Source organism: Rhineura floridana, chromosome 10 (genome assembly GCF_030035675.1).
Source record: "Rhineura floridana isolate rRhiFlo1 chromosome 10, rRhiFlo1.hap2, whole genome shotgun sequence".
NCBI lineage: Eukaryota > Metazoa > Chordata > Lepidosauria > Squamata > Rhineuridae > Rhineura > Rhineura floridana.
The window spans coordinates 64,602,562-64,745,236 of NC_084489.1; the positions used below are offsets into that span (position 1 = coordinate 64,602,562).

The 142,675-nt window shown below is 42.3% G+C and overlaps 1 protein-coding gene across 5 annotated transcripts; it reads right to left on the reverse strand.

The window, feature by feature from the left end:
- Positions 1 to 37,280: 37,280 nt before the first annotated feature.
- Positions 37,281 to 119,823, reverse strand: MKX (mohawk homeobox). Of its 5 annotated transcripts, none has more exons than XM_061586111.1 (7): positions 119,665 to 119,823; positions 114,234 to 114,527; positions 102,732 to 102,891; positions 82,742 to 82,895; positions 80,745 to 81,080; positions 42,716 to 42,749; positions 37,281 to 40,276 (listed from the first exon to the last, which is right to left on the reverse strand). In XM_061586111.1, exons 2-7 carry the CDS (start codon positions 114,416 to 114,418, stop codon positions 40,090 to 40,092), a joined length of 1,056 nt encoding a protein of 351 aa, XP_061442095.1. In that variant the 5' UTR covers positions 114,419 to 114,527; positions 119,665 to 119,823; the 3' UTR covers positions 37,281 to 40,089. The 5 variants fall into 5 exon arrangements, with proteins under 5 accessions (XP_061442095.1, XP_061442096.1, XP_061442097.1 ...); XM_061586112.1 differs by having other exon boundaries at positions 119,640 to 119,823; XM_061586113.1 differs by lacking the exon at positions 119,665 to 119,823 and adding an exon at positions 117,023 to 117,064.
- Between the last annotated feature and the right edge of the window lie 22,852 nt (positions 119,824 to 142,675).

Sequence of the window (142,675 nt, forward strand, 5' to 3'; positions counted from 1 at the left end):
ACAGCACAGCCACGACATGTCTAGGCTGCGTTCCCCTTACCTGGCCTGTCCCTCTCACACCGCCATACCTCCCTCTGCCCGTCACTACGGTAATTGGGGCCCCCTCAAGTCCCCCCGCTTGATAGAAAAACCTCTTTCCCAAGCACATATTAAAAACTTACATACAAACACACAACACACACACGTCTAACACAACTAAACATACACACCACATACAATCAAAAACTAAGCACACAACACAGTCCCCTTCAGATGTTCTGTTCTTCCTTCTTGGACTACCGCTGCGACCAATAAAGGGCACACCATGCTGCACCACCTTCGGCGGATGCGCCAAGCAGCCCAACAACACGGGCACATCCAAAAAAAACCCCACGACCCGGTTTCACCACGCCACACCCGCCGCCACCGCTCCCCGCCAAGCAGAGAGCACTCCAAAACCCGAAGGCCCAACAGTGGCGGGAACGCAGTAGCAGCGGCGGCGATGGATGAGGCACGGCTGCGGCAACAACGCAAACCGCAACAGCGGCAGCGGAAGGAGCAGGGCCACGGCAGGAGCACGATGGTGGCAAAGAGGCACAGTCAACGGCGAGAGAAACACAGCCGCAGCAAGGATGGCTGCGATGGAAAGACAGGCCGTAGTAGAGCGTGGTCCGAGGCTAAAACAGCGGCGGCAGAGGAAGGAGGAGTCACAGCAAAAGCAAAAGGCAGAAGGAATGGCGACGGTGACAACGGGAGGCACAGGAGGGAGAAGCCACAACAACAGGGAAAGAGAGCAGCAGCAAAAAGGCACGAGCCGAAAAGGAACGTCTCTCACTCGACCTGAAAGTGCCTAGAGGAACGTCTCTCACCCGACCTCACGGCACTTGGCTCGGCAGCCGATGGTAAGCTCACGCCCGTTCTGAGTCGTTCTTTACTGTTGGCGTTCTTCCTACCAATGTCTCCTTGCACCAATAACCACCAGACCCGTTGCAAAGAGGAAGCCAGCTGGACCGAAGAAGAAGAAGGGGGGAGGCACTCCAAGCCCCGTAGATGATGTTGAGAATAAAGAGGCGGCGGAGCTCAAGCCGAAGCGAGCTCCTACGCCGCCATCTTAAAGCTCAATGGGTAAATGATTTTTGCCCTGATGGCATTATATATCTCACAAACAAAAAGTACATGCTCAATAGTTTCAACCTCGTTTGACTTGCAGATGCATAAGCGATTTTCCAAGGGGATGCCTTGGAAACGACCTGTTAGAAGTGCAGATGGTAAGCAGTTGAATCTCACCCTAGAAAACAGGAATCTATAATTTGGAAAACTTAAATCTTCTAAATAAAGCGCTGGAAGTGGAAAACGAAAATTTAGGCCAAAATAAGAGGGAGAACAGGATGTACGCGCCATTGCCAGAAGATGCTGGTGGTCCAAGTCCTCTATTCGTTGGCTAATATTATATTTGGCTATCTCACAATTCCAGGAAGCCACAAGGTCTAGGGACAAACCAATATGGTTAAGCTTTTTGTTAAAGGACTTAGACCAAGAGCTCACAAAAAGATCTTTCCAAATTAGATGGAGATAACCCAATGAGGGTCCAGTGTAGGCCATCCTTGCCCAAAATCTAAAAGCTAGTATCCATGCTGGACATTCAATTGAGGCAATTCCCGCTTCAAGTTGAAGACCAGCTGGAGAGACACATCTTGGTAGCCCAAAGATAGCCCGTAGAAATCTTGAAAGCACTAGTTCAACTTTTCCATTAAAATTAGTGATCCATATCGGGATACCATAAAGAAGTTGTCAAAGTATCTTAACTTTAAATATTTTTAAAGCAGCTGGAATATAGCGTCCACCTCTGGTATAGAAAAATCTAGAGGTGGCTTTTGAGATGTTATGCGCTGCAGAAGTTACAGACCGAATATGGGGGGACCAAGATAGGGAGGAGCAAAATGTTACTCCCAGATATTTAAATTTTCTGACCTGCTCAAATATTTGGCCTTTTATTTTCCAATATTTTTTTGAATGTTTATTGGAAAAAAATCATTATCTTGGACTTAGTAAAGTTTATAGTGAGAAAAATTTTTTCACAATAAGTTATAAAGATACGGAGTAAACGTTTAAGTCCAACTTCCGAAAAGGATAACAATACCGTATCGTCCGCATAAGGTAGCAGAGGACAGCTCTCCTCTGCAATTTTAGGGGGATGTAAATTTTCAGCACTACATTTATTTCTTAGATCATTGAGGAAAAAATTAAATAAAGCAGGAGCCAAAACTCATCCTTGTCGGACACCAATATTTGCTAAAATAGGACTAGTCAAGCTGCCATCTAGCCCGTATCGCACCCGGAGTGAGGTAGTTTGGTAAAGACGACTAATTAGGAATAAAAGACGCTTGTCAATCGAGGAGTTGCTCAATTTAGCCCATAAAAGATCTCGGGGGACTGAGTCAAACGCTGTCCTAAGGTCCATAAAGGCAACATAAAGGGTTTTACTAATACCATTTGTGTATTTTTCTGCCAAGTACCTTAACACTAGGCAGTGATCGATGGAGGATCTGTTTTTACGAGAGCCTGTTCTTGTTCTTGGCCTAGTATTCTTCGGTCTGAGAATTGCATCACAGAATTTGGATATGCGTGAACTTTGAAGGATGGCTGTGTTCTGGTTCTCATATTGTTTCAGAAAGTGCAGATTTGATAGATTGGGCTTTGCATGTGAACTGAATTGCATTTCTTCCTCATCCCTAGTGGGAAGTTCTCATGTTTAGGATGTGAGGAGACAACCTGTTCTAGATGTAGTCACACTCTCCCTGAAGGAACAAGTATGTAGTTTGAGGGTACTCCTGGATCCAGCTTTGTCACTTGAGGCCCTGGTGGCTAGGAATGCCTGTTTCCAGCTACAGCTTTTTCTAGACCAAAATATCCTGGCCACATTTACCCATGCCTGGTAAAGTCTTGGTTAGACTACGGCAACACACTCTCTTTGAGGCTACCTTTGAAGAAGCCAAAGTTGGTAGAGTACATGCTTTGCATTCAAAAGGTGCTAAGTTCAACCCCTAAAACTCTGAGACCCTGGGGAGTCAGTACAGAAAATAGTGCACTGAATGAACCAATGGTCTCAGTATTAGGAAGCATCCTATGTCCCTAAGGGCCAGTGGCATGAGAGAGAGAGAGTGCTTACAGTAATTGCAGTGTGTAGTTTCACAAGCCAGGAAAAGTGGCGGCAACAACATAGGACTCATCTTCATAAGATTGCTAGGATTGCACCACAGTGGGTGCAGCAAGAGAGCTGGGGGCGGGGGAAGAGGTAATGGACGGAGGGGTTTGAGCAGAAGAGCAAATATGAGGAGTAAATGAACATACCTTTTAGTTCATTTAATAACAGCCTAGCATGCAGGGATTGAGCAGTTGGAGCATTTCCCACCAAATCTTCATGTCTGGAAAAGGTTCACCTGCTTTATTTGTGTGGTTTAGGTTGCTATTAAAGGGACAAGAGCAAGGCCAGGTTTTTGTTTTAAAGTGGGAACACTAGAGTGTCTACCGAATAAATTTTCACAAGGCAGATACGCTTGAAGAATTAAAGCTCACCAATCAAAGGCAGGCAAAAGAAACAAACCTTTCTCATTGGCTTGACTTCAGCGGCCATAAGGGTTCAGTAGCTGCCATTGCGATTACTCTCCTGGCCCCCCACCCCCCACTGGTGACATCTATAAAAGGCTATATATTTTAAATATGCTGTGTCTTGTGCAGACTTGTGGATGGGAAGCGCAAGTGCAAACAGATGTGGCCAGGCGGACGAGTGAAGAACCAGATGTGTGAATTTCTTTCAAACAAGGGGAAAACTCACCCACCCATAAATTTTCACATTGAAAACAGAAAGAAGTAAAAGCTTTCAGGTGCATTTTGTGTTGATTCAGACATGCATTTAAGCCACTGGTTAAGTTAACTGGGGCTTATTTACTCCTTTTAGGGCTTAAAAGGGGGATTATATTATGGAGAAGAGGAAATTATGTCTACATGCATACAGATCACATCAGCTAAGAAGGGAAGACGCCACCTGTCTGGGGATGGGGGGAACCCTGCATTTGAAATGCCAAGATAAGGAACTCCTCTAGCCAAACAAAGCAGCCTGAAATGTAGAACAAACTTTCCCCAATCTCCACCACTTTAGTAATCATATACCTTGGGTGTTATCCAGCACACTTAAATGAAGTGAGCGGGCCAATGTAAAGTTTTCTGCTATGTGCTACTAATGGTAGTCTTGACACATTTCAAATGAAATTGAAGAAAGGCAATACAGAAGAAGATAATGATGATGGTAACAACAATAATCTGTTTCTTTGGGCATTAAAATCCAGATGTTCTTTCTATCTGTAGCAAATTCATGAACACTTCTCAAGTTTTCCCCATCCTTATAGTACTGTATGCTGTACTTATATGAATATAAATAACAGATTAATCTCATAAAACTTCTTCTGTAGCCCAGGACTGAATGCAAACTGGGGAGACTATGGGCTGATCTTGAACTTTTTTTTGTTTTGCTAATTGACAGATGTGCACCTTCATGAACAGCACATGCAAAAGAAAAGAAAAAATTAGTCAGCCCCGAGTCACCACAAAGCAATTTAAGAGTAATTGACGGTGGTCTGAACTTTCCACCACTCTAAGCCATCACTAGCATGTTGCACTGGAGGCTATATCAGGGGTGAGGCACTCCACCACAGTGAGATATATTTAAGACAGCATCCAGACAATTAGAATGTTGAAAAATGAAGTTTTTGAATTATTTTTATTGGCAGTGATCAATCTGGGGTCAGCCCAAAAGAGGAGTTGACTTGGTGTTGAGTTTAAACTGACTATAAGATCTACCAGATAGTTGACTTACCTTAGGATTGAAGACTTAAAGACCTTTTCACTATGTGCCCTCCTTCCATCTCTTCTCCATCTTTGGGATATTTTTACAGAAGGCACATAGTACACATCTTACCCAGAGCGCTTCCAAATGTGGACGATTCAGCAGCACTCAGTCATTATGCTCTAAGCTGGTAGTGGAAGAGCAATGCCTCTTCTAGGTTTCTCACACTTTGTGATAGGGATGGGGGAGAGATTCAATGCAGTTCCCATTTAAAGCTGTATCTTATCAAATCTGCACTTTCTGGAACACTACACGAACCACAACACAGCTGTCCTTCGTAATTCACACTTATCTGAACTTTATGGTACAGTCCAACCAACCAAAGTTTCCAAAAATGCATATATTAGAGGATGTTGTGCATAAAAATGAATGTTTTAGTGAAAATAACATACCGAAATGCATTAGGGTAAATTGCTTTCAAAAATGTGTACATTTGTCAAAATTGTATACAAAAATGTTAAGAATTGTCACGAGGATTTTCTTTTTAATTGCAAATTGCTGCAGAAATGTGGAGAACCGAATTTCCATTTGGAAAAATGAGAAATGGAGAGAACCAAAATTGACAGATCTTTCCATCCCTAGTGGACAGTTCCCCTTCCTCCAGCCCCAAAAGATGGGAAGGGGGCAATGTTCATTGAGACAGTTTAGTAGGAGAAAGGAAGTCCCTCACTGCACTCCCAATCATGATTGTCTCTCCCATCACAACTGGGGGTATGAGAAAAAACAGATATGAATGCAATGCTATTTGGAAAGGAAGGCTAAAGTGATAGAGTTGGACCACAGAAAGGGAAATGGCTAGAGAACAATCTAGAAAGTAGCTAGCATTCTAATCAGTCAGCATAGCCCGGTGATAGGCCATGTACACTGGCGGGGGGGAATTGCAGGTGTTCCATTGAGTTAACAGAAGCTGGAATTTCTGAGGTCTGAAAAACAAAACAAAATAGAAGCTGAACAGAGAATACTTTAAAGAAGAATGTTTTGTTCACAATGTTATCCAGATGCTCCATAAAACATGAGTGTGTGCCTTTTTTTCCACAGTAAATGTCCAGTGTTTGTTACAAAACCAATTTGTTTTACAAAAGCCCACACTAGCAGGGATTGTTTTTTATAAAAAATATCAGATAATTGAGATTTCTAGGTAAAGCAGATTCTTGGGGAAACCAAAAGGTTTTAGTTGTAGACATAGGACACAACTGATCCAAAACTAGTTTTTTAAAAAAATGTTTTTAAAGGCGTTTTGTTTTAATGTATTTTAAAGTCTATTTTTATGATGTTTCAAAAACAATTTGGTGCTTTTATTTGCCGCCCTGGGCTCCTACTGGGAGGAAGGGTTGGAAATCAATCAATCAATTAATAAACAAACAAACAAACAAATAAATAAAATTAGGCACTGAAGGACTTACAAGGCTGCAGTCCTATGCATACAGTACTTACTTGAGAGTGATTCCCACTGAATGTATACATAAGATCAATATGCGTATCTCACTGAGCTAAATATATGAATTTTTATTTTGCTTCTTAATATGCATCTACTGATACCAGTCCACCATAAAAAGAGGGGAATCTGGGTAGGCAGGAATAGCTGGACACTTACTTTCAAATCCCTGCTCAGCCATGAAATTTCACTGGGTGATCGTGGACGGGACATCTGTCAATCCCATGATATTGCTGTGGTGGGAACCTGGGATAAGCCTCTGTGAGCTGCCTCTTGTTCCTTGCTACTGTTTCCTTGCTGCAACTAAATAGTGTATGCTGCCTTCACTAACCTGGTGCCTTCCAAATGTTTTAGACCGCAGCTCCCATCAACTCATTGGCTAGGATGGCCAATGGTCAGGAATAATGGGAGTTGAGCTCCCAAACATCTGGAGGGCACCAGGTCAGGGAAGGCTGGTATATGCAGCCAGTTTGCAGGAGTTGTAAAAGGCCAAATGTGAACCCTGATGTTATTACATGAATGAAGGTTTAGCTTGGATGTCATCTTTGGGGTCCCCTCCAAGCCTGTGGTTTGATATCTGTAAGATGGGCTTCTGAAAAGAAGGCCAACTGCTAAAGTGGTCAGACCAGTCTCTTTGTTAAGTTAATGGCTCTAACCAAGTCTGTTAAATAGTTGACTTGATGCCACAGAAACCGCTGGAGAAGCTTTCAGAAGGTGGGCTGAAGGGGACAGGCCTTCCCTCTCTCCCCGCCCCCACCTCTGGCTGGAGGTGATGCTATTAATGAGTGTAAGAGAACAGTAGACCTGTGGCCAGTCTTGCCATTTGTCCATTTGTTTCTAAAAGTATATATATACCACCCTCTCACAAAAACATCAGGGTGGTGTACAGCAACATAAAAACATTTAAAAGCAAAACAAAATCCTTAAAATGACTGGCTACTCAGGCGAACTGGGCTGGGAAGAGGCACAGACACCTTACTTGCTGTTTTTGCAGATGCCAAAGCTAAGGCAACCTAATGAGGAAACAAGATCTGTTGGAGTGTTAAAGCTGTGAGCCGTTCCATCTTATGCTCACTCTGTATATATGTGTAAGTAAAACTGCATAAAGAATCAATGTTTTCAGAGACCTTCATTCAAAGAAACTGAACCTGAGGTATGTGCTGGTACCCCTGAAATCTCTCATTTTTCAGAGATAACAATAACACCTAACAATACTGTTTTTATAACCATACTAAGAAAAGTGTATTTAGATTACTTGCAGCAGATATGAGTTAACTGTCACTTGTTAAGACACCTTCCTGCTTGTTTTACAAGTAATAAAGATCTCATCTTGTTGTAAGGGTTGGTATCTTATTGGTGGACCTATTTCACTCTACCTATCATATGGCAAAACAGAACGAATTGAGTCTCAGCTTTACATGGTAGTCTTAATTGTATATTGTACCAATTAGAGGGGCTGCATCCATTATCCTTGCCCGTGCCCAAGCTGATCAGTGCAATTACTTCTTTTCTAAAAAGGCTCCATCCATGTGTTCAGTCCTAATATCTGGATTAATGTGGGGATGTGCATGCACAATGCTTGATTGTTGATGCAGATTGTTGATGTAAGAAACACCTGCTGGATCAGGCTAATGGCCCATTCAGTTCAGCATCCTGTTCTGACAGCGGCCAACTAGATGCCTATAGGAAGCCCAAAAGGAGGACCTGACTGCAACCGCACTCCTGTCTCCTGCAGTTTCCAACAACTGGTTTTCAGAAGCATGCTGCTTCCATCAGTGGAGGTGGAATATAGCCATCAGGGTTAGTAGGCACTGATAGCCCTGTCCTCCATGAATTTGCCTAATCCTCTTTTAAAGCCATCCAAGTTGGTGGCCATCACTGCTTCTTACGGGAGTGAACTCCACAGTTTCACTATGCACTGTGAGTATTTTCTTTTGTCTGTCCTGAGTCATCCAACATTAGCTTCATTGGATGTCCCTTGGTTCTAGTGTTATGAGAGAGGGGAAAAAACATTTCTCTACTCACTTTCTCCAAACCACGCATAATGGTTCTCATCCAGATAGGGATGATGAAACCTGCTTGATCTTTTATTCGTTGCTGATGGCCTTTACAGCTTCTTTCTGGGGTTTAATACTTTTTTTGCTTTACTTTCTAATTGACATAACAACAGGCTGCTCTCTATTATGAAGTAAAATTCATGTCCTGATTTTGATTGTTAGAAGGAAAAATGGCCTCTTAATCACAATATAGTGTGGGCCACATAGGTGCCAATTCACTTTTCTAGCTAGTGGGACGATTCTGGTGTACATTTCATATTTTCCATTTTGAGAGAGGAGCTTACAAATGTCACTATTTTAAGACATCTAGTCATGAAACAGTATCCTGGGTTGCATGGGTTCCAAATTTCAGCTCTGTGAGTGTTGTGGAACTACCTTAATTACTGCGGAGTTCACTTCATGTGGCAATTTGCCACCATTTAATGGTGCCCAAAATCAGAGACCTGATGACACAGCTGACCTTACAGATTGCTAGCCAAAGCAGATGAAGCTCTGTCAACAAAATGGTGTTCCCTGTTTCTCTGGGGAATTCCTGGTTCATACAACACCCTGGCAGTAGTGGTGGGAGGGTAGCAAGCACAGTGTTGAAGGCTTCTAGGAAAGGGTTTAAATATATGGTATATTTTAAAAAGGAAAAAGAGAGCAAGGGAGGCAGGTGCAGGCAAGGACATCAGCAGGGCCTGCTCCAGTCGAGCCGTTCCCTTCACACCCTCCAGGCCAACTGCCATCAACTGCTCCACGAGAAGGAACATCAGATGCCAGCTCCTGCTCCACTGGGACTGGTTCTTTTCTTCTATTTTGTTTTTTGAGCTTATGGTTCTTGACGTATCTGTTTTTATTTTATAAATGTTGTAAGCTGCTTAGAGGACTCTAGTTGAAATGTAGGATATAAATCTAAATAAATAATAAATAGTGAGTGACTCAAAAGCACCAGCCGAAGGTATTTTGCTGCCTGAGCCAAGATGGCTGTCACTCCCAGTGCTACAGAAGCTGGCTAGACTAGCAGCTGGATCTTACTTCAACAGAGGGAACAATGGAACAGTGTCCTTTGCCTTATTTGAGGGTGCTGGGGAGGCCGTGAGCGGCCACAGACAGCCCTGTTCTCCAACACTTCTGCCACCATTCCTTGGCCCTCCATCGTCTGCCGCTTTGAGGCAGTTGCCTTAATCTGCTTAATGAGAGGGCCAACCCTGCTTACCAAGGGCCTGTTTCTAACAGAATAAAAACAGGTTGTATTAGCAAGAGCAGTTAATTCACGCTTCACTACAGAGAATCTTCAGTAGCTTTGGAAAACATGTTTTTAACCTGGATGTATTTCCTGTTATTTCTGTAATTAGGGTCAAAGAAGGGGTATAATGGGGTGGAGGTGGTGCCAGGTGTAGAAATGAGTTTAAGGAGACTGCCCCCCTTTAAAGGCTGTTGAAAACATACCTCTGAAGTAAAATAAATCTACCGCCTTAGCATAATGTTTTACAAGATCTACATCCCTATATTTCAGCAGGGACTCTGTGGTGATTATTGCCCCTGACCTGTTTTTCAGTGGCTTGACAAAGGCCAGCAGATTCATATTTTGGGGGAGTAAGCAATTCTGCAGAGCTTCAAGAGTTCATAAAAGCAAAGTCTGTATGCGCTAGCTTCCAAGTGATTTCTAAAGAAGTAGTAAAATGCTAACAAATGGGAGCACCTGTTGTGTTTCAGGAATAAGGCATCACTGAATTTTGTGATAATGTATTTATCAACTGAAGTAAACAGCTCCTCAGTTCCTGGGCTGCAACTAGAAGGTCTTGTGCTTGAGATGAGCCCCATTCCAGCCCCCTTATTTACTTATTTGTTAGTTTAAAGAAAACACAGAATGCTTATATTGATAATAATAAGGCAATTATGACATTACAATAATGTAAATTAATTGTGCGGTTGTATATGATCCTAACACTGATTATTACAAAAACATAATAAATATTACCCAGAACTCTAGAAATCTATTTTTGTCAATTTTCTCTTCTATAATTTTTGATAATGTTACATTATGAAAAAATACATTTTATAAAAGAAGAAAATTAGGTCAGCCCCAATTTTAGCATCCTTTGTTTGTTTGTTTACTGCTATTTCTTTTTGCTGTCCTATTTTAACTGCACCTTCTCAGCAGCTACACCCTGGCCCATGCCACCTAGCCTCACTGCTCCATTTGTTAAATCTTAAGAACATAAGAAGAGTTCTGCTGCATCAGGCCAATGGCCCATCCAATCCAGCATCCTGTTTTTACAGTGGCCAACCAGATCCCTGTGGAAAGCCCACAAGCAGGACTAGAGTGCAACAGCTCTTTCAACTCCTGCAGCAACTGGTATTCAGAAGCATACTGCCTCCAACCATGGAGGGAAACATAGCCATCATGGCTAGTAGCCATTGATACCCTTATCCTCCATGAATTTGTCTACTCCTCTATTAGAGCCATTTAGCCATCACTGCCACCTGTGGGAGTGAATTCCATAGCTTAACTAAGTACTGCATGAAGAAATACTTTCTTTTCTCTGTCCTGAACCTTCCAACATTCCGCTTCATTGGATGTTCATGAGTTGTAGCGTTAGAAGAGGGGGAGAAAAAAATTTCTCCATCCACTTTCTCTGTTCTGTAACGCTATACACTTCTTCTGTCATATCACCTCTTACTTGCCTATTCTCTAAACTAAAAAGTCACAAATGATGCATCCTTCTTCACAGGGGAGTTGCTCCATTCCCATTATCATTTTGGTTGCCCCTTCTGAACCTTTTCGCATTATACAATATCCTTTTTGAGGTGAGGTGACCAGAACTGTACACAGTATTCCAGATATGGTCACACCATAGATTTGTATAACAGCAGTATGATACTGACAGTTTTATGTTCAGTACCTTTCCTAATGATCCCTAGAACCTTCCTGCTCTTCTGAGATTTAAAATGCCTCCAGTGCAGTGGGAACGAACAGAAACTATGGCAAACCCTAGGAACTGGTGGATGCTTCAAACATCCTATTATCACTGATCTACATGTTTGAAAGATTTGTATGCTATAGTATTCTTGGGATTATACCATTTCAGAATACGAGTGGGAATCATGTGAGTTAATGTTCTACCCATCATCAGTTCCCTTTACATGGAAAATTAGTGTATTATGACAGAGGCAAGGGTTCTAGTCTAGCCTTCTCTCTGATATGGTAGTTTTCTAGATGCAGGGTGTTTTTCATGTTAGGCAGCTTTCAGACATATAATCTGCAGGGTGAAGTAGTCTAATCCTGGAAGGAGCATACATCATGCTTCTTTTCAACATGAAGTCTTTGTTTTTTGATGATATAGCACCTTCTGTCTTTGTGTGCATATGTGCACAGTGTATGCGTGCATAACATTGCTGGACTCCGTTGTCCAGTGACAGAGATTGCATCTAAACCTGAGGAGGAAGAGAAGTTCTGATTATCTCACTTCTCTCCATTTTCCTCTTGTCAGTACAAGTAAATCCTCCTGAATGCCTTCACTGTCCTTTAGCTGTTTGGGCCTGAATGCTTTGGGCATTAGAGAGTTGCTAAGCCACTTCCTGAGAGTTCTAGTTTTCTCATGAACATGTGTGTCAACTGAACACCAAATGAGCTTACCTCCACTTTGCAGAGGTGCACATGATGACACCAGATGCAGGGCAATGGGACACCAGGACTTACACTTTGATTATGTTAACCAGAAACCAGAATCTTTTGTAAAGGCAGTAGATGGAATTTCCCAGTGGGAAAGACAGATGGAAAGACCATGTAAGAAGTGTGAATGAAATCCATGTGCATTGTAAAAGCTTTGGCTATAAGCTATCAAATAAGGAGATGCTTAATTTCTAAAACAGCTTTCCTTGGGCAGAGAGTTATTTACAATGTAAGAAAGGTCAATTGCCAGTAGAGATGTAGAAAAATGCTTGGGTGGTTATAGAAAGGCAAGTGGGTTTGGCTTCTGTTCAACATACTTCTAAAGATCAAGGAGCTTATGGTTTATGAGTTGCTAATGGCTGTGGAAACATTCAAGGCAAGGGGACTGGTTTGTCTCAGAGTTGAACAGAGATGTTGCTACCATCTTGTTGGTGTTTGCAGAGGTTGATGGATGATGAAGGACGCTGGAGACATAGGGACCCTGCTAGGACTCTGTTCCCCCAAAAGTAAGAAGTCTAAGACCTCCTGCAACCCTGAACAATATAACCCTGGTCTTGAGAATTTAGCACAATATATCACATCCTGGAAAACCTCCCAAATATTGCAGCAATTGGCAACTATATTGGTCAGAGATCCAGTGTAGGAGCAGTGGGTCGTATATCTCTGAATTTCCACCTAACGCTTCTTCCAGGCAGGGTGTAGTTGTCCAGGGTCTGGGGGGAGGTGTCTTAGACCTTTTATGTTTTATGGGTGCCAATGTTTCCAGCTTCCTATGAACCAATCAGCATGATAGGGGAGTGTGTTTGTCACTGAGAAGAGTCTTCTATCCTGCTTCCTTGTCCTTTCCTGATTATTGGTACCAATCAGAGTGAAAGGAGGTGAGTCAGCCACTGAGAAGCCACTCTTCTCAGTAGCTAAAATACTCCCCTTTCATGCTGATTACCTCCTAGGCTGCTATTGTTGTGGGAGAATGCAGGTACAAGTATGGAGAAGCAGAAGGCAGTATTCAAACCTGGCCAGGTCATTCTATAATATTAGGTTGTATAATCTTAGAAGGGGCATGGCTGTGAGGGGCCATAGCTGTGACTATCATGAAGGGTCCCTGCAGTTCTGAATTTGCCACTACTGCTTCCAAGTGTTCATCTCTTCATCCTTTGCATCCTCCCAATGGTACTCGCATCAAGAGCTTTTCTCTTCCCCTTCTCCTTCCCCTGCCACAGCAGCTGTACAAAGAAAAACTACAGGATGTACATGGAATGGCTAGCTCAGCCTTTCTCAACCAGTGTGCCTCCAGATGTTGTTGGACCACAACTCCCATCAGCCTCAGCCAGCATTACCAATGGTCAGGAAAGATGGGAATTGTGGTCCAACAACATCTGGAGGCACACCGGTTGAAAAAGCCTGGGCTAGCTAATAACAACCGCCCTGAGAGCTTGTTGCTATAGGGCGGTTTAGAAGTGTAATTAAATAAATAAACAAATAAACAACCACGCCCCTATTACTTCCAGGCTACCAGAAGTAATGAAGAAATTCACTGTGTTCCCTTATGGCCTTGTCCTGGAGAACACTATTGATGAATGAGATAGGAGTATACAAGAGAATGGTATTAGGCAGATGCATAGGTGCATTAGCTGATAGGCTAGTTGGTACATTCAAGGCCTGGACTTGACCCATGGAGCTCCCACTGCTGACCAGTGCAATGTGGGTCACACTGAGAAGCAATAAGTTGTGGGTTTTACAGGTGTTGGACCAGGTCACCATGTATAAAAGTCAACCAACAGGAAACTACTGGATTACCATTCTAGGATTGCCGTGAGTAGGAAGGTACCCTGAGAGAGAGCTGATGGAGTGATCCTCATGAACACATAAAAAATGAGAAATCTGGAGAAAGTAAGCTTTTCTCTGAACCACTGCTTTTATTAAAATGGAACAAGCCCAGCTAACACCTTATGCTTTAATATTATTCCTAATTCTTTCCCTCATAAATGGATAAAGATTAATTTTTATGAGTTTCTTGTGTGTGGTTATAGGGAATGATAGTTATCACCCAAAATATTCCACGTCAAAAGTGTCAGATTAATGGAGGAGAGCAACCCCTCAGCCCAACCATATGTGATAGCTATGAAAACAAACCTAGGGAGATGCACAGCTCTCCACCTGCAGCAGTTAATTAGGCAAGGGATCTTGTGGGCCAATTTCTAGGGAGGGAATGCTTTCTGCTTTTAGCCAGGGTGAGATTTTGATCTAATTGTTGGAATTCTCCACTGCTTTGGATGATTTGCTGTACAGGTTGCTGCCAGCTGGAATGTTCCCCTTTCTTGCTATAGAAAATTCCTCATCCGTCATGTGTAGTGTTGAGTGAAGCAAGGGCCTATGAAATGCAGGTGGCCTTTCCAAAAGAAGGAAAAGGTGGATGGATGGAAGGCCCATTTTCTCTGGAGTTTATAGATACTGTAATAGTCAAAGATGCCCTCAAACGTTGTGACTTTTGAACATGTTGATGTTTGCAAGCAGGGGAAGGGAAACGTCATTACAGTATTCATCTGTGTTAACTGTGGTCTGTTGGTAGAACAGAAAATTAAGCCTAAACAAAAATGTCCCTCCTACTCCTAAGACTTAACATCCTAGTACTTAACGCCAGTGACAGATGCTCTGCTCATTGTCCAGTCAATTTATTTATTACATTTGTATCCCACCTTTCCTCCAAGGAGCGCAGGGTGATGTACATGGTTCTCCCCCTCCCCATTTTATCTGCACAACAACCCTGTGAGGTAGGTTAGGCCTAGAGACAGTGACTGCCCCAAGGTCAACCAGTGAGCTTCATGGCTGTGTGGAGAGTTATGAATCCTGATTCCCCAGGTTATAGTACACCACACTGGCTGTCATTTATGAAATTAGGTGGATGGGTATAACAAATGGAGCCATTTTTGTAGCCAAATTAAGATTGTGGAACTCCTTGCCAGTAGAGATCTGCTTCACCCCATCTCTGTGTAGTTTTTCATTTGATGAACACTCCCACCCCCCACCCCCAGTTAGCTTTTAGAGTTTCATACACTTTTAATATGCTCCTTTTAGCCACTATTTGCCTTTCATACCTATTTGTAATTTTGAATTGTATTTACTTGTTTTAATTGCCTTAAGCCTGTATTCATTTTTGTGATGTGTTTTAACTTTTTGTAAGCTGCTTTCGATGCTTTGCACAGAGAAGCAGGTTAAAAGTAAGAAATAAACTGAATAAGCGAGAGCATACTATTGGGCCCAGTTTGCACATTATCTGGAGTACAGCAGTTGCCACATTCTCTTTGGTTGGTCCCATAGCACTCTGGGTAACATCTTCAGAACTGGGGCAGAGTGTGTGATAAGTGGTAGAGATGAACTGACCTTGCTAAACTTTAATATTTGCTTGCAACTTTATAGATTTAATGTATAAACTCAGAAAAAGTTCTCTGTTATTACAGGATTCTAAAGTCTCTTCTGATTTAAAGTTAGAGTAGCACAAAGTACCCCAAGAACTCTTAAACCACTTTCTTTCTATAAAGGTAAACGCCTCTCTGAGAGGCTAATAAATGGGGCTGCTGCTAAACGCTTTCAAATGGAGCTGGAAATGCCACTGGAAATGGTCGCTATGTGATGATCATGTAATGTTTTCAGGGGCTGCATGGGAAAAATATGGCTGTAACCACACCATCACATGGGGGAAGCCAACTCCTTTTCATGCATCCCATGGAATGAATGTTATGGGATGATGTAGCAGTATTCCAGCAGTAGGAACCAAGCTTCCTACTCTCTCAGAAAGGCTTTGATTTTTGTGGAACTTAGAAAATAAAGAAGAAAATTGTTTAAAAGCCCTCAGCCACTTTGCATTACTGTCAGATTACTAACCATTGCACCCCCACTCCACCCCCAACTATGCAGACCAGGCAGACACAGAAAATAGAGATTAATTTATAACTCATCATTAACTTGGTTTGAATGATAAAGGTATTAAAATGTGAATATTAAAGTCTGTTAGATCAAAGTCAGGGGATGCTTCCAGGCTATTTTCAGGTGGGATTCAATCATATTCCAGCAATTTTAGTTAATTGGAAGGTCTTGTGCAACAAACCCACTTCCTCAAAAGACCAGACTTTTTGTGAAAAGGCAAGTGATAGGAAATGTACTAGAAAGTGTGGGATAACAAGTGTGAGATGCAACATCATATTACCTCCCTGCAAACAAATTAAAATAAATACTCATTAAACAGGTCATCTGGAAGCACCAAGTGTCTGTTATACTTTGAGAACTATATTCAAGTTATGAACCAACTAATTCCAAGTTTTAGCATCATTGCTAGTGGTTATGTATCATTCTATTGACACAACTAACAGAGTGGTCATTGCCATCATGGTTTCTAGCTACACAATCCCCCCTAATAATGCGGGCAGAAGGAATAGACATTACCTGAAGTGGCATGAGAGTTGTAAATCACAAAGGCATCAATCATTACACCATTTTAGGTCATATGTAAATCAAATCTCATGCCAGCTTTGCACACAATAACAGGCCACAAAGGATATGCAAATGATACATGCATCTTTTCCATACCTCCAGTATAATGTGCGAATGTGGAACTTGAGCATCTACCCCAATGGTGAAATGTGTATGAGTTCTAAAAGCATTTAAACTGTGAAGTGTTGAAATATCTGAACTGGAATGGAAAAATGTGATCTACTACTTTCTGGAATAGCTCCCCTGGCTGACCATGGTGCATTGGCTGTGACCCAGATCCTATGGCTGACCCTCCAGTGCCAAAACATGAAACACTTTTAGCCGTAAAAATACCAAATTAGGCACTATGATGTAACCAATGTTGTGGATACTCCTCTTCAGAATTCCCTTGTTTTTGTGTTAAAATTGTTAGCTGCAGTAATCTGTGCTATTCTTCATTTGTTTGTTTTAAAAGATTACAGAGAAGTGAGATCTAAAAAACATATATCCTGGCACTTGTTTGTGTTCTTTCTATTTTAAAAACAAGGGAAAGATCTGGTTTTTTTCAAATGATGGGTCTGGGAAGTGGCTAGATGTGCTGCCCATAATATGCTATTTGGACTGTGTAATAATTTCCACACAATTCATCAACGCCTCTAATCTAAACGACTATGTACAAAATTCAGTGCAACATTTGTTTTACATGTGTGTAGTGTTCCAAACAACGCGTTTTAACTTGTTGTAATATAATCAAAGTTCCTGCTAATTACTTCAGTGTGCAGACTGTGGTACCCCTGGCTCGGCGTATAACCACTCTGAAATAATTTTATTAGGTAGCAAATAACATGGCTCAGTAACACTAATTAATTGTGTTTCTTGGACCACTGAAAATGTGTTAATTGGAAAGAGAGTAGTTCTGGTACATTTCCCACCAGGCTGACTTTTGCACTTTTGAAACATGCTTCTCTGTCATGGTCATTATAGCAATCAGGAGAGAGCTGGAAAGGTGCAATAGGAGAGCATTCCTGAGTGTTTGAGAGTGGAGTTGGATATGCAGTGCTGGTCAGACATTCACACTCTGGCAAATACTTTTGCCTTTTTAGGCTGCCCACTAAGCTCCAAAAGGAGGAGAAAGACCAGCTTGGGGGTGAAGGGAACGCCGGTATTTATGCACTAAAATATGATTCAAGTGTTTCTTTGGTGTGGATGACGAGAGAGTGAGAGTGAACATATCAACCATATTGAATATTGATGTAAACTTAGTACTAAATGTTTGTGCCGGTATATCTACTAAGAACACACAAAACTTGCCTGAGACATTTCTGTAGAACTTAGGGTTTAGATTTCCTCCAGACAATCTGTTTATTCAGCATTCATTCTGATTTGTTTACACAATGCTTACATGGTGGTTAGACTATGTCTGGTTTTTATTGAGCATTCATTCTGATTACCATGGGACGGTAATATGACAATGAGCACTTACCCTGATTTGCTTGTGTGGTGTTTACACATCTTTCCATTAATCATTTGTTTATCCAATTTTTAAAATGCATTTCCCAGTCACTTTCCAAACCACAAAAAGTCATTTTCCCCCCTTAAGTGAATTTGTTACACATGGGCAAAAGAACACTTTAATTGTGCAAGCTTAAAGTTCCAGCATGCACTTGAATCCCTCCCTCAAAATACCGACAGCCTGGAGGCACCCTAAAACTCTTTTAGGGAGGAATTTCCAAATTCATTTTGAATTTTGCGTCAGGTAACATTTACTATGGCAGTTTTGACATCTGCACCCAAAGTTAATGGCAAAGCACTGCTGTGGCATCTTGTTTGTTGTGCTGGTATAGCTATATCATGCTCAGTCCCAAGTCCTAATATGCTGGCTCACCTAAGTCAGGTTGAAAACTGTTAACTTTTAATTAAAGTCAGGTATGGTTTTCTGAAGATTTGTAAATGTTTTTCTTTTGAAAAGAAGGGTGGGGTTCAAAATAAGTAATGTTAGCACTTTTAAAAAAGCGTTTTTATTTAACAAAATAATAATACAAGAATTAAATAAAGAGCTGGAAAAACAAAATAGAAGAATTGCCTCCCCATCCAAAAGCCAAGAGAACAAGAGCTATCAAATAAAACAATTCACAGCATCACTGGCAAGTCCATTCTTTCTAAATTAGTATTCTGGTTCCAGTAACTAAAAAAAAAATTGCCACATTCGGATGTATAGAGGCAACTCATAATTAGGATGATTTCTTCTTTGATTTTATAAATATTTATCCGTATATTGTTGTGCGCTACTCCAATCTCCAAGCAATGCAAGACTTCTAGGAGTTCCAGCGCTTACCCAAGGTTTGGTCTCCTTGGAATGAAGGTCAGTGTAGACTATGGTGTCTTATAGGATATATGGTTTATTTACACACATGCACAACCTGAGCTCAAGATGGAGGGTTCAGAGCATTAACAGTCCAACAGTTCTTGTTCTTCCATCAGGCTTGTAGGGAGGCACCCCAAAGCCATGGTGCAGAGAGCAGGTCTCTCTGTGTGTCCTTCCAGTTTTACCCCATGATGAGGCTAAAAAACGCAAACCTCTTTCTGGTTCTAGGATAGGAGGAGGAGGGCCTTTTCCACGAAAAGAGTTCCAAAGGCAACAGATCTCTCTTGGCCACATCCCTTTGGATATGCAGATTGACCATTAAAAAACCCCATTAACTCACGGGCTGACTTGGCTTAGATTAACAAAGGAAGCTAGTCAGACCAATGGAGCAGGTTTCTTCCTTTGCAGATTCCAACTTCCAGATGCAAGATCAAAGCCTTGAAAGAGACCCAAAGAAATAATCTATCTCAACCCCCAATCTCATAACACTATACAATTCTGAGTATTTTCACAAGCTATTCTGATATAGTAGGAACACTTGGGGATTTCCAACTGCAAGCATAATCTACTTTTTCCAGAAACAAACAAATTCATAATTAACTGGATTGCCTTATATCTATAACAGTCTAAGTAATTAAAGAGAATTCTTAAAGCATCATGTTAAAGCATCATGATTCACCCAGTTATCTGCTAAATAATCTCTGTTATCTGAACCCCATATGCTTATACTTGGTTCATGCCCACCAGGTGTGTATTTGTGATGGGACACAGACCCGTTACTTTTTTTTGCAGGTGGCTCCCTCCAGGCCAACTCCCAGAGTTCCTCTGTCTGTACAGCCAATCAAGCTGCACAATTCCCAAGTGCTGAGCTACCATTTAAAAGCTACCCCCTTTCCTTATTGCCTTGGAAAGGACGGGCCTTGAACCCAGTGAGGTGAGCAGTCACTACGCCAAAAAGCAGTCAGCATGGATCCCCTTGCACACTGATTGGCTCCTACTGTTTTTTGTTGTGGGAGGAGAGAGACATAAGGAGCTGAGAGAGAGTTTACAGAGAGTGAAGGATGGACAACCAAGCCCAGGTTTTTCCGGCTTATGAGCACTGCAACCTCAGGCTGCCAGCCAGCAGCAAACGTGTGTGTGTGTGTGTGTGTGTGTGAGAGAGAGAGAGAGGGGGGGGAGAGAGGGGGGGAGAGAGGGGGGGAGAGAGGGGGGAGAGAGAGAGGGAGAGGGAGAGGGAGAGGGAGGGAGGGAGAGGGAGAGGGAGGGAGGGAGAGGGAGAGGGAGAGGGAGAGGGAGAGGGAGGGAGAGGGAGAGGGAGAGGGGGAGGGGGAGGGAGGGAGGTATGCAGGTGTGCTTACTTACCGAAGGGGAGTTGCTCAGTAGTGTGTGTGAGACAGAGACAGAGAGCTTTTGTTCAATGAGGACTTACTCCTAAGTAAATGTGCCTTGGATTGCAACCTTACAGCCCATTCCCATGCATGCTTGCTCAGAGAAGTTAGTCCCATTGTATTCAGTGGGGCTTGCTACCAGGTAAGTGTGTATCTCAATAACAACTGAAGGAATGTCATCAGAAAACTCTTCCTTTATAAAGGAAGGACCTCCAACAGCATTTGTTCAGATCTTGTAAGTTCAAGTCTGTGGCTTCCTTTATGAAATCAATCCATCAGTTGTTTACCGAGCCCCATTCAAGGTGTTGGTGTTAACCTTTAAAGCCCTACACGGTTTCGGTCCAGTGTATCTAAAGGAGCGCCTCCAGCATCACCAAGTATGCTGCCTGACGAGATCAGCCTCGCAAGACCTTCTCTCGGTCCCACCAGTTAAAACAGCTGGACTGGTGCGGACCAGAGAGAGGGAATTCTCGGTTGTGGCCCCCACCCTCTGGAACTCTCTGCCATATGACCTACGCTATGTCTCCTGCTTGGTAGGCTTCCGCCAAGGACTAAAAACATGGCTGTTTCAGCGGGCATACAGAATCCCTGGTTAATTTTAATTCTACAGTGTACAGATGTGGGTAAATTGAATATGTTATAATTGTATTTATATGTGTATTTTAAATTTTAATTATGTACGCCACCTAGAGTGGCTGTTCATTCAGCCAGATAGGCGGCCTAAAAATAAAATTTTATTATTATTATTATTATTATTATTATTATTATTATTATTATTATTATTATATCACTTTTTTGGTCTTCCTCTTTTTCTACTCCCTTCTGTTTTTCCCAGCATTATTGGCTTTTCTAGTGAATCATGTCTTCTCATTATTTGTCCAAAGAATGATAACCTCAGTTTCATCATTTTAGCTTCTAGTGATAGTTCTGGTTTAATTTGTTCTAACACCGAATTGTTTGTCTTTTTCTCAGTCCATGGTATGCGCAAAGCTCTCCTCCAACACCACATTTCAAATGAGTAGATTTTTCTCGTATCCACTTTTTCACTGTCCAACTTTCACATCCATACATAGAGATTGGGAATACCATGGTCTGAATGATCCTGACTTTAGCTTTTAATGATGCATCTTTGCATTTGAGGACCTTTTCTAGTTCTCTCATAGCTGCCCTCCCCAGTCCTAGCCTTCTTCTCATTTCTTGACTATTGTCTCCATTTTGGTTAAGGACTGTGCCAAGGTATTGATAATCCTTGACAAGTTCAATGTCCTCATTGTTGACTTTAAAGTTACATAAATCTTCTGTTGTCATTACTTTAGTCTTCTAGAGCGGTAGTCCTGCTTTTGTGCTTTCCTCTTTGACTTTCATCAGTATTCGTTTCAAATCATTACTGGTTTCTGCTAGTAGTATGGCATCGTCTGCATATCTTAAATTATTGATATTTCTCTCTCCAGTTTTCACACCTCCTTCATCTTGGTCCAATCCCGCTTTCTGTATGATATGTTCTCCTTATAGATTAAACAAATAGGATGATAAAATACACCCTTGTCTCACACCCTTGCCGATGGGGAACCAATCGGTTTCTCCATATTCTGTCCTTACAGTAGCCTCTTGCAGCATCTTGTAGCATCTTGCTATAGCAATCTAAAGCTTTGAACACAGTCCTCTTCTGCATACACTCGAGCAGGCAGGCAAGGGGCAACCACCCCCACCCCTTGGGGCTTGGTATTTCTCTCTCTCTCTGTCATCCTCCCCTAGACTCAAGCAGACACGTCTGCAGTAAACAATGTTTCCAGGACACCTGAAGCGCTGTTTACTGCAGAGGCACCTGGGCACATCTGGCAAGGAGCACTATTCCAACCACATTAGAAGGCTGCCTACAGCTTCTGCAATCCAGTAGACATGGAGCCACATTCTGACTACGTCAGAGTGTTCACACACACGCACACACCCAAAAAAGGCTTTGTTAAAAGGAGCTTCTTTCCTGGAGAATTTGTTAAGTCAGGCATTACTGTAATCTTAGAAGACAGTGTGGCTGTGAGGGAGTGTGGCGTGACCATCATGAAGGGACCCTGCACTTCTAAGTTTGCCACTACACTACTAATGCCCACCAAACCAAACAAGTCTGCATGATGAGCATTACATTCCCAATACTTGAATGTGTTCACATGATATTTGCACTCTCAGGAGCAAGATAACATCTATACAATAATTTGTGTTGAGTGTCCCTTAGTTCAACAGAAACCAAGAACTAATTCCTCCAGGAGATGTCACAGTCTATGAGTAATACCCTTTCATGTCCACCTGCTTGTACGATGGGATTTCTGGTTTCTCTTGTCTTCCCCTCCAGCCCCCTAGGCACTTCCAAAATTTGCTTTGAGCCCCCCAATCCACTGGAGCAGATTTGGGGGGAGGAGAGAAAGGAGAAGCCCCATCGCACAGACCAAGTGCCAGCAGTTGTCCAGGTTTGTGCACTGACTGACAGCTCAGAAGGGCACTTCACCAGGCTGATCTGGCTGCGCCACTTTACTGCCCTCCTTGCCAGCCTTCCAAGTTGCTGTTTTAGCATTGGGTAGGTGGCGGTGCCGCTTTTTAATGGGAGCCAAACAGCTTTCACCTGCAGTGGCTGCATGGAGATGGGGGACTCATCAGTAGAATTGTACTTGAGGCCCCTGAAGTCTGGTACTAGCCCAATATCAGTCTACATTTCCTATTATCCCTGGTTATCATTCATGTTGACGGGGGTTGAAGCTGATGCGGATTGAAGCCCAACAACATCACAGGCTCCTCATTCCTTCTTTGAAAGAGCATACAAGCATTTTAGTTACCGAGAACTTCATTTAGAACAGAAAGAAAGTCAAATCTCAGTTATTCACAAGGCCGCAGGACTATCTGGTAGGGGTGCTGTGGTTGTATCCTGCACTGCAGATCCTGCTTGTAGCAGGAGGTTGGGCTAGATGACCTCCCACCCCTTTCAAATTTGATTCTATTATTCTGCTAAATTCATCCAGTTGCCTGTCCAACTTCATACCCTAATAATAAATGTGCTTTTATTTCCTCAGTCATATTCATTATCAGATCAAGAAGCAGAGGAAATATAGTCAGTTAATAACTGTTCAAGAAACCAAGATCTCTGTTCAACCAGGCAATAGAAAGCCTCTTAGGGAAGGGCCATAGCCCAGTGGTAGAACACATGTTTTGCATGCGAAAGGTCCCAGGCTCAGTCTGTGATATCTTTAGTTGAAAGGATTAGGTAGCATTAAATGATGTGAAATATCTGGAATTGAGACCCTAGAGAGCTGATACAAGTCAGAGTGGATGATTCTGGAACGGGTGGACAAGTGGCTTGATCTGATATAAAGCATGTTCCTAACTCATCCCCTTGTTCTTTGCATTTTGAAAAATCCATACAGAAATAATAGAAGTGGGATGTACGCCTGGTCACTGTTTTGCATTTTGGGTATAGAGTATGAGAGGGTTGGCAAATGCTTTCACAAACAGTGGCTGGATTGTTTATTTATTTGATTTATATCCTGCCCTTCCTCCCAGCAGGAGCCCAGGGCGGCAAACAAAAGTACTAAAACACTTTAAAACATCATAAAAACAGACATTAAAATACGTTAAAACAATACAACTTTAAAAACATTTTTTTAAAAAAGCTTTGAAGACTTTTTTTTAAAAAAATGGTTAAAAACATATGCTTTTTAAAAAAAGGTTTAAAAGCATATTAAAAAGCATTTTCAACTCAGAAGCAGACTGGGATAAGTTCTCAACTTAAAAGGCTTGTTGAAAGAGGAAGGTCTTCAACAGGCACAGAAAAGATAAGAGAGATGGCGCCTGTCTAATATTTAAGGGTAGGGAGTTCCACAGGGTAGGTGCTGCCACACTAAAGGTCCGTTCCTGTGTTGTGCAGAATGGACCTCCTGATAAGATGGTATCTGCAGGAGGCACTCACCTGCAGAGTGCAGTGATCCACTGGGTATGTAAGGGATAAGACGGTCTTTCAGGTATCCTCGTCCCAAGCTGTATAGGGCTTTGTACGCCAAAACTGGAACCTTGAGCTTGGCCTGGTAGCAAATGGGCAGCCAGTGCAATTCTTTCAGCAGCCAGGTGACATGTTGGTGATACCCTGCCCCAGTTAGCAGTCTCACCACTGCATTTTGCACCAGCTGCAGCTTCCAGACTAACCTCAAGGACAGCCCCAAATAGAGCGCATTACAGTAATCCCGCCTGGAGGTTACCAGTGCATAAACAACAGTAATAATCATTATCATAATGAAGTGCAGAAAACAAAGAGCCCAGGAAGTTCATTAGTGTTTTATGAGCCTTCAGTAACTTGTAAAATTTCACAGTGCTGCTTCTCGGTAATGTGAAAGTCAGCAGTGAAATGTTCACAGAATGAATTCGCGGAGAGCAGGACGAGCATGTAAATTGAGGATCTCAAAACACAAAATATTATTTATTACCTTGACTTTTTATTTTGGAGCTGGTGCACTCCCCACGTTCTTTACAACATAGCTAAATGTTAACCAATGAAGGAAGTAAACCACTTGGATGTTTCTTGTTAAGATATATGGCAATTAGTCAGCCAGCTTCCTCACTAGGCTGCTTCCTTACCATTCCATAAAAACAGGCTCAAATGCTATACTTGGAACATTTTTTCTGTACTACCATTTTGTTGCTGTTATGGGAAGGCAGCAAAGGGTAGCTAAGTATAAATTCACCTAATAATGTTTCCACATGCCCACATTTAATGTCCAGTTGTAAATCCCTGCTCCACTAAATGCCATTTTCATGCTGGTACTTGTCATGGTGAAACAGATACTGGGGTAAATTTAATAATATAAAGTGCATATTAAATTCCCACCTCCGTCGCCTGTGAGGAATTAGTATAAGGAAGACTGCTGCCTGTATTTTTGTTTCTGAAGGGCCCCTGAATAATGCTACTTAAGAGTACCTCTAATGTTGTGTTTTATTTATGACTGATGATGTGGTAAATGCTTCACTTTCAGCTGTGGTGGTTAAGATAGTCTTAGTAGAGAAAAACTGTTTTTCTAGGAAACTGAGACTGCAATGGAAAGTTTTATTAAAAAGTGAACCATGGTGTGTAAGCAATCTGTATCTCACCCCTTAATAGGTTATACCCTTCAATGAAATGATGAGAACTCAGAACAGTTTCAGTAGAAGAGAAAATTCCAAAATTACACATGCCTTTCAACAAGGAAGCCTTTTTGGGGGCAAGTTTTACAAAAGTCTCTCTGTCCCTGCCCACCCCCAGCACTACCCCTTTCTATTACATATGAATCAAATTCAAGAAGTCTCAGTGTCAAACTGTGTGTGATGATGTAGGCTCAGGGTGGTCAGGTGTCCTATTTGACAGGAGTCTTCTGTTTGAATGGATCCTCATTTAAAGGGCTGCCCAGTCCAAATCCGCTTCAAAGATAAAGAGCCATCAGAAGAGAGAGTAGGAATGACCTTGAAGTGGCCCATCAGTAGTTAGCACCTGGACAGCAGACTGAGCAGGCACACAGGTTAGCGGTCCACTGTGCTCTGCACTATGGCAAGAAGTACTGTATTTCCATTTAACTTATTTATGTATGTATGTATTTATATACTGCTTCTATGCCAGTATGGCTTCTTATAATAATTATATAATAATTATTTTGAAATTTGCATAGATCTGTCTATCTTTCAATAGTAACATGTGCAAATTTTATGTAAATCTGTCCCCTTTTGTCTTCTTTTATTTATTTATTTATTATTTGATTTATATCCCGCCCTTCCTCCCAGCAGGAGCCCAGGGCGACAAACAGAATTGCTAAGAACACTTTAAAACATCATAAAAACAGACCTTAAAATACATTAAAACAAAACAACATTAAAAACATTTTTTAAAAATCTTTAAAAAATCTTTAAAAAAGGGTTAAAAACATTATTAAAAAAACATATTAACAAGCATTAAATTGTATTTATTTATTTATTTATTTAATTTCATTTATAAACCGCCCTTAGCCAATGGCTCCCTGGGCGGTGTACAACATACAATAATAGCAATAATCAACAAAAATCGCAAGATATAAAATACAAATACATAATAGCACTACCTAATATTAAGGTAATTAAAACATTAAAATACATACAAATGGATTAAACTTGGTGTTTCCTCTTTTTTTCAGAAGTGGCTTGCTGGATGGGGTGGAACCAATGTGCTACCTTCTTGGCAGGTGGTCTCTGTTGCTTACCAGGAGGGAAAGGGGGATGGCTGAGGCAGCAGGTAGGTTGGCATGGTGCAAATGCACTGGTAGCACCAATCTGGGGCTGCTGCCGGTGCATATGACCTATGCTGACCTCCTTGATGCCTGTCCTATCACTCCTGGTAAGCAACAGCAACCCATCTGCCAGGAAGCTAGCAGAGCAGCTCTGCCCCACCTGGTGAGCCACATCTGCTTTTTGAGCACGGTGGAAGCGGCCACCCTATGTAGACTGCTCTTTCACTTCACCCCTTTTCGGTTTTTTAATGTATATTTGTAAAATATTTAAAACATGCGTTTGGAATCTCTAGAACAATGGAGGCTTCACTGCTAAGAAAATATGTGACAAATAGGTTGCTGCCTAGCTCTTTGTGGTTATCACAGAACGGCAAGTTCCAGATTTCTGTGGGCCCTTGTTGACAAGAGACCTGGAGTTCTGTGCTTAGTTGAGAAGGATATCCACAAACTAGAACATGTGCAGAGGAGTGCAACAAAGATGGTGAGGGGCTTGGAGATCACATCCTATGAGGAAAGGTTGAAGGAGATGAGCATGTTTAACCTGGAGAAGACATAATTAAGAGGTGATATGATAGCCTTCTTCAAACATTTGAAGGACTGTCATATAAATTAACCTTCTGTGGGCCAGGGTCCACATGGACATATGACTAGGGATGGAAGGATTTGTCCGTTTCAGTTCTCTCAGTTACTCATTTTTGCAATCTTAAATTCGGTTCTCTGCATTTCTAGACTAATTTTCAATTTATTTATTTTTTTAAAAAAATCCTCATGAAAATTCATCAGCATTTGAATGGGAATTTCCTCTAAAAACAGTCTTTGTATGCAGTTTTGACTAATGTGGATATTTTTGCAAGCAGTTTATTCCAATGTAATTCATTTTTGTATATTATTTTCACTAATATATTCATTTTTATGCACATTTCCCCCCTTAATTAGGGATAGAAAGATCTGTCATTTTCTGTTCTCTCAGTTTCTAATTTTCTCATCTTAAATTCAGTTCTCCACATTTCTGCAGTAATTGGTGATTTTTTAAAAATCCTCATGAAAATTCTTCAGCGTTTTAGTGTGAATTTCTTCTAATACATACATTTTTGTATGCACTAATGCACACATTTTTGCAAGCAATGTATTCCAATATAATTCAATTTTGTATGTTATTTTCACCAATATATTCATTTTGTCCACCCTGTTCCTTGATATATGCACTTTTGAAAATGCTGCTTGGTTGGAGAACTGCATTGCAAATTTCAGATAAGTGCGAATTTCAAAGGATGGCTGTGTTTCGGTTCTCATATTGTTACAGAAAGTGCCAGTTTAATAAATCTGCTTTTAAATGTGAACTGAATTGAATTTCTCCCCCACACCTCCCCTTAATACATGCATTTTGGTAAACATTGTTTGGTTGGAGGGCTGTATCACAAAAGTTGCATAAGTGCGAATTCTGAACAACACCTATGTTTCAGTTTGTGTATTGTTTCAGAAAATGTGAATTTGGTAAATTTGCCTGTAAATGTGAATGGAATCTACTTCTCCCCCATTCCTACATTAGGGCAACCCTCCAGAGGTTTCATGTTAAATTGGGCATGGCTGAAGTGCAAAAATGGGTATGGGGACACTGCTGTTCTCAAGTTTGCCTCTCAAAAGACTTTACACTATTTGAAATTGTTTTGTTACAGTATGTTATTAAATTCAGACACACACACACATATTTGGTGGGGGCTCTTGCCTTTTGGCATCACAGCAGGGGACCTGCAAGAGCAGTCAGAAAAATAGTATGTTTTCTTTAATAAACAAGCGTGTGTGTGTGTTTCAAGAGGGCATGCACACAAAAATGTTGGCATCGCAGCATCATAACAGAGGAACCCACAGGAGCGGTGGGATTTTTGACTTTTAAAAATTGTGACCAGTGGGATATTTACTGTTCTAAAACTGAACATCACACACAAGCACATTGCCAATGCCATACCACAAATGGCTTTGAAAGTCCTCTCTGCTTTAAAACTAAGTGCCATGACTAGTAGCCACTGTTAGGCCTCTCTGGTCCTTAAATCTGACCTTGCTTCTAAACTTACTTCTGCGTAAACTTGCAAAATATTGAGTTTCTACTAGATGTAATAGTATTGTAACTGTACGCTCCCCTGTTCCCCTCTTTCCTGTTACCTATGTCAGTTCATTTTTCTGCTAGAAGTTTTTAATGAAGAACAGTGCAAGTGACAATCCTGATTTGCCTAACTCACATTTTCTTACAGTAATTTATTTTCCAGGCCAATTCAATAATAGCCCCTGAGGAACTGAATATTTTCTTGAAAAAAACAACACCAACATGCAACAATTATTAATTAAAGCACGTGCCAGGCAGTGCTGCTTTTGGATATTCTGCCACAAATATTTCAGGCTCCCATGGAGCTCTTTGCCATGTAGCAAACACAATAGGTAATTTATCCCCAAGAATGTACATTAACACTGAATTTCCAACCCTGGAGCACATAAGGAATGTACACCTAAACCATCTTCATTCCAGGATAATCCAAGGAAGACTTGCAAATTATCCAGGACTCATAGAACACAAACCTGAGACGGGAAGGAGAAATTTCCTTGAGGGCACAGCAACTGAGGACAGCAAGGAAGTATAGTAACTCTTCCTTGTGCCGTCATAAAATCCTGACCTTGCCAAATGATTAAAACAGTGCTGATTTCTCCTCAGTTCTCTCTGTTGCAGCATAAATATTTAGGTTTTGTGAAACAACATGGCTCAAAAGTAGAACACATGCTTTGCTTGCAGAGGCCCACCATCAGCCCCTGCCATCTCCATGTAGTACGTCTATGGGAAACACTGGAGAGCTGCTGCCAGTCAGTGTAGATACTATTGAGCTAGATGGACAATTTGTCAGATTTTAGTATGTAGAGTCTTCCCATTTAGATTAGCATAGTGGCAGGGCCATGATGTGTGCTTGTGAAATGTGTATGGTTGGACTCTGGCAGCTATAGGAGCATCCCCCATCCTCACGCATAAGGAGGATCACACTGCTGGTTTGAGAAATTCATAGTAAAATTTTCAGGCGAAGTCATTTGCTTTAAATGTGCACTATGTGTGCTTTTAAATGTATGGTGTGGACCTGGCCTGAGACATTCATAAAGCTCCTAAAGATCAGCTAAATGGCTGTTGACTTCATTAAATTCAAGATTAAGGTTTCTTTTATCATCCTACTGGCAGCATCTGCTATGCATTTGAAAAAGTGCCATGGTTGCGCCATGCATGTATATTCTGTTTTCTACATTACTACTCTTGGGCATATTTATGAACTCTACTAATGAAAGAGAAGTTGAAGACGAGGGAGGAAATGTGCCCGCAGCTGAGAGAAACTCATACCATCCTCCTAGGCCCCAATGCAGTCTACTAATCTTCAGATAGCATAGCTGTTGGTAAATATAGACAAATAGATAGCTGCCAAATTGCTGTGATTAACTCATGCACACTTTCAATCTTTTTATTGACTCAAGGCTTCTATACTTACTTTGTGAACTTCATTATTTATAACCAAACCTGTCCTTTTTAAATTCATCAGTTGTGGATAAGAATATGCAACATGCTTCTTAATTGGTACACATACCATTGCTCAAAACAGTCATTTTGCATGAATCTCATGTTCGCACCAACCTCTCATCTATAACTTTCTAACAGACTCCTAGATTTTTCTGGTTTTCAGTTACTTTATTTTAGGTACAGATCACCAGAAAAAAACTGAAAAGCTTTCTGCAGAGGGACAAGAACCTTTGCTGGATAGTACAATAGGAAATGCCTGCTGTTTGGTCAGCTTCACAAAATCCACAGCATTTTATAGTTTTTTTTAATTTATAAAAGCATTTATATGCCACCCTGTCAGATACTGATGATACCCAACTCTGTTTCTCTGTATCATCTGAATTGGGAGAGGCCATGCAATCGAGAGTTCAAAGTGTAAAAAGAGGGAGAAAAAACACACACCCCTTTTGGACTTGTTTCTGTTAAGAGTTCTTATAATTTGTTGAAATTAATTAGAAATTGGCCATATTCACAGAGTACCTGTAATCCTGTTACTGACTTTGCCCCATACTCTGACCTTCATCTTCTGCAGTTTAAAGTTTAAAAAATGCCTGGCCAAGTTTTAATTAATTTAAGAAATTCTTCCAAGCTACACAGGAAGTGGATTGGACTGTGAAAGACCAACCCAAGTTGTGTTTCCATTTTTACAAATTTGTAGTGCAGTACAATATCTCAGACACGAGGTCAGGTCTCCTGCTCTCCTGGTGCATTCACTACAGCTGTCCAATTTCCCTGCTTTTTAAAGTTTGACAAAAATATCTGTGGGCTACAGGTACTTTCTTAAATCGCAAGGTTTTTTGCCTATTAGTGAATTTATTTAAAACATCAGGGTGGTGTACAACATAGAAGCATTTAAAAACAATACCAAACAATTGTTAAAACTACTCTCTGTATTTAGGAGCCTCAGCATCTGAAGACTCTAGTATCAACTGTATACCACAAAGCCTTTTTCTGTTTTAAAAAGAGAACGCCCTTTGTGCAGCTACCCCAGAAGTTGATAATAGAATTGAGAATAAATTCCAGAGCTTCATGAGAAACCTATCCTTCCTCCCCCTCAAAATAATGTAACATTCTGATATCATAAAGGAAAGAGATGCCCTTCTTTGTGGTTATTTACAGCATGAAAAATCAAGCATGTACCATGAGGTGCCAATAAAAATTGTTTAAAAATCAGCCTTAAATAGCTAAGCTTTCAGTGGCAGCTCATAAAACGAGTCTTGGCAGGTCTTAGGTAGTTATGGTTAGAATGACAGTCCTTTAGGGAGTTAAGATAGCCAAAAGCAGTAGTAGTTAAGTACAGAGTGATAAATGAGGGAGTCTGCTGGTTGAGGCGATTTTGCAGCACACACTTGAGGTTTAGCACCTTAAAAATTGTGTTGTGTTTGTTAAGTCCAGCAAGACAAAACTTGAGAAACAACCTGCTGCATCCTTCTCTGTTGCTATGAGGTAATGACAGTGAAGAAGGAAGCAGCCCTCTACAAAACCAAACCAAACCCTGAACTTCCAGAGAAGTAACAGAGCAGTATATCACAATGGGGGTGAAGACAGATGCACATTTTAATAGTAGCCACCATGGTGTGATTCTGACTTTGCAATTTGCTTTACACACAAGCATATTGGCAAGTCAACTGCTCCCTCCGTGTTCAGTTTTAGCCCTCCCTTTACATATGGGCTGTCTGCCTTTTCAAAAACATACAGTTAGATGTGTATATTTTGTCCTTCAGCTTTGCCCTGATGGATGACCGTTATCGGGAGATGGACAGAGGGAGTACGACCCTGTTATTCTTGATCTCTTGGCATCTTTTGATACCATTGACCATGGCATCCTTCTGGGCCGACTTGGTGAGATGGGTATTGGAGGCACTGTTTTAAGTGGTCCCGATCCTATCTCCAGGGTTATTTTCAGAGAATAGCCTTGGGCAATTGTCTTTTGGCCCCCTGGCAGTTGTGCTATGGGGTGCCGTAGGGTACTATCTTGTCCCCAGTGCTGTTAAACATCTATATGAAATCCTTGGGAGGAGTCATCAGGAGATTTGGGGTGAGGTGTCAGCAGTACGCTAATGATACCCATCCCTACTTCTCTGTAACATCTGAATTGGGAGAAGCTGTGCAAGTCCTGGACGAGTGCCTGGACTTTGTGGTAAGCTGGATGAGAGCCAATAAACTGAGTCACTATGCTCTGCAGGTGAGGGCCTCATGCAGATACCATCTTATCAGGAGGTCAGTTCAGCACAATATAGGAAGTGGACTTTTAGTGTAGTGGCACCTACCCTTTGGAGTTCCCTCCCCTTAAATATTAGACAGGTGCCATCTCTGTTATCTTTTCTGTGCCTATTGAAGAACTTCCTCTTTCAACAAAGCTTTTAAATAGACCTAATCCCAGTCTGCATCTGTATTGAAATTGCTTTTTATTTTTAATGTTTTAAAAGATGTTTTGTTTTATTATATTTTGAAGTCTGTTTTTTTATGTTTTAGAGTGTTTTTAGTATTTTTGTTTGCTGCCCTGGGCTCCTACTGGGAGGAAGGGAGGGATATAATTTTAATCAATCAATCAAATATATATATATATATATATATATATATATATATATATATATATATATATATATATAAAGCTGTAAATTGCCATGGTGGAGAGAGGTGTGTTGAATCCTAGCACCCTCCACAGCCAATTTTCCTGTGGGTCAGTTGGCCCACACAGAAAACTTGCAAACCTGATATTTCTGAGCATGTCCTGGGACAATAGGGCTATGTTTGAATTGAACATGGTGAAAAGGTTTGCAGTTCCACTGCTCTTAAAATGTCATGTCTATTTTAACCCTGAAAGGACAGAAATCCTTCTAATTGTTCTGTGGTAAAAAAAGGGGCAGAAGAATGATATCTGATATAAAGAACCCGTGTGTTGTGAAGTGCTCTTCAGGAAAGGGGGAAAAATGAATTGGGCTGAACAGGAAAGTAAAAATATCTGAAGAAGTAACCAACACCACAAATCAAAGAGAACATCCATTAAGAAACCAGACCTCAGCTGCTTAAAAAGTCGGGTGCGTGAGTTATAGTTGTCTTGAGCCAGGCCTAACATCCACTGCCAGTAACCACATCCACTGCCAATAAGCCAAGCTGACATAACAGTTGCTTTAAAAGAGTTTGGGGAGGGGAGATTAAGGCTGAGGAGGGCCTCCTGAGTCTATAGTTTTATGCATTCATGGCTTTTTTTCTATTTAGTCAATTTTTCCTCTTAATGCATGTTTTCATTATGACCCTCTTACTCCTTTCTTCTCGAGCAGGAGGGGTTTAGCAATGTGTTCATTGTTATTTATTTATGGTCTCCTAATAATGGAAGCCTGGGAAAGGCCAAACATTCGTTTCACATCTCAATTCTCCTGGTGCCTGCAGCTGACACTCATCCTTGGTTCACGGCCTTTTTATTTGTGGAGAAGCGTCTCAGACTGAATGGTCAGAGACCATTCAGGTGTTCTATAACATATAAATATCTCAGCAGGGCCTTTATGCTACGGCTAGTTAGTGCCATCATGTTCATTATTTGTATAATGATTTGACAAAGTCATCTTGCCTTTAGGTAGGGATGGGCAAATCTGTCCATTTCAGTTTCTTGTAATGGTTTCTAATTTTTCCAGTCTAAGTTCAGTTCTCCACATTTCCACATCAGTTTGATTTTTTTTACAGTCCTCATGTAAATTCATGAGCAATTTAGTATCAATTTTTCCTAATATACGTTTGCATAAAAGTTTGTCTAATATCCAAATTTTCCCTCATATAATGCATTTTTGGATGTTACTTTCAGTAATACATGTGTTTTATACACATTTTACCCTAATGTATCCATTTCCATATATTTTATTTGACTGGAGAACTGCATAAATATTCAGAGAAGTGTAAATTCTGAAGGATGGCTGTGTTTTGGTTTGCATATGTGAGAATTAGGAAAATGAGAATTAGGAAGGGTTGCCTTTAAGTGCAATCTGACTTGAATGTCTCCCTCATCACTACCTCTAGGTCTAGTGCCCCTGAGGAGCACGTGAGTGGGCAGCTGGAGGCCACCTGCACACACACTCAATCATCATGCACACATTCATGCACACTCATTCAAACACACACATGGAATTAGCCCTCCTCTCTCGCACACTTTCTCCCCATGCAAATCATGCTCCTCCCAGCCTGCCAAACAGCTGTTTGGTAGGTTAAGGGGAACACAGTTTACATCGTGAGGAAGGTGCACAGGAATGACACTCCATATGCACCTTCCTACCCATCAAATTTGCCCACCAAACAACAATGGCCAACCTTGTGTTTATGACAACCAGAAAAGGTCAGGAATATATCTTCAGCCCATGTTTTAAAACTGCTTTTTGTCTCCTGCAACAAGAGGCATCTGGAATCTGTTTTTATCTATGGGTATGTTTGGTGTGGCAGGTGCAATGGTAGCACTAGGGCTGTTCAGTGCTGTGTACTGCCAGCTTTAACACTCAGTGATAAAACTGAACTGACAGTGAACTTCTGAAGGCAAACAGTGTGTTATCGAGCCAGAACCAAAGACATTAATCTTGAAGGTCAGAATGCAAAGCACATGTGCTTATGATCTTGTGAAACAGCCAAAGGATCTGGCATAAGATTCCTATATCATAATACGGACTATTCTCTGTCTTTTAAACACTTGAGCACAAATTAGATGTGATTTTGCTATGCATCTGTTATCACAATGATGCAATCAGCTACTATGTGCCAGGTCTCTGCAGGAGTGAGTCACTATCTCTGCCCCCTGTACAAATTCTATATCACTTTCTATATAAACTCCTGGGCCACAGTCCAGAACCAAGTCAAGTGTGCTTAAACCTATTGAAATCAATGGACTCAAGCGTGCTTAAATCTCTTTTGGATTGTAGCCCTGATGTTGAGCAGCAACTTAACGTGAACATAACATGCATATGAGATTTACCGTCCAAGGAATGAATATTTATTTCCATAAAGGCAAAGGGTTTTTTTTTTTTTTTTACAAAGTTACTTATTAAAATGGTTACATATGTTGCAACAAAGACCAGCAATTTTAATGTTTGGTTTTCTACATCATAAATAACTGAAACTCTTAGTTGCTGGCTCACCACTGACATGCTTTTTGTGTTTTTTTAAAGAAAACATTTAAATCTGTGTTTCTAGAAACTGTGCAGCAACAAGAAGACTAAATTAAAGTAAAAATGTAACAAAAGACAAAGGCAAGTGTCTCTTAAGTTTAAAACGCGAGTGTTTAATTGAATGTTTGCTATGTGTGGAAATCAATTGGCGGTAAAATAATTTGGGGAGATACCCATTTTTGTGGATGAATGTTCACTAGATCAGTGTTCTTTAGTCTGGGGCTCCAAGTTGTTGCTGGACTACAACTCCAGTCATCCCTGACTATTGGCTAAACTGGATGGGGATGATGTGAATTGGAGAGCCCAACAACATCTAGGAACACTCTAGATATTTGGCCCCCAAATTAGATCCAGTTGGTACTGATCAGCCACTCTACCCAGAGACCTCCCTGTTGGGCTCTTCCTTTCCCCAAATTTACCTAGACAATGTGACAAGGATAGATCATGGTGGGTACTGCAGCGGACCCTCTTTTAGGTCCTTGACACAGCAGCATCTGGAACCACAAGATTTTGTGGGAAATGTAGTCTTAATTTTGCCTAGAGAACATGTACATTGCTCTCTTTCCATGTCAACTTGAACTATAATGGAGGATTTGCAGCAGTTCCAAGTACCCTGGGAGCCACATTTCTGGTATCTCCTGGCAGGCCTGGATACTGCTATGCATGCTTGCAACAGCATTCATAACCTAAAAGAAGCCCAATCATATTGGCTGCTGCAACCTCTCCCAGCAACCCCTTAATTGAGGTATGTTTGGGAAAGGAAATGGACATTTAGGAGGGCTGTAAGGAAGATGATGCCCTGAAACAGGTGTTTTGATTTAGATCCAGACTCTGGTGGGATCTAGGCTTGATGCGAAATAGATGTAGGGAGCAAAATCTGATGTCAGAACCCCCCCCCGTTTGCTGCTTTCCCTCAACACCCCTTCTGCCCACTGCATTTGGGCTTCAGTTCCCATTTGCCACAGCTCCAGCAGGTCAGATCCCTGACCTCATGGACCTGGCAATGAAAAACATGCTTTCCAAGTCTGCTCATGGTCCCAGCCTGGCCCTGATACTGTCAGGTTGACCAAAAGTATTTGCCATCCAAGTGGCTGAACTGCAAGATCTCAGAGGAGGGATCCTTGACCCCTTGAAAAATGTTGTACCTTTCAGATTACATGATTTTTCATTGGTGCTCCTAAGAAAACCCTTTGTCTCTCCCCACTGCACCCTCAACACACACACACACACACACACACACACAGAAAGCTTTGATTTCAGCCAGCTCTGGTTCCTGATGTGGCATTTGTTCTTGTATTCTTCACAAGTTAGACTGCAGCCCTAATCCCTTATCTGCGAGTAAGCCCCATTAATTCAATAGGACTTTCTCCTGAGAAGAGAGCCAGTGTGGCGTAGTGGTTAGAGTGTTGGGACTATGACCTAGGAGACCAGGGTTCAAATCCCCACAGAGCCATGAAGCTCACTGAGTGACCCTGGGCCAGTCACTGCCTCTCAGTCTCAGAGGAAGGCAATGGTAAACCCCCTCTGAATACCGCTTATCATGAAAACCCTATTCATAGGGTCGCCATAAGTCGGGATCGACTTGAAGGCAGTACATTTCCATTTTCTTCTGAGAAAACATGATTATCTTTATGCTGTTAGCAATTATGTTTTGTTGCCAGCCACCCAAATGAAAAACACAGAGAAAATATCTTACATAAAAGTTTGGCAAGACAGTTTATTGTCACAAAATAGTTAATACCAGAATAACTTATAATAGTATGAACTAAAGTGAAGTGTTTACTTTTTTTTATTTAAAAACTCACATTGTTCTGACAAAATCCAGTAGATTGGGTCTCAAAGTCATTGTCGTGGAAAAGACCTCTTTTGCATGAAGATGCAAATCAATCAAAAGTATACTTCAACTGTTCATACAGTCAAAACATATATTTCTTGCTTTTATGTCAATGCAAAATAGCAAATTAAAAAAAGTAAAAATATATATATATTTATGAACAAAATATTTTTCATATCAAATCATTTTAATTGTACACTTTAAAACAACCACAACCACAAAATGCTATGTTACATCAAGAGGCATTCTACAAGTTACATCACGGTTTGATATCTGCTATCTAGATTATATTAGTGCAATTGGAACTGACTATGCTTGAGCAACGTTTTGCATACCTGAAAGTCAGCTTCACCAAAGGTTTGATCTTCCTTGCTATATGATTGCCATATAGGTCAAGAAAACAAGGCATCGGCAACACAGAGATGAAGAGAGTTTTATTAATAGCAGAGGGCTAGGAGTAAAAATATAATAGGTTATCCAAACCAAAACTCAGTTCAGATTTAAAATTGAAATCTAGTTTATTTTGATCTGGCTGTATTGCCTTAATCTCATTATTGTACTGTAGCTAAGAGGAACCTTTGGTACTTCAGATGTTGCTGAACTGCAACTCCTATCAGCCCCAGCAGGCATGGCCAATAGCCACGGATGATGGAAGCTGTAATTTAGCAACATCTGGAGGGCCAAAGGTTACCCACACCTTCTGTACCACAAACATATAAGCAAACCAGCAAATGTACAAGGAAATCCAGTTCCAGACTGTGCTCTTCCATGCATAGAAAGCCCTTAATGTAATCCTCATACTGTCAGTAGGCCTCTTGCATCTGGAGAGCTTTTTTTATGGGGTAACTGAAGATGCCCAATACCTGCAGAGGGGATGGACTGGGTCAGGTTCTAGGTGTTTTGCATGATTATCAGAGTTGTGACTCTGCTTTGCCTACCTCAACCAGGGTTTGTTATATAAAGAACTGGGTTGAGTGTAAAAACAGGATTAGCAGCTTTCTTGAACTGAAACCCTATTTACAAACTAGGAACTCAAACTAGATTTACAAATTTAATCTGGATACTGTTATTTGAATGTAACATTCAAGTGGGTTTAAGGAAAATAAACTAGGTTTCAATTTCCCCTAAACTGGACTATGGACCATTAACTCTTTTTCCAGTTTTCTTTTACCGACTCAGTATAAGCTATGTTTGGTTTTACTGTTTATCCAAGAGGGTGAACCTAATTAGAATATTTTTGTATGGTTGAAGAAAAATCCTGTATACGTCCATAAAAACTGATTTTATACAACTTGCTTTACTCAATGGCAGTCAAATTTAGGAGTTTAAAATGTTGTTTTTAATGCCCAATTTAGCATCTACTTTGACTTTAAATTGTTTCAGTGCCCCAATTGTTTGGTGTGTTGTGTGCCCCATATGTTTTTAATTCAGACTTTTTACTTTATATTAATATATAGATTTCATTATGCTTTCTTCTTTTTTCCCCTTCCTTGAAATGGGGGTTGTCTTCATTTGATACATTCCGTACCAAAATAAAAAACATTTTGGATGCATTAAGGCAATAATAGTTTCCGTCGTGGAACATTATTGAGCTCCAGTATAAATAATAAACTGATGCATAGATTGATTTGGTACCAGAAAAGTGATCGGCTTTGTTTACTTACATAACAGTTTCAATAAGTCAGAAGTAGAGTTTAAAAGGAAGGAATCAAACCTGGATGTACTGCTGGTTTCATTGGGACAATGACTTAAACTATCACAATGAATCTTTTTATATTTAAACATTTGAACTACATAATCAAAGTATGTTCATATGTAAGGCTTAAATCCTCTTTGAGTGGCTGCCTTGCTATGCACTTTCACCTCTAATCAGTGTCAATGCAGAAGCCAATCTGAGGAGAGGCACTGAAATGTGAATATTCTGGTCAATATACATTTTTCTTTACATAACAAACAAAGGCAGCCCTGTTGGTCCATATGGGGGGGAAAACACACTTTCTACAATTGGGCAATACTGTTGTAAAGGTATTGTCCAACTGTGGATTTTGGAGGGTTTCCCCCCCTTTTTACATTCACATTACAAAGCAATTGAAGCAAGAGCTGCTTTAAGTCTAATGTAAAGCCTTTAATGTAAATAATCAGGATGTTCATTTAAAAAAAATTGAGGCTCCCCCCCCCCACAGTATTGCACTTATTAAAGGAATTGTTTTGGTATATTTAATATATGGCAAATGCAGGCAGAAAAAAACCCTATACATACATAGCAACTTTTTTCCATTTGAGTATGAAAAACTGTACACTACTTGGTAACATAGTGGATTTTTCCACTGTAAAATGTAGCAATTTCACTGCACAGATTTACTAATCCCTACAAGGCAAATGCTCCAGGGCTTTTAAAAAACACTCCTTCTGAGGTCAGCTTTAAACTGGTCAGGATGCATTTAAAATTTACATGCAAAGGTTAAGCATTATGGCATTGACACTTTGAGGCACAGTTGTATTGAGCTATGCCCACGTTCTAGCTTACTGTATGAAAGCAAGGCACTTATTGTTATAGCAATGCAGCGCTTAATGTGCAGTTTGATTAATACAATAAAATAAGTTAATAGTTTTGACTTAAAAAAACTTGGGAGGGTCCCCCCCCCATAATTTACATGCCCTTTATAGAACTGCTTTGATATCTTATTTCACAAAACAAAATATTTTAGCCTGAGGGAACATTTGTTTATTGCCATCATTGTGCATTCATTGGGAAGGCCTCTTGCAAAAACACTACTGAAATGAATAGGAATCATGCAAGAACAGTAGCAGGCTCTTGTAAAATTCCCATTGATTTTAATAGTGCTTATGTGTGAGAACTTTCCAGTGGGCAATGCCCATTATTATTTTTACTGACCATGCAACGAACGGAATCTGATTGCTTCACACCTCTCATTCTGATTTTATGGAAAAAACAATGGCATGAAAAATGTCCGCTTGTGTTGAACAAGAAAAGTAACAACTCTCTTTAAAACGGTGGTACTAGTGGCACTTTGACAGTCTTTACTTCTGATATATGTGACGATTTCTGAATAATGCAGCTGGTTGTTCCCTGCAGTTTGTCCTTTCCTTGTGCAAGGTTTGTTAAGGCCATTGCTGCGTTGATCTCCTTCCAATATGTCTCATCTTTGTCTGAACTCTTTCTGTTAGCTGCACTAGAATCAAGCAACAAAAATTGTTTCTGTGTCTGATTTATTATTATTATTATTAATTATTATCATTGCCAAACAGTTAGAAAGTGAGGCAATGCATGTTACAGTGTTTTTAAAAAACCAAATCAAATCATTTATTACAGTCAACACCAGCACAATAAATTATTAAAACTGTAAAAAGTATCAATTTATTACAGGAAAGAAACATACAGTTGCGACATTAAGTCCTGTGCCTCTAATGATATTAGACGAATACCCCAGTGGACAAAGAAGCTCCAAGAAGGTTCGCTATTATTATTTTGCCATAATCACTCTCCTACAAGTGACAGCTGTTGCACAAAATCTTCCTACACTATATGTAATAAATAAATAATAAATAATAATAAAATTTTATTTTTGAGTCGCCTATCTGGCCGAATTAATGGCCACTCTAGGCAACGTACAATGACAGGATAAAATACAATATAAAACCATAACAATAACGTTCAATAATTAAGCTACCCACTCTTACATGTAATCAGCAGCATTAAAGATTAACCCACCCCAGAAACCCCATAGGCCTGCCTGAACAGCCAGGTCTTCAAGGATCGTCGGAAAGCCATCAAGGAGGGGGCATGGCGGAGGTCTAAAGGAAGGGAGTTCCAGAGGATGAGGGCCACACTCGAAAAATACCTCTCTCTGGTCCGCACCAGCCTAGCTGTTTTAACTGGGGGGATCGAGAGAAGGTCTTGTGTGGCTGATCTTGTCAGGCGGCATAATTGGAGATGCTGGAGGGGCTCATTTAGATAAACTGGGCCGAAATCGTATAGGGCTTTAAAGGTTAATACCAGCACTTTGAATTGGGCCCGGTAAACAACTGGTAACCTATACTGGAGTGATATGATCACGGCGACGGCTGTTCTTTATCAAATGTGCCGCCGCATTCTGTACCAGCTGTAGTTTCCGGACCATTTTCAAGGGCAGCCCCACGTAGAGCGCATTACAGTAGTCAAAGCGAGAGGAGACCAGGGCATGTATCATTCGTGGGAGAAGATGGACAGGAAGGTATGGTTGCAGCCTCCGTATCAGATGGAGTTGATACCAAGCTGCCCGGCTCACTGCTGATACTTGAGCCTCCATAGACAGCTGTGAGTCAAGAATGACCCAGAGGCTGCGGACCTGGTCCTGCAGGGGCAATCTTACCCCATTAAACACCAGGTTTATATCTCCCAGCCTTCTCTTAACTCCCACGAGTAACACCTCGGTCTTATCAGGGTTCAGCTTCAGCCTATTCCGTCCCATCCATCCACTTACGGCCTCCAGGCACTTGGACACGGTATCTACAGCCAACTCTGATGAAGATTTAAACGAGAGGTAGAGGTGAGTATCATCCGCATATTGGTGACACTGCAGCCCAAACCTCCTGATGATAGCCCCCAGCGGCTTTACATAGATGTTGAATAGCATGGGGGAGAGGATAGAACCCTGTGGTACTCCACAGTTGAGAGGCCAAGGGTCTGAAACCTCATCTCCCAATGCCACCCGTTGGTGCCTGTCTGAGAGATAGGAACAGAGCCACCGTAAAACAGTGCCCCCTATTCCTAATCCCTCCAGGCGATCTAAAAGGATACCGTGGTCAACGGTATCAAAAGCTGCTGAGAAATCCAGGAGGACGAGGAAGGTATGTTCTTCCCTATCCAACGCCCTCCTCATATCATCCACCAGAGCGACCAAGGCTGTTTCAGTTCCATGTCCAGTCCTATGTGACTTGCAGGTTCTATCCAAAAGCAAATATTCTAGATAAAATACATCAGATCTCCCTGGGATTGATGAAGAATTGGGGTAATAAGATCAAGTCAAGAGTCATGATAAAAGAACAGTATAACAGCTTTTTAGAGAACAGTCATTTCTGCCAAGATAAAATGGGAGAAAGTAATGGAAGAACGAGATATGGAGAAACTGAACTCTAGTGGCAGAGCCTACTAAAAGGGAGATAAATCTGACAATAATTATTTGGATTTCTTTTGTTGAATGTTTCCAGTAGCCCTGAGAAGAACAAATCAAAACAAAACAAAACAAAAAGAATTGGGAGGCAGACAAGAAATCTTGCTAAAGTCCCACCTTACTCTCCTCCTTCATCACCTGTTCATGGTCCTGGCCATAGTGGCAAAATTCCCCACTGCTGTTTGTCACCTTTTTTTACACACAATGCCAGATTCAGGGTATGAAGCATAAGGATGAGTGAGTTATCTGAGGTAAGGGGAAGGATGTGGGAAATACGATACTTATTCCTCCCTAAGCTAAGGGGTTTGCATGCTCCCCACCTTTCCCTTACCTTGCAAATGGGGAGGGATCTGTTTTTGTATACTTTTTATTATCTGCAAAATCCCTCAAGGGATGCTCACCCTGCACCCTTACATACACTTCTGATATATGCAACTGGCAAAGGTAACTTTTACTCACCTTTCACACTTGCTAGGTCCATTTTCCAGAGTTTCTGAAAGGAGAGAATAATCCTGTTAATCTACATTTTAATTCGATTATTTTCAAAGCAATACTAGATCATATGGACACAAAGAAATATTGGACAACAGGATTTCAAAATATTGGCTTATGGAACATGACTCATGCAGTAAATTTGCACAGACATGACACAGTGCAAAAGAATTTAGTGAAATTTCCATAGTCTGCAAACAGTGATTGATTGAGGGGAGGGGCATATAAAAGCATGAATTTTGTGACCTGATAAAACACATTATGCATGTATTTTATTGGGCCACAGAGCTCATGTTTTTATAAATAAATATCACAAGGTGACACATTTGTATCTCTAGTAGGGATGGAAGGATCTGTCAATTTCGGTTCTCTCTTTCCAATCTTAAATAGATTTCCACATTTCTGCAGCAATTTGTGATTTGCTTTTTAAAAAACCCTTGTGAAAATTCTTCAGATTTTAGTGCAAATTTCTCTCACACATTTTTGTATGCAGTTTTGATGAACGTACACATTTTTGCAAAGGTTTTCTCCTACTATAATGCATTTGTATGTTATTTTCACTCAGATATTCACTTGTATGCACATTCCCCCTAACGTATGCATTTTTGTAAACATTCTTTGGTTAGACAACTGCAAAATTCAAATATGTCCAAATTTTGAAGAACAGCTGCTTCAGTTCTCATATTGGTTCAGAAACTACAAATTTGATAGATTTGGCTTTAAATGTGAACTGAATCAAATTTCCCCTCCCCATCCCTCAGTTCTCTCTAACATGGTGGATGATTTAGTGTGTGTCTGGTACTACTTGCATCCCCTTGTAATTCGCATGTTGCAGGCAAGCAGAAGCTGTCGTGCAGTTTCCCCTAATTAAATTTGTATTAACCCAATCAGCAAAAAGGAAAGGAGAAACCATCTCAGCTGTGCTGCACTCCTCCTTGTAGGAGCTTTGCTTCAATGTTTTTTTAGTAGGTGGGCTCTCTTATGCCCCATCACCCGCTCCTTCTCTCTCTGCCACCTGCAAAAGCTGCCTCAGCTGCTGCCTACTTTGCCTTTCACTCACCCCAGTCTGCCTTTCATTCAGGCTTGGACAATGGACAAGGGGAGGGGGGGTCTAGTCAGTTTCATTTTTCTTGTCAATTGCACACCGAGTCACTCTCTGGGTTTCAGCCTTGAACTGGAGGGAGTAAACATGTAAAATTAGAGGGCAGGGCCACAAGGAAACAGCAACACTAATCCTTCCCAGAGGAATGCCTACTAGTGTGAATGGAAATCAGTGGATTGGAAGCTACCATTGAGAACGAAGTGTGGACCTTGCAAATCTATCACAATGGTAAAAGCAATAGCTTTAGTATGAAGTTAGGCTCCTGTGTGGATCAGCCTGTAGAATCACTCAAGGTCTTTTTGGATGAAGGAGAAATGCGCGTCGCTAATGTGTAACACAGTCCCAACATAGCTTTTTCCGAGTGGCCAGTATATCCCCACTGATGGATGGCAAGCAATTGGATTTGCTATGGGGTGAGGATCCAAGCTGTGCTGCAAGGCCAGGGAGGGAAAGCCACCTGCACCTGATCAGGACTTCCATATTCACTCAATTAGTGTGTATGTGTGTGCCAGCGCTTGTACAATTGGGGATACATGCACCTGAAATAAATCTTTTAAACAGAAAGACAAAAGGAAAAAAAGAGGCAGGGGAGACAGTGCAACCACCTCTTTGCTGCAGAGCACAGGTGGGAGGAGGGGGCAGGTGCTGTCCTTGCATCTGGGGGGAGAGTAAAACCTTACTGCTGCAGGCAACTTGAATGGCAGAGCACAGCAAATGCAAGAAAAGCTGCAGCTCTTGCAAAGAAACCAGGGTGACGCAGCAGGGCAGGAGTGACTGGGAGGATTGCCTCCCATGATCTGAGCTGCAGGGGATTCTTCCAGAACTGTGGCTGGAAAAGCTCAGGAATCCCAAATATGCATTGATATTTACAGTGTAGGTTCAATGGATGGTATTCAATGCTAGCCCTACTCAGAGTAGAGCCACTGAAATTAACAGACGTGACTAACTTAAGAGTAAATAAGTAAGTAGGACTTAATTCAGTGGTTCCCAAACTATTTTCCCTGCAGACCACTTGAAAATTGCTGAGGGTCTTGACGGACCACTTGATTTTTCTGTCTGTTGTAGCAATTGTAATGCACTGTGCTAGGTGCTGTCTTTTCTTATGTTGTATTTTACTGTATTACAATTTGCATTTCATCAAATTCAAATTGCAATACAACAAAACAAAATATAAGAAATAAAAGAAGCAATGAAAACACAGGTCAAAAAGCAATATGAATATTTAATGCAGACATGTTGTGGACCACCTGAATGAAGCTCATGGATGGTCCATGGACGAGTTTGGGAACCCTGACTTAGGTGTATACAAATGAAAATGCCCTTCCCCCACATCTCAGTGGAAAAGCTCAGGAATCCCAAAATGTGCACTGATATTCAGAGTTCAGTTTCAAAATGCCCTTCTCCCCTCCCCCAGATGTCAGTGTAAAATGCTTGTCCAGGGTCATGAGAACTGATTAGAAACTGGTGGTAATAAAGTTGTCTCTGGGTTTTCTTTATTTGTTGAAAATATTTGCTATCCTACACTTCTGTTCTACAAATTCTGCAAGTTATTAATTGTGTGTCTATTAATTGTGCATCTGTTCTACAAGTTATTAATTGTGCATGTGCCAATTGGGTTAGAAAGCAGGGCTTGGGGTTAACTGTTCATACTAAAAGGAGCATGTCGGAGACAGGAGCAAAATCCGTCCCCTTCCCCCAGCCCAGCACTTTGCTGCTTTAAGACTATTTGAGTGACTCTGAGTGAGATGGCCGGCCGGCTGGCTGGGGAGTGGTGAGGGTCTTAAAACAGTGAAGTGTGGGGAGCTAAAGTGAAGGAGGGAGGTTAGTTTCACTCTCCTCCATGTACTACTTTGGGTATTAAAAGTTAACCACTCTCCTGCTTTATAACTAAATCAGCTAAAACTTGTTTAATAAATGCACATTTACCTGGTTTGGCCCTAACCTATATCAATGTTGTTATAGTATCATGCCCATGAAATAAATCGACCATCTGTTAAAATAAGCCAGTAACATAGGGACCTCTGAAATAACTTAATGCCAGCTTAATTCAAATAGCTTAATTTACATAGCTGCTTGCTACAACCACGGTCAAATGTTATTAATGTTTTGTGCTCTTTATGTATCCAGGATGTCCAATACAGTTTACTACATATGTACAAATGTGTGAAACTGGAAATTAGTTGGATTTAAGACCATTTGTTTGGTGTATGTGCTTTTGTCATGGTGCTCACAGCGGCTATTCCCTACCTCTGGAAAGTAAAGTCATTTTGATCATTTGTTAAGAAGCAAAACAGCCCTGTGATTAATTCATGCTGAGGAGGTTTATTCAGCTCATGGTAAAAGACCTTTTCAATATGGGGAAGCCACCGCAGGGATGATAAAAAAAAAAAGCCAGCAAGTGAGGGGAAGTGAGGGCACATGACTCATGTTACTTTTTCCCCACCACAAGAAGAACTTTTTTTGGGTGCATATTCCCTAAGAGCATGTGCTGTAAGTCCACAAATCCTCAGCTCACATTCACCTCTGCCATAAGCTCATTAGGCAGGATAATAATATTGATCTAACTTATCAAGGTTTATAAGATGATGACAGCGTGGCTTGCCTATTGCTTGTGATAAAATAGCATAGTGCACGGGAGGGGAACCTCCTGCCATGAGCCCAATTAGATCTGCCATGGCTCCCCATTTGGCGTACCAGGCAATTGTGGCCAAGCCATGCCCACCTGCCCTACACCTGATGCCATGTGTGAAATCAGGTATGGTGCAGATAAAGTTGTGGCTGGGCCAAAAAGGGGTTGGTAGGCACCACTGATTAGCTTTGATTAGGTGATTGGCATTTTGCTGCAATTCCAAACTAACAATCCTGACAGGTTCAGGGAGAAAGTCTGACAGGCATGTGTTGTGCTATAATCACAATGTGCAGTGGGTCACCCATTCACAAGACCAAAATGCATCTTAATATCCCCAGCAAGAGAGCCAACGTGGCGTAGTGGTTTGAGTGTTGGACTACGACCTGGGAGTCCAGAGTTTGAATCCCCACACAGCTATGTAGCTCACTGGGTGACCTTGGGCCAGTCACTGCCTCTCAGCTCCAGAGGAAGGCAATGGTAAACCACCTCTGAATACCGCTTACCATGAAAACCCTATTCATAGGGTCACCATAAGTTGGGATCGACTTGAAGGCAGTCCATTTCATTTTCATCCCCAGCAAAGTGGGATGAAATCATCATCCTCATCTGGTGTGAAAAAAATAGAATTCATCCTTAATTTCACCCCATTTACAGGTGTGAAAAAAAGAGCTCATATCCGTACCATTTGAAAGAATTCAATAGGCATACTTATATTGTGCGGAGAATGGAAGTAGCTCATGGGCTGTTATTCAGCAGGCCACTTGAGCAGGTCTTTGATTGTAGTTTCAGTGCTGAACATCCTATCGTCTGTAAGCTTGCTACTCCACTGCCAGAGGGTGAGATTCTTGGCTGTAGCATGTGCACGTGGCAGAATCAGTCCACAAAAGTTTGAAATGTACCATTCAAAATGCAGTCTTTCTTGCAAATAGAAAAACATTGTTACGTGGGGCACATTGCCTACTTGAGTTGAATTTCCTTTGGAAGGACACAGGAGGCTTATTGGCATTTTGCAATAGTTGCATTTACTTGCAAATATACAGGTTGACCATAGGCAGAGGAACAGCTTGAATGCTCCGACGGCCAAAGCCCTCTGCTCCCTCATCAAATTTTTAGGGAGAGAGCTAGCATCCTAAGATAGAACTGATTTTTGGATGCTAGCTATCTCCCTAAAGATCTGATGGGGAGACAGAGAATTTTGGCTGTCTGTTAAGAGTATTTAAGCCTTGTCTCTCTATCCTCTTTCTCCAAACTGCAGCCTCTCTCCACCCAGACATGAAGATCACATCATCTTTCCTGGGGGAAGGGGAGGGAAGTATCCCTCTTTCAGATACTTCCTAACCATTTAGAAGGCCAGCTATTGACAGCAATCAATCTCCCTAATGAAAGGAAGGTACTTAGTGACTGTGCTCTATTGACGGAGCCTGCATTAGTACGCTTGGCTTCTCTAACTCTCTCCTGTCCAAACATCCATCCTTACAAAAATAAACAGCAGTGCAGTGCAACCAATGTGCTCTTCAAGTGTTATTACAATGTAAAATTTCATCTCACCAATCTGTCTGTGTACATGAGTTTCATAAAGGGCTACAGAATTAAAAAATTAATCAGACTAATCAATAAAAAAAAATTTAAACTACAAAAGTGCTGCAATTAATTAGTCAGATTTTTTCTTTAAAAATACTATTTTAAATACAAGTATCTATTAAAACTGCAGATATCTCAGAGAGACATTTCACCTTCTCTCACACACAGGCTACTGACTTTTCTAAGATTATGCCAACGCATCATTTGAAAGAAAGTATACTTTGATTTTAAAAACATTGTCTCCTAAATACAATAAACAGTGAAATCCCATGCATATCTACTCAGAATTATCACTTTTAGTAGAAATTACTCCCAAGTGAGCATGTAGCCTTACGAATTAAAACATGTTATTTATCAGCTTTCTGTAGTTGATAAATTTTCAAGTTTCAGGCATATTTTCTCCCTCAAAATATCACATCACATTCCTATTTTCACTACACTGAAAACACATGGCTAACGTAGAACATTCAGATTGAGTCTAGGTCAAGCAAAATTTTGTTTTCAAAGAATACATTTGTGAGTTCTGCTACTTAATAGGAGTAGCTATACAATCTTTTAGAAAAAGGATCACCAGAATTTTCTTTGTAGAAAAAGAACATTGGAATTCACTGTCATGAGAAGATTCTTATTGAAACACATTTTCACTGATCTAGATAATTCAGCCTGTGCATAGAATCACTTGCTGGATCAGGAAATGTGGGCATAAATAGGAAGCATAAGCAAATTTGCATCTAGATTCTTGCATAACTAGTCATGAATACGTATGCACAACTAGAGCTGGACTGGGGTCAAATGGGTTTGCACTACTCTTTATGAGCATATCTTCTTGGTATCAGCTTACTCAAAACTTGCTTCATCAAGAACTTCAGCAGTATAGGTGGGCATCTACACGCATTTAGCATCTGCTGTGTGTTAGTCTGTTTTTAAAGTACAATGAGTGCAGTTTTTAATTCACTGTCATAAGAGCTGCAGGTTTATTAATTCTGAGGTGGGAAAGAGCTATAAAATAAAAGTAATCAGTGGAAAAAGCAAGGCCAAACTAAAGATTGCAACACAGGAAGTGTTTTGTAAGGCCACTGGAGGGTGCACATGTGGTTGCATATTCTCATCAGAATTTAGTATGCACCATTAAAGCTATGAAATCTAACACTGAAGAAACTGTTCATTGTCCAGATCAAAAGTATGCACTTGGGAGGTGCAGCACCAAGTTGATGAATTGATGCTTCTAGGAGTTGAGTGCCTTCATGTCACATTGACTTCAGTGAAATTCTGACTGTCTAACACATTGCAGGTGCAGTCTTTTTGAAAGACAGAAAGGCCATTTTCAAAGGTGGCACCATTCATCACTGATGGAGGAAGTGATCACTTCCTTGAGTCCTTGAGGATGAAAGACACTCTTATGTAGCAACTGAAAAATGTTGTTGGCTGTTTTCCCTTCTCGCTGTCTCCAAGATTTCACCATTTAGTTAACACCAGGGGAGTACTACTTTCTGGTTGGTTAGGAAGACCTCATCCTGTTTCCACCATTTGCCTTATAAGACTATGATGCCTGCTCCCTATTGCTTCCAAGAGGATCATAAATCTCTTGCTATTCCTAGTTCCTCACTCTATTAATAGACATTTTCAATGTATAACAATATTAAACCTGTAGCATTCAGTGCCAATATATTAGTCATTGGTCAATATTATATCTCTGTAACATGCTGTTTTTCAGTACCACATATTTATTATGATACGCTTCACTTTGAATGTTGCAAGTACACACTAAGGTTACAATACTACTCTGATAGCCCGTTTTAAGAAACTTGGAAATTCAGGCAAAAGAACTCTGGAAGATGCTAATTTCAAGAGGTACTTTATAAAGATAGTTGAACTATGTCCAGTCCAGTTTTAAGTGGGCCATGTAACCTACTTTACAATCAACCTTAAAGATAAAGAACCGTAAGAAAGAAGAGCAGTGGCCTTGAAGTTGCCCATCAGCAGTTAGCACTTTGACATCAGACTGAGCACACATGCAGGTCGGCTAGTGAAATGCATGCTGGGAAGTTTATGCACATAATGGTGAGATGCATTTCTATTTAAATTATAGCAACTGGGTGGGATTCAACTAAGTCCTACTCAGAGTACCCACTGAAATTAATGAACCTAAATTAGTCATGTCCCTTAACTTCAATGGGTCTACTCTGGGTAGGACTAGCACTGAATACCGCCCATAATTTCTAAACTGAACGTTTTTGTATAAGTTAGCATATGAAAATTTCATGCAAACCTGTGCCGTCTTTTGTCCTTTTTTTAAAAAAGACAGTTATTTCCTGTTCTTTGGTGATGCGTAAGTAGCAATCCTATCTAGTTTTAAAATAATTAAGGCTTCTGTGTTATTTCCCCAGACATCTGCTAGATGTTTATCAGTCCAGATGATCTCTGGGCTAAGGCTGAGCTTTTTTAGGCCAGGACAGAGACCTTGCACCCTGATAAGGGAAGATGATGTCAGTGGCAGGCTTCTGCATTCTAGGCCTGGCTTAGCGATTCCCTGTTGGGTGCAATTACAGGGTGTAATTCTTATCTATGTCTTCTCAAAGTCCAGTAAGCCCCTCGAGGAGCCATCCAAATCTCCAGAGGGGGATTCCAGAATCTGCCACTGAAATCTAGGATATTCTGAATTTTGCCAGCAACCTGCTTTCTCAGTAACATTGTATTTGGCACCCTAAAAATCTGTCACACTTCATGAATTCGTTTTTTGCTTACCATTTTAAAAGATTCTCCTCTTTCTAATTATTGTGTGTAAGATCCTCCCAAAGAGAAGGAAATGAACAACTCAGCTGCACAGGAGGACTTGGAAGCAACTCTGTACGCAAAGAGGCTCTTATGTGTACAAAGTACATCAGAAAGGCAAGAGGAAATAAAAAGAGCAGGGGGGAGGGCTTTTTCTGATGACTTTCCAATATATTTCCTTCAGCAAATAACAAAACCAACACTTATCTACTTATCACTCATGATGCCTCCTGGGAAAACAGCATAGAGAGTTGTTGCATTGCACACACTATTCCAAGGAACACTAACGGTGTACGAAGAAAGAGTGCAATTTTGCAAAAATTTAAATAATGGAATAATGCTGTCTTGAATTATACCACAGCTGAGTTAAATAATGCAAGTGTTAAATAAGGCACTCATCCACAAAATTATACATTTCTTGGTGTACATTAGGCTTGCCAGATGTGCCTTGGTCCCTCCCCCTTGAAAAGGACAGCCCTTTACAACAAGACAGGTTATCGCTTGCTGGGTTGCCTGTATTCCACCTTATCAGAACTTCTCTTCTTGTAAAATATAAACTTACTAAAGAATGCATAATTCGCCATATGACAATGTTAAATAATATTTATTTCTAAATGCTTTTTGAAAATAAAATCAAAGTTTACTTTTTAAAAATATATATATCTTTATTTTTAAAAGTTTTCTATTTTTCTCTCAGGTACGTATCAAAGTGATGTACAGTACGCTGGTCAGCTAGGCCCCACGCTACCTGAAGCAGCAGCTGCTCCCCTATGCATCTGCCACTTCACGCAATAAGCCCCTACTCTTCAGACCAGTCTTCACCAACCTGGTGCCCTTCAGGCTGGCTGTGGCTGATAGGAGTTGTAGTCCAAAACATCTGGAGGGTATCAGGTTGGCAAAGGCTATTTCAGATGTTCGAAAGAAGAGGATGGGCCTTAACATCTATGGGAAGCCGCTGGGAGCCATCATCAGGAGTTTTGGGCTGCAGTGTCACCAATATGCGGATGACACTCAGCTCTATCTCTCATTTAAGTCCTCACCAGAGGTGGCTGTGGAGACCATGTCCAAGTGCCTGGAGTCCGTTAGTGGATGGATGGGCGAGAACATGCTGAAGCTAAATCCTGATAAGACCGAGGTGTTACTCGTGGGTGATAAGAGAAGGTTGGGAGACATCGACTTGGTGTTTAATGGGGTAAGATTACCCCTGAAGGATCAGGTCCGCAGCCTCGGGGTCATTCTTGACTCCCAGCTGTCCATGGAAGCTCAAGTTTTGGCAGTGAGCCGGGCAGCTTGGTATCAATTACATCTGATACAGAGGCTGCGACCCTACCTTCCTGTACAGCTTCTCCCGCGAGTGATACATGCCCTGGTCTCCTCTCACTTAGACTATTGTAATGCGCTCTACGTGGGGTTACCCTTGAAGACGGTCCGGAAACTCCAACTGGTGCAGAATGCGGCGGCACGCTTGATTACGCATAGCCGTCGCAGGGAACACATCACTCCGGTGTTGAGAGACCTTCACTGGCTACCAGTGGTTTATCGGGCCCAATTCAAAGTGTTGGTATTGACCTTTAAAACCCTATACGGTTTCGGCCCGGTTTATCTAAAGGACCGCCTCCAGTATCACCAATTGAGCCGCCTTACAAGATCAGCCGCGCAGGATCTCCTCTCGGTCCCACCGGCCAAAACAGCTCGGCTGGTGCGGACCAGAGTAGTGGCTCCCACCCTCTGGAATTCCCTCCCCTACGATCTTCGACATGCCTCCTCCCTGATGAGTTTTCGACGAGCGTTAAAGACCTGGCTCTTCAGGCAGGCCTACAGGAACTCGAGCTAGATTAGTTGTAATGTTTTAACTGATGTCTTGATGTTAGTTTTAATTGATGAATATGGTTATTTATTGTATTGTGTAATGTATTTATTGTATTGTATATTGTACTTGCTGCTGCTGTAAGTCGCCTAGAGTGTCCAAAATTGGACAGATAGGCGACTAACAAATTAAAGTTTATTATTATTATTATTATTATTCTATGGTGGCGCCTCATACTTGTGCATGGTGCCAACCCTAATGACCATTTCAGGACAATTTTATTCTCTTGGGCTTTTGACTTTATGACGCATTGTTCTATCTTTATTGCTATCACCACATTTCACCATTTTATTGCTGGAAATTGTTTTATTAGCTTAAAATACTGTTGTTGCATGAGCATTTGGCTATTCTTATTGGGTTATTAGTTGCCTAGAAAATGTTTAAAGTGAAAGGCAAGATACACATTCTTTAATTATTTAAGTGTTTTCAAACAAATAATTGGCTCTATCAAATACTCTGATCGATTCTACATTTTCATTTATTCTGAAATACAATAATTTAGGAAATATGCCACAAAATGAAGGAAATTTCCAATAGAAAAAATGAGCATGTGTGTGCACAGATTTATCTCCCTATTCATGTACATCCAAACCTTTTTATCCATCAAGGGCCATGCAATGCGAAGCTTTGGGATTCTCCAATATTGCTATTGCCCAGCAACTCAACTGCCTGGGATGCAACCCTACTCATACTTATTAAGGAGTAAGGCCCATTAAATTTGTTCCAAATAAACATATATAGGATTCCAAAGTAAAACTCGAGAGGAAAGAGGCAAAGAACTCTTTTCTGTTCCCTTTCTTGCACTGCACAAGAAAAGGTTTTAGCTGGATTAGGATCAAAGATTTCGGACAAGGCTTTCTGGTGTTCATCCCACCTATGGTTCCCAGTGTCCGTCATTCTGTCCTTACAGATCAAGTATTCTCTCCCCCACACCTGATACAACATATATGAAATCTAACCCTACTGCCCTGCCGGGCCTTAAAGGGGAAGAGGAAGCAATTACCGGAGTTCCTTCTGTTCAAGCCAGGCAGATCAGGACCATGGGCAGCTCCAGTAGGCCCTGCCGGCTGACCAAGGAAGATGTTATCTCACAGGACCTGAAGGCTTATGGAGCTGGCAACACCTTTCCTTCCAATGGCTCTATGGAGGGCTATCCAGAATTCTTGAAATGCCCAGAGCCAATGCTGCAGTCCCATGCTCCTGCACAGGTATGGAGCAGGAAAAACTATAGGGGAGTCATCTCCAAAGTCTGAGGTTGATGGGAGAGCCACATTCTCAAGCCAAGTCAGAGTAGAAGAGGGTGCTGAGAGCTCTCCTCCCTCAAATTGGGGTGACCTGTGATTCATCTGAATCTGAGTTCTCTTTGGGGCAACCTGGGACCTGAATATAGGAGACATAATACCTTCCATTCCAGTATCTGGGGCATGGGAAAAATGCAATTAATAAAACTGTACACAGCAGTTTACACAGAATATATACTCTATATGTTACAGTGACTGCCCCCAAAGCTGAGGCTGTTCACAATCACAAAGGGGAGGGTCCCACATATTTGGTGATTGAGTGAAATTACAGGGTTGCCAAGAGGCAGCTTTCAATTGCACTTTCATACACATACACACTTTCCTAGGGTTTCAGAGAGGAGTCGCACCTTCTCTTCCCTGTTCCAAGAACCGCTCTTCTCAAGACTCAGAGAAGAGAGACCTCTTATTTTCAGCCTGTTTACTTCAGCAGATCTCTCTCGGGCCCTTTGATATCACCCCCAAATCAGCAGCAGCTGGCTAATTCAGATCATGTTTCAATTGCAGAAGTGGCTAACTGTTAGCCTCCAGATTTTATTGGATTGCAACGCCCACCATGCCTGATCACTGGCTATGGCCGATGGGAGGTAGGAGTCCAACAACATCTGAGCAGCCACAGGTTAATCACTCCTGGTTTAGGGCACGGACAGCAGCATGTCACCAGGCTTATTCCCTCTCTCAGATTCTCCAGCCTTCCTCCGCTCTCCAAAATCAAATTACTGTTATGTAACTGTGCACATTCATTGCTCCCTCTGTAATACTTTATTCAAAAGGTTAAACGACTAATTATACTTCAATCTAACACTACCTATTGGTAGTTTGGACAAACTACCAATATGGCTGTGTTGCACCAGGGGCTCCACACAACCATGGATGGAAAGGTGGCAGGACAGTTTGGAGTAGCAGTGTCTTCTACAACCCTGGATTAGTTTCTAAAAAGGAAAGAAAAGGAAAAGAAAAAACTGGAAGAACTGTAGCTGAGAAGACAAAGTAAAGTACATAGTGTATGTCTGGCAGTGCACTGAGCAATTCTGATTTTCATATCAAATCTGGCATGAGCCCCCCAACTGTTTCTCTTTCCATCTTGTGTGAACTGTTTGTTACTTTTGGAGAGGACCGTGTTGACCCAGACTTTCCAGATAATCTAAAGAGTGAGTAGAAGGAAATAGTAGGACATGGCTGAATGACACACAGAGATATGATTTAGTGACGATTTAGTGTAATTTTCTAGGTTATGCACAGTTCTCCCAAACCACAGTTTACAGGCAGAAATGAAGTATCCATGCATCATAAAGCTTCAGAGAATAACAGCAAAGGGCAAAGATGAATGAACTACAGTTCATAAAATATTGTTTCAGAAGAAATGGCATGAATTAAAAAGCCAAAGTTTTACCAAAAAGAAAATATGGCTAAAATTAATAACGTCTGAATGAATAAACAAAGTTCCTCATCAAATTCAAATTTTAGGCCACCCCATTTTTGGAATATGCTTGGACTTGCAATCTGGCAACTCTTCAAGGGAAGAACATTTCAAAGTACAGCCACTGAGAATGCATCCCAAGAACCTTTTTGAGCCTAAATTGATATTGGATTATCATTAAAGGTACTCTTGGTCAATATTAGAGATTGCAATGGGACTGTCTGAGGTTTAGGTAAGATGGAACTAGCGATGGGCCATTCTCCTTGGCTAAATTTGAAATTGGGCTTGGCTAATTGAGCTATTTCCCAAGAAAGTAAGCAAACATCAGAAAATTCATCCTTTCCAAGCCTGATTCCAATTTAAGAAACCGGCATGTTCCTGCTGACATTATGGGAGCCACAATGGATTCAGAATTACGCATATGTAGATTTCCAGGACATCTGAATTATTAGCATAGGTGCCAGGCACCCAGAAACTATATGTCCCGGGGATCCTTCTGTTCATGCTCAGCAGCGTCCCAGGTGTAAGAAGTTTCCACCTAGTTTCCAGAGTACTTGATGTCCATGCTAAGAACTTAGACATCCTGGGGAACACTACATTTCCCAGTTTCCCTGGCATCATTGCAATATTAAAAATATCAGGGACGGAGGAACATGCTGAGGTTATATTCCAATCTTGACAAGTATTTTTTACAGGAACACTGCACTTATTAATAATGTGGCCAAGGATTATTAACTAAAGAAGTTCATATACAACCCAGATAATTATGAATTAGGGCACCACCACTAGTTATTTAGTACTTTCTAGGTTATTACTTATAGAAACACATCAAAATAGACGTTTACTTGTGAGTTGCTACAATATGACAGCAAATGAATCCAAGTAAGTGACGGCTGATTCTGATGCAACATCTGACATTAGGGTCCAATTTGTACACCTGGCAAAAGTACATCAGGATTCATTATCTATAACTTGGAATCCACTGACAAACCTATTAATGAAATCCTGGTTTTCTTATGGTCTGTCAGATCTGGCCTACTTAATTAACTAAATTAGATCATTTTCCTAGAGGCACTAGGATTTACTTAGTTCACTATTTGTAACAGCTTCACCTAGTGGCAAGTTGTCAAATGCAGTTTTTAGAGTGTGTGCACACATACAGAGTACAGATGGCAGAACCAGTTCTCTCACTTTGTCATTTTTCCAGTCATAAATTCAGTTCTCCATATTTCTGCAAAAAAGTCTGCAATTTAAAAAAAGTCTCATGAAAATTTTTCAGCATTTTAGTGTGAATTTCTCCTAACACATTTTTATTTGCAGTTCTCACTAATGTACACATTTTTGCAAGCAATTTCTCCTAATATAATGAATTTTTGTATATTTCCACAGATATATCCAATTTCATGCACATTTTCCCCTACTATGTGCATTTTTGTAAACATTGGTTGGCCAACTGCACAGCAAAATTCAGATATGTGCAAATTTTGAAGGATAGCTGTGTTTCAGTTCACATATTGTTTCAAAAAGTGCAAATCTGATAAGATTCAGCTTTAAATGTGAACTACACTGAATTCTCCCCCATCCCTAGGTACGGAGTGAGAGCAAGTTGCAGACTGAATTTCCATAGAAGCCAAGCAGAACCCTCCCTTCCCCTCTCCACCTATGTTCCAGGCAAGCTGGACCACTACAAAACAAATACAAGAAATACAATAGCCATTCTCGTAATTCCAGCTCCTGAGGTCGGGCCAATAGTCACATTCTCTCCTTCTGTACTATTTTAGAAAAATGTAGCTGAAAACCTTTATAGTCTAAAAGAGGACTAAGAAAAAATTAAATACACCCAGGCTAAGCACTTCTTTACAGATAAAAATGGCTTTTCTCTCACTCTTTAAATAACAAGGAAATGGTAGATTTCTAAGTCACATTTCATCCTTAATGGTGACATTACAGCAGTAACATATGATTTAGCTATAGTAGATGGATATGATTGGGAGCAGGTACTCTATAGAATGCACACAACAAGGTGGTTTAAAGACTTTTTCAGCACATTGAAGAGCTGTAAAATAAGAGGAACTGCTCTAATTTCCAGCTCTCAGCAACTTACTCTTCAAACCTGATAATTTGCATCCTTTAAAGATCACAGCCTACAGGTAATTAGGCCCACTGAAGTCCACTGAAATGAATCAGTTTATTCATGCTTAACTTGGGTTGGATTGCATCCCAGTTGCAAAACCAGCAGAGTGTGTGTATATAGAGAGAGTGCCACATTGAAAAATAATGATAATTGCAGATGGGGTTCTTCTGGAGTGGAGAAAGAGCAGTTATGGGCAGCGGAGGGGGAAGAGAAACCCATGACATATTTTCTTCCATGGGGCCAAAATGTCGCTTGAGGGCCCTGGTTGCTCCCAGTCATCTTCCCTATACCATTTTTATCCATGCCAAATTTCACTGTCTAGACAGCCCCCTTTGTAGCCATGTGTCATAGTTCTAGTACACCGGTTGTAAATTTCTTTAACTACTCACTTCTCTGACTAATTAGGCAGCCCAAATGTCTGAATGACTGAGAGAATATGTATGTTGCTTATTTTCTCCAGTACATTACAAATACTAAAGATGTGGAAGTTGTGCTGTCTTGAACTGTTTCTGGCTGAAAAAAGATAAAATACTGATAAGTTATGCAAGATCCTGAAACAACAGTAAACAAATCAGAGTATATAACAAAGGATTTTCTCTTTCGGCAAAACATGTGAAAGTTGTTGTGGACATGATCCACATTAGAATTAGGTTGACCGAACAAATCTTTGCACCGGCTTCCTTGTCTAAACTGAGGAACTGAATACTGATTTGATCTTTGCTTTTAAACGTTAGTCTTTCTGACGTGTGTACAGACTTTGCAACAGGCAGTTGGCTACTAGATGAGTCTTTAACAATGCTAGCACCAATCTGTAAATGTTAATGAGCTTTTCTTTCTATTATATGCTCCTACTTAGAAAGAAAGTCATGTGCCCCACTGGTGGAGAAAAGCAAAATAATGCAAAAGGACAGGAAACCGGAAAACACATCTGAGATATACACAAAATTTATGTACATGCCTAATCCTAATCTAGTTACGTATTTTGAGGTCCTTTAAATTTCCCCCCTAAGATTTCTGAAAGTAAATAAGGGCACTGTTTTTCTTGCTGTTGTTTTGTTTTTTAAGATCAAATATCTCCCTGCACATTTATATTCAGCAGTTTTGAATAATACTGCTCCAAAGAAGGACGGTGCACTGTTGAGGAAAAAAAATGTTGCAAATTAAAAAAATAGGTTGCTCCTATTAAGGATTTAAAATACAAGGGCTTCTAGAGTTTCCCATTAATATTTTTTGGGTAAATATAAACATGCAACTTCTGCTTTCCTAATCTGTACAAAATATGATTAGAATTTAGGTAAATTATCACATCTTATCAAATACAAGTAAAAACCAGTTCAGCGGCCCGGGCTGGTACCAGACATGGGGGGGGGGGCTTGGCACAGTGCTGCTGATGAGCCCCCACCCCCGAACAAGGGCAGAGCCAAGCCCTCTTTATCCTACCCAAATTACAGATCGATATTTTCATAGACCTATGGGCTAAGGCTGCCTTTCCCAACCGGTGTGCCTCTAGATGTTGTTGGACCACAACTCCCATCAGCCTCAGCCATTGGCAATGCTGGCTGAGGCTGATGGGAGTTGTGGTCCAACAACATCTGGAGGCACACTGGTTGGGAAAGGCTGGGCTAAGGCATTACAATTTGGGTAATTTAAAATGAAGTGTTGCCATCACAGATGGGAGCTGAGTTTGGCCCACATTCAAAGCAGCAGCAGCACCCACCAATAAAAAGCATCTGGGGGAGCTGTCAGGGAGGGGAGTATATCAATATGTCATTGGGTCAAGCCAGCGAAGGGCCCTTCTGAGTCCCTGAGGTCCTCAGCAAGTGCACGATTGCTGACTCCGGACCTATGAGCAGCATCCAATCCCAAAAATTGCTGTGCCAAACGGTACCTATGCTAAGATTTGAAAAGGAGAGGGACACAGATGCATTTAAAGAACTACTGATTAGAATATGAACAGAGGGTGGACAGAAGTACGCTCAGAAAATAAACCCACATAGATGAGCTTATGGCTCTTTCAGTAATTGCTTGTAGAGATGCCAGTGAAGCTCTTCTGATTTCTGTAGAGGACCAGTAAGGGAGAAGACTTTCCTTCCTCTGCTGTTTTTGCCCTTGCAGCCTCTCATGTTTCCCCTATCCAATGTAACAGTACAATATTGCTCCATTACACTGAATGGGGGAAAATAAAGAATCTGAGATTTGGGTCATCTCTCTGGGCCTTGGATTGGCTTGGAAAAATTATCTGAAATGTTCAACATTTGAGGAAAGATCTCACATAATTTCCAGGTTAATCTGAGCTAAGCTTGGAAGGGTCATATCTATAACTAATTGTTTGGGCCTCCATAGAGGACCTAAAAATCCTGGGCCTTGGTAGACTATTGGTCAGAATCAATTTAAATGAAGCTTTTAAAAAATGTTTGGTACTTTGGTAGCCAATATCTAAAAAAGCACACCAACATCTTCAACTTATATTCAGCTATGTTGACGTAGCTGTAACTCAACAAAGTCTGCCTCTAATTATACATGGCACTCATCTGACCACACATAAACAGATATTACACAAACCTTTGGAGGGAATAATATTTGGCTACTATAACTTTTGGAATAATTTACTCCACATCCTGACCTTAAAACACCAAAAGTGATTCATAATGTTTTTGGGATCTGAGCATAAATATTTTTACTGAACAAAGAGATTGGCCTCTCTGACCTCTGTGGAGTTTATACTACGTGCGTTATTCATGAAGAATAATTCTTTGTTTCGGGGCATCATACAGTGGTGAAAGATGGCGGCTGGAGAATTTGAGCCTTGGCCTAGCAAATATAAATAGTATGTCTCCCACTGGCTTTCATGGGCTCTAACCCAAAAAACTGCAAAGCAAACAGAACAGAATGTCACAAGAGTGATGACTTTTACTCCTTTTAGAAGGAAATTCTCTGTATCATATCAACCCACACGTAACTATAAATTAGTCCGCTATCTCCAGAGAACAGAGCGTAGACTAAAACCTATGTTAATGATCAGAACTCAAGCAAATGCACCTTGCTGTGCTTTAATGACAAAATATATGTATGTTAAGCAGAAACGTACTTACTCTGGGGGCAGGTATTTATACAGTGAAAAAAACAGCAAATATTTCTTGCACTCTTGGATGATATAATCCAAACTAAGGTTTCTCCTGACACCAGGCAAATGTTGATTTGAAGCACACTGGCACAGGCAGTTGCCAGCTGCCTCATGGTTGGAAAGTGGCCAGTATTAATTTGGATACTGATTCACATATAACATATATTTCTAGGAAGGTAAAACAGAGCCTTTGTCTAATCACCCTGGAGACTTCTGGACTGGCAATCAATATGTGTAAAAAGCTGAAAGCAGCGGCACACTGTCAGCATGGTGGCAAACTAAATGCTACTGGAATCAGCAAATCTGTCACTGAGCAGAATGCATCTGGAAAGCCTCACACATTAATCTTGCACATTGAAGGAAATGGTGGGTTGACTTCAGTTTTGGGTGCTCTCTCGCTGTGTGTGGTGTGTATGTGTGTAATACTAGGATGCTGTGGTCCCCATACATGTTTTAAATTTATAAACCAAAGAAGCATATTAGGATCTCTTAACAGTTAACTAAATCTCTTAACAGTTAACAGAGTGATCTTGAGTATGCACTTGTTTAGGAATATAGTTACTGTGTCAGAATTATTTCTCCATGCTGTTCATAACTTTTTAAAAAATCTAAAACATCTTAAGGCTTTCTTAATAAAGGAGATGCTCCACTCCTTCCACAGAGGGCAAAGGAAATTCTCAGGAGTAGTCCAGAATTAGATGTCTAATCTCATTTCACCAAAATCTGGTGGGAAAACCTTTGCCAACAAATGAAATTGGTATGCCCTACCCAGTCCTAGTGTAATACAAAGCCAGTTCTTGTGTCAAATTACGCATACCTAGTTTTGCAATATAGTTTGGTTAGGTAGGTTTGGCCCAAATTCTGGTCGTGCCATCTGGTACCTATTTGGTCCATTAACAGGTCTGGGGAAGTGCGGAGAGAGCAAGTTTCTAACCCTTGCAGAATCAGAGTTATGAGGCAAAATGCACAGGTATTATTTCTGCTCATTTTGTGAGGAATGAGCCTGTTTCTAGCTTCCACTGTTGTAGCCAACTGAGGGAAGCCACAGGTAGTATTGTCACCTCAGAGAAGCAGTGGGAACCATAGACATAGTAAAAGGCTGACATCACCATTCAAATGACCAGAAGTGGAGTTTTCCAGTTCCTTTTTTCTTCTGTGGGGCAGAAGTAAGATCTACCCATTTTTTAAAAAATGAATGAATACAAGATATTATAAGCATGCTTGTGATTGGGCAGTAATGTACCCATAAGAAAAAGTACCTCCCCCCAAAAAGGCAGACATTCATGAACTTTGCCTTTGCACTGAGCAGGGGGTTTCCTGCACTGAGCGGGGGGTGGTTTTGATGGCCTTATAGGCCCCTTCCAAGTCTATGATTCTATTTTTCTATGTTTCCTCATGCAAATTTTTTTTTAATTTTAGGTTTTAAATATTTTAAAATTAGCACCAATTAAAGGCTTACTTACTGTTTTACTAATGATTTTTACAGAGCTTGGAAAAGTTACTTTTTGGGACTACAACTCCCATCAGCCCACTCTAGTGGCCATGTTGGCTGGGGCTGATGGGAGTTGTAGTTTTAAAAAAAGTAAATTTTCCAAGCTCTGGATTGTTACAAGCCATTCTGGGAGTAGAAATGCTTTTAATAAATATATAAAATTGCCCTGCTAATGCCACTATATTTCATTATTTGTATACTGGAGATTGGGAGGGAGTCAGACTGCGACAGAAGTAGAGTGGTTTTGACAGCCCTGCAATGTAGTCCACTGTTAATACTGCAGGTTAGAAGTGGCTTGGATTTCCAGCTAAACTTCTCCTATATAAAATACTGCACAAGGGACAGTCTCATTCCTCATGTCCTCCCAGCCTAGATCCAGTGTTCAATTAAATGCAATTGACTGCACTGACTTGCAGACAAATTGCAGTTTTGAAATAAAAGTTTAGTATAATTAGCAAATGTTTTGCACAATATGGGCATTTGGTAGCCCAGGTTTGGAAAACTGGAATATAACAGCCCCCTCTATACAGACCAACCACTCAATTTATTGCAAGGCATCATGACTATAAACTACGTTTGCAGCAGGAGTTTCTGGGTATCACAAGCATGTAAATATTTTTGTACTGAAACAGCAATTAACAAGAAGTTAAAAGCACAGGGAATGTAAAATTAAGGATGCTTGAGGAAATGGAACTTTGTGAATTCTGATATGAACTGACCTGATCCACGCCTCTCACAGTAACCTGTGGATCAGAAGTCATTTAGTAACAAGCTTTTATACATCTGAAATAGTCAGACATAGTTGATGTAAAAACTGTCTCAAGATGCAATTTTAAAATACATGTTTTGAGAGACAGCTTGCTTAGAAGTGCGGATGATGAAAGAAGTTTTACAAATACAAATTTAAATACCTTTTAGTAGATTCTAAAAACATTTTTGCAAATTCATGTGGAAACAGGATGGAATGGGCTCATGGATGAACATATGCAGAAGTGACACGGACACGAAATAGACCACATAAAATACTGCTTTCACATATTATCAGACCTAATATGGAATCTAGCCTAAAATGTTGCTCACTTTTGAGAGCGTTTAGTTAAAAAAAAAATCTTTGAAGAGAAGCAACATTGCTCCTTGGGTTTTGTTCTGTGTTGAATCTAAATTGAAAAACAAATACTATGAGCAAGAAGAGTTTGATGGTAAACATTCAGACTTCCACTTTTCTATTTATTTCCAAATGAAAGACAAGGTGAAGAGTGAGCTGGGGAGCTCTTTTTACAGCAAGGATGAAACCTGCACTACAACGTATAGGAAAGAAAGAATTATTTGCTGCATGTTTGAGGGCCACTGTTGCTATAGATTCATTATTATAAAGACAGACATGGGGGGGGGAATAATACCCTACACACTGAATGAATGCAACGCTGGAATTTTAATAGGGCAAACATATAAGACTTACAACATCATATTGAAACCCCTCTGAGCTTCAATCAAGATTACTTAGGCAAGCTAAATTTGTCTAGGGTCTACTCCAAATTGTGCACTCTACTTTCTTTACCTTGTTTTTTTATTTCATCCCATTCTTCTCCTCCCAATATTTTACACCTTCATTGCTATTCAGTGGCTTAGAAAAACAAACATGAAAGGAAGAGAGGAGAGAAATCGACATAATTATTTTATGGGAATGACAACACTTTATCATACATATCTAAGGGGAGGAACAACTCTAGAAAAATAACCTTACTTGTTTGGTTGACTGGCATTCAGAAACTCAGTCCCTTTTGCCCACAGTAACAATTTGTAGTCTGTTTGGCAGAGCAAGGAATCTCACTGCAGGCTCGGTGGTTTAAAGAAACTGTATCTACAGAAGCTTGGATCAGAGTTATAAAATGTTCCATGTTATTTTAGTCCAAGGCAAGCCTTTTAAACTTAAAAGAAAATGTTGGCTTTAATTAAAGATTAAGTAGTGAAAGTTCTTTTAAGGAATGTGCTTTTCTCACAAAGTAGAGCAGGGAAGAGAAACTAGCTGAAATTTAAAATCCACTCTTTTTTCTCTCTCTGAATGCTTTAAAGCCAAAATATGTGAAAATCATTCATCTGTGGAACAATATTTCGGATACTTTTGCCATTGCCGTTGTGGATATTTGGCACAACCAGACTTTTTCCAGAATTTTAGCAGCAAGACTGGAATGAAAAGGTGGGGCATTGCTACATATTACACTCTACTAAATTCAACCCCCTTGCTGGAAAATTTACTCCATTTTCTTAGAATCAAATGATTCTTCATAAGGTATGTGCAACGTAGCACATTTCACCACTATGCAAAATGAAAATATGGGGCTTTCTCCAGAGCCCCACTTTGGCAAGGTGGTGAGGTGCTACAGTAGAAGAAGTGGCTGCTTGCAAGATGATTTTCAGCAACAATGGGCCATCTGAAAATCATTACTGCATAGCAGTGGATTTTCCACATGTTCATATGCTGGACAAGCAGGTTGCCCTTGAAGTATTGTTCCCAGAGGGGGAGAAGGAAAACCCAGAGAAAAGTATTCTAATGTCAGATCACTCTTTAGCTAAAGCCAGACAGAAATATGGGCCAAATGATCTTTTGACTATGCTGATTGCAAAACTATAGTGTAAGGGAACAGACAACTAACGAAGAAGACAAAGGAATGAAGTCTGCGATGAAGGCAGAAACGGCAAATAGGAAATTTTGAAATTCTGAAAAGGAAATACAGAAAACTCATCTTTTATTACTTCTCACTGCACTGGCATCTATTTTTATAATGCCAAGGAACTTAGAAAATTCCCCCCTCTCCCCATATAATCTCTCATTTTACTTTTTGATGTAGCCTTTTAAAAAGAAATTGAAGGGAAAGAAAACTAGCATCAAAAAGAAAGAAAACGTGATGGCATTTGCTGTACAAATCGATATTACTTTAGTTCAAAGAAGGTTGTTAGCAATGTGTGGGATAATTTATTTTTGTTCAAGGGAAAAGAAAAACAAGTTTCTAAAAGAAGTCAAACAAAAAACATTTTGTTTTTATTGGACAGGCCAAACAGAAAAACTATCATACTTAAATGAAAGATAAAAGCAGCACGCGTATAACTCCAGATATATTTCAAAAGCATAGGATTTAACATTAATGTTTCTAGGCATACTGTTGCTCTTATTGGTATTATTATTAGCAATTAAGATATATTTTCAGAAATGTACATCTTGTGCTTTAGTCTAATATAACAACCTACTTAAGACATTTTGTGTATTACAGGAATTTGATAGGGTGTTTCTTTTTTTCTTGATTTCAGTAAAAAGTTGCTAGGATGCAGTTCACATGTTTACACTGATGTGATGTCACTGAAGTAAAAAAAGAACTATTCCTAAAAGGGTTGACATATTGCAGCGTAACATGATGACAAACTGACTGTGTTCTTTTGAATTTGTAGACAGAGATTCTAGCATCAAAACCCTTTCATTGTGTCTAAGCAAGCAAGGATATCCTCTCAAGATTAGGATAAAGGTCACATTTTTATAGAAAGCCTCATTTTGCGAAGAGTTCTCGCAAAACTCATTACATAAATGAATTTCCCACACTACAAGTTCCATGCCTTCCTTCTGTAGACATCTACTATAGTTACAGTACATAATGTCAAATTATATGATATCCTACCATTTAGCACCTTTCCACTTAATTCTGGAGCACAGCCTCTAGAGACTGCCACCTTTTTCATGGTGCCTGGCACCTCCTAAAACCAATCCAAAATATTACTGCTCACTGTTGCAACAGAACCTAGATCATTTGACAAATCAGAGAGAGTCAGGCTGCCTCATCACTCGAAATGAAGTATACAGTGGTGTTAAAAAGGACATAGGGGAAATCATCAAATCCTCTTAATTATATATGAAGAGTGATTACTTCCTCTGGACAAAACAGCATCCGAGTACACATTTAAAGGTGGGGTTCACAGGATCATGGGAAAGATTGATAGGTTACAACACAGGGAGAGTAGTGTTACTGGTGCAATATAAACAGCATGCCACCACAGACAATTTGCTTCTCCAACAACAAATAATGGAGGACCAAGTCTTACTTTTCTCATAACCTGCCCAGTTAGCCAAGGTACCATTGGTCTTACAGTGAGTGCAATACAATATTCCACCAAAGCAGCAGCATCTAAATGCAAGTCCTCCCTGGAAACCTTGGCTGTCTGGGGATCTTCAGTGAAAAGATCAGTAATGGAGCATTTCTGTATCAAATAGAAATGGGTTTCAGAGAATATCTACATCCATATTTAAACAATATGTACTAGCAAAGAAACAAAATACATTGCTAAAATATTACCACTTCACTATAATGGAAGATTTTAATGCAAAGAATTCTTTTAAACTTTGCTGGGAAATACGAGAGGTTCAACAATAAAGGAGCCTGACCAGAACAAACTATTGTATTAATTTTAAAAGAAAAACATTTCAAAAACCTTTTATTTCTGAATTGACAACCCTCCTCAAAGTTGAATATATAATGAGCTGATATCCATAATTGTTTGAGATAAAGTTGCCAGTCAGCTGACTTTCTACATATGTGGTGGATTTGTATAGTTTCCCCATTATTTGAAAAAGAACTGTCGCAGAAATTAATAGAATGACAAATTCATTCCAAAGGCTTTACTTTTGGTCTTCAAAGTGCATCAAATGAGCTTGACCTTTTAATATCAGATTAATTGACTGCTGCAGAATTGATCATTAGAAAGACCTGATATCATCTCAAAATCTAATCTTTTTAGAAAAGTTTTGGGAGACGCTTTCTTCTGGCTGCTCTGACTGGCCAATTCCCTTTTTAAAATGTTGCTATTAATTTGATCACTGCTTGGTTCTCTCGTGCCAATTGACATTGTTTGTCATTATGTTCTATTTATTGTGTTTTATTGTGAATTGCATTTTGTTTGTACTGTTAACTGCTTTGTGAGTTTATAAAGGAAAGTGGAATATAAGTTTATAAAACTAAAAAGTAGGTGCATACAAGGGATTTATTTATTTAATTAATTGATTAAAAGCATTTCTAAAATGCTAAATATATTATAATCTCTAAACGGTTACAAAAATGCAAACATAAAGCAGTATCATGGACTCCTCTGGGAGGAAGGGCAGGATAGAAATTTAATAAAAATAATTAAACAAGCACATACATACAGAGATTTTTAAAAATGAAATGTAGTACAGGGTCCAAACTTATGGGTCGGGGAAAGCCTGGACCAAAAGATATGCCTTTTGGTCCATATCAAAGCAACTGGTAGATAAAGCAACTGGTGGATGATGCTTCACGTATAGCAGAGGGAGAGGCATTCCAGAGTGCAGGTGCAATAGTGAAAAAACCCTGTTTTGGGGTTACCACTCTGTGATATTCTGTAGGGTGTGGTGTCATGAGTAAAATGTCTCCAGATGATCTAAGGAATATTGCAGATCTATACAGGGGCAAGTGGTCCTTCGGGTAATCTGGTTCCAAGTTGTTACAGCTTTTTTAATTGAGTGGTTTACTCTGGTTGGTATGCCAAAGGAGTGTAGGTAGCATACTAACCAAAGTTGGTAAGCCACAGTGGTTACCTGGCCCTCCGGTGACAAAGATGAATCTAGGAGCACCAGCAAACTATGTAACTGTTCCTTCAGAGGGGGTGCAACCCCATCTAGAACTGGTCAAGTCCCCAGACTTGGAAACCACTCACCCACAGAGTCAGTTTGGTGGCTCTCATCCAGCCCACCACTGCATCAAGGCATTAAGAACAATCACAGCTCTCCAGGTTCAGACATAACAGAGAAATACAGTTGGGTGTCATCGCATAACCATGACACTATTCCCCAAATCTTCCGATGACTGCTCCTAGCAACTTCCTATAGACATTAAACAGAATTGGAGACAAAACAGTGCCCTGTGGCACCCAACAACACAACACATAACCCCCCAGTGCTATTCTCTGAACACAAGCACATAAGCAGGAGTGGGACTACTATAAAACAGTGCCACCATCACCCAACTCAGAGACTTTCTAGGAGGACACCATGGACAACAGTATCAAAGGTGACTGAGAGATCAAGCAAGACCAATAGGATTGCACTCCCCCTTCTTTCTCCCCAAAAAGGTCATCCATCAGGGCAACCAAGGCATGTTCTATCCCAAACCCAGGCCTGAATCCAGACTGAAATGGGTCAAGATAATCATAAGAATACAGGAAGCTGCCTTATACAGAGTTGCACCCATTAGTTCATCTGCCTCGGTATTGTCTATACTGACTAGCAGAGGCTGTCCAGGATTCTAGACTGGATACCCAAACTGAGTACATTCTGGGTATATTCCCAGCCCCATGGGGGTTGAACGTGGGACCTTCTGGGTACAAACCAGATGCTCTACCACTGAACTACAGCCCTTCAATTTCCTCCAAGTGTCTGCAGCTAGACCACTAATACCTTCTCTCAAGCACCTTACTCAAAAAAAGGGTATTTTGACCAGGAGGTAGTTATCATGTACCTCAGGGTCCAGGGAGGGCTTTTTTTAGGAGCAGTTGCACTATCATCTCCAAGAAGGCATCAAACACCACCCGCCCATGCAAAGACATGTTGATCACTCACTGGACCATCTAGCCAACTTTGTACCTTGAATAAGCCATGGTAGGCAAGGGCTGAAAGAACATTTGCTGGTTAAACTGCAACACACACCTTACCCACATCCTCAGACCTCATTGGAATCCATGTGGTATGTTTGCACTGATGGAAGGTCTTTTGATTCAGGGGAAGTGTCCACTAATGGATGAGAAGGGCAAGAGATATTTGTCAATCCCCCCTCTCCCTTCAAAATCAGCTCCAGAGAGTTCGGGATCCCTTCTGTTAGCAGACATCTCCACTGAATCAAAAATTATTCCATGAGTGCAAGGATAACAGCTGGATTCCACCCAAAGGCTGCAATCTTATGCATACTCGCTTAGGAGTCTGAATACATTCTTTTCTTTGTTTTGTTCTGTTTTACTGATCTTCTTTAAAGACAATTCAGTTGAGAGGTTTCACAGACTGGGTGAAGTATTGCCAATTAGAACATGACGCCGAAAGTGACTACAGTAAAAGACTGGTAGCTTTATGGTTCGATCCAGATTTATTAAAATAATAAGATTTATTTTATGTTTTGCTTTACTGGAATGCAGATCTCACCCTAAATGCTCCTCCGAAGGTCCACTGATACATGTTAAAGAAATTCTGGCTTCATTCAATCAAGTGCTTCCATCAGAGAGTCTCTCTGCTATTGCAATTATGGACAAATGACCCGTTTCAGCGGAATACATAAATCAAGTCAAGTTTTAAAATCATGGAAAGTGAGGCACAAAAACCATGAATTTATAAAGGGACAAACAGATAAGGATATATTGGTTCATCCACTCTGGCACAGGGGTGTAGTCATCTAGGGACTTGGGGGAGGTCTTAGACCCCTTACTTTTTGGGGGGAGCAGGGTCCCAGCAGGGTCTCTATGTTGCCAGCATCTTATGAGCCAATAATCATGAAAGGGGAGTGTGTTAGCCACTGAGAAGAGTTTTCTAACATGCTTCGTTATCCTTTCTTGCTGTTTGGAGTCAAACAAAGTGAAAGCAAGTGAGTCAGCCACTGAGAAGACACTTCTTAGCAGCTAACACTCTTCCCTTTCATGCTGATTGGTTCCTAGGGACGTCTGTTGTTGTGGGAAAAGAATTAGCTACGATCTAATTAGATTACGATCTAATGCACAAAAAGGGTGCATGTGGCTGTAACAATCATGAAAGGACCCTGCACTTCTGAATTTGCTACTACACTACTGCTCTGGCATCATATAAAACTTTCCATTTCAGCAGAAGGCACAAAGAATCCAAAATAGACATTAGGACAACTGTTACAAGGACTAGCTTATTTGTATTAACTGGAAGAATAAACATTTTTGACCCTTTTCAAAATACCTTGAAAAGGCATTTCTGGGGAAAAACTCAACAAAGGAAGGCTATCCTTCTAATCAACAGTCAGAATAATCTGAAATGAAATAAAACTCAATGGATCTTAGGATAAACTTCAAAGGTTCAGAGATATGAAAGTATTTTCACAGCACAGTGCTATTTATTTCTATAGGCACCTGATGCCATTGATTTTAATGACGGACCACCAGCAGTAGCCTGGCAGCCCAAACAGCTTCTCCACCCACTGAATGGCGAAGCCAATAGGTGTGCACATTCCCACTTCCAACACCTGAGCAGTACTGGTTCTGCTGCCACCAAGGAAGAGAAAGGGTATCTGAATCCAACTCCAATGCCCTCTCACGCTTCCCAAGAGAGACTGGGTGCGCCTGCTGCAGAAGTACCAATCTTGAAGCGCTGTTCAAATGAACAGGGGGAAGGGCCGTGGCTCAGTGGCAGAGCATCTGTTTTGCACGCAGAAGGTGCCCAGTTCAATCCCCAGCATAGCAACTTGACTGACAGCAGAGTTTCATGCAGGGAACTTTCTCAGCCCTACCGGGAGATGCCAGAGATTTCAAACTGGGGCTTTCTGCACGCAGAGCAGCCTGAAGTCCCGGCGATCTGCTGCCTATCAGTGTAGATGATACTGAGCTAGATGGACCAATGGTCTGACTCAGTATAAGGCTGCTTCCTATGTTCTTATGAAGTGGATGCAAGGAGCCAAGGTGAGAACTTTGTTAGAAGGGACGGAGCGCACACGGCACTGGCCAGTATTTTTAAAGAGCAAATGTGGCCAGTCTGGTTACCAGACGGTTAAATGATAGCAAAAATCACAACAGAAGCTGGGGCGGCTATGATGGAGTAGGAAATGGCCCACTTAGTCAACAGCAACAGTTCTTTAACTAAATCTAGGATGAAGGGAAATGTAACTGGCTGAAAAGCAATGCACTTTTAGAAATTAAAAAAAGCTTTTCAAACTCCCTTTTTATGCCAGGTCTGCAGGGGAAGCTATTGCTTCGTTTTCAGGTATGTCTACTCTCTGTAAATTGCCTCCCATTTTATTTTCCCTTCATGGAGCAAGAGATTTGCAAGTGCTTTAATGCGCATACTGATATCATTGAGATGTACCTGCTTAAATCCATTCAGCACAGATGGGAGAATAAGCCCACTGGTTTGCCAAGTTTCAACCAAGACTGATTTTTTACAGCTGGATTATAAAAGCCTGGCTAGGTATATTTTAAAAAGGATTTTGTGGAAATACTGATACAATTTTAAATGCAGTGGTATGGACAGTACCATAATAGCCTAATTTTACACAAGGGACATGGGCCAATCAGACAGACAGCAGTATAAGTAGAATGTACCAGATTGTTAGCTGCTATTGTTTTATTTACATCAAGCAGTGGAAATAGACTGGAACACACAAAAATACCTTCCAGGTTTAAGGTTTTAAGTCATACATTTTTCCAGAAACAAATGGAAGATTTTATGGGCTCCCCTTTCCTTTAGGTTTCCTGCCAAGAAATGCAGTCTCCCCAAATGGTAACTGCCCCCACTCCACTACTGTAGAATTAACATTTGGGTTTTACGTTAATCATTACGCTTGCTTCCTCATATGTATGTATGTGCTTCACTTCTATTCAACTGAGCACTAACGCTTTGGTACAAACATGTGCTCGCACAGGGTGAGCAATGCTTGATTGATGGACAACATTATCCTGCAAAAGAACCCGCACTTGGTTGAAAAAAGAGCTCTGCTCATGAAAATGATTATTTTAGCTATAGGCACAGGCATTAGTGTACATAACACGTACACTCATATAAAGCTATGCCAGTCTGGAGGTCAAAATAAAAAAGTGGAGCACTCAAACCAAGCACAGAAGAAGGTAGATGATCACCAAAGAGCCTTAATAAAAAAAACCAGCTTAATCATTTTCTACATTTAGGTATGGGCACACAATACTATAAATCAAATAGCCCTCCAGAAAGGATTTAAAATGTGCAACTTCAAGAGCAGTTCTTCAAAGGGACAAGTGGCTCCTTTCTGCATATGCTTAGGGCCAAACTGCACACGGCATCACACCGGTCAACCACGTCAGTGTCCATTAAAGCATTAATAGCAGGTGTGAGGGCCACTAGTTTTTGTTGGGACTTCAGCAGACAGGGAGGGAACCATGTGCTGCAGACAACCCCAGTGAAAATCTGGAGGCGCACATGCTATTAATATTTTTCAAAACTGGTGTGGTTTCTAGTGACACATTTAGCATCTCCTTAGTGCTGCTGCTAGATACTTTAAACAGTAAGCCAAACAATCTAGCATTCACCATGGCAAACCAGTACAATACAAAAGGGAGCTAAGTCCCTATGCATATTATGATATGGGAGGGCCAGCCAATGATGGCTTACCAGCAGACAACCTTTGTGGCTCAGGGCCACGCATTTCCCGTTCATACTCTCTACAGCTAACACCAGTGTATTGCAGATTCCACAGAACGTGGCTATCTCTCCATCTTCTATATTTTCACTTGGACTTTTGTTAGAATCGTGATGTATATTTTGCCTTCTCCACACACATGCACATACATCCATTTTCCTCCACGTGCATATACATGGCCAGAGTGAATGATGCCCTCTGCCAGGGGTTCCCAAACTTCTCTTCCCCCCCCATGGACCACTTTAACATTGCTGAGGGTCTTGATGGAACACCTAACAATTTTTCTCCCTGTTGTAGCCATTGTGATGTGCAGTGCCAGACATCTTTCATGGTACTGCTTCTTTTATTTCTTATACTGTATTTTATTGTAATACAATTCAAATTCCATAGAAATTCAAATTGTACAACAAGTGCTCTTCATAGACACACTGTGGACCATCTGAATAAAGTGTTCAGGGACCACAGATTGGGAACTCTTGTCCTACACAACTGCTGTGTCAGCTCACAGCAAGGTCAGGCAGCCTCTCTACTGACCATCTGCAAGAGGTTGCTGTCAGGATGGGGAGTGGCAAACCAGCTTCCAAGATACTGGCCCCTTAAGATGCTCCATTCCAATTTACTTTTAAAGGGTGTTTTCCAAGCTTTTAAAATGTCCTCCCCATGGGACTATGGAATTAGAAGCACCTGCTAGCGCTAGCAGAACAGCTAGACTGAACAGGATTGCACCAAAGTTCCCCACATCACTAAGCTAAGGGGAACATTTTCAAAATCTTACAAGCTACATCTGTATGAGCCTTATTATGTCACTAAGAAATATGGTATTTATTTATTTATTTATTTATTACTTGATTTATATCCCGCCCTTCCTCCCAGCAGGACCCCAAGGCGGCAGTGCAGATATGTGACCCACAAAACTGAATATCCACTATTTTAACCCACCCGGCCTTAAGAGATTTAAAATTAAATCAGTAATTTATTGTTTACTCAGGTCTCATTTTATTTGTATTCAACTAAATCCTACTCAGAGTAGATCCACTCAAATTAATAAATCTATGTTAGTGATGTCTATTAATTCAGTGGGTTTATTCTAACTAGCATTGAATGCTATCCTAACATTTATAACACATACCCTATAAATATTACATATCCTTTATATATCAGTAATGTGAATTTGTGCTTTATATGATTTTCATTTTCCTACTGCATGTGTTTCGTTTTGCACTTTGAAGCGGCAGGCATTTGACTACAATACCCATTTCCTTTTGAGAAATCTGCAACACATTTCACAAAAATGCAGCTCAGATGTTCAGAAGTGGCTCACATGAGGATTTTTGGCAAGCCCTTGAATGGTTCAGAAAAAACTGTACAGCTTATAACCCCCTTTAAAAAAAAATACATGTTATATTTTGTAAAAGTTAAATGGAAAGAAAAAAATGGCAAGGCAGACAAGATAGCATACCTATAAATCTGGCATCTACTCAACAGTCTTCCAGTTAGACACAGAGCACTCTAACCTTTCAGAATGGCCACTGGGAATTGTGGTGCTCATTCTATTGCTACGGAACATACTGAAGATCAAGCGTCATAAATTTAGGGACAAAAAGGAAAGGAAAAAAGAAAGTGAGAATAGTTCCACAAACCAAAAATTCTCCTCAGTGTAAACACCTCAAAATAAATCACAGTCCTCAAGATCTAGATACCCAATTTTTTAAAGCCTCCCTTTCAGATCTTCCCATCTAAATTGCTTCATTTTTATGTTCTATGCTTTATGTTTAAGTTCATGCAAATGTAGCAAAGCCAAGGATATTTACACCTTTTGAGCTCTCCTTTGTTTTGTTGTCTATTGCTCCTCATTTCTAAATACTATTCAATCTGCACCTACTTTTGAAGAAGCCCTGGGCCTAAGCTCTTAAAAGTGTTTAATTTCTAGTAAGACACATACTGGTGCTCAATTCTGATTGGAACCCCCTTACTCCTAATCTAAGACATGGTGTGAGGGAGCCCATTGTAGCAAGGCACTCTGTGCATGCACAGAGGCAACTAGATGTGTTCTTCATTCATGTGTTCTAGGAATAGGCCATGATATAAAAACCGATGCTGGCATTGAAACGCAACACAAATTGAACCCCATTACACTGCATGGAAGAAAGTGCCACTGAAGTTGGTACATTTTATTTTAGCTACCCCAATCAAGGCAATGTGAGTCATACATGAAAACTGGCTTCTGTAGTCCAGTAAGGCAAAAGCCACATGCAGGGAAAGCATCCACACATAATGCACAGGGAAAGCATCCACAAATCAAGCTATTTGAGGAGGGCACCTTACAATCCTTCCACTCACAATTATTTGAAACTTCTGAGTGAAGCCTGTCCATGTGTCAATCAGCTGTTAAGCAAGGGATGGGGCAGTCAGTGATCTCCAGACAGGCCCACTCTTGCCAAATAATGGCTCTTTTGCTGCAAGAAATGTTGGGGAAAATGCTAAAGCAACTGCCTTCTAATGAGCTCGTGACTCTCTAAGATCAGCATCAGTCAGGAAGCAGAATTGCACACAGCCATAAGTAATATGAGCAAGCCTAAGACAGATCTGCACCCATCCTTTTAGGCGAGCAGCCAGACGGATGTACAACTGCCTTAGAGAACCAACTTCAGAAGCAGAAACTGGCTGTGCAGAATGCTGATTGGTTGCCCCTAGAGCCAATCACAAACCAATCTCCCTCAGCCCTGCCCAGAGCAATGTTTTTAAGTTTTTATTTTTAAAAAAGGCAATCAGGTGTTGTTTTTTGGGTGTCAAACATTTTCACTAGATAAACAGGTGCATGGCAAGGGGGCATGAGGGGTGTCCACGGAGTAGTCAGTGAGTACTGGGGAATGTTGCCTATTAATTTTGTAGGTATGCGATTTGGGGAGGGGGGAGAATGAGTTATGGGTCACATCCACACCATATGGCTTCCCTTGGAGAATTCAACCCTCATTTATCCCCCAGAGAGCTATAATTCCCAGTACCTTTAACAGACTACAGTTCCCAGGATTCTTGGGGGAAGCCATGTGCTTTCAATGTATGGTGTGCATGTGATGCATGGTTGCCTGGGTGTATTTGTTTTGGCTTTTTTCGGGTGGGGAGAATGCTGCCTGGATGTATTTGTGTGGCTGGCTTTGATTTTTAGAGTGGGGGGAAGTTGCTTGGGTGGATTTAGTTGTTTTGTGGGGGGTTGGCAACCCTTTTAATAAGCAATATACTCAGGGCTGTAACTCAGCAGTAGAACATCTGCTTTGCATGTAGAAGGTCCCAGGTTCAATCCCTGGCATCTCCAACTAGGGCTGGGAATGTCCCCTGCCTGGAACCCTGGAAAGCCGCTATCAGTCAGCGCAAACAACTGATGAGCTAAGGGTCTGATTCAGTGTAGGACAGCTTCATATGTTCCTAATCTTTAAGAACAAGGACATCCTAAGTTCCACAATTAGCCCAAGGTCCAATTTAGAGAAACATGGACAAAATGGTTAACAGTCTATCCTTCTGTTCATATGTCAGCTTTGCCAACCTAGTGCTGGAGATGCACCAGCTGGAGCTGATGGGCACTGTAGTCCAAAATATCCGGAGGGCAGATTGGCAAAGGCTGCCATAAAAAACCCCGTTAAGATTGCCTTAATTTTTTTTTCCAGCACTAAACTCCAAGTTGCTGTGTGTCAAATCTGAAACCAGAACTTGGCATGCAATGGAAAGCCAATGTAAAAAGCTAAAAGAAAAAAAGAGCATCATATTCATTCTTACGAGCCTTCTCAGTGGTGGCCCCCAAATTATGGAATGATCTCCCTGATGAGGTGCACCTGGCGCCAACACTGTTATCTTTTCGGCACCAAGTCAAGACTTTCCTCTTCTCCCAGGCATTTTATCATGTGTTTTAAATTGTTTTTAATTTTTGTTAAATTGTGTTTTTAAATTGTTTTTGTGTTTTTAAAATTTGTATATTTGTTTTTATTGTTTTTAATCGCTGTAAACCTCCCAGAGAGGTTCGGCTATGGGGCAGTATATAAATGTAATAAATAAATAAATTACAAGCGTCAAATGCCTATGCGGCAAGGTATCATGATTTGATATAAAACCCCTCTGTAAACAGTGTACTTGTTCACCTTGTGAGCAGATTCAACCATTCCCTGCTCCCCCACAGTACAATCTCATTAAAACAATTATCTTATACTTGGTCCAGATGAATGGTAGGAGCATCTGATGGGAGACCACTGAGAGACCCATGTAAGAACAATGTAAAAATAATAATAAAAATATAAAAATGTACTTGGTATGGATGCTAAGTAATTGTGATTTAAGATAGCTGGTACCAACTGGCATTCCAAACCAAGGCTGCAATCAAATACATGTCTACTCAGAAGTAAGCTCTATTGGGTTCGATGGGGCTTATTCCCAGGTAAGTGTGCACTGGATTACAGCCTAACTCTACAAGTGCTGGTTAGAATGTAGTTAATTAACACTGTATGGGTAAATTAGCTTATGAATGTTTGTTATCACCATTACCATTTCATTTATTTATTTAGATGAGTTATATAGTGCCCTTTCCACAGACCAGAGGGCGGTTGACAATAAAAACAAGAAAATCAGAATCCATAAAAAAACACAATCCATTAAACACACATAAGAAGTCACTGGACGATAGCTAGTAATAGCAATCAGGTCTCTCCTCCTTCAAATGCCCTCTGAAAAATATGCTTTGTTAATTGGCCACTCAGTATTTTGCTTTTACGTAATTGTCACTGTCTGTTCTTTTTGCGTTTCATTTCCTTCTGATCTCACTCCTCTTCATCTCCCCCACCCATCCTGTTATGTGCCTTCCAATTTAGGATTGCATTTCTCACATCTGATGAAGTGGGCTACAGTCCACAAAAGCTTGTGCCATAATAAATGTGTTAGTATTTAAAAGGTGCCACAAGACTCTTTTTACTGCAGCAGGCAAACATGGCTCCCTCTCTGGAAAATGTATTTGGTTTTGTAATCCAAACTGTACGGAAAGAGGTCAAAATAATTCAAAGTTCCACAAGTGTTCTCATATACAGAAACATTTTGAAAAGCATCAGAATATGATAATACTTTGCTGAAGGCTTTAAAAAAAAGATGCAAGTTATCTTCATGACAGTTATGGAACAGAATGATCTAAGCCGGTCAACACATTTATAAAAGCTGACAGTAACATAAATTCTGGAATACAATATGTTTTAGAAGTAGACGCAAGGATTTTAGGTTCAATACAACATCAAGTCACTTAAAATAAAATTCTGCTCCTGCAAATTCAGTTTAAACAGGGGAAAAAACCACCCGGAATTGTTTGCAGCGATGAGCATACTATGAATCTTCCTCTTTGTTACTGGAAATGTTGCTTTGAACTTAAGAGGACACTGAACAAAAATAGCTTCACTGTCAGAGTTAAGCTTGTTGTAATGAAAGGTAAGTGTAATGGCATGCTAAACAGGAGAAGTTCTGCATGCATAAAAACAGGGAAATTAGAGCGATCATATAACAACTTGTAGCTTGTTTTTCCAAATGCTCAGCCTGTTAATGCTTCAGCGGTTATCATACAGCTGCCTCGGCCTATTAAAAGGGTCTTTTTCCCCCAAAGCTAAAATGCTGGCAGGCAAGAGACAGAGTCCAGTAACAATTCGATTCTTGTCTTAAGTTACCATGTGCTCATTTGAGCAACACTCATTTTAAAACTAAAGATTTGGCAGACGATTATCACATAATGTAGACCAAATGCATTTGGAATGTTGAAAAATAGCTTTCAAAAACCAAGAGATTTCACTTGGAAAACACTAACTATGCAACCACAGCTTCTCCTCTACGCAAAATGTTTTAGAACAATAAATACCCTGCACCAAGGCAGTCCCTTCAGCTCAAGACTTGCACAAAAGGAGTGGTCATTTAGGCTGCACTCCAATACACACTTACCTGGGTGTAAGTCCCATTGAACCCAACGAAGCTTACTTCTGAGTAGACATGTACTGGACTGCACTGTTAGTCTTTAAATGGAAGACCTACAGAAGGTCTGGAAATCTTGGGAATTAGACCAAACAGAACATGCATTACTGAATTCCAGCCAAGCACTTGAGGATCCCCACAAAAAGCCTAGGGCAGCCTTCCTCAAACTGGTGTCCTCCTGATGTTGTTGGACTCCAACTTCCTTTAGGTCAGGGATGATGGGAACTGTAGTCCAAAACATCTGGAAAGGACAAAGTTGGGGAAGGCTGGCTCGAAACCTTAACTCTGCTTTGCAGTCCCTCCCATGATAGAAAGTTGTATATGAGGGAAGAACCTAGTTGGAGAATCTAACTTTAAGGTCTCATCTGCACTATACATTAAAAGCAGTATCATGCCACCTTACAGTCCTGGCTTCCCCAAAGAATCCTGAGAACTGTAGTTTGTTAAGGGTGGCTGAGAGTTCCCTGGGAAGAGAGACTGATTTTTAAACCACTTTGGAAGTTGTAGCTCTGTGAACAGAACATGAGTCTCCAACCAGCTCTCAGCACTCTTAAACTACGGTTCCCAGGATTGGGGAGCCAGGACTGTTTAAAGTGGTATAATACTATTTTAAATGTATAGCGCAGTTGAAAACTGATGACACTGTGATGTCCTTTGGCTAAAATTACATCCTTCTTCACAAGGGGACAAATCTATTCCCATTCTATAGAGGCAATGTCACAAATGTTAGTATTAGTTTAAGGACTGCCAAAAGGTGAATCAAGAGGTTATAAGGAGGTTGGAAGACCTTTGTGAAAGGATCATGAAATAATTGGCAGTGGGATGGATGGAAGCCATAAAATGCTTTAGCAAAACAGTGCATCCCAACTGATACGATGCAACTGACAGTTACAGGCTGAACCAAGGCAAACTTCTATCTGTGAGTCTCATTAAAAAGTCTAGGATTCACTTGGTTATCTAGCAACCCATTGTTTTTGGCACTGTCACTGTACAGGCATACAACCAAAGGCATTCTAAAGTCATCAGTAGGCAATCCAGTGCTGCTCAGAAAAACAAAACGATGTGGTCCTGATGCATGCACTTGGCAGGTAAATAATTTGAAAGAGGAAGATGAGGGCTGGTGGACTGATTTCCTTTCTCCCCAAACAGTCTGTTGCAATGTTACTCTGCCACAAATGCTGCTTATTCACACCTCTCTTTTGCTTCTAGAAGTGATAACTGTGGGCCACATGGTACTATTTGGGGGCTGGAATTGGCCCAACACAACAATCACTGGCACATAATGTACAGTCTTCAAGGGCTTGCAAATCAAGGCTAGGCTTGATTACATGTATTCAGGTTATTCAGTGAAGATGGTATTGAGACAGAAAGTGGACATCTTGGGATCAGTGTACTGCATCAGGAGTGTCTCATGCCAAAGATGAGTATATTAACTCATGTATACCATATACATTCTAAAATAAAATAAAGAATGCCCTGAATTGCTCCAATATTTGCTAATTTCAGCTATGCAGTTTTCCCACAAGTATTCAAGATTGAGACACTTCCATCTTCCATGGTTGAGATGATTAATACCGCAGCTAAGTTCTGAACTGGAGACTTCTGCCAACCTTTATATGGATTTACCTGAAGACAAGTGTGCAGGCATATTTTAATGTCGACACTATCCATTTCAATACTGTTTATCCACTGTCACCTGCTAATTTTGGTTGCACATACTCTTTTGTGCCATTCTTGAAGGAAGAAACAGTGCAGCAAGAGTATTATGCATGCTCAAATACACAAATTAAGAAGAATGTATCACATAATCCAGTACTGATCTTGGCTGAGACAGGTTCTGCACAAGCCCTGATCATTCATGAAACCACTGTATTTTCACCAAGCCATTTTGACCAGTGAGCTGTGTCCTCACTTTGGACCTTAAGAGTGGTTTTCACACTCAATTTATGACAGGAACTGTTTGGAGGGTAACCAAGTCATTCGTGCTCATCCTAAAACACCCATCTGCCAAAAATGGAAACAACCACAATGCCCTACCTGACTAGGCTGCTGATCAGATGGCTGCATTTTTAAAGTACTTGGAATAATAAAAGTGACATGACTTATGAAAACCCTGAGAAGACAGATTAGCACCACCAAGACCACCACCATAAAGTTGAATGAATGAACAAAACACAACAGCTATGGAAATGATACCCTACCTGTCCGATAGACAAAGTTGCCTTCAGTTTCAGAGGATGACGGGGACACCAGTTCCTCCTCAAATTCGTTAGAGCTAAATGAACCAGAATGATTCCTTTGCCTTGTTTTTTCCATCATGCCTACATTTGTGGCCATGACATGCCTCAACGAGTCATTCAGGTAACGATTCAACAAGCTGCTTTTGTATTTGGGGGGCGATACGTAATCCTCATTGGCACTCCCTTCTGGTCTTACTCCAGATTTTATTACTGAGCTTTCCGTCTTAATCACAGTGTGATGAACGGGTGTGTTGTATCCTCCTTCATTCATATGGCTTCTTGGAGGGTTTTCACCATCTGAAGAGAGAAGACCCATCAGAGAGCAGCATTACCTAAGTTATCTTTTCAGAAATAATTTTTCATAATTCAGCTTTTATAGGGAGAGTGAGATCAGACTAGATTATCATAAGGGCCTTTTCTAAAATCTATTAAGCAGCTGCCAGTCACATGTTTTTCCTGTCCAAAACTTGTTTGCAGGCTGATTATTTATTCAAATTAGAAGAGGGGGCGGGGTATTTCTTAGGCGCTTTTTTGATCTTTAGTAAGAATTACACAAAGTGATTTACGAATAGTATATTTTATAAAATAGTATATTTGATATTTTATAAAATAAGACTTATTCAAATATACTGTATGGCACATCATTTGAGAATCAATGAAATCAAAGTGTTGGCTGATATCCATTGATGATATGCAGGAGTCTTGTTGGTGCATTGTCAGACTGATGGTGATCTGTTTTGCAGAGATAATATAGCACAACGGCCTAAATGGATCTGATTTTCAGGAAACTCAGTGGCAGCAAAGAGAGCCTCAGAAATTGCAGCCAAATATGAAAAGCAACAGCTTCCATCTTGCAAAAGAGAAAACACAACTGCCTGAGATTCATTCTGAGAAGGTGGAGGCAGATGACAAAGGACTCCCCAAAGGCCCAGCAAATGGCCAAAGGAAGACAGAGCCGGTGCAGCCATCAACTGCCTGGTGGGTAGCCTGCCATAAAAATGTTTTACAATAAAATAAACAAAGTAGGGATGACCTAATCGGAAGTGGCTGAGGAAGAGGATTTGAGGCTCCCAACAATACACAAAAACGATAACAATACAGAGCCAGTCTCTTGGCCATCTACCATCCAGCACAGCCTGTATATGTCTCACAAGCTGCTCAGATATGGACAGGGAACGTTCATTCCCACACACAACGTTCCTTTGACTTAAGACCACTAGATCTAGTCCTACCTTCTGGGGCAACTGAACAAATGTCTTGTTTGCAGTACATAAAAGGAACAAGCCTGTCATACAGTATCTGCAGACTGAAGGAAAACTCTTTCAAAGCATAAACATAAAGCCCATGATCAAAGCATAAATATAAAGGAAAAAGTTGGAAAGAAACTCTTACACAGGCTGAACTTTGCTCACCATTATCTCTTCAGCAGTTCCTACCAAGACAAGCCACTGTTTCATTTCACAAGTAGCTTGTCTCTACAGCAGTGTCTGTTGCAATTATGACCAAAAACAAGCACTGCTGTGCAGCCACAGTGCCTCGCATGCATGCCTCTCATTGGGATCCAAAGAATTAGTGCATCCAAAGGGCTATTAGGGTGCAAGGCAGCTTCACCTGCTCCAACACGGACATTTTTATGTCAGGCCCAAACTCTAGGAGAAGCCCTTTCCAAAGTTTATACAAGGTGGCAAGATACCACTTCTCCCCCAAAAGCCAACATCACACTGAGCTATGCAGATGCCATAGTCCATGGTGGCATTGTTGTGCAGAAGAATGAGCTCTGGACCCTGAAATGCTTGTGGCTTCCATGATAGATGCATCTGATCTTCCTCACCATGTGTGTGTGTGTGTGTGTTGTGTTGCAGTATGCAAGAGTGCCAAGTCCTTAACCCTTAAAAACTGTCAGCCACTGCCAAAGGCTTTGCATGGGCAATATTGACAAAAATATATTAAAAACTAACCTTCTGAGCATGAATCATCGCTGCTTACACTAAGTCTTTCAGCATTTCCTTGAACATATTTGTTGTACAGCTTGATTCGTAAAGCCCAGCTGAGGTCTGGTTGCCGGACAGTATTTTTAAGGCGACGTCTTGCATTGGCAAACCAATTTGATACCTAAATCAAAGACAAAAGACATCAGTTTTCTTTTCCCCACAAGAGAGCTCAAGAGTTTTCTCACCTGTATGCGTTTTATAACACCACATGTAAAACACAAAGAAGCAGACTCTTCACATTTTTATGTTAACAAGGGCTGAAATGAAAGCAGCATGAACATTGAAAGTACCCAGAACGTCATTTAACTTTATTAGAAGCCATCACTGTGGTTTAAAGAAAATCACCTTAAATATATGCATAAGCCTTCGCCCTAGGGCCATGTCTGTATCGTCCTGCACTTCTGTAGCTTCAGAGGAATAGGGAAGAACAGAATATTGCATTGTTCCCCTTCAAGTAGGAAGGATGCAACATACTGCGCTGACTTGGCTCCAGTGACAAGACATGAGCCACAGTCAGATCACTGCAATTTCAGGGGTTCAGTGTGCTAGTTCAGCACATTCAATTCCTGCAGCCTACTCATGCAGTGAGTTTCTGTTGGCAGCAATGGTTACCCACCCAGTCACATGTCTGATAGAGAGGATTGTGGGACCAGCAGCTCAGGACCCTGTAATCTACAAGTTAGAATGCAGGCAAACACTGGGCATGTTAACCAGTGTTTCTACTCTGTCTCAGACCATTTCACACATTCAGCTACCCTGTGGAATTATTATTATTTTATTATTATTATTATTTAGTTTAACTTATATACCGCCCTAAGCCCGAAGGCTCTCTGGGTGGTGTACAAAAAGATAAAAACAAGCACAATATATAAATACAATAAATACAATAAATCAAAAAAACAAAACAAACAAACAATAATGAACCAAACAACATCCAAAATACGGAAATGCTGTTTAAAATACACTTTAAAATGCCTGGGAGTATAAAAAGGTTTTCACCTGGCGCCGAAAAGATAGTAGCGTCGGCGCCAGGCGCACCTCATCAGGCAGACTGTTCCACAGTTCGGGGGCCACTACAGAAAAGGCCCTGGTTCTAGTCATCACCCTCCGAGCCTCTCGATGGGATGGTACTCGGAGGAGGGCCTTAGATGTTGAGCGCAGTGTACGGGTAGGTTCATATTGGGAGAGGCGTTCCACCAGGTATTGCGGTCCCATGCCGTGTAGGGCTTTATAGGTCAAAACCAGCACTTTGAATCTAGCCCGGAAACAAATGGGAAGCCAGTGCAGACGGGCCAGAACAGGTGTTATATGAGCGGACCTTCTGGTCCGCGTCAACAATCTGGCCGCTGCATTCTGGACTAGCTGTAGTTTCCGAACAGTCTTCAAGGGCAGCCCCACGTAGAGCGCGTTGCAGTAGTCCAATCTAGAAGTTACCAGAGCATGAATAACTGAAGCGAGGTCGTCACTGTCCAGATAGGGACGTAGCTGGGCTACCAATCGAAGATGGTAAAAAGCATTCCGTGCCACCGAGGCCACCTGGGCCTCAAGAGACAGGGAAGGATCGAAAAGAACTCCCAAGCTACGAACCTGTTCCTTCAAGGGGAGTGTAACCCCATCCAGAACAGGATGAACATCCACCATCTGAGCAGAGAAGGCACTCACCAACAGCGTCTCAGTCTTGTCTGGATTGAGCTTCAGTCTGTTAGCTCCCATCCAGTCCATTATCGCGGCCAGGCAACGGTTTAGCACGTTAACAGCCTCACCTGAGGAGGATGAAAAGGAGAAATAGAGCTGTGTGTCATCAGCGTACTGATGACAACGCACCCCAAAACTCCTGATGACCGCACCCAGCGGCTTCATGTAGATGTTGAAAAGCATGGGGGACAGTACCGATCCCTGCGGGACTCCACAATAGAGAGTCCAGGGTATCGAGCAATGTTCCCCAAGCACTACCTTCTGGTGACGACCCACCAAGTAGGAGCGGAGCCACTGCCAAGCAGTACCCCCAACTCCCAACTCCGTGAGTCTTCCCAGAAGGATACCATGGTCGATGGTATCAAAAGCAGCTGAGAAATCAAGGAGAATCAACAGAGTCACACTCCCCCTGTCCCTCTCTCGACAAAGGTCATCGTACAGGGCGACCAAGGCTGTTTTGGTGCCAAAACTGGGCCTAAAACCGGATTGAAATGGATCAAGATAATCAGTGTCATCCAAGAGCCCCTGGAGCTGGCCGGCAACCACCCATTCCAGTACCTTGCCCAAGAACGGAACATTCGCCACAGGTCTATAGTTGTTCAGGTTATCTGGGTCCAAAGAGGATTTCTTCAGAAGCGGTCTCACTACCGCCTCTTTTAGGCAGTCAGGGACCACTCCCTCTCTCAAAGAGGCGTTTATTATCTCCTTGGCCCAGCCGGCGGTTCTGGTCCTGCCAGCTTTCACCAGCCAAGAGGGGCAAGGGTCCAGAACAGATGTGGTCGCCCGCACCAGTCCAAGGATCTTGTCAACATCCTCAAGCTGTACAGACTGAAACTCATCCAATAAATAAGGACAAGACCGCGTTCTGGATGCTTCGTTGGAACTCACTGTCATAACATTGGAGTCTAAGTCCCGGCGAATGCATGCGATCTTATCCTGGAAGTGCCTTGCGAACTCATCACAGCGGGCTACAGATGAATCCATAATATCCCGAGGGCCAGAATGTAAAAGCCCTCACACAATTTTAAAGAGCTCCGCCGGGCGGGAGAGAGATGCCTTAATTGTGGCAGCAAAATATCTCTTTTTTGCTGCCCTCACCGCTACTATATACCGCTTAGAAGAGGCACTTACCAAAGCATAATTGCATTCGTCAGGAGTTTGCCTCCATCTGCACTCAAGCCTCCTCCTCTCTTGCTTCATCACTCTCAGCTCCACGGTATACCATGGAGCTGTATGAGCTCTACATAGGAGGGGGCGCATGGGAGCGATCGTGTCAACCGCCCGGGTCAGCTCCGTATTCCACAATCCAACCAGGGCTTCAACAGGAGCGCCAGTCTTCTCAGTTGGAAAATCCCCCAGAGCCCTTTGGAAACCCTCAGGATCCATTAGTCTCCGGGGGCGGACCAATTTAATAGGTCCCCCACCCTTGCAGAGGGAAAGGGTCGCTGTGAGCCTAAACTTCAGCAAGCGGTGATCTGTCCATGACAATGGGGTAGATGACAAATCCCCAACCACCAGATCACCATCTCCATGCCCAGTGGCAAAGATCAAATCAAGAGTATGTCCCGACACATGCGTTGGGCCAGTAACAACCTGAGACAGCCCCATGGTTGTCATGGAGGCCATGAAGTCCTGAGCCACCCCAGATAAAGCAGTCTCGGCATGGACGTTGAAGTCCCCGAGTACCAAAAGTCTAGGGGACTGCAACAGTACCTCCGAGACTACCTCTGTCAGCTCAGATAGGGAATTTGTTGGGCAGCAGGGCGGGCGGTACACCAACAAAATTCCCAGTCTGTCTCTCTGGCCCAGCACAAGGTGGAGACACTCTAAACCAGTCGTCACCTGGACAGGGTGCTTGGTGAGTGAGAAAGAACTCCTATAGACCACAGCAACCCCACCTCCCCGTCCTTCGGTTCTACCATGATGCTGAACCGCATACCCAGGTGGGCAGAGCTGGGAAAGAGCAACGCCTCCCTGATCGCCCACCCAGGTCTCAGTTATACACGCCAGGTCGGCAGCCTCGTCCACAATTAAATCATGGACAAGGGAGATCTTATGGTGAACCGACCTGGCGTTTAACAACAGCACATGGAGATCCGAAGGCTGACTGATAGAACAACCATCAGTCCTGGGGATGTGAAGAGAACCGGAACAAGTCACAGACACTACTTGTCTGGGACGAGTTCCCCTTATCTGGCACGTTCTCCTCACAACGCCATACCTCCCATTACCCGTCACTACGCTAATTGGGGCCCCCGAAAGTCTCCCCGGTCGATGTATAACACTCTCTCCCAGGCACACATTAAAACAAATAAAACTCACATATACACACACACCAAGTCACAGACACCCACACAATGCACATTCACACCAATACACACTAAATTCACACACACACATGACATACACACACACAATCCTCACTCATACAACACAAAAACATTAAAATAATAAAGTGCCAGTAGTGATGGCAACGTCCACACTCAGGTCAAGGCAATAGCAGCCGCAGCAACAGCATCCACAACAGTTCTAGGCAAGCGACAGATGACAATAGCAGGTGACAATAGCACACAGCAATCGACCGCAGCAGCTGATAGAAGCAGGCAGCAGATGGCAGCAGCAGATGATAGCAGCAGCACAGTGATGGTATTAGCGTCCTCTCCCGAGCGACCGCAACCCTATCTAGGCCAACGACCGCAACAGAGATCCAGACAACTGTGCCCGCGATCACAAGGGCCGGCCCAGGGACAGCAGCAGGCAGCGGGCAGAAGACAAAGCCACCAAAAGCCACCGCACCAACGACAGCGACGGCGACGACGTCCACACCCGACAGGCAGCACCCGCTCGGCCCGGCCCACAGCGATGACGACAGCAATAGCGACACCCAGGCGACAGCGATGATGGTAAGCCCAGAAGCGGCCCCGGAGCACAGCACGCCCTGCAGGGACAGCCGAGGCCGCCCAGAGGCCGCGACCGCTCTCCAGCCGGAACCGCCGCAAGCAAGGCAGCCCAAGGCCCAACGCCACGACCCGGGCCGCCAGATGGAACACAGCACCCACGCCCACACCTGTCCCGCCAAGAACCGCCAAGGGAGAGCAACTCGAGGGCCCGGCGTTGCAGGCCGCTCAGGTAAAACGCCCGATGTTGTAAGGCTGCCCAGATGAGATGCGGTGGGGCAGCCCGGGACCCAAGCCCGTGGCGCCGCAGCGATCCAAGGCCGCAAAGATGAAGCGCGGCAACCACAGCCCAACCACAGCCAGGACAACAAACCCCATATATCCAGGAGCATCCAGGGACAGGAGGTAAGGTAAGAAGATGGTAAAATAAGTAAACCATAGACAGTTGGCAGCAATTAAATTCAAGGTTTACAAATTAAAGTGCGGAGCTCCTAAACGCACATCCTCCTCAGTTGCCATATTATACTTTTAATAACTGCAGCAGTTGTCAAAGGCAATGGATTTGCTTGCAAAAAAGCATCACAGAAGCATACCTTAGTGTTAGACTGCCACATGCAACCACATAAAGTAGGATATCATCCACATAGCTCTTTATACAAGCAATAAAACAAGTATGATTTATGTATGCACACTACTATTTGGTTCAAAAGGCCAACAGCAAACACCATGCACTCAACATTTCCATGTCAACTGCAAGCATTATTCATATCAATATGAACAGTTACTCTTTAAAGCATTCCAGCAAGCAGCAAAAACCAGCTCTTACAAATGAAACAAGAAGAAGAATGCATCATAAGAACATAAGAACATAAGAAGAGCCTGCTGGATCAGGCCAGTGGCCCATCTAGTCTAGCATCCTGTTCTCACAGTGCCTGGGGGAAGCCCGCAAGCAGGACCCGAGTGCAAGAACACTCTCCTCTCCTGAGGCTTCCGGCAACTGGTTTTCAGAAGCATGCTGCCTCTGACTAGGGTGGCAGAGCACAGCCATCATGGCTAGTAGCCATTGATAGCCCTGTCCTCCATGAATTTGTCTAATCTTCTTTTAAAGCCATCCAAGCTGGTGGCCATCACTGCATCTTGTGGGAGCAAATTCCATAGTTTAACTATGCGCTGAGTAAAGAAGTACTTCCTTTTGTCTGTCCTGAATCTTCCAACATTCAGCTTCTTTGAATGTCCACGAGTTCTAGTATTATGAGAGAGGGAGAAGAACTTTTCTCTATCCACTTTCTCAATGCCATGCATAATTTTATACACTTCTATCATGTCTCCTCTGACCCGCCTTTTCTCTAAACTAAAAAGCCCCAAATGCTGCAACCTTTCCTCGTAAGGGAGTCGCTCCATCCCCTTGATCATTCTGGTTGCCCTCTTCTGAACCTTTTCCAACTCTATAATATCCTTTTTGAGATGAGGCGACCAGAACTGTACACAGTATTCCAAATGCGGCCGCACCATAGATTTATACAACGGCATTATGATATCGGCTGTTTTATTTTCAATACCTTTCCTAATTATTGCTAGCATGGAATTTGCCTTTTTCACAGCTGCCGCACACTGGGTCGACATTTTCATTGTGCTGTCCACTACAACCCCGAGGTCTCTCTCCTGGTCGGTCACCGCCAGTTCAGACCCCATGAGCGTATATGTGAAATTAAGATTTTTTGCTCCAATATGCATAATTTTACACTTGTTTATATTGAATTGCATTTGCCATTTTTCCGCCCATTCACTCAGTTTGGAGAGGTCTTTTTGGAGCTCTTCGCAATCCCTTTTTCTTTTAACAACCCTGAACAATTTAGTGTCGTCAGCAAACTTGGCCACCTCAGTGCTCACTCCTAATTCTAGGTCATTAATGAACAAGTTGAAAAGTACAGGTCCCAATACCGATCCTTGAGGGACTCCACTTTCTACAGCCCTCCATTGGGAGAACTGTCCGTTTATTCCTACTCTCTGCTTTCTGCTTCTTAACCAATTCCTTATCCACAAGAGGACCTCTCCTCTTATTCCATGACTGCTAAGCTTCCTCAGAAGCCTTTGGTGAGGTACCTTGTCAAACGCTTTTTGAAAGTCTAAGTACACTATGTCCACTGGATCACCTCTATCTATATGCTTGTTGACACTCTCAAAGAATTCTAATAGGTTACTGAGACAGGACTTTCCCTTGCAGAAGCCATGCTGGCTCTGCTTCAGCAAGGCTTGTTCTTCTATGTGCTTAGTTAATCTAGCTTTAATAATACTTTCTACCAGTTTTCCAGGGACAGAAGTTAAGCTAACTGGCCTGTAATTTCCGGGATCTCCTCTGGATCCCTTTTTGAAGATTGGCGTTACATTTGCCACTTTCCAGTCCTCAGGCACGGAGGAGGACCCGAGGGACAAGTTACATATTTTAGTTAGCAGATCAGCAATTTCACCTTTGAGTTCTTTGAGAACTCTCGGGTGGATGCCATCCGGGCCTGGTGATTTGTCAGTTTTTATATTGTCCATTAAGCTTAGAACTTCCTCTCTCGTTACCACTATTTGTCTCAGTTCCTCAGAATCCCTTCCTGCAAATGTTAGTTCAGGTTCAGGGATCTGCCCTATATCTTCCACTGTGAAGACAGATGCAAAGAATTCATTTAGCTTCTCTGCAATCTCCTTATCGTTCTTTAGTACACCTTTGACTCCCTTATCATCCAAGGGTCCAATTGTCTCCCTAGATGGTCTCCTGCTTTGAATGTATTTATAGAATTTTTTGTTGTTGGTTTTTATGTTCTTAGCAATGTGCTCCTCAAATTCTTTTTTAGCATCCCTTATTGTCTTCTTGCATTTCTTTTGCCAGAGTTTGTGTTCTTTTTTATTTTCTTCATTCGGACAAGACTTCCATTTTCTGAAGGAAGACTTTTTGCCTCTAAGAGCTTCCTTGACTTTGCTCGTTAACCATGCTGGCATCTTCTTGGCCCTGGCGGTACCTTTTCTGATCTGCGGTATGCACTCCAGTTGAGCTTCTAATATAGTGTTTTTAAACAACTTCCAAGCATTTTCGAGTGATGTGACCCTCTGGACTTTGTTTTTCAGCTTTCTTTTTACCAATCCCCTCATTTTTGTGAAGTTTCCTCTTTTGAAGTCAAATGTGACCGTGTTGGATTTTCTTGGCAATTGGCCAGTTACATGTATGTTTAATTTAATAGCACTGTGGTCACTGCTCCCAATCGGTTCAACAACACTTACATCTCGCACCAGGTCCCGGTCCCCACTGAGGATTAAGTCCAGGGTTGCCGTCCCTCTGGTCGGTTCCATGACCAACTGATCTAGGGAATAGTCATTTAGAATATCTAGAAACTTTGCTTCTTTGTCATGACTGGAACACATATGCGGCCAGTCTATGTCCGGGTAGTTGAAGTCACCCATTACTACCACATTTCCTAGTTTGGATGCTTCTTCAATTTCATATCTCATCTCAAGGTCTCCCTGAGCATTTTGATCAGGGGGACGATAGATCGTTCCCAGTATTAATCCCCCAAGGATTTGTATTTTGGGTGCTTTCTTGACCCAGTGGAAAGAATTACAGAATTGTTTTAGGTTTGGCAGTTTGGAGTCAACACATCCTATGAGTTAAACATGGTTAGAAAGAGATAAAGTGCACTATAGGGTCCCAGAAAGGGGGGAGAGAGAGAATGACTGCTAATCACAAACACCAGGTATAGAGGACAAAAAGGGAATGATTTTAAACCCACAGAGGAACAGATTTAGGCAAGACAGTATTCAATGGTGACCACTTGTGGCCAAGTAAGATTGTCTTCCAAGATAAGGTCTTTAACAGTGGGTCTGTAAGTGACTGTGGAGGCCAATTCTGGATCCACACTGCCTCCCACAGTGAAGACATAGGTTTCCAGATGGAAGATGGTTGCGATGAGGATTTGTTTGACGTGCCTTCCACTTAGCTCATTTGCCCCGTTCGCCCTGTATTCGTGCTTCTTCAAAGTCCACAGCACCTTTGATAATAGCCATTAGGGACATTCATGGGCCAAGACTTCCCAGTTGTCGATGTTCATGTTACATTTTTTTAGATTAGCTTTAAGAACATTTTTAAACCTCTTTTGCTGTCCACCGATGTTCCGTTTTCCATCCTTAAGTTGGGAGTAAAGTAGCTGCTTTGGAAGACTGTAATCAGGCATTTGAACAACATGGCCGGTCCAGTGAAGTTGATATTGAAGGATCATTGTTTCAACACTGGTAGTCTTTGTTTCTTCTAAAACACTAACATTAGTCCTTCTGTCTTCCCAAGTAATTTGCAGAATTTTCCAGAGGCAGCGTTGGTGGGATCTTTCAAGAAGTTGGGAGTGGCGTTTATAAACGGTCCATGTTTCACAGGCATACAATAAGGTCGGTAGAACAATGGCTTTGTAAATAAGCATTTTGGTCTCCCTGCGAATATCCCAATCCTCAAACACTCTACGCTTCATTTGGGAGAATGAGGCACTTGCAGAGCTCAGATGTTGAATTTCAGCATCGATGTCAGCTTTTACAGAGAGATGGCTGCCAAGATAGGGGAAGTGATCAATGTTCTCCAACGTCACACCATTAAGCTGGATTGATGGTGCTACAGAGGGACTAGTTCGCACCTGTTGATGAAGCCCTTTGGTTTTTCTAATATCAAGTGAAAGCCCAAGCTTCCCAGATGCTTCTGCAAAGACATTTAGGATAGTTTGAAGATCTTTCTCTGAATGTGCAGAGACTACGTTATCATCAGCATATTGAAGTTCTATGACAGAGGTTGACATTACCTTACTATTTGCTTTCAGCCTACTGAGATTAAAAAGCTTTCCATCTGTTCGATACATGATTTCCACACCTGTAGGAAGTTTCCCCTCAATAAGGTGTAGAATCATAGCAATGAAGATAGCAAATAAGGTAGGAGCAATGACGCATCCCTGTTTACGCCTGATCCGACTCTGAATGGATTGCTCTGAAAGCCACTGTTGTCCAAAATTGTTGCTGTCATGTTGTTATGAAGGAGTCGCAAAATATTCACAAATTTATCAGGGCATCCAGTTTTCAGAAGGATGGTCCAGAGAGCGGTTTGATTCACAGTGTCAAAGACCTTAGTCAGATCAATAAACACCATATATAAAGGTAGATTTTGCTCCTGGCATTTTTCTTGAAGCTGTCATGCAGTGAAAATCATGTCCACTGTTCCCCTGGAAGGGCGGAAACCATTTTGAGATTTGGGGAGGACATCCTCTGAGATCGGCAGGAGGCGATTTGTGAGGATCCTTGCAAGGATTTTACCTGCAGTAGCAAGAACAGAGAAACCTCAATAGTTCCCACAATCTGTTCTATCACCCTTCTTAAAAAGGGTGATAATTATGGCATCCCTAGTCTTCCGGGATCTCCTCCCTCGTCCAGATTTTTTTGATGAGCTTATGAAGTTGTTGTGTAAGTTCAGGTCCACCTTCTTTAAAGACTTCAGCAGGAATCCCATCAGTTTCACTAGCTTTGTTGTTCATTTGATTGATGGCTTTACTGACTTCATCCAAATGTCAGCTCTGCACTGAAACAGCAGTGCCGGTGGGGGCTGGAAATTCCTGGGTAGTTATCATGGCGGGAAAGTCCTTAGCTGGCAGTCTGGTCGTAAATCTGCCAGGCTAACGAGGATGAAGCATGATAAGGGCAAGGCCCTTCCTAAGCCTACGTGCCAAGCCAGAAGTCCAGAAGTGAGGTCAGTAGAGGTCTGGGTTCAATTGCCAAGGGGTCAGTCCAAGATAAGATTCAGGGAAACTAGAAACACATGAAGCCACGCCTGACGTTGTAGTGAGCAACAAGCTGAAGCCAAGGTTTGACTTTTAAGGAGCAGGTTTGTCAGCAGGTGTGAGCCCTCAGCGTTTTGGCCTTAAGTGGACAGGCCTGCCCCTCTTCTGCCTGACCTTCTGCTGTCTATGTTCTCCAGGTGAGGGGGGAGTATCCTGTTCACTGTCTGCGTCTGGCTGAAGGGCTTCAGCTGTGTCTGGGGTGCTCTGCAGCTGAGGGGGAGAAGGAGATGGGTTCTCAGGAGTTTCCTCTGTTTCTCCTTCTGGGTCTGCTGCTTCTGGGTCTGCTGCTGTTACTCCCGAGTCATCCTTGTCTGATGAGTCCTCTGACGGGGCCATGACACCAAATTAGGGGATACTGTAAGTTCGTCTCTAGTTTGTTGTTGTGGAATTTGTAAGAAGACCTCATCAGCCATGATAGTTACGACTAAGAAGGTCATGGTAATGCTCTTTCCAGCGCAGTGCAATAGACTCTATCCTTAAGAAGTTTGCTACCATCTACTGAACATAAGGGATTTGTACCGTAATATGTTGGTCAATAAATGGCCTTTGGGGCATTAAAAAAGCCCCGTGCATTGTGAGCATCTGCAAAGTGCTGGATTTCTTCAGCTTTCTTTATCCACCAGGCGTTATTAAGTTCTCTAGTTCTTCTTTGGACCTCAGCCTTTGCACTGGCATACGCTTTTTTCTTAGCAGCACAGTCAATGTCTTTCTGCCATATCTGGAAGGCTTTCCTTTTCTTGTCGATTGTATGTTGAATCTCACTATCATTCTCATCAAACCAATCCTGATTTTTCTTAGTTTGGTATCCAATAGTTTGTTCACATGCTGCAATAATGGATGTCTTCAGTTTAATCCAGTGTTCCTCGACATTTTCAGGGAGTTCCATTGGTAGATGTTTCTTGAGAGTTGTTAGAAAGCAGGCTCGCTTAATAGGATCTTGAAGGGCATGGATGTTCATTTTACACCTTGGTTTTCTTCCTTGGAGCCTATGTTGAGGAACAATATTAATGGCCCTAGTGGATCGAATCAATTGGTGTTCTGTCCAGCAGTCATCAGCACTCGTCATGGCCCTAGTGAGGAGTACATCACGACGATCTCTGGCATGGACAATTACGTAATCCAGGAGATGCCAGTGTTTTGGCCGAGGGTGCTTCCATGATGTTTTAAATTTATTTTTCTGACAAAAGAGTGTGTTTGTAATAACAAGATTATGCTCTGCACATTTAGTCAGAAGTAGAATGCCATTCAGACCCTTCCTAACCATAAGATCAGTTGGACAGTGAATTGAATTGGTTGTCAAAGTATAAGGCCAGGTCTTTCAAAACTCTTCTGCACTACTATGGAGAAACCAATATGTGTATAAATTTCAAACCGTGCAGTGTTTCAGTGTTGAAAATAGGGGCTTATTTGAACACCTCAGTTCTCCTACCAAAGAGCACTGCTATCAAACATTGTTGAAAACTCTATTCCGCCTTCTGCGTGACATCTTCCAACTGTGTTATTTCCACTACCTGGAAAAATAGGAGTGGTCCCCTCCAGTATATTTTTGATCAAAAGAACATACATAATTGTCCTACAGCAAGTTATAAACAATTCAGAATGTATCTCAGTGGCTGCAGTATGTGTAATGGCAGGCAGCGCACTGCATGGTGATGCTAGGGAAGATGCCTCCATTCTCCCGTCGGTATTTAACTTCCAGAGGAGGGAGTTTAATCCTGACGAATGGCAATTTAGCAGTTTCACCAACTGAGCTCCTTTGGGAGGAAGGGCAGGATATAAATTTAACAAACAATCCCCAAAAGGCAAAAATAAGAACAGTAATAACTGGGGACCACTATATTAAAAAAAACCAAGAACAGCCCCTTGTCAACAGGGATATTTGAAGCCTGAAATAGCTCCCTGTTATATAACATGACAGGCCAATTATGCCTCACATTAATTGGCCTCAATCAAGCTTTACCCACACTTAGTAGTGGGCTGCTGTATATAGTTCCAGACCCACAGCAGCACAGCCAGTTTGCTGATTATAGTCTCAATCTTCTGTTCAGGAGATGGGAGGAGAGGGACTGTTTCAGTCATCCTTACTCTCCTCATACACATTTATTTAAAAGCATTTCTATGCCAGTTAATAGTTCAAAAATCACTAAGAGGTGATCATGCATGGGAAGCAAACACACTCCTGGGATGGGGTTTTCCAGGCATGGGAAAGCAAATACACAGCCATTGTCACGCATTAAGCAGGAAGGCATATGTCCAGGGGCATGGCCGAAAGCAGAAGTAGCCAACATGGTGCCCTCTGGATGTTGTTAACTTATAATTTCCATCAGTCCCGGCTGGCATGACCAATCATCAGGAATAAAGGAAGTTGTAGTCTAGCAACATCTGGAGGGCACCATGTTGGCTACCTGTGGCCTACAGGCACATGATGCAACAATTTTGCTGAAGCTGAGCAGGCCACCTTGAGTTTCATTGGGGAATGATGGCAAGAAATAAATGCAATAATTTTTTTAACTGTGTGGGTTAGGGACACTGACTAAACTAAGGAAATACCAGTAAGTTATTTGTTCTTGCTACTTACTACTATTAACAATATTAAATTAATATTAAATATTATTACTACTACTACTACTACTAGCATTCATTACCCAAATGTTACCACAATGTCCCAGGGTGGTTATAATAAAATGTTTCGGTTCAGCAAATAAGTTTCTTGGGCTTGGTTTGGTTTAACAGTAGCTCCACCATTTTTCCAAAACAGCAAAATGATTTATTTATCACATTTCTATCCCACCTTTCCTCCAAGCTGGCAAACATGGTTTTCCCCTCCCCATTTTATCCCCACAACAGCCCTGTGAGTTGTCTTTATCACCTATGGCTGAATAACACCTCTTGTGATCAGGGCTGTGGAGTTGGAGTCATGGAGTCGGAAGCAATTTTGGGTGGAGTCGGAGTCAGAGTCAGTAGAAATGTACTGACTCCGACTCTGGCTTCAAAATAAATTTTGATTGACAATTTTTTTAAAATATAAATTCAAAATGTCAAAGAAGCTTCCCATGAAGTCAGCTGTAGTTGAGCATTTCACCATAACTCAAGATGGAAAACATTTTGTGTGTCAGTGTATGACACAGGACCCAGATGAAGACAAATGCTGTGATGCCAAGATCAGCGCATATTCAGGCAGCGATAAAAATGCTCCTATGAGAGCTTCCAATTTAAAAAGACATTTACAGCCCTTTCCAGGGCTGTGGAGTCGGAAGCAATTTTGGGTGGAGTCAGAGTCGGACAGTAGAAAAATAGAGGAGTCGGAGTCAAAGGTTTGGCGTACCAACTCCACAGCCCTGCTTGTGATATCAATGTGTCACATTACACAAGGTTAATAAATGTGATGAGGGCTATGACTTAAAATACTTTCAGAGTAAGCTACATCCCAGATATGCCTGCAAAAACCTGCATATTGTGAGAACCTCAGCAGCCCTGAACAGTATTAGTCATACTGTGGAAAATAACTTGAGATTCAACAATAAAGCCATTCATATTTCTCCTTCTAGAGAAAATGTTCCTTCATTTTTTTTAATTCATAGGAATGGTTAAACCCAAATTTAAAATAAAATAAATCCACCCTAAGGGAATAGGGCAAATGAAAACATGACATATTCATTGCAAATTAGCAGGACAAATTGCTAGCCTTCAAATTGGAGGCTAATTGGTGAGATAAATATAGGCTGTGGCTTTTAGACGGATATGGCTTCCTGTTCCAGTTCTGTTCATTTCAGGAGTATAAAGTTTCTAACTCCGAAGCAAAAGGGGAGAGAGGGCTAATAACTGATATTATATACCGTTCCATGGGCTTTGCAAGGATAGCATGAATATAATCAGGCAACCGATGCAGCCTACTAAGTTGAGGCTGAATGCTTCTTTTCCTAAGCCTTGGCAGAGGCCTGGGACCCTTAAAAATTTCCTTTCTACCAAAAAATAATCTACCACAGAAATAAACAACATGTAGCATGCATGTAGTCAACTCACATACTCACCTAGCCTGGGCCTGCCAAGCCCTTCTGTACAGGCCACTTGCCCGACTTGAAAGCTCCCCTAGATTATTCCTTACATTGCTACCTTGCCCATTTTTTCCCTCTATCAATTTACTCTCAGCCAGGTTTGTGGTAGTGAAGAAAAAATAGGAAGCTGCTGAATGCCTTTGCCCTTTTCCTTTTTTTTTTTTTAACTTTTGCCATGTGGTCCACACTTACAGTGACCACTTTTGCAATGCCAAAAAAGAGACATTGATTTGCATCTGCTAATTTATATGGGTTGATGCAAATTTAGAAATAATTCCCATAATTTAAAATAGAAATACAATACACTTCCCTATTGTTGAGAAAAATGACTAGGTGACTGCTTGCTCAGTTTGCTATCCAGGTGCTAACCATTGACGGGCAACTTCAAGGCCTCTCTGGCTCTCTCTCCTTATGGTTCTTTATCTTTAAACCAGACTTGGACTAGACAGCCCATCAAACAGAGGACTGTACCTCTGTAAAGTAGGACACATGGCCAACCAACACCACTCTCTTCATCCAGTGGCTAGAGTACCATATACCCCTATGTAGGCCAAACCTTGCTATAGATGGCCAGTGGCTACTGGGCACCCTCCACCTGCTTGGCTGGGGCTAAAGGAAAGGATTCAGCAGCCAAGAGAAGCCAACATTTTTACAGCTGGCTGGCAAAAAGGAAGCTGGTTTTTGGAGGACTGATGGCATTTTACACTTATCTGGGTACTTGCCTAGTGCCCTCCTCCTTCCTAACTTGTATAGTTGTAAATAAATGGGTTTTAGAAACATGCCATGCATCTCTAATACTCCCTCTTCATAAACACACACACATAAACCACGACTAGGTAAAAAGGCCTCTTCTTGAAATCAGGGTTTATTCTAAGCTTTTTTTCCCTACTGCACAAGCAATGAGCATACTGCCTACCCCTGAACCAGTCAAGTAATTTTTCCCATAATATTAGCAGGTCTTTTTTTAATGACAGTATTTGCTGGTTCTGAGTACCAACAACTCTTTTTTTTCCTGCCCATGGCAGCCATTTTGTGCTGGTACCCACAGTACTTTTATCAAGATATGAGTACCAAAAAAACACTGACTAGTAGTACAAGGCTCTGAAGATTTGAAAGGAATCAGTATTTATCTTCATTTTCTATTTCTTTGCATCATTTCTTACCTGTTTCTTTTTGACAAACTACCTATCTCATTATTAAAACCCATGTGCTCAATGGTGCAAAAACGTATTCCACACTACACAATTTTTTTTGACAAGGTACAAAATGTGTCTAGCTGCACATTAGAAGAGACATTGCTTGACACTTCATCTGCTCAGGAAAGTCGGAAGTGCAAAACGCTGTTTTAACTTTCCATTGGATTTTGGTTGGTGCAGGAGAACTGGCTTTGAATGTATGCTAACATAGATGGAACTAAAGCAAGAGCTAAGAAAGCAGATGGCAAAATAACTCAGTGATGCAGGGAAGGTACAGACAGAGGAAAGAGCCAGAAGCAACTGAGCACAGAGAGAGAGAGAGAGAGAGAGAGAAGCATCAGGCAGGGTTAGCAGAAATAGTAACTTTTAATTAGGCTTGCAACATTTAACTGAGTCAACACGTCTTGAATTGACTAAAATATTGCCCCAATTAAGCAGTTAAAAAACAAAAAACCAAGCAACAGCCATTGTAAGATGGTGTGGCCATGAGTCCTACTTGACAGAGGAGAGCCCTCTATTGGAAAGGCTGACGAAGGACATTCTCTATTTTAAGACATCCTCTCTTCAAAGGGCTGTCCAGTCCAAGCCTGGTTTAAAGATAAAGAGCTACCAAAAGAGAGAGCAGGAGGGGCCTTAAGTGCCCATCAACAGATAGCACCTGGAGAGCAGACTGAGCAGGCACACGGGTCCCCTGGTCACAGTCTGTCCCAATATGGTGAGATGTATTGTATTTCTATTTAATTTAAAGTAATTAGATCTAGATTTGCATCTATAGATATAAATTACCATATGCAAGTATTATGGAAAACTGTGTCCTCTTTCCAAATTTTGCTTTGTTTTTTTGGTGGTGCATTTCCTTTTTTTTTTTAGCAATGCGCAAGTAGCCACCTTATTGTATGAGAAATTCTGACCTGCACAAGACAGAAGAGGAAATACCTCTTAAGACGCTGCTCACATCATGTAAACATGAAAACTATGTTACTCTTCATATGCCAATGTATGCAGACTTAATCAGTGAATTGGCTAAAACTAATATGATTAATGTACTAAGAGTTTTGTTACTGAGTGACAGTCCAACTTTTCATTGTGAGCAAACATTTCTTGAACTGGTATGCACTAAACAAACAAAAACACTGTGATAAGGGAGGCGTGACAGAACAACTTGAAATAAAGCTGAGGATCAAATGCAGTGACAGCCTAATGAAGAAAAAGAACATAGCAAAGCATTAAGGAATTGGACAGAATGACGGGAAGAGAAGAAGGCCAATCTAAGCTTCAGGAATGCAGACCTAGGACATACAAATCAGGGAAACACATTTTATTTTGGTCTCCTCCAGAAATATTCTGGCACTTTATGGTGCTAGATTAAAGCCAGTCATGCAACACTTCTGATAACCTGGAATGTGCCGCTTTGGGGAATGAGAAACATTTTTCAAATATATGTGAAAACATGACCCAGTTCTCACAGATACATCAATGTCAATTTGAATAGGTTTGGCTGTGTTGGGGGTTGTTCTGCAATCACTCAGGTGTGATTTGACAGTGTACCCCTGCCTTTGTGACTCTGAGGATCAGTTCTTTGTAATCAATAATCTGATTTGGACCACAGCTTCATTCTTTCCTTTCCTTTCCCTTAAATGATGTGTTTTTATACAGATGTGAGAGCATTTCTGGGCAAAGTGAGGAAGTACTGTCTGATATTTGAGTTTTTTATTTATTTGTTTTTGGATGACATGCTTCTGTCAACAAAGTCAAGTCTGCAAACATATATATATCTGAGGAACATAATCCACGAGAGGTTGAGAATTCAAAAAATTAGGTGCTCTCTAATCTAAGTCCCCCTAGAATGAATGGAAGCTGGACATCACCAGTGTATTGTTGAGAGTATTCCAGAAAGGCTGCCTTAAACTTTGTCCCAACATTGCCTAACTAAGCCAAAATAGTTATGGAAGGCAACTTCATTTTCTAGGAACCCCTCAACTTTTGGCTTCAAAAAACTGCTTTGGAGATTAAATAGCATTCTTCTTACTTCTTCATAGCTTCTCATGTTTTAGAGAAGGGGTGGACAGAAGGTAAATCTGGATCTACTGATGGATTTCTGGGTGAACATCAGTAGATCAGCAAGAGCTTCTGACTTCCAGTTGCTTAACCAGTTGCAGCAACAAAATGACCCCAAAAACGCACCCTAAATTATACAGCTGAAATGATGAAAGCTCAGGGTAACCAGGAGCAGATTTATCCATGAAAGGACTGTGAGTTCTGTTCAGTTTCGGCACTCAAAACAAACTCTTGAGCTCAGAAGTCTCTAATTCTACGTGTGTGGCTTTTGAATGTTTGTGACTCTCAGAATCCTGGTTTAAAAAAGGCAGTCTGACCACCCCTGTTTTAGAGCATCCTATACTTCAGTTATGGTGAGCCTGTGGCCCTCCCGATGTTGAATTACAACTCCCAACAGCCCCAGCAAGCATGGCCAACGGCCAGGAATGAGGGGAGTTGCAAAGTTTCCCCACACCTGCTCTACTTGAAGCCACTGGAGACAAGTTATCATTAGTTTGATCTAGAATGGCCTTAGGTTTCCATGTTTGCCTAAACTTTGTAATATGACTTTTCATAACAAGTTCACAGTTCAATTCAATCCCACAGGTGTTCCAAGCCAAAAGCATCAAGTCAAAGACTGTTTTTACCTTATGTGCTTTTATTTAGAAGTATAAAGTCACCCCTATTTATTTGTAAAGCTGGGGTGATTTCATTTAGTTTCTAGAAGTTTGTTGCAGTGTAGATACCACTGTCCTATTGCACTAGTGCAGCACTAGTGTTTTCGATGTCCCAGGTATTTATTTTCTAGTATAATTAAGGACTGGGCCAAAGAGCAACTTAAAAATAAAAAGTTAATTTTCTGGCAAGTTCAAGTTCATTAAAGTTTTTTTCTAGACTGTCATTCATGAAACATTGCTGCTGCACAGCTTCCATTCAATGTTGGGGAGGCTGACACTGCAGATCATCGGGGGGGGGGGACTTGACATCTGAAAACAGCATGTCAATGTATTTAAACCAGCATCTGTCCAACCACATGGAAAACAAAGAGGTTCAGCTAAATAGCAAAAGGGCTATGTGGCTCAGGGGTACTGATAGGACCAGCTCCAGAACTGTTGCTGCCTGAGGCACAGGATAAGATGGTGCTTCCCGTTCCATGTACAGAAGCTGATTGGACTGGCAATTAGAAGTATAGGAAGCTGCCTTATACAGAGACCATTTAGGCAAGTATTGTCAATAGTGACTGGCAGTGGTTCTCCAGGGTTTTAGGCAATGGTCTCTCCCAGCCCTACCCGGAGATGCTGGGGATTGAACATGGAACCTTTTCCATGCAAGGCACATGTTCTACCACTGAGCTACAGCCCTTCCATTGAATCTTTTGTTAATATTGGAGATGAGACAGAAGAACATCAGAAGTGCCTGTTGGTTCAGGCCAATGGCCCATCTAGTCCAGCCTCCCATTTTCACAGTGGCCAACCAGATGTCTATGGGAAACCCTAGGCAGGCTAGCCTAAGGAATACAGGGCAGCCCATGGGGCACATGCACACAGGTTTGTCCTTCCAGGGCCTTGCTGCCACTCCCCACCGACCAGCACCTGCTGCCTGCTTTAAGGGTAAGGCCCACTCTGGGTACCAAGTTCTTCCCTTCATGTAGCTTGCCTCCTTGGAGTCTGCCACTCCAGACTCTTTTTCCCAGCCAGGCCCTGAAACCAGAGGTCAGCTCAGCTGAGAGAAAAGTACCTAGGGCAGTGGATAAGGAGAAGTAAACCACAGGAGTGAGGATTCAGCTTCCACCCAAAGACATCTCTTGTGTTCCTAAAAATCAGATATCCTCCCTCTTCCTAGGAGTAAAAGCAGGAAATGTAAGAAGCCGAAAGTTGCTATGACTCGCCTTTCTCAATCCATCACCCCAGGTACTTTTCTCTCATCCAAGCTCCCTTTCAGAATCCGAGACTGGCTAGGAAGAAAGTCATTTGGGGAAGTGGACTGTAGGGAGAGAAGCCACAGGTAGAGCAGGGGTTGGTGCCCCCACCCCCACCTGCACACCCATTTTGGTGTTAAGCTTCAAACCCTGCTTCCTACATGATTAGGTCAGGCCTTGTTTTGAAGACACACGGTTCTGCCACAAGAACAGCTAGTTTAGCTCTAAGACACTTAGTGCAGTGGTGCAAACATGCCAGCCCATCTTCTGAGATTGTGCGAGTCTGAGGCGGCAGTGCACAGCTCATCCTTACCTGCACCAGAGTCATCTGGGAGCCAAGAGCCAACAAGATCTTCTCAGTCTTAGTGGGATACGGATTGTCTCGGTGCTTGTACAACCACTGCTTTAGTGGCCGTGCCATGTCCTGCAGTGCCTGGCGCTTGTGCCTCACCTTCCCACTGTTCTGCCGGGTACTGTACAGTGTAAGGGAGAAAGAGGTAGATATGAGAGGGTTATAGGCAGGTTGGCCTGTCAGCACACTTGTCTTTCTCAGTATCACATGCAAAACTATGCACTCAAAGTAACTCCAAGTCTGCGCTAGATGTAGGGATGGGGGAGAAATTTGATTCCATTCACAAATAAAGCAAAATGTATCAAATCCACACTTTCTGAAACAATATGGGAACCAAAGCACAGCCATCCTCCAAAATTTGCACTTGTACCAGTTTTGCAATGCAGTTCACCAACCAATGTTGACAAAAATGCATATTTCAGGGGAAAGCGTGCATAAAAGTGAAAATCTTGGTGAAAAGTAACACACAAAACACATTACATTAGGAGAAATTGTTTGCAAAAATGTGTACCTTAGTCAAAACTGCATACAAAAATGTGTTTATCAGGAGACCTTTGCACTAAAATACTGAAGAATTTTCATTCGGATTCTTTTTAAAAAATTCATGAATTGCTGCAGAAATGTGGAGAACTGGATTTATGGTCATCCCTAGCTGGGTGAAATGAGAACCACTTCACAGAACAGAGAAAATGGGCTTCATGACAGAGGATTTCATGGTGTGGGGTATCCTCTGTGCCAAATAACAAAAATGTTGGGGATAAAGAGATAAATACCTCTTTCACGCTGTACAAGCCCTGGCTGAAGCTATAGCCAGGTTGCCCCATAGAGAAGCACAGGCAGCTAAGAACTAAGACAAATAACCCATTGTCCCCCCAAGATTTTAAGGGCAAGTATATATATGTAGCCACACACATACATACAGGAGTTAAAGTTATACCTACATCCCTAAAGATGGCAATATGTGTCAATAAAGAATATCAATACAGTTTCTGTTACGTTTACATGAACAGTGCATGTGCCATGAATTACAGAGGAGCAACACTCACCTGTACTTATGTCATACTTCACAGTGTGTGAACTAGAAACATGAGTTCATATATGCTATGGCTATTCAAGAATTGATTGATTATCTTCCTTTTAACTAATCAGTTACTAAAACATCGATAAACATTTGGAAACGCTGAAGTGTGAAATAACTGCAGTTTAGTCAAAAATTACCACTAATTGTCTTACTTTAAAAACAACAACAACCATATTTAATTGAAAAGCCTAAACTATGGATGGGCAAGAAATTCAATTCAGTTCACATTTCAAGTCCAGTCGATCAAATTTGCACTTTCTGATGAGAATTGAAACACAGCCATCCTTCGAAATTTACACATATTCGAATTTTGCAATGCAGTTCACCAACCAACCAATGTTTACAAAAATGCATGAGAGAGGAAAATGTGGATAAAAATTAATATATAAGTGAAAATAACATACAGAATGCATTGTATTATGAGAATTTGCTTGCAAAATTGTGTACATTAGTCAAAACTGTCTGCAAAAATATGTTTACTAGAAGATTTTTGTCCTAAAATGCTGGTGAATGTTCATGAACATTTTAAAGTTTTTTCATAAATTTATGCATATATTATATTATTATGTATATATTGTAATATACAATATTACACACACACACACTTAAATCTCTCTCTCTCCACACACACACACTTAAATCTCTCTCTCTCCACACACACACACACAAATCTGTGCCCCACTCATCAATTAACTAAACTCTCAGATTCAACTGAAATTAGTTATGGATCTTAACCCAAATACTGAAAGCCTGAAAAGGGCTAAAATAAAGATATGCAAGGGGACTGCAGAGACAAGCATGCCAGCTTCACCCCTGTTGCCACTCTGGTCTCCCTCTATGAGTTGGAAGGTGGTCATCTGAAGCTGGGAGTTTCCTGTATTTGTGAAGGCTCCCTGCAGGTTTTGCAACCCTAGAAGACCATGCGTATAGGAGGCTCCCAATTCAGATGACCACCCTCCAACTCATAGATGGTGACCTAAACATCTGTAGGGGGAGTGGAGAAGTTAGTGAGCTCATCCCCAGCCCCTCCTCCCATGCTCACTTAACCCTGGTATTGAACAACTTAAGAGGGTTTTTTAAACTAAGGGAACAAGTTACTTATGACTAACTTATGTTCCAGGGCTCTTAGTGGAACACAACTAACAAAAAAAACCAGCACTGAACCCAATGGATTGTAACAACTATTGCCCAGTCGCAAATACTCCCTTCCTGGGAAAGGTGATTGACAGGTTGTGGTGGAACAGCTGCAGACATTCCTGGATGAGACTCATCATCTGGATCCATTCCATTCTAGGTTCAGGCCTGCGCTTGGGACCGAATCAGCCTTGGTCACCCTGATGGATGATCTTTATAGAGAGGGGGAGAGGGTGTGTGCTCAATTTCTCAGCGCCTTTTGATACCATTGATCATGGTATCCTTCTGAACTGGCTCTGTGGGATAGGCATTGGTGGCATCATGCTGCAGTGGTTCAGTTCATACCTGCAGGGTCGTGTCCAGAAAATAGTATTGGGAGAGTGCTCCTGGGTCCCCTTGTGTTTACATTATGGAGTGCCACTGGGTACTATCTGCTGAATGCAGCAGTGGATTGGATGACGGTCAATAAACTGAGCTGGAATCCTGGATAGATGGAGGCCTTGGGGGTGGGTGGTTCCTGCGTCACTGTCCATCTCTGTCACTAGAGGCTCAAGTGAGCTCTGTGGCCAAGAGTGCTTTCTGCCAGCTTTGGTGGGTATGCCAACTGTGACCATTCCTGTGATAGCCTGACCACAGTGGTCCATCCATTGGTAAATTCAAGATTTGATTACTGTAAATGCTTTATGCGGGGCTGCCCTTGTGTCTGGTCCAGAAGCTGCAACTAGTGCTGAATGCAGGAGCCAGTCTACTTACAGGAGCAGATTACTGGCAACATGTTACCCCACTGCTGAAAGAGCTGCACTGGTTGCCAGTTTGCTACCAGGCCAGGTTCAAAGCACTTTTGGTGGTTTCCCATGCCCCTTTAGTGTGGCAGGCCCTGCTTTGTGGAAGTCAGGAACCATCCCTTCTTTCTTTCAGACATCTCTTGAAAATTAAACTCTTTAGACAAGCCTTTTAACATGATTTTTTTTCTTCCAAGCAATGCAGTACTTGTGGATGCTTTCATTATTGTTTTTAATGATGTTTTTAATTTTATAATGTGCTTGTATGTTGTAAGCCACCCTGATGTACCTTTATGAAAAGTGTAGCTTATAAATACTTCAATAAATAAATAATTTTAGCTAGATTAGGAGTGGGGAAGGGTCATCGCTCTGTGGGAGAGCATCTGCCTCGCATGCAGAAGGTCCCAGGTTCAATCCTCAACGTCTCCAGGTACGGCTGGCAGAGACTCCTGCATGAAACCCTAGACAGCCACTGCCGGTCAGCGCAGACAATGCTAGCTAGATGGACCAGTGGCCTGATTCAGAATAAGGCAGCTTCCTATGTTCCTATGAGTGCAACCCTGTGTCTGTTAACTCAGAAGTGAATGCCACTGTGTTCAATGGGGCTTACTCCCAGATTTTCTGTCTGTTTATAATCCACCTATTCATACTTATAGTGCTCGTATATTCTTATCACAGAGCACTATTACTAGCAATAATAAAGAACTGCCCTATGGATCTAGTCCAGATGCTGCCAAACATCTCTGGGAAGCCCACTCTGGGCTGATGTTGCTGAACTACAATTCCCATCAGCCTGGCCATTGGCCATGCTAGATGAGAGTTGTGGTTCAGCAATATTTGGAAGGCCAAACATTCCCACTCCCGATCTATGCGAACTGCTAAAAAACCAATGCATGTATCTTTTAAAATATCTTTATACATTATAGGCATAGGCCTGAATGCGCAAACTGTACAGAACCAGTTTCTCAGGTTTTGCAGCAAAAGATAATCATTTCATTGGTCAAAAATAAGCAGAAAGAGGCTTGTCATCTCCATTTCTTTTTTCCTAGCCTGCATGGAATGTCAGCCCAAGTAACCATAATGACATCAAGAAGTATCTACATACTCATTGAATTATTTGCAAAAAAAAAAAAAAAGTGCAAACAAATAAGCAAGCAAAATTCAAGGTCATTGCTTAGAGGCCCGAGGCAAAGAACCTGCCAGGTTGTAGGCTTCAGCAACTTGAATTGCGCTGCGCCTTCTTGAGCCTGTATATGGTCTTTTAGCATCACAAGAAAACAATAGGCTTTCCCCACATAGGGAAGCTGTTGAAATGCTCTCTGACCTTGGAAGCGCGGTTAAAATAATAATTTTGAAAGAGGCAGACAAAACAGCATTTGCTAAGAGAAAACATTTGGTACTTGACAGAAATAATACTTTTGCCTCTTCCTTCATGTCAGACAACCCACAGACATCCAGGGGAATTCCCGAGTGAGTCTTAGTGCAAAAAGAGAAAAGAAAAAGAAACTGCAGGTAGATTCGGAGCCAGAGCAACGAGTAGAGTACAGCTGATAAACTCTCACATACACCATCCCTTGAACTCTGTCTTGTTCAAAATCAAACAGTACCATCAATGACATAAAATCATCACTGAAACTCATATCAGGAAAGGAGAACACATGTGTCACCAGCGGCAAGGGAAGAAAACAAAAAAAAAAGACACACAGCTTCACACTAAACAGCCTCAGCCCAACATTGTGCACACCAAGACCTGAGTTGTTGCACACGTTCCGTTCAAGACCCCATGGTGCTGGCAGCAAAGTCAGATTACTGACTATAGTCAAGTGCCAATCAAGAGGTGGGAGGAGAAGGATGAATCTAGTTCTCTGCATTCTCCTCACCTGAATGTGCTTGGACCTCAAGCTCTTTGGTGGGTTTTTTCAGCCCTGATAAACACACACACCTTTTTCACAGGTGGTTTTATATACTGCCAGGCATATGTTCCAGAGCATGGTCTAAAGCAAGAGTGGAGAACCTTTCATCCTCCATGTGTTGTTGAACTACAGCTTCCATCAGCCTTAGCAAGCATAGCCAATGGCCAGGGATGATGGGAGCTGTAGTACAGCAACTTCTGGTGGGGGGGGCAAGGGTTCTCCACTTCTTGTCGAAAGCAGCCTTCCTCAACCTGGTGCCCTACAGATATTTTGGACTCCATCTTGCATCAGCCACCAGGACCAGGCTGGCTGGGGCTGATGGGAGTTGTAATCCAAAACAACTGGAGGGCACTAGGTTGGGGAAGTCTTGTCTAAAGGCACATAATGACATAGGGCAGTCACCTGAAAATGGGCATTTTCTGCTATTGCCCCTGTACTATGGAGCACCTTTTCTTCTGCCATACGTGAAACAGCAACCACCAGTTACTTCAGATAGGTATCTTTTTGCTCAGGTTTTTGAGACCCATGAGAACAGAACCTGTTTTTATATGCTGTTATGCCACAGTTTCACTTATTATACAGCCACAAGAGTGGCTGTATACTATAGCCAGTGTGTGTTTTTCACATACCACAATGTTAAATTGAAAATACCTCCATGCCATTCTGATGCTTCCCATAAGCTCATTTCAAAACAAAACCTTACAAAACTTAATAGTCCTGAACTCAGAAACGCTTGATTAACAACTCTCACAATTTTCATGGTGATACACAAAACAGTCAGAAAGAATTGAGAGTTCAAAGTCTAAAGAGAGAGAAAAAAACAGACACCTTTTTGACTTTTTACTCTGAGTTCTCATAATCTGTTGAAATTCACTAAAACTCAGCCATGGTCACAGAGTACCTGTAAACATGTTACTGACATTGCCCCATACTCTGGCCTTCATCTTCTGCAGTTTAAAAGTTTTAAGACATCCCTGGCTGATTTTTAATTAATTTAAGAAATTTTGGCTCGAACCCTATAATAGTGTTGGGCATGCTCAGTAAGAACCAACTGTCGGTGTTCTAAAAGCCAGCCTCCCAGATGCTTGTCTTGGCTAATCAGGGGGCCACACCCAAACCTGACCTTTATTTCACTTTAGACACTCATGGCTTCCCCCAAAGAATCCTGGGAAGTGTCATTTGCGAAGGGTGCTGAGAGGAGATTCCTATCCCACTGACAGAGCTCCAGTGGCCAGGCAGGTTTAACAGTCAGCCACTCTGATTGAAGGTCTGTGAGGGGAACAGAGCATCTCCTAGCAACTCTCAGCACCCTTCACTAACTAAACTTCCCAAGATTCTTTGAGAGAAGCCATGACTGTCCAAAGTGAAATAAAGGCCTGGTGTGGATGTGGCCAGGGACAGCTTTAGTTTAAATTTAGGTGGCAGGCTACATGTTTCCCAATCTCCTCCCCTCCCCCTCCTCCTCTCCTCCCTCCCCCTCCCCCAGGACAGTGTTGGACTATGACCTGGGAGGCCAGGATTCGAATCCCCAGAGAGCCATGACGCTCACTGGGTGACCTTGGGCCAGTCACTGCCTCTCAGCCTCAGAGGAAGGCAATGGTAAAACCACCTCTGAATACTGTTTACTATGAAAACCCTATTCATAGGGTTGCCATAAGTTGGGGTCGACTTGAAGGCAGTCCATTTCCATTTTCAAACATGATTGCACAGAAATAAATCCCACTGAACTAAAAAAGTATGCAACTGGTCAAACCCACCCTCTCCTCCCGCCAGTCCCCTCCTTCCCCTCCCCATGGTCAGTTTTACCTATCTTAAGCACGATTGCACCATTGAACTCAATAAGCATGCAAATGATCAAAATTGCCCTCCCCTGCCCCTTCCTTTGCCCGTCCCCCTCCCTTTCTCCTTCCCTCTTCTCTCCCCTCCCCCTGCTCCTCCCCCATGGTCAGTTTTACCTATCCTAAACATGATTACATAGGGGTAAATTGCATTGAACTCAATAAGCATGCAAATTATCAGACCTGGCTTTCCCCTCCTTCCCCTCTCCTTTCCTTCCTCCTTCCCTCCCCTCTTCCTCCTTCCCTGCCCACTCCAGCCCTCCCTCCCTCCCCCCCCAGTCAGTTTTAACAATCCTAAGCATGATTGCACAGGAGTAAATCCCACTGAACTCAATAAACATGCAAATGATCAAACCTGCCCTTCTCCTCCGTCCCCCTCCGCATCTCCTGTGGTCAGTTTCACCTATCCTAAGCATCATTGCAGGGGAGTAAATCCCACTGAACTCAATAAGCATGCAAATAATCAATCCATTCTCAGCAAGCTTGCACAGGATCCCATTTCTTACTTCCCGGATTAAAAAGCAGAGAAATTCACTAATAGGCAAAAACCCTTGCGGTTTAAGAATGTACCTATAGCCAACAGATATTCTATCAAACTTTAGAAAGCAGGGGAATTGGGCAACTATAGTGAATGCTCCAGGGGAGCAGGAGACCTGACCTCCTCTCTGAGATATTGTAAAAAAAAAGGTAAAGGTGTCCCCGCACTTGTAGTGCGAGTCGACTCTTAGGGTGACGTCTTGCGACATTTACTAGGCAGACCGTATATAAATGCAAACACAATTTGGGTTGGTCTTTCACAGTCCAATCCACTTCCTGTGTAGCTTGGAAGAATTTGGTAACATGTGCCTCTTTGTAGGGCAGTACAATATCTCAGAGAGGTGGTCAGGTCTCCTGCTCCCCTGGTGTATTCACTATAGCTGCTCAATTCCCCTGCTTTTTAAAGTTTGATAGAAATATCTGTGGGCTATAGGTACATTCTTAAACTGCAAGGGTTTTTGCCTGTTAGTGAATTTTAGCTTATAGTTTTGTCTTAATGATATTGTTCTTTTGCTGTATGCTGCTTACAGATTTTAAAATCTTAAGCAGTTTATAAGTGGTTTAAATTCAGTTAAATACTGCAGCTTCCTTGCTGAAGCTAAGGAGGTCTGGACAGGGTCAAGATGGGAGATTTGGTGATCCCCCACATACTGTACACTGCCTTGAGTTGTGTGACTTTCCACCACCCACTTTGAGCATGGTTTATCTTGGAAAAGCAGCATATAAATTCAACTAAACATAATGAAAGAAAGGCGAGATGTACTAAATAAAGGAAATAACGCTGCTGGTGCTAACTCCTGCAAGGGAGGCTTGCTTCCTGTCTGCATTTACCTCCAGAGGCCATTGAAGGAAGGTCAAGCAGCTTTAATATGGTTGCTGAGCTGGTTTCCCTTGCAAGTGCTGCTCAGGACCAGTTCCTCTGTTCACAACCAGTGCCACCAGTCACCACTGATGGTTGTATTGGTGGTTGGTGTGAATGAGAGTGGGGGTGAGAATTTCCTCGCAAGGCAAAGACCAGCTTCCCCCTCCACTCCTCCTGTGATCCCAATAATTATCAGGGTTTCCCACCACACACACAGAGCTACTTGCACTTTTTAAGGCCTGTGTGTTAAACCCAAAGATGCATTTAACACAGGGGTAGTCAACATGGCGCCCTCTACAACTCCCATTGCAGTCCTAACCAGTATGTTCCGTCATGCATGATGGGAGCTGTAGTACATAACACCTAGAGAGCATCAGATCGGCTAGCCCTAATTGAACATCACATCTAGTTGGGACCCAAAATTGTGTGAGCAAATTTGCAATGAGGACTGCACGATCAGCACACAGGCGTGTGCTGTTTTTTAAAGTTCAATGCTCATAAAGGGTCCTGCAATTTATCCAGTGTAGTATTAACACAGAACTTCACAGAGTCCAGATAGTGCCCATCGGACCCTGCTCTGCCTCCCATATAAGAAAGCTTGCTTATCACAGGAATTGCTGAGGTGCTTATAAATTACAAAAGAGAGCAAAGTTCCAGATAGGAGCTGTACCACAGACTGTTCCCGTTAAGTTCCTGCCACCCGGGTATCTACAAATAATATCAGACCAGCCTGTTAAGACGAGTCTTTTTAAAAACAGGATAGGAAGATCCAAGTTCATCTTGTTTTTACATTAAACAGTCTGAACATTTGATTATTCAAAATGTTGCAGCAGTCATTTTCCTATCACCCTCTGCAATGCTCCCAAGCACACATCTGTTTATGGTCTAATTGCCACGAGAGCACCACCCTTCCTCACATGCTGGGAATTTGCACATCAAAATCAAGCCAATCTTAAAAGGAATTAATTTGGCTTTTATAGGCAATCCAGTGATGATATGCCATTAATATTTTATGCCCCCGATAATGCAAAATTGGAGGCATATCTATTACCAGATAATGAGTTACACCTGGAGCTCTTCACTGAGTGAAGGAAAAGATTTTGCCTGATGGAATGTTTGCACATTCCCACTCCAACAGAAGTCCATCCAATGACAGATATTAACAACCTAGTTTCATCTTTTAGGCATGTGCTGGTTTTTCTGGCACGTCCTAACAAATGTAAAGCCCTGTCCTAAGCACCGTTCAGTGGGAAATATGAGTTTGCACAGGATTGCAACCATAGTGTCCCAAACAACTACATGCATAATTTTATTTATTTATTTATTTATTAAATTTATTAGTCGCCCATCTGGCTGGCTGTCCAGCCATTCTGGGCGACGTACAAAATAAAAGCATACAAATACATTAAAACATTAAAAATCTCAACAATAATAATAAAACCAAACCCACCCCAAAAGCCTGCCTGAAGAGCCAGGTCTTCAAGGCCCGGCGGAAGCTCATCATAGAGGGGTCATGGCGGAGATCATTTGGGAGGGAATTCCACAAAGTGGGGGCCACAATTGAAAAAGCCCTCTCCCTAGTCCTCACCAGTCTAGCTGTTTTAACTGGTGGGATAGAGAGAAGGCCTTTTGAGGCTGATCTTGTTGAGTGGCATCCCTGATGATGATCATATGCAACCTGATAAAATACAAGGAGATGTCTATTCTTCACAGGGAAACAGCCCAGGATACTTTGATGCCCAAGGTAAAAATGCACACACTATTCTTAGGCATAATCCATCTGGAAGTTCTGTTGCACATAAGTCCCAATGAAATATATGCAAGCTGCTCAAGAGCACAGCTCTGGTACATTTGAATGGGGCTTGCACAGGATAGCTTCCATGGGTCAGATCTGACCATCTCCTGTTCTTCTACGCCAATGACTTATGTGGCTTGAGATTGTAATACCAATTTGTTTCCAGAAGGTGCTGCTCTCAGGCTACATCTGCTGCTTGTTCTATATCTATTCCCCCCACTCCCCAAAATCCCCAGGTTCTCACCTTTTTTTTCTAGCCTCTTGGGCTTTTTGCCTTTTAATACTTTATTTGAAATCTAATTCTGCCTGAATCAGCTGGTAATAACATATTGATGAAACACAATCACCACCTTGCCAACCTGAAATGCTATTAGAAGAATGAGCTTAAGCAATCTTTTAAAACTGGTAATTCAGCAATAAAACACATAGTTTCAGTCCTTTGCATTTTGGACATCTCTTAAACACTATTAAATTTATCAAGTTATCACTTGAATACAAATGTGCAATCTGACCTTACACACGCTTATTCTCAGATATGTCACCTTTTGTTCAGTGGAACTTGCATACAAGGATAACGGTGTCTAGAATTACCCTGTTGAATGGGAAATGTGGCATCCCTCTCCCTTCTTCTGCCTATCTCTGAACGAAAGGGCAAAATTGGCTCATTTGGGGCATATAATTTACAGTGCAATCCTAACCACAACTGCTCAGAAGTAAGTCCAACTACATTCAATGGTGTTTACTCCCAGGTAAGTGGAGCTAAGGTTGCAGTACTGGTGTGCCCTATATGGTGTTTTTTTTTTAATAAAAGCATTTTGTATCCCAATTGTTCAGCCTTCTCCTTGCTGGCTGGGGCTGATGGGAGTTGCAGTCCAAGACAGCTGGAAGGCATCAGGTTGGAGAAGTCTGCGACAGGTATTGTACCAATTAATAGAAAACAATCTTACTCATATATCCCATTATTTGATAGAAGGTAAACTGTGATAAACTTGTAATTCACTTTAAACAAAACTTTTGAAAAATAATTTTAAAAAATAACGTTTGCATTAGAACTATAGACAGCGATAATCTTGCCCTGCACTGTTGAGATGCCCTCAGCCCAACGAACTCTTTGTTGATCAATTCAGTTACTGTTTATTGTAGTTACTGTCTGTTGGTTTGTTTCTTATCTCATGGTCTGCCTCTCATAGTGGGTAATACTTCCCTAAAGGCAAAGTTTATCACGATGGTTTCCTTACTTCCAGAGTTCTTATTTTTTATTTAATTTCCCTTAAATTTCTTCATTTTCAGACAGTGCTCTGCAAGTAAGGGCTTGATTGAATTCCTACCAGGCAAACTTTTTTTAAAATTATGTGTTTTGATGCTTATTGTTGTTTGCAAACTGCTCTGAAACTGAACTGTTTTCAGATCCGACTGAAAAATGGTATGCAATTACACTCAAATACAATCAAATTTTCCCACGTGATCGTAAACGTGTCTCCTCGCCCCACTCCTCCATCCCAGTGGCCTGTGGGTTCCTACCCTGTCCTCCTGTGGCGAAGGCTGAGGTTCTCTTTTATAGACGGGCTGTCGGGGATGAGCATCTCCGGGTGGGGGGAGACGTTCAAGACCGCCCCGTAAGGCCGGCTGCCGCTCCTCTCCCTCTCCTTGGCGGCGTCTTCGAACAGCACTTGGCTGCTAAGCTTATTGAAGACGATGGTGTTCATGGTGGAGGAGAGGGGCGACGGCGAGCGCCTTCAGGCGAGCGCAGCCCGGCAGCCGGGACTGGGGCGAGAGGGGGCGCGCGCTTCAGAGACGGCGAGGATTCGGCGGGCTCTGCAAAAAGGAAGAGAAGACGCGTCGGGTTACTCGGGGCGGTGGAAGAGAAGCATCCCGGCGTAGCGCGGGGCAGCAGAGTCGCCGGAGGGGATCAAGGCCGACGGGCTGAGCAAGGAAGGCCGGCTGCGACTGCTGAGGCGCACTTAGCTAGAAGTCCTCCAGAGCCAGCGGAGGCTGTTGAGGGGACGGGAGAGGGCCAGCAGGGTGGGGTTTGGTGGCAGTTTGGGGTTCAGGACCCCACGCAGCAGAACGAGGAGGAGCCTTCCCCCCAACCCAGCAAGGCTGCCTTTCCAGACTTTGATGTGAGTGCAGAGAGGGGACAAATTGGCCATTAAGGCTCCAGTCTAAAATGATCTAACTCTGCCACTGGAGGAGGACTCAGAACGCCATGTGCTGCAACTATATGTAATCCATCCTCAAAAGAGCTCAGTCCTAAAGGATGTATTTGCAGCAGGCAGGCATGGGGAACTCTTCGCCCTCCAGACGTTTCCGAACCACTGATGGGAGTTGTAGTTCAGAAACGTCTGAAGGGCCAATCTTTCCCCACAACTGATTTACAGGAATGAAAGGCCTAGTCTTCTGACCGAGGCCGCCCAAGAAACGGGATGGTCCCGAGTCCTTTTGGTCCGTGTAACTACGGTGGGGAAAAGTGCGGCCCTCTAGCTGTTGCTGGTCTCCTACCCTTCTACCCTTGGCCATGCTGGCTGGGACCGATGAGAGTTGGAGTCCAACGACGTCTGGAGGGCCGCGGGTCCCCTCCCCCTGCCTGCAGATGGCGTGGCGGGCGCCTGCCCTCGGTTCAAATGTTTTGGTGTTTGTTTCCCGCGCACTTGCGCCTATCTGTCTGACCTCACGCCTCTCGAAAACGAGCCTGGCTCTTTCCTGAATGGAACTTCAGGGCGCCACCTTCCAGCAAATTGTATTCCAGCCCATGAAACTCCCCCCATGTCCGGCGACTGTGGAAGCTATTTACATTTTGTTTTTAAGCGACCGCACAAGATCAGCCGCGGCTGTGGTGTGAACAGCTCCGTTCCCCGCCCCCACCAGCGCCCCGCCGCCCCCGCCCAGCCCTGCAAAGTGGAGGGCGCCGTCTCCTGGATCTCGACGCCGTGTCCGGTATCTTGTCGGACTAGGCCCATCTAGCATAGTATTGTCTACACTGACTGGCAGCGAATGTCCACGCAGGACACAGCCCCAGTCCTACCAGGGGCTGAACCTGGAAACTGTATGCAAACCAGATGCTCTTCCGCTGAGCTATATATAGCCTCTTACCCTAAATCTAGAAGGAGGGGTTGTTCTTTTTTCTAAGCATCGCTTAAGGTTTAAAGCCTATTTACGCCTTAATTTGAAAGAAAAAAACATAAAGAGAATTGCCCTCCGTTTTTTGTTTTTGCGCACCTCGAGGTGTACACAGCACGAGCAAGAAGTAAAGCCTAGCTTTGTATAAGGGGGACTGAAACAAGGGGGAAACTGAAAGAGCCCATTGTTACGTCGAATATTGGCTTTCCTCGTGTCAGCGGGCACGAGGAAGAAAGCACAACCGTTTTACTCCAGTACCCGGTCGGCTGTTGCTGATGTACGACAGCCTGTGGAGTGAAGCCGTTTATTAACCGAATGCATCTTATAATAGGCGCTACAGATGTGAGTGGGTCGGTGGGAAATGCATAAACAACATTATGGGTTAAGTGAGAGGAACGCCCACACGTTTCCAAAACAGCCTTAAAACGGCTTTTACAAACGCCAACGTTAAAACTTCTTTTCCCCTATTATATCCCTTATTAACCAACTGGTGGCATAAATAGCAGCAGAGAGGCTTAAAGGCGCGTGTGAAAGACTGGGCTTTTACACATGCGGCTTCAAATGCGCCTTTGACGCTCTCTGCTGCTGCTTGTACTACCTGTTAATGAGTGATGTCAACGGGCTATCCAGCACGAGCCTCAAAAAGAGTACTAACACCTGCAAAAACGCCGCCTTGTGAAAAACACGTCGGTGCTTAAGCTAAGGGAGAGGTCTCGGGGCTCTAGGCCAGAGGAGAGTCCTAGATCCTAGGTCGTGCAGCCGGGGGCTTATGCTGCATTAACGTGTGTGTGTGTGTCGCGCGCGCAGAGCCACTGCCTGCTAAAACCCCCTCTTAAAGAGCGGGGACCTAATTCAACCAGCGTACAAATGGGCTTCAAGTGAGTCGCCTCTAGATTTCAAGGGACCAGGTTGATAGAAGGCCATCAGAATAAAAAAAGGACACCAGTCCACTACAAGCAGTGACAGGGAAGAGGAAGGCGGGTGCACACGAAAGCACACGTGTGCACCCACCCCTCTCAAGGGCAGGCATGCGGAAGTCCCCGCCGCCACGGTGCTTTGCGATGCGAGGCAGACCCCGGGCCTCCGCTTATCCATCGGTCACGACGGGGCCACTCGGAGCTCTTTCGGGGAAGGTGACAGGCACGGGGTGGTCACAGGGTAATCATGCACACAGACGGTCACTATAACAGTACCGGGGAAGGCTTTGGGAACCCGGTGTTGTTGGCACCCGTCGATGGGGCGAGTTTGAGATGCTTAAGGGGCCGGCGGCCCGCCAAAATGGGCCGTCTCTTTGCCCCTCTGCTCAGCCCTGCTGTCTTCTTTGTGAGAGAGCGAAGAAAGCTCATGGGGAAACCAATCACCACCCTGAGCTAGAAGGACCCTTCGTGTGCTCCCTGGTCGCCGCTGCTGCTTCGCTATCATCTTTTCCAGAGGGGGCGGCCTTTCTCTCCCTTCCCCGCAGGGAGCTGCCATCTCATCCCGGCGTCTCCAAGAAGGGCCCCAGCTCAGTGGCAGAGCACCTGCTTTGCATGCAGAAGATCTCACGTTCAATCCCCAGCCTCTCCAGGTATCCAAACCCTGAAAAGCCGCTACCAGTCAGTGTAGACAGTACTGAGTTGGATGGACTCAGCACAGGGCTGCCTCCTATGTTCTGCCGTCCATGCCACACAGCAGCCCCAGAGGCTTTGGGGGTCGCCCTCTGAGCACAATACAGGCAGCCGCCTTCTTCCCAACGATGTGGCTGGCAGCCTTCCAGCCTTGGCACCTCCCTTCTGTCTCTCCGCCGAGGACTACACGGGAACCAATCCAACCGCGGCGGTAGCAGCCGCGAGGCGCCCTCCGTCCCTCCCCGCCGCCTTTCAGCCGAGAGGGTGTTTCGCTTTCAGTCTCGGTTTGAAAACAAGGCTCTGACCCCCTTTCTTCCTTTGGCTGCTCCCGGAATCCTCCCCCATCTCCCCCTCCCGAAAAAAAGTGCCTCTCTCCCGCCGAGCAGCTGGCCCGCTGCTGCTTTTCCTTAAACGAAATCGTCCGAGTAACCAGAGAAATGAACAAGACGGGCCACTGTCAATATTTGCAAGGATGTCGTTCAGACTCCAAACGAGGAGGGCCGGGATCCTAAGCACGCACAGGCACACCGCTTGTTAGGACGTTCAATTGGATTCCGTCGGGCTCCCTTCCAAGTCAACGTGTTGCGGTGGGAGCGAGGCTAACTCGCCGAAGAGCAGATGCCCTCCCTGCCTGCGAGTCCCGACGTGTGCGGCGTGCGCTCGCTTTTTACTCTGTGTACGCAATGAATGCGTACACACTACGAGCGCTTCTTTATGTTGCTCGACGACAGTTTCTGTCCGCCTTTGGATCCCATCCATCGGCCAAAACTGTCCTCCGACAGGATTGTTCGTTGCTACATTTTTCTAAAAGTGTGCTTTTCCCGACCTCTTCCTTTTGCAAGGAGAAGGGCTCACTCGGCTCCTCCCCGTCCAACACCACGGTCGAGAAAACACCCACGTTACAAGCCAGGTAGGCAGAGAGCACCATACACTGGTTAAAAACTTCTGGTTTTTAATTAGCCCAAAGTAATTACCACAGTCGTCAAAGAGAGTTAGAGAGAATCCCACTTTGGACACAAGTATGCTTGCAATGACAGAATACATATCCATCTGTTTTAACCACCCGGATACGGAGGAGCGGCCGGTGTGGTTCAAAGCAGGTCACTAAAACTGCGTTTAAACGACCTGTTTCAGGAGAGCCGAAATACAGAAATCGAAAGCCGCGAGGCGGTGGCAGGTCTTTTAACCAGCAAACCTTGCGTCAGCAGTAGCCAGACGTCTCAAATTCCTCGTTAACACACAACACATCCGCGCCTAGAACACGTGTCCCAATTTGTGGCTTTTGCAAGAAACAAAACCAAACAATGTGCTAGATTCCTAGGAATTCAGGAAGGAGCGGAGCGCGAGAAAACCAGGCGGTCCGCCGCGAGAGACCTTTCCGCAAAGGAGAAGCTGCCCCGCCACTGAGAGGTTGATCACGCGCTCAGGAGACGCGGCCACACAGCACCGTGATCGGCCACAGCGCTTGAAATCGAGGGCAACACGCCACCGCGTTTTTGTCCCGCTGTACGGACCTCACAGCGCAAAGAAGCTGCTACAAATTATATTCACCAAAAGTAACAAAAGGCCGTTCACACGTTTAAGTTCCCAAGGCACCCACAGGTATCCACGGGAAGAACGCGCGTCTAGGATGCAGGCTCTCACCAAGCAGAAACGCAAGAAAGTTGGCCTTAACTCATTTTCCCACGAAAACAAACCCAATCCGGGGTCATTTAAAACCTCCATACAAAATATTCTCTCTCTGAAGCATTTTATGTGGCCAGTCTTCCTTCCCAGAGATTATGCCATTTCAGTTTCATGCTATGTAATAATATTTAAACGCACACGACTTTAAACATCCAAATTACCTTCACAAACGTATATCAGCAGAAACTAGGTGTACTGGCTTGCAAAGGGTAGGTGTACTGGCTTGCAGATGTATAGTGCCCTTACACGGGCACGCATCCCTCTGCGGCCCTCAAGCCTTCAGGACACTTTGCCGGCCGCCACCCCCGCCAGAATAGCGCAGTGCAAGCTACCCACTGCCTTCGCGCGGCGCATTCAAACCGTGGGGCAGAACCACCAACCATCCGAAGGGGTGGGGGACGCGACCACGACGCGGGAAACAGCGTCAGGAGCAGTGCTGGTGGTTGTGTTTGGGCGGGTGTGAAAAGAGTGAGAGATCACCCCCGCCCCCGGAGTCCTTTGGTTTGTTCGGGCTCACCCGCGGCCGGGTCCCGCGGCCGTACCTGGCGCCTGCGGGTTAGTGCTGCCACTGCTGCTGGGGCCGGGCCGGGCCGGGGCGCCGCTCTTCTTGCTCCCTTGCTTGCTCGGCCGCTCCTTCTCCCATTCCCGCTCCCGCCACCCGTTTTCAGCGCGTGCAGCCCCTGAGAGCTCCTGAACCACAAGCTCTGACCGCGGCCGCCGCTCGCCTTTATTGCCCGGGCGGGAGCTGCCGGGCCCGGGAACGTGAATAGCCGCGCCTTCTCATGTTTCCCCTCTGGCCAGCTCAGCCTGCGAACATCCTCCCCTTGCCGTATCCAGCTTCCTGGGTAGCTCCGGCTGCGGCGTTGTCTGTCAAGAGGACGAGGCGGGAGGGAGAGAGGGAGGGGAGGAGGAGCGGGACCGATGCTGGGGGGTCGGGGACAGGCTTGGCCTTCCTTCCTTTCTTCAAGAGGGTGCACCTGAGGGCCACCCCATGACTAGCCCATTAGAGCCATAACTGTTGGCCGTTGGGGGGGGCTTTAGTTTTTTTGTAGTTACGGCTGAGAGAATCAGAGGACTGAAAGGGACCCCCTCCTTCTTCTCAAGACCGTCTAATCCAGTCTAAGGAGATGTGTGGCCTCTCTAATGTGCATTTCTATGAGACTGGCAGGCATTCTGATTCTACACCCTTACGTGGAAGTATGCCTCATTTAACTCAAGTATGCATGCTTCCAGTTAAGTGCCTATAGGACTGCACCCTAAATCCCATTGTACTCAACTGGATTTACTTCTGATTTACTTCTGAATAAACACACCTAGGCTGTTAAAGTGGCCACCCAATACATCCACATTTAGGTAAGTAAAGGTTGCACTGGGACTTGGCGCCGAATAAATGTGTGGAATCAGGATGGGAATGCCCTTGTTGTGGACAAGCAGTTTTAATAACCATGTTTACACAGAAGTCCCACTATGCTCTATAAGATGTGCTCCATTCAAGATTTGTGTAGGATCAGCCCAAATGGTCTTTTCATGTCCTTGGAAGAAGCCAGAGGAGGAGAAAAATTGCTTCTAGAGGCTTGAGGAAGGTATGGCTACTTCCACACAGGTAGCTCCAAAGGAGATATTAAAGACAGTTCCACGTTTTATTTCTCAGAGATGGACTCTTTCCTCACCCCATCAGCCAATTACTTTCTCATGCACAACTCATCTAGCATACAACCATCATTATTTTATAAGCCCTACTGCATTGTATCAGTTTATGATAAAGTGAAAGATCTTCCCCAGACACACACCCTGAGGTGTGTCTGGCACTAATGTGGATGTCTTTCCGTTGGCAGCTGGAGACTTTTTGGACAGGCTCTTGGAAAGAGCTACTCTTTAGTAAGCGATATGCCAGTTATATCTTGTGTTGCTGCTGTTGCATTTATGTCTGAAGCATGCTGGCTGAGCTGTAACTGTTCTGAAATTTTAATGCTGGGTTTTAGATGCTGTTGATGTTCTGTGAAATGGAAATAGACTGCCTTCAAGTCAATCCCGACCTATGGCAACCCTATAGGGTTTTCATGGTAAGCGGTATTCAGAAGGGGGTTACCATTGCCTCCCTCTGAGGCTGAGAGGCAGTGACTGGCCCAAGGTCACCCAGTGAGCTTCATGGTTGTGTGGGGATTCAAACCCTGGTCTCCCAGGTCATAGTCCAACACCTTAACCCACTACAGCACACTGGCTCTCTGATGTTCTGTACTATTTTATTTATTTTTTATGACATGTAACCTGCCCTGGGAACACTGGAGAAGGGCAGACTCATAAATGGATCAATCAAATCAATACATATTTTGAGCTGCAATTGTGTTAGGCAGCTACATAGATGTTATAAATATACAACATATACTGTAGCAGCTTGTTCCTAATCCTGGGAATTATTTGAGGTACATATTATACTCATACTTATGTTTTAAAGTGTTTTTAGCGCTTTTGTTTGCTGTCCTGGGCTCCTGCTGGGAGGAAGGGCAGGATATAAATCAAATAATAAATAAATAAATAAATAAATAAAGTGGATTCTGAGTGGGGGTGAGGGGAATGAACCTAAGTGAACAAATATGCCAAACATATTTCAAAATGTGGTTTAAAAGTTTCTGTTACATTTATTAGAAGGAAAATGTGTTAGTACCAAGCAAACGATGTGCATTCTCTGCATCAACTGAATAAACATTAAACTGAATCCTAATACATCATCATCATTTGAAGAACAATTTCAATGTGTTTCATACCACCTAACAAAGCAAGGCAGAGAACAGGCTGCAATTCTGTACAGACTTGGGAGTGATTACAACTGCACTTAGTGAAACTATTTCTGAGTAAACCTGCATAGGATCAGGCAGCAAGTCAATTTCCACGACAAGGTTACTGCCTTGCTTCCCCGCTTAAATGCTAACCTCACATACAGTTCAGTGCTCCTCCCAAGGGCGGCGCCAGGGGGCAGCCAGGTTGGGCCCTGGCTGAGGGTTCCTGCAGCCCAGGGCTTAGGAAATAGAAGCAGGAGAAAGACTTACTGAATTCTGTGAAGCCAATAATTTGTTTCTTGCAATCACATTTTTTGAGCAACTGAAAAGATGACTGTACACATGGACATCAACAAATGGTCAATATAGGAATGGAATCAAATTGATTATATTCTGAAATTCCTTGGTCCGTTCCATTATCCAACATATATTTGCAATATGATCACTGGTGCCTCTTCCCTTTCTAAATCTAGCTTGGATGTCTGGCATTTCTCACTCCATATATGATAAGAGCCTTTGTTGTAGAATCTTGAGCATTACTTTACTTGCATGGGATATTAAGACAATAGTTTGATAATTACTGCATTCCCTGGGATCCCTTTTCTTTGGAATTGGGATATATATTGAATGCTTACAGTCTGTGGGCTATTGTTTAGTTTTCCATATTTGTTTACAGATTTTTGTCAAAATTTGGACAGATTCAGTCTCAGTAGCTTGTAGCAACTCGATTGGTATGCCATCTATTCCTGGTGATTTGTTTCTTCCAAGTATTTTAAGAGCAGCTTTCATTTCACATTCTAAAATTTCTGGTCCTTCATCATATGGTTCCTCCATGAATGAATCTGTCATCTTTGCATCTCTTTTACAGAGTTTTTCGGTGTAGGGTTGTTGAATAATCAACAGGGGAACACACTGAGTGATCAAGATGAAATAAAAGGAAGATGGAAGTAATACATTGAAGAACTATATAAGAGAGAAACAGGAATATATATCCCAATTCCAAAGAAAGGGGATTCCAGGGAATGCAGTAATTATCCAACTTTTGCCTTAATATCCCATGCAAGTAAAGTAATGCTCAAGATTCTACAACAAAGGCTCTTACTATATACAGAGCGAGAAATGCCAGATGTCCAAGCTGGATTTAGAAAGGGAAGTACCAGAGGTCATCTTGCAATCTCATGCCAAGTATTGTAATGCTGATGCGTTCCATTTCTTGCTTGACAATTTCTAACTTACCCTGGTTCATGCTTCTCACATTCCATGTTCCTATTGTGTATGCTGTACAACTCAGGACTCTCCTTTTGCATCTGTGTGCATCACCCTCTGGGCTTCCATTCGGTGTCATTAGTCACAACGCTACTTGTACGTGTCTGTTGTTCTTCCCCATTAGCTTGCTGGGTGCCATCTGATCTGGGGGTCTCATCTTCCATCACTATCTCGTGTAGCATTTTGGATGTTCCGTTCATAGGGTTTTCATGGTAAGAGGTATTCAGTGGTGGTGTACCATTGCCTTCCTCTGAGTCTGGATGCATCTTAGTCTGATGTCTCAGCTTCGACCATTCCGCCTTGGATGCCCCTGCTAGGAGTCTAGCCTCTTGGTCTAGACATCTGACAACGTTGCTCTCAGCTTCTTCAACACTCTCAAACCCCCTCACCATGTTAAGGTGTGCATGTTAGAGGAGGACCACCATTCATATTGAAGTAGAATTGCTCCTTGGGCTTAAAGCTGAGTACCATATAGCTTAATCTTAAAGCAAGCTTATTCAGCAATCCCACTGAGCTCAGTGTGACAGACCGCAATCCTATACAGAGTTGCTACTGAAATCAGTGGGGCTTTATTTCTGAATATACATGCATAGGATTGCATTATTATACGTTAGTCAATAAAGCTGCAACCCCACTTACCTGGACGTAAGCCTCATTGAATTCAGCAGGACTTGTTTCTATGCACACATGGTTAGGACTGCGGCCTAAATTGTGGGTTACAGATGTACTCTCCATCAACAAAAGATATCATCATCTGGATCGTGCCCAACAACTTACAAAACATCATATTTCCCACGCAAAATCATATAGGGCTGAACTAATTTAGTTGTATTTAGTGCCCATTGAAATCAATGGGACTTGAGTCATTACTAATTTGCTCTATTTATTTCAAAGGGAATGAAGTGCAACTAACTTCGTCTGGATCCAACCCATAGTTTGGGCTTTTTTAAGTTTGAATTTTTCTTAGATGAAAAGAAACTCTTAAGTCTGATTCTGTAAATGTTGTTAAACAATAAGTGAATTTGTTTTTGCTTGTTTGGGATAAATGCCACATTTTTTAAAAAAAACTTGACTAATACTTTTAACAAGGTACGTAATGTACAGTTGCCCCTTTTTCCTACACAGCATTTCCTCTGCCAATATCTCAGTTATTGGACTGGTATTACTTTCAGTCTTAATTAATCTTAGGGCATATTGGCAGTAATCAGTTATTTCTAAAACCTTACAATGTGCTGACGTAAACAGCAATTGGAGAAGCAAGATCCAGGAAGGAAGATTGTAGGACTCGTCAGATACACATTTGTCAAAGATGGGCTATAGCTTGAGGCCACAGTAGAAAGTGAAAGGCAAATAACTCCTATAGATATAAGCGCACTGAATGTGCCATTAATTAAACAAGGTATCTAGCCAGTTTTTAATCAGCAACTGAGTCCATCTAGCTCAGTACTGTCTACACTGAGCGGCAGCAGCTCTCCAGAGTTTCAGGCAGGAGTCTCTCCCAGCCCCACCTGGAGATGCTGGGGATTGTACTTGGGACCTTCTGCATGCAAGGCAGATGCTCTACCACAGAGCTACAGCCCCTCCTTGGTTTCCCAGGTGGATGACGTATTTTATCTAATGCGCAATGCACAACAACACTGTGCTCTGTAGGATACTGTGTAGCTGCCCCCTTGACCTTCAAAGCAGCTGCTGGCAGCTATACCTGCTGCAATCTCATTGAGCTCTAGGCAACAGGTCACCTGAAGCTTGCACCACCTAGCTTGGCCAGTTGAAATTGCTTCTGCTAACCTCAGCATCAGTGCTAGAATGAATTCACCCAAAGGCCTGTGAGAACCTCATGGTATATGGATGTGGTATTTCTTTGTGCAATACATAATAAACCTATGGAATGAATTCCATAATCTTCCCGCCTCATGATGATGTGCTAGCTGCTAATATGTGTGAAGTTTTGTCACAAACAAAATTAATAGTGAATAGATCAATAACTTATCAAACACAATAGGTAAGAATGGAACCTCCAGAAATAGATGCAATATCTCTGACTACTAGATGCTGGAGACAAAGAACAAGGGATGGCTGTCATCATCTTGCAGAACTTGTGAGCATGTGTGGGGTATCTGGTTGCTGACTGTCAGAGAAAGGGTGCTGAGCTGGAACAATCTTTGGCCTGAGCCAGCTTGGCACTGGTTATGTTCTTAAACTATACTGTCTCAACATTAAAGCCAAGGCAGAGTTTTACAGACTGGCAATTTCTATTTATGTTTTCAAAAGAAACAAATCCTGTCACATAGCTTGCATTTCTAGTCATCAGAGGGTTGTTTTGCAGGGGATGGGAGGGGGAGCAGAGGGGAAACAGAATTGGGAGATGGAATCCTGTTGCTTTTGTTGGTAGATAGGCTCTGTGGGTGAGGAACAAGTTAAACTGGGAACCACCACCCTGCCTGGCTGCAAAAACTAAGGGGGAGGGGCAAGGGATGAAAAAAAGCAACTTTTGAAAAACAGCTGTTGGGGGAGGGAGGGAGTAAGCTTTGTTGGGAAAGCCCTGCCAAAGATAGTGAGAGGACAGCAGGAGCAGTTGGCACTGCTGTAACACCCTCGAACGCTTTTAATGTAGTGAGATCTACCAAAGATTCACATTCAAAATCTGTCTCTCTCTCTGTTTCTCATACACACATATACAACTTCCCTTGTTTCCATATTCCATTCCTTAGATCACAATTCCTTTCCTTAGATCACAATCTGAAAAAAAAGTTGTTAATGAAAACAAGGTTAACTCCTGTTTCTATTTTCAGAGCTTGTTTAACATTCAGAATGGGATACAGAATGCAGGCTTTATGTTTTTAATTAAGGTTCCTCACCCAAAACTGCTGAAAAGTAAATCAACTGCTGTTAGCCAGAGAGCTGGCTCCTAACTCTGGTCCAGCCACACTTCATCCTCTCTGACTGCAAGGGAGGAAATGATGATAACAGAAGCTGTGCACTCAGAATCTAAGAGCGGTTACAAGAAAGCAATCTTCATTGAAATATCAGCAGTGAGCTGTTGGGGTCATGTATAAATGGAAGGGGCTGAAGTTTTGAAATAGAGGTCAACCCTATCACAGTAGGTCAAAAATCATAGTGCATGATCTATCCACCTACACAAGCCCTGTTGCGATGAATGACAGGTGCTTAAGAGTACAGCAAGATAATGTCAAATTAAATGTGAGAGAAACAGATGGACATGATGAGTTGAAATCTATAAGCAGATGGAGATTTTGTAAGAAGAAATAATTTTAATTCACAGGAAATATTATCATCTGAGTGAATTCAGATGTTAGATATGTTTGAAAATGAGACCCTAGCTTGTATTCAACCGAGTCCTATGCAGAATGGACCCAATGAAATTAATGAACCTAGGTTAGGCACGTCTATTAACTTAAATGGGTCTACACTGAGTAGGTCTAGCATTAAATACCACCCCATTTCCTTGTGATTAAAACACAGACAAGATCTATTAATGCTTATTGCAGGGGAGGCATTACAAACGGTGTAATAAAATGTTATTGCTGAACTGAAAAGAGCAACTAGTCAGTTTTACAAGCATTCAGTCAATAGTAATGCAAGCCTTAAAATGCATTTCCCCACCCCCACATTGTTAACCTGATTGGTTATTTCAGAGAGAATGATATTACTATCACTATTACTATCACGGCAAATTTGCTACAAACCATTGCTCATAGTTAAGAATTCGCTCACACAGGAGGCAGTGATGGACACCAGTTTGGATGGCTTTAAAAGAGGAGTAGACAAATTCATGGAGGATAAAGCTATCAATGGTACTAGCCACAATGGCTTTGCTCTACTGGTCAGAGGCAGTATGCTTCCAAATACCAATTGCTGGAAACAAGAGAAGGGGAGAGTGCTCTGGGGCCAGGTCCGCCTTGCAAGCTTCCCACAGGTATCTGTTTGGCCACCTTAAGAACCGGATGCTGGACTAGATTGGCCGTTGATTGACCTGATCCAGCAGGCTCTTATGTTCTTAAACATACAGACATATCCTCACCAACCAATAAGTAACAGATTTCCCCCCTACTGTTCAAAACCGAAACTGTCTCAAAAATGTATTCCAAAAGCCTATCCCTAAGGGACTTATGTGGACTACATAGTGAACAAATATATACTACATAGTGAACAAATCTTCCACCTCTCTCTGGCCACAAAAGCATAAATTACAATTTACAGATATTCCAGTGCATCTCCCCTCTAAATATAATGTGGGCATAGTTTGAAATCTCAAACCAGTAAATACTTTTCTCATCATGACAACAAATACTTTAACGTAATAGTTTGGAAGATCATAACATTTAACAGAATAACAAAGTGGTGACTATTGCTTAGTTTGAAGAGAACTTCTAGTTAACAAAAAGTCCCAGTCTAACTTTATTTGTTTATTTATAACTTTATTTATGCCTCCCTGGGCTCCTGCTGGGAGGAAGGGCAGGATATAAATAAAATAATACATAAATAAATAAATAAAATATTGTTAATACACTGTTTGCAGCTATAGATGTTAACAGCCTTAAGGGCTTCAGGAATCAACCTGTTTGTTAGCCCAGCTATTAGAAATTAGCATGTTTTGGACAACCTTGTATTTGGCATATGCTGTACATTCAACCACTACAGAAGCAAGACAGTATGAACACCTAGATTCAGCCTAAGTAACGCTATCGTAGTGATTTGTATACTGCATTATATGGGTTAAATTTTGGGGCAACTTGATATTCTAGTAGGAAGGGGGGTTGTGCAGCTTTTTGAACTAGACTCTAGTTAGTAGAGGACTACTAAGCTCTTTGCAAGTCCTAAAATTATATGAGTTCCAATGTTAATTTATCAATAATTCATTAGAAAAGGTAAGGGCAAATGCTTATTGGTAATTAAAAAGGAGGAAGGGACAGAATCATAACATTTGTGCTTCATTTCATCCATCTGGGCAGTTACAAGTATTTTAAACCTAATACATTTATTCTCCATCTGCTTCCAGTTACTGAATAAAGTATTTTTATGGCAGCCAGTGGCACTAAGATTACTAACATAGCTTAATGTAGCATTTTAATCAGCTGCATTGAAACGTGTGTCAGATTGTCAATCTCGTTGCTGACTTTAAGACCTTGAGATGGAAAATGTGCCACAACATGATGTAGCATAAGGTGAGCTTGAAATAAATATAGTGTAGTAGTCACTGCAGATAATGACTTTGTTCATCTCCCACCAACTCTCACCTCCCTCTTAAATCTGTACAGATTACATTTATTCATTTATTTTATTTATTAAATTTATATCCCACCCTTCCTCCCAAAAGGAGCCCAGGGTGTCAGATAACAAATGATAAAACTTCTTGAAAAAACTTTAAAAACACCTTTAAAACCGTTCCAGTACAGATGCAGACTAGGATAAAGGTATTTACTTAAAAGACTTGTTGGAAGAGGAAGGTCTTGTGGACAGATTTCTGTGTCCAGGGGATTTACGGGAATAAAGGGGTCCCTTTAAAGTAATCCCATTAATAAGTCTATAAGCAATAAGCAATGAAGCCTATTATACATGCTTGCTTAATAATAAAAGCTTTAATGTAGCTGCTATAAAATAGGAAGTTTAGATAAAGGTTTTTGCTGCTGGAAAAAGGAGAAGCTGTGGCTAAGCTGGAAAATTAAGCAAAGGTACAGACAAATTTCACATCTTCGGAGGATGGTTTTGAATCTCAGAAAGGTTCGGAATCCTTCCACCTGTTATGGTGTCACACGATGGGGTAAAACCTGCCCTAAAGACCACCCAGAAGGATTGTGTACGTGCTTTATATGGTAATAAGATGCATTGTTGGTTATTGATAGGTAAAAGATGTATTAGTGTTAGATAATGTATCCATGACGTATAAACTAATATAAAAAGCTATGTAACTGCGATTTTAGAGAGGACTGGCTTCCTGAAAGCCTTTCCCTCAAGTGCTTTATTTTTTTGCTGTTACTCAATAAAATCTCTGTAGTTTGGAGCATTTAACTGGTCTTAAAAGAGTATTTCTTCAACAGTCTTTAGTAGGCACTCAAAAAGCAGAGATGGTGCCTGTCTAATATTTAAGGGGAGGGAATTCCAAAAGGTCGGTCCCACAGCACTAGAGATCCACTTCCTATGTTGTGCAGAATGGACCTCCTGATGAGATGGTATCTGCAGGAGGCCCTCACCTGCAGAATGCAGTGATCGACAGGGTGTATATGGGGTGAGACAATCTTTCAGGTGAGGGGCTCCTGAAGATACCATCTCATCCGGTATATGCTGAGATGTATGTGACAAAATACATATGCTGGTACGTGAAAGCATCCAGACTCAAGACCACGGAGGGTCTTGAACAGATAACTTGAGGGATGTCAGGCAGCGATTCAGCTTGTAAACTTCTGCCCACCTCTGGTCAAAGGAGATCTGGTTTGCAGGGAGATCAGCCACGCCATCCATAAGCCAGGATGAGTCAGGTGGAGCTCTCCAACCCCAGGCCTCTGGGTTAGGTTTGCTTGCTCATCTGAGCAACGAGAATAATCTGCTCCTGCTGCCTTCACTTTGTTCCCTCTCAGCTTAACTGGAACTGGATTTGACAGAAAGCAATATCAGTTTGGTAAACTGAAGTGTGTTGGGCAGCAGATAATTGTGGGCATGTTGCACAAGCAAGCAGGTCTCAGGCATTTGGGAGAAGTGATTTTAGAACAGCCTTCCTCAACCTAGTACCTGCCAGATGTTTTGGACCGCAACTATCATCAGCCCCAGCCAGCACAGCCAATGGTCAGGGATGATGGGAGTTTGCAATACATAAGTATCTGGAGGCCAGCAGGTTGGGAAATCCCAGGATGCTGAATTGGGATGAGTACCACCTGCTCATGTGCAAAAGACCTGCACAAGGTACATTTGTAAATGAATAAATTACAAAGGTGCTAAATGTCACTCTGCAGTGCTGTCTCTCGCACAAAGGAAACTGATCCTGCATCTGCCACATTTGAGGATAATATAAGCTGCTGCTTATATTATTGTTCTTATCTGACTGCGCTGGAATGTTTATTATATCTGACTGTGGTTTATATATTTTAACCAACTGATACCAATATATGTATTCTGATGATTGATAGTCCATTTTATAGTGAATTTAAAATGTTATGTCCATATTATAAAAAAGGAATCATTTATTTGGACTGTTATGTCTTGAAATGAACTAGCAGTGAAAATAATGATGTACTGATATGTGTTTCTGCTATGACGTGAGCTGTTTGGGGCACATATATGTGGGAAAGTGGCATGCACATTGAACTGAAATAATATAACTCCTATTTATTTGATTTACATCCCTCCCTTCCTCCCAATAGGAGCACAGGGTGGCCAGAATGTAGGTGTGAGGCACCTCAGGCCCAGGAGCCAAATGTGGTTCTCCAAGCCTCTCGATCCAGCTCTCAGGGCTTTCCCTGGGCCAATCTGTCTCTCCCCAAACCATACAGTGCAAAGTGCTAGGCTGAGAAAGAAAGTAGGAGCCTTTCTTGAGATGCCCCACCAAGTCCAAATGACTGAGACTCTGAAACTAATACTTCCTTTTTTGATATTTCAACTTTGTTCTGAGAGGGCTTTACAAGCAAACCCTTGGACCACAGTAAAGAAGAGAGGAGCCTGTTAAGGGCTCGGTGAAGGGCTGCTATGCTGGAGACAGTTGCTGGCTGATGTCACTGATGAATGACACTCATTTCCTGGGATTGCATGGCACTCCATCTACTTGACATACTGCATTCTGCCCACCATCTTTCCCTCATTTCCTGTGGTTTGTTTGACTTTCCTCTTTGCTTCGGTTTTTCATTCATACCTCTCTTCCCATATAAAGCCATGGTGAGATTTAATGAACTCTTTCACCTGATGAATTAGGCATTATGTGGTCTGGTAGTGGTAAGCCCATTTGGCAAGAGTGCCACAGATCAAGGCCAAAGTATGAGGCTGTGCCACTCTGGCGGGCACTGAAGTACATATGTAAACCCCTCATGCTTGGTAGATCAATGCCTGAAGAAGAACCACTTTCATTCAAAAGTTGCCAAGGACTACTTGTCCCAATGAGAGATAAATTTCATCTCCACTCCACTTTTACTGGGGTATTTCCAGTAACTTGGGGGGGGGATCTCTCAGAGTGTGCAGGCCAAGGCTGGCACAGATATTTTGCTCCTCGATGTAAAGAACAACATGACACCCCCTCCCCATTCTATGCACAGAAGCATTCTATGCACAGAAGCCAGCCAGTTGAATCTTACTTCAACATTAGTGATGGGACAACACTCTCCACTATAGTGCTCCATCTGAACTTTATATTTAACTCAGTATCTTACCACTTTGAACAGTCATAGCTTCCCCACCAAAGAATCCTGGGAACTGTCGTTTGTTAAGGGTGCTGTTAAGATACCCCTGTTCCCCTCACACAGATACAATTCCCAGAGTTCCCTAGGAAGAGGTAATGACTGGTTTAAACCACTTCTGAAATTGTGAGTCTGTGAGGGAGAATAGGGGGTCTTCCTAACAACTCTTAGCATCCTTAACAAATGACAGTTCCCAGGTTTCTTTGGAGGAAGCCATGACTGTTCAAAGTGGTATAATAATGCTTTAAATGTACAGTGCAGATGGGGCCTCACTTAAGGGGCACAGGGCAGCCTGCGTGGCGCATAGAGCTCTGCCCTCCAAGGGAGGGGAGCTGCCACCACTGCCCCTTCACACCACTTTCTCTTTGCTTCCTGAGTCAGCCCCCTCATTCTGCTTAATAGTTTGCCTGGTCGAACTGAAAGAATGAATGAGAGTGTGTGAGTGGGAGGAGGGCGAGTGTGTGTGTGTGCAGTCACAAGACACGTTCATGTAGCACTAAACCATAATTTGGCATTATGTCTGGATCAGCCCTGTAATTTTGTAGCACAGTTACTCATTGCTTGAACATACAGCTGCGCAAACTGCTCTGTCTGATTTCTATGTCAGTTTTGAATGAATTAGTTTCACAAAGTATCCCACAGATTCTGGGTTCCATGGAAGTGCATTGGCTTGCACAGCAGTCTGCACAGTACACAAGTGAAGAAAATTATCTACATCTGTGCAATGAAAGGATGGAAGTGTGAAGGTACACATAAAAAGTGTGTGTGTGAGAGAGAAAGAGAGATTATTTTATGAAATCCACTGGCAATTTCTGCTAAATTAGCCAATTATCAAGTCTGGCTTATTTAATAGGCCCATCTCTTCTAACCTGATTAAGTGCTCTGCTAACACAGTTTGCTAGAAATAAGCACATAAACACTGACCTTAAGGGGGGAAAGTACCAGGCTGTAAGTATGTGGTTCTTGAAACAGTACTTAACAATCTGCTATACAGTGAATGTGGATAACATTTCTTTTAAACACTGTTATCTTTTGTATTGGTAAGGGCCACTGAGAAACTGAAAGCACCACCTTTTGGTAATAGTAAGGAAGTGCAGATGGATCTAAGAAAGTGGGAAGTCAACTCAGGAAACAGGTAAATAACCTGCCCCTTATGTACTCCAAGACGTTTGAGGTCTGGAATTCTTATAACATGCTCTGAATGGAAACAGAACTATGAATCTGTGTCCTAAAGAGCTTGTGTTTTTTTTGTCTTTGAATTATATAGGTTGATTATGGAAGGGTGGGGTAGTTGGGGGGAGTATGGGAGGGGTTTGGGGAGATGGGGGAGAGGGTGATGGAGTGGCTTCTGTTGGGGGCTCTGGTTATTGCTGTTAATTTTGCTGGATTATCTGAAAATGAATTTTTAAAAAATAACTATGAATCTGTGATATTTCAGCACTTTCAAATAACAGCATCACACCTACACAAAGCTTGCATTCATTCCATAGGGGGCAGAACCTGTCAATGTCTTTTATTCAGAAAAATGAGTTGAAAAAGCTTGGGTCAACATTCTTTGAAATGCTGGTTTTACAGATCTTACATAAGGATGAATTACTGCCTGAGCTTGCTTTTTTTCTCCTCCTGGCCATTCCCCTTTCCTTTTGTGTCCTGTCACTTAGATTGTAAGCCTCAGTGCAGGTTTGGTCTTCTCACTAATCTTTGTAAGCTGCTCAGGGAGCCTTTTTTGGCTGAAGAGCAGGATATTTTGGAGCAAAAGAGGTAGAAAAAATAAATTAAAAAAATTATTACATAAAAACAAACAAATGTACAAACACAATTCTAAAAAGTATCCTCTGTTTTTAAAATAGAGCAACTAGAGAAGAAGATAGAGGAAAACAAATAATGAAATTTCCATCAGAATTACAGGATAAGTGTCTTATCACTGGTGCAACAGGCCTCCTTACAGAAAGGCAAAGTACTTTGAACAATACCCACATTTTGGGAATAACCTTGATATTATGAGGGAGATTTGAGATTTGATCTTCCCATGTAATATTGCTCCACTTCCCCCAAAAAAATTGGTTGCAAAGGGGTCTTATTTGGATTGGAGCTGAGGAGGGAGGGGAGATCTAATGCAGCCTTTCCCAACCTTTGGGTCCCCAGATGCTGCTGGACTACAACTCCCATCAGTCCTATCCAGAACGGGCGATGATCAGGAATGTTAGGAATTGTAGTCCAGCAACATCTGGGACTCAAAGCATGGGAAGGGCTGGAACCTTCTTCCTCACCGTGCTTTATCCCTCCCTTCCAGCCCACCCTGATCTGCTATTAGCTGATGAGGGGAAAACTCACAGGGACCTCAGTTGTCTCATCATTCCATCACATTCCTGGGTGTGTGGCAATAGTTAATATACTACCAAATGGTACCAGGCAAATCAGAAAGTCATGCAGAGACAACCCATGGACTATTTAAAAATCTTCTAATGTTCCTCTCCAACTCCCTTACAGTATTGTGCTCATGCAGTGGTAGGGCAAGCAGGGTGTGTAATCAAGGTGTTACATGCACCCTGACCCCTCTCTACTTTGAAAAGGTCCTCCCTGGGACCATGGTGCAGGGAAAGCCAATGGTTACTTAATGCTGTTCCAGAAAAGGGGAGAAGCTTCTCTTTGCACCGTAGACAGCTCCTTGAAAATGTGGACTAAAACCCGGAGTGAATTCACTGCCCTGCTGACATTGGAACCGCCAGTCTCCACCGACTATGTGCTCCCTTTGATTCCAATCTGTTTGTCTCAGGGTGGAATTCAGACATGAATGTAAATGGTATCTTTAAAGATTGAAAATGGAAATGGACTGCCTTCAAGTCGATCCCGACTTATGGCGACCCTACGAATAGGGTTTTCATGGTAAGCGGTATTTAGAGGGGGTTTACCATTGCCTCCCTCTGAGGCTGAGAGGCAGTGACTGGCGCAAGGTCACCCAGTGAGCTTCGTGGCTGTGTGAGGATTCGAACCCTGGTCTCCCAGGTCGTAGTCCAGCACCTTAACCACTACACCACACTGGCTCAGTCTTTAAAGATTAATTGCTTCTAAAGTTCTCAGAGACATGGCTGTTGGAAACAAGATGGCCAATCCATTCATTACGTTACCTCAAAGCTACTTAAGTGTTTGAGACCAGGTTCCTGTGTAAATACCAGGAAAGAATATTCACAAACATTATTTTCCTCCCCTCTCACGTTTGTGTTCCACAGGGTGAGGATAACACAAAAGTGAATTGTTCTTTGAAGCATTAAATGGAAAAAGTGCCATAATAGCAACTTAGGGAATTCATAAGTAAGGGGATGTTGGACTGATTAAACCAGACAATGAACACATTCTCTGCTGCACACTATTTTCCTGTTAGATGCAGAAGGAGCAGTGGCAGCCTGAGGGTCCATTCATTAGGTATGTAACACTTCTGCCATTGAATCACTTTCATGCCTGCTGAAGAATACTTTAGAGCTAGTTGTTCACATCCCATTTGCTGACTTCTAACATTAAAATGACTTTCGCTGTAAATCAGGGGTGGGCAAGACCCGGACTCCACTTTTTAAAGGTTACAAAACTAGGTAAGATGTGAAGGAATGCTTACATGTGTCAGCAAATAGGATCTGGACCACATGACTGCTGCTGCCATGAATTTTCCGGCTTTCTGCTCTAGAAAACTGAATGAAGATACAAGATGCAAGACAGATACTGCTGCGTTTGCTCTCCTGGGTTCAGAAGACTAGAACTGGCTATGCTGCATGAAGGTTCATGCTATGATACTTGGTTGCCACTACCACTAGGCAGCACTGCAGGCCAATGGTAGCTCAGTTTATGCAGATGAGGCACAGTCATGTGGTGCCTGCACAGAGGCCTCTAGTGGCCCATGTGGGTCAATGACATCATCAGGAGAAGCCAGCTACCAGAAGCCTCTGCAAGGTTCACCCATCACGTCAATACTATACCCTTTGGATTCCCCCCCCCTTTGCATTAGTTGCCTGATTGCAGAGGTAGCCAAATACTGCAGTACCAATATAGCAGCAAAATTTTGAGGTGCAAGAGCTCATCATGACAGCCCACAAAGCCACATCCTCATCTCCAAGGAGAGTCCAAAAATTGAGGCAGCTGAGTTAATTGATTATATAATCATGTGATTATATAATTATATATAATCAAGTGTTGCCATTTAAGATACATCCTAAGTGTGATGTAGGAACCCCATGAAAGAAAAGGAAAGATGCATCTAGCCTCAGCTTATTTTCCTGATTATTATTTTCCTCTGTGCTAATCACCAGCAGACAGCACGGTGGGGTTGCACTGTTCATCTGACCTCCAGTTGAACTACAACTCCCCCGAACCCAATCCCTGGGGCTGATGGGAGTTGTAGTTCAAAAAAGTAACTTTTTCAAGCTCTGGATTCACGTGGTGGTGATGAAATGCCTTGTGCTACCATTTTACTACAGTAAATTTGTTATTACTAGTTAATATACACTTGCTATTTATGAACGAGTCGGAGTCAGAATCGGAGTCTGAGTCGGTACATTTCTACCGACTCCGACTCCACCCAAAATTGCTCCTGACTCCAACTCCACGACTCTGACTCCACAGCCCTGCTTCTCAGCAGTTGTGCTGGGATGAATATCAAACAGCAGGCATGCTGTTTGAAAGGATTCTGAGCCTACACCCAATGCCAAACCAACCCCACTTAACTTGCTGTAATCAATAAAGTTGTGGTCTGTTTCAACCTACACAAGACTTTGGCTTGTTACAGTTCCCCGTTCCTTGTCTGAAGAGCAGCACACTGCGCATGCCCCACAACACATACCTTGTGGTGGAAAAACAGTTGTGGAGTAGGAAAATGATTAGTAGGGAAGGAGTTTAGCAGACTCTACCAAATCTCTGCTTAAAATCCGCCCCCAAGCTGCCTTTCTTTAAAGAAACATGCCTCCGTCATTTTATTATATATGTTAATATATGCCCCGATTTCCCCTGCTATCCCATCTACACAGAATGAGATAAACATTTGCAATTGGAATCCAGTTGCTATTTTGGATTTCAATAGATTTCAGTTGTATATACATTTAATTAGTGCATTCTTTAATTAAGAAGAGCGGATGTTTTCACATGCATGCACATTTTAAAGAAAGGACAGTAAAGGGTTAGAACTATCATTAGACATGGATGTTTTCATTCTTTCATATCTTGCATGTGGCAATGATTTGGTCCACCTATGTTTAAATGTTGTGAAAACGCAGTTGGGCTGGGTGTGAAAAAGTCGACATCTCAAAAAGTGATACCGATACCACAAGAACACATGCTTTGCTTGCTTAAGGTTTCAGGTTCATTCCCTGGCATGTCCACTAAAAGATCTCAGAAAGACTTTTCAGAACTCCTGCCCATCAGACCAGGCAATATTGACAAAAGATCAGAATCAGTATGTGGCAGCTCGATATGCTCATATGCAAGCACAACTCACATGTGGTTTGGTTGAAAGTGGGGGGAGGAGGGGTATGAATGTCTGCCAGAATTTTGTGATGAGGTTTTAATAGGGTCAGAACCAAAATATCCAAACCAAAGTCCTTAAAAAAAGAAGTGGCAATCAAGTCTAGTGGTGGATCAGCCCAGTTAACAAGTCAAGTCCTAACATTGTAGCTTAGTATGCAAAGGGGAAAGGCCATAGATCAAAGTGGTAGAGTGTCTGCTTTGCATGCAGAAGGTCCCAGGTTCAATCCCTGGCATCTCTAGGTAGGGCTGGGAATGTACCCAGCCTGGAATCCTGGAAAGCTGCTGCCACTCAGTGCAGTCAATACTGAGCTAGATGGGCCAATGGTCTAACTCAGTATAAAATAACTTGCTTACTAAAATATGAGAGATGCTTTCACAAGTCCACTTTTCCATGTGGATAGTGGGTCACCTTCTGGTGACTTTTCCATCTCAAAAAGTGTTACATGTGGATGTACTCCCCCCCTCCCCGCTTCCTTTGAGTGCAAAGCTTTCTTCACAAGACTCTGCTAGGATCAACCCAACACTAAGCAATCTGATACCTGATGCAGAACTCTCACATGTGGGATTTGTGGGCCCTTTGGAGGAAAAGCAGATTTGTAGCTCAAAATACAATTGACTGCAGTCTTTATTATTTTTTTAAAAGATGAAACACACGAGTTGCTTGTATTTCATGTAAATTTGGATAAAACATCAGTGTTGCCAAAAATAACAGCAAGGGCTGGCAAGGAACTGTCCAACTAAAGGGTGTCTGGCACCAAAAAAAGAAATAATAACACAAAGCATTACCCATAATGCTCCCTTGCTCACATAAAATAGGCATCGTTTCTTGCCCATCAGCTTAAAGACAGGGCTTGATTAAAAAAAGAATGATATCAAAAACTGCTTGTTAAGACTGGCCTATTAAAATGGAGCAGATTCATTCCAGGAGAAGTGCTAGTTTGCCACCTTCAGCATCTTGATAAGAGCAGCATAGTGCTGAGTGGTGTAGAACATTATAGCCTAGCCAGAATTGTAAAATGTAATGGGTAAGTCTTTATCTTTTTTTCTTGGTGAGAAATCCTATATAGTGGGGCAGTAATGACAACAGAAATGATTCCCGTTAGCCTGCTCAGTCTGGGCCAAAAATTTATCCTGGCCTAATTCCACAATTTTTGGGGGGGAGGCAGGCTGTGTTCATGTGGAATGAGGCTAATCTAGGGTTTGGCCCCTTAAAGGTAAAAGGAAGGTCACTAAAGCCCTAGAGGGGGGTCCGGCTGTCTGAGCGTAAGTGTGGCGGAGCCACACAATCTTTTCTCCCCCTCTGCTTTTCCTGAATCTAAGGGAGTGTGCAGAAAAGCTTAAAAGATGACAGACAAGGAGACCACAGCTTTCAGCTGGGGAACAGCTTGCTTTCAAATCTTGGAAGTCAACTATGAAAACAGCCAGTGCTGAATGTTGAGCTAGGCTGGGACAAGCAGCTTCAGGATTGCCATCACTGTTGGCAAGAGATGTGACATGATGTCACCCTAACTATTCTTTCTGTTATTTAAAAGACACAGAGCTTAATTGAAGTGAAGAGGGTTAGCGCCAGCTGAGCACTTTTCAGGAGGCTATATTGGTAGGAGTGGAAAAATGAGACGATTAAATACCTGCAGACAGCAAAGGCAGTAGCAAAGCACACTCCAAGCAGTGGTGCAAGATGGGAAAGATTAGAAAACTGCAGGCACACTAGTTGCTTCAAAAGCAGCCAGATTTTTCTGGCTGCGTTTTGAACCAACTCTATCTTTGGCTGGACACATCTCCCTCCCCTGCTCCTGATTAGAACTACTCACAGCAAAGCACTGAGCCTACAGCAAAGTGTTTTCATTGGACACACCTGGAGTTGCAACAGGGTTGATGGCCAATCAGTTTTGAAGTCTGTGAGAAGCTGACTTCAAGGTAAAGAGTGCTGGAGCGGCAACTTCCGTGGTTTTGGACTAAAAGGAGGCACAGTTTGCCTGGTATTGTGTGTCCCCACGTTCATAAAATGGAAGCAGAAGCACACAGAAGCCAGCAAAACTGCACGTGTATTTCTACCTGAAGAAACAGCCAGTGGAGCAGTGCTGCAGCAGATAGAGCAAAAGATGTAGGCAGGGTGGTGGTGGAGGGTAAGCAAGGGACAGAAAAAAAGGTTTTCTACTTTGGCTTACCCAAATGTCCAGGGGTACCCTGTTGGGCTTGCTGAGGCCCATTTCACCACATGTGCGACCATCACTTGACAATTACTGTAATTCAGAGCTTGGAAAAGTTACTTTTTTGAACTACAACTCCCATCAGCCCCAGCCAGCATGGCCACTGGATTGGGCTGATGGGAGTTGTAGTTCAAAAAAGTAACTTTTCCAAGCTCTGCAAATGATTCCTCATTTGTATGAGGGATTCCTATGGCACACCTTCAACACAAGGTTCCCAGGGCTATTTACAGAACATAAGAATGCCAATAAAAACATAGTTTCGTAAAAGCATTAATTGGAAAATAATAATAAAGCAGCAATTTAAAAGCAGCATTTGGACAGTATTTTTTAAAGGCCTGGGAAAATAAAAAGGTTCTTAGCCAACATTGGAAAAGTAACAGTATAAGTGCCAGCCAGGTGAGTCTCTCTGGGCAGGGAATATTAAAGGTGGGGCAATCAAGAAGGCCCTCTCTCTGGTGACCCCCACCTCATCTCAGGAGGCTCCCTTGAAGAGAATCTCTGCAGATGACCTCATGACACAGACTGATTTGTCCATTGCGTATCAAGCAATACAGATATAGCTTTCATTGCATAAGAACATAAGAACATAAGAAGAGCCTGCTGGATCAGGCCAGTGGCCCATCTAGTCCAGCATCCTGTTCTCACAGTGGCCTACCAGGTGCCTGGGGGAAGCCCGCAAGCAGGACCCGAGTGCAAGAACACTCTCCCCTCCTGAGGCTTCTGGCAACTGGTTTTCAGAAGCATGCTGCCTCTGACTAGGGTGGCAGAGCACAGCCATCATGGCTAGTAGCCATTGATAGCCCTGTCCTCCATGAATTTGTCTAATCTTCTTTTAAAGCCATCCAAGCTGGTGGCCATTACTGCATCTTGTGGGAGCAAATTCCATAGTTTAACTATGCGCTGAGTAAAGAAGTACTTCCTTTTGTCTGTCCTGAATCTTCCAACATTCAGCTTCTTTGAATGTCCACGAGTTCTAGTATTATGAGAGAGGGAGAAGAACTTTTCTCTATCCACTTTCTCAATGCCATGCATAATTTTATACACCTCTATCATGTCTCCTCTGACCCGCCTTTTCTCTAAACTAAAAAGCCCCAAATGCTGCAACCTTTCCTCGTAAGGGAGTCGCTCCATCCCCTTGATCATTCTGGTTGCCCTCTTCTGAACCTTTTCCAACTCTATAATATCCTTTCTGAGATGAGGCGACCAGAACTGTACACAGTATTCCAAATGCGGCCGCACCATAGATTTATACAACGGCATTATGATATCGGCTGTTTTATTTTCAATACCTTTCCTAATTATTGCTAGCATGGAATTTGCCTTTTTCACAGCTGCCGCACACTGGGTCGACATTTTCATCGTGCTGTCCACCACAACCTCGAGGTCTCTCTCCTGGTCGGTCACCGCCAGTTCAGACCCCATGAGCGTATATGTGAAATTAAGATTTTTTGCTCCAATATGCATAATTTTACACTTGTTTATATTGAATTGCATTTGCCATTTTTCCGCCCATTCACTCAGTTTGGAGAGATCTTTTTGGAGCTCTTCGCAATCCCTTTTTGTTTTAACAACCCTGAACAATTTAGTGTCGTCAGCAAACTTGGCCACTTCACTGCTCACTCCTAATTCTAGGTCATTAATGAACAAGTTGAAAAGTACAGGTCCCAATACCGATCCTTGAGGGACTCCACTTTCTACAGCCCTCCATTGGGAGAACTGTCTGTTTATTCCTACTCTCTGCTTTCTGCTTCTTAACTTCTTTTAACTTCTTTCTGCATCTCACCGAACAGAGTATCAATGGACACAGTTCACATGTTCAACCATGATACAGTAATGAAGCAATGAGATATCACATGATGTGCAGGCACATGAGAATCAGCTAACATTATGATACTGTGTCAGAAGCCTATCATTTTAAAGAAGCCTATCATTTTAAAGTGTTTTTAGTACTTTTGTTTATTTATTTATTTATTATTTGATTTATATCCTGTCCTTCCTCCCAGCAGGAGCCCTGTTTGCCGCCCTGGGCTTCTGCTGGGAGGAAGGGCGAGATATAAATCAAATAATAATAAATAATAAATAATCATTTTGATAATTATATAGTCTTTTTAAAAAATAGAGAAAACTCTTTTGTTTTGTTCTAAACACACACACACACACACCACCATACCCCAATTATTCACCTACACATAATATGTAACTTTTAAACCTATCACACCATTCTGAGAATGCCTGAATTTCTTATTCAAGAGCCATAATTCCAGAGACGAAATGGGATAAGAGAGATGAAATCTAAAAATGGTTTGTGTACATACATATCTGATATTCCCTAACATGTGAAAGATAAAACAGTGTATAAGTGGGTCATAACATATTTTCCTATGCTTGAACTTTTAAGAGGAAATGAATATAAAGCTCACATTTCAGTGCCTGTTTGAGCATCCTGGGACAATTGATTAGTTGATAATGAGTGTCTGTCATCAAGTAATAAATCATACAAGCAGGAAGTGATAAAAGAAAGGCTTTCATGTCTGCTGACAGATATTTGTGGTGAAAGCTCAAGTATTTCTCTTCAGTTCAAAGGAGGGAAGGTCCTCCCTGTTAACTTTCTTCCTGAAGTGCTATAGTATTTCCCTAGGAGAATGGTTTTGTGAATGGTAAAGATATTTTTCCCCTGAGCCTCTTAATGAAAGACCAGCTTAGCAGTTTTGACATCTACTGGGGTTTTGTTGATTTACACTCATCAAGAAACTGATCTAAGCAAATTGGAAAAAATACCAAATGCATTTTGAAATCCTCAATTCTGAGAATAAAACTAATGGTGTGAACCATCTGCCAACTAGACGTCAGAGAACAGAGCTGCTCCAAGACATTTTGATGTATCAGATAGAAAAAAAGGGTGTTCCCACTAGTGGTAAACATATAATAAACCAAATACAGTAATGGACTATTTGCTGTCCTTTTAATGGTACCACAAGATCTGCAGTTTGAGGTGGGCTGCCTCATCCTGTGTAATGGTAGAGCCAGCCCTGGAAAGAAGTAAGTATTCTAGAAGGATCTAATAACAGAAACATCATAGGGGTTCTGTTGATAGGGTTATTTCTGGTTTATTATCCCAGAACACAAGCACATGCAGAAGTATTTTGAAGCGTGAAAGCTCAGGGAAGAAAGAAAGAAAAACTGTGCGAGAAGATGGTGCAAAATAAGTATCACAAAAAAGAAAGGCATGTGTTGGATGGAGGGAACCAAGGGAATATTATCTGACAGATGCTATAAGTACTTCAGTCCATATACTTCTTGCTAGAAAGGTGCGTTAAGTAATAATACCTTTCTGGCAAGAAATATGTTAACATGACAGATTAGTGCAGACTTTTGATTTTATTCATGTAACTT

Excerpts from the sequence above, each read along its gene's own strand:
- MKX (XM_061586111.1), bottom strand. The coding sequence starts at position 114,418 with ATGAACACCATCGTCTTCAATAAGCTTAGCAGCCAAGTGCTGTTCGAA. Across the intron at positions 82,896-102,731 it reads CCCAGATGACTCTGGTGCAG|GTATCAAATTGGTTTGCCAA; the intron begins GTAAGGATGAGC and ends TCTTTGATTTAG. Across the intron at positions 42,750-80,744 it reads CAACTTTGTCTATCGGACAG|AAACTCTGGAAAATGGACCT; the intron begins GTAGGGTATCAT and ends CTCTCCTTTCAG.